This window comes from Cryptomeria japonica, chromosome 4, assembly GCF_030272615.1.
Source record: "Cryptomeria japonica chromosome 4, Sugi_1.0, whole genome shotgun sequence".
Taxonomy (NCBI): Eukaryota; Viridiplantae; Streptophyta; class Pinopsida; order Cupressales; family Cupressaceae; genus Cryptomeria; species Cryptomeria japonica.
In genome coordinates, this window is record NC_081408.1 from 100,609,678 (window position 1) to 100,753,856 (window position 144,179).

The following is a 144,179-nucleotide window of genomic DNA, read 5'->3' on the forward strand; positions in this document are numbered from 1 at the left end:
TCACATGTGCATGATTTCAAAAATTAAATTGAAAATCAAAGTCAAGTTCTAAATATATTCAAATACTAAATTGAAATTCAATTATTTGAATAAATTTCATGCAAAGATTAAATTGAAAATCTAAGTCAAAGTGCAAGCACATGCTAAATAAATTAATTTAATCAATTAATTAACTAAATCATTTATCTCTCACGAACATTAGAGAATTCTCTGCAATGTCGTTACCTGTTAACGACGGAAAGGAAGGGCACACAGAGGAAATTCGAATAGACTTCACTAAGGAATTGAAGGAGGATGTGGTGTTCTGGGAAGAGTATGCGGTAATCGCCAAATTAATAGGTTTGAATTGGCCGAGAAAGGATATCAAAAAATGGGTTGAATGCAATTGGGGAAAAAGAACTGTGGTTAAATTTATTGCAAAGGGTTTCTTTGTAGTTTTGTTTGAAGAAGAGGAGGAGAGAAATCATGCGCTCATTGATAGGAACTAGTTTGTCAATACGCATGTGGTATACATTGAACCATGGATGCCTCATTTTGACCCAACTCCGTTGGCAGTTTATTCTGAGCAGGTATGGATATGTCTATATAACCTTCCGATAGAATATTGGAGTGTGGATCTATGGGAGAAAATTGGTAGAACATTGGGCACATTGTTGGAAACAAATTTGAACGATGAAGAAGACAATTGCAAAAGTGCCCGAATGAGAATTGCAGCAGTTAAAATTATTCCTGAGAGCATAACCTTGGTATCTGAATGCGGGGAATGGATTCAAAAAGTGGAGATAGAAAAAGAATTAGCAAGATACCCTAGATGTGGTAGCAAATTCCACCAAGAGAAGGAATGCAAGATGTATGTCAGAAAGGAAAGAAATGTATCTAGAAAACCAACATAGACATGGAGAAGAAAAACAAAGGAAAACAAGAAAACGGTTGAGTCTCAAGGAAAGGAAAAAAATCAAGAAGATGAATAGACATATGCGAAAGAAAGAAAAGAATCAGAATTATTGCAAAAGGTAGATGAAGGTGACAAGGAGTAAAGGAAGGATAATATGGAGATAGCAATAGAGAAAGATGGTGAGAACAAGGGAAAGGAAAACAAATTTGAACCTATAAAAGGAAACATAAATGGCAGTAGAAACAATGCAGAGGAGGATTGTAGAGGCACATCTTCTAGAGAAAAAGGGTTGTCAGATGCTGAATTTGAATACAAAAGGGGTTCAGATGATGAACCATTTCAAACTGATGAATTGGAAAACATTGACCCTAGATGCATCAGCCAATCGGCAAATGTTCTATTGGGGAAAGCAAAAGGAGTAAGGGGCAGAAGAAGCCATAAACAAAAAAGAGAGGACAAAGCAAAAGAGAAGGGAATAATTGGTGTGATGGAATTCATAAAGAAAACCAAGGGAGAAGGAATCTCCCTTGGTAATCAATGAAGATAACAACATGGAATGTCAGGGGTCTATCAGCCCCTGACAAAAAATGCTTGGTCAAGAGCGCAATACAAAGAATTTCAGGAGATATTATAATGCTGCAAGAGACCAAGCTAAATGAAGAAAAAGCATCCTTTTTCAAATCTTTTAGTAGGATGTGGGACGGAGATTTTCAGGAGGTGAATGGGTTCGTGGGTGGATTGGCGGTTCTATGGAACCCAAATAAAGTTTTAGTTTGTTTGATCTCCAAGCAAGAAAATTGGATGCAATGTAAAGTAAGAGTTTTGCAGGAAGATCTGGTATTTTCTTTGTTCAACGTTTATGGTCTGACCAAGATAGAAGAAAAGAAAAGGGTTTGGAAAGAAATCTCAGAACAAATTAGAATGGTTGATTCGGAGAAAGTGATAGTGGCGGGAGATTTCAACGCTATACTCAATAATGAAGAAAAAACTGGAGGATTAAGAATGAATGCCCGTGTGATGGAAGACTTTAGAGATTTTGTGTCAGATAATAACCTTTTCGACGTTATCCCTAAATCAAGAAACTTTACATGGACTAATAGGAGGGTGAATTTTAGTAGAATTTCGTAGAGATTGGATAGAATATTTACTAGAACATATTGGATTAGAAGACAGTTTGACTTGGAGACAATAATTCTGCCCATCACACTTTCAGATCACTTCCTAGTATAGTTGAACTGTATCACATCAATGGCAAAGGTGAAAGGGAATTTTAAATTTTTGAGCATGTGGTGGAGAGATATAAACTTCAAAAAAAACATTAAGAAGTGGTGGGAAGAATGTATAGATTATAAAGGTACTCCAAGCTATTATTTTGTTAAGAAGATGAAATATTTGAGGAACGAGATTAAAATATGGAATGTGGAATCCTTCAAGAATATTTTTTAGAGAAAATGAGGGTGGAAGCGGAACTAGACAGGCTCAATAACTTGGTGATTGAGAAGGGGATGTCAAACAAAGAATTTAATACTGAGAATTCACTTAAAGCAGAATTGGCAGAGATTCTTCTGAGAGAAGAAATGTTATGGCGGGACAAATCCAGAGAATTATGGATCGAAGCTGAAGATTCAAATTCAAAATTCTTTCATGCTTCATTAAAAGCAAAGAGGAACAAAAATAGAATTAATCATTTGATGGATGATTCGAGCAGATTGGTTGGTAAAGCAGAGGAGTTGGAATGCATAGCAGTAAAATATTTTGAGAAAATTTTGGGATCTGCGGTGGGGGAGAGTGATGAAACCATTGGATACCTGCTTGATATTATTGACAGGAATATTACGGAGGAGGATAATGCTATACTAATGTCTCCAATTACAAAAGATGAAGTTAAAAAGGCTACATTTGCATTACATCCACATAAGGCTCCTGGACCAGATGGGGTAACCATGGAATTTTATCAGAAGTGTTGGAAGTTCATGGGTGAGGACATATGGTTGGTGGTGGAGGAATTTTGTAGGAAAGGCAAATTCGTGAAAGAAGTGAACAACACGCTTATAACTCTGATCCCAAAAAATCAAAGTTGTTCGAGCATTGCTGATTATAGGCCTATATCTCTATGTAATTTTCTATACAAAATAATATCTAAGGTAATGGTTAATAGGCTGAAGCTTGTTTTGGACAAGCTAGTGTCTCCAGAGCAACATGGATTTACCCCTGGTAGAGAAATTACTAATAGTATAATCACAGTTGTTGAAACCATGCATTTGATGAAAAGGAGCAAGTTGCAGGGAATGGTGGTCAAATTAGATGTCAGTAAGGCATATGATCGGGTGATTTGGTACTTCCTCTTTTCTGTTCTTGAAATACTTGGTTTTGATTCTAGCTGGATAAATTGTATAAAGTATTGTGTTACTTCTGTTTCATATTCTATTATTGTAAATGGATCTATAGAAGGTTTCTTTCATGCCACGGATGGTCTTAGACAAGGTGACTCCTTGTCTCCATTTTTGTTTGTATTAATGGCCGAAATTCTGGGAAGAAATATTAAAAAACTTGTAGAAACGAGATTGTGGAAAGGTGTACACATCCATGACAGTATTGATCCAATTTCCCATTCTCAATTTGCTAACGACACAATTCTTTTTGGGGAAGCCACTGAGAAGGAAGCTAAGGTAATGAAGATGTTATTGAATGATTATGAAAAAGGGTCGGGACATAGCATGAACACTGATAAATCAATGATATATTTATTTAATACTAATGTAAGGATGCAAAGTAAAATTGGTGAGATATTGGGATTTTCGACTGGCAGTTTTCCTCTGAAGTATTTAGGGGTGCTACTACATCCTGGCAAATACCAAAACAGAATGTGGGAGGAATTGATTAATAAATGTCAAGAAAGGCATCCTCATGGAAGAATAAATGGTTAACATAGGCGGAGAGAATCCAAATTATTAAATCTATTCTATCAACGATCCCTATATATCATATGTCATGCTTCAGATTATCATATAAAGCTACAAAAGAGCTAGATAGTTTGCTTAAAAAGTCCTTATGGGAGGGGGCGCATGAGAAGAAGAAAATTCCACTCATAAATTGGGATACGACCTGTCTCATTAAAATGGATGGTCGAGCAGGTCTAAGGAAAATGGACTTGCACAATTTGGCTCTAGGTGCTAAGTTAGCATGGAGGATGTATGAGCAGCCTCATAAAACCTGGTGTAAGATCATGACTGCAAAGTATTTGGATTCAAATGATGCAGATAGGATTTTTACTGTGGCAAACTCGATCAATGGATCTCCAATTTGGAAATTTATTTGGGAAAGCAAAAATATCATAACAGAGCATTTAACTTGGAAAATTGGCAAAGGTGGAAAGGCAAAATTTTGGAGAGATTCTTGGAACGGAGACATTTCCTTAGCGGAGGAAATTGATGATCTGGTGTGGGTTAATGAAGTGGAAGCACTAGTTGGTCCTTTAGTGGCTGATTACATTTTGGAAGGGCAGAAGGAGGCTGAGTGGATTGAGTGGAAAACTGTGGGTGAATGGAAGATGGAAAAAAATATTAAGTTGAAGGATATCTTGAGCAGAATGAAAAAAATTATCTACCAAAAAGAAGTAGATTGTTTATTATGGTGTGCATCCAAATCTGGAATATATAAGGTTAACTTGGGATACGAGATTCTTAGAAGCAGAGCACAGAATGTGGATTGGCCTTCGGCATTGTGCTGGCACAAAATGGTATTGCCCAAGGCAGGGGCATTCCTTTGGACAACTTTGCATGGTCGTATACTAACAGGGGAAAGGTTGAAACTAATTGGAATTGTAGGGCCGAGTGTATGTATACTATGTAAGGAAAATGAAGAGACTGCAGATCATCTCTTATTCTGGTGTTCATACACTAAAAGAGTTTGTGATTGGCTATTGGATAAATTGTAGTATGGATCAGTGAGAAGTCAATCACTAAAAGGTTTTTTATTGGCATGGCCTACCTGCTATAAGAAATCAAAATGAAGCATAATGTGGGTGGTTAGTCCGGCCATGCTAGCATGGCATATTTGGAAGGAGAGAAATTGAAGGGTGTTCAATGAGGAAGCTCTGTCTTTTGATCTTCTAATCCCAAAAATCAAAATAGCCATCGAAGAAGTCATCAACATCAAAGTAGTGGGAAGAAAGTATTGCACTTATTCTTCTTGGGACAAAGAAATGGAAAGGCTATGGAATTTGATGAAGAATAGTGGTTACAAGTTTGTGGACAAGAAGTAGAACAGAGGAAGTATAGTTTGGACTCCACCCTCACCTGAAAGCTTAAAGGTTAACTTTGACGAGGCTGGCCACGGTAATCTTGGTAAATTAGGCTATGGTGCCATTATAAGGAATGAATTTGGTAATTTTGTTGGTGCAAATTTCGGTCCCTTAGGAATCACTACAAACAATATGGCAGAAATTGCAGGGCTGTTAGCTCGATTGGAATGGAGTGTGGGCTGAGGATTTCGCTACATAGAAGTAGAGGGCGACTCTCAAATTGTCTTGATGGGATAATCAAACAGAAAATTGAGAATTGGAAATTGGAGGCATGTCGTCCCAAGATCCAAGGTTTATGTGACAACCTAGATAGATATTCTTTCAAACACATATATCGAGAGGGCAACTCGGCGACGAACTGGCTGGCAAACAGTGGAATTGATTATGATGGACCAAAACAACTGTCTAATGTGGAGGAGTTGTCAGACAGTCTGTTTTCAGTCCTTGCTGCAAATAAAGTCAGGATTCCAAGATCTGGAATCGGATAACAGAGTTCTTATCTGAGATAGGCAATGTGCATCGAGGATAGGCGATATGGTATTAGTTTTGCCATGATTGCACATAGTGTTCGAGGTCTGTCAACTTCCAGATTCGCCATTGATTGGGAAACTTTCTTCGGGGGTCGACCGATTGTGTGAGGCACCCGAGTAGTTCATCATGATGCCTACAAATTGCTACTTATCAAAAATGATATGTTTTTAGAATGAAAGATTCTAACAGGGTATGGACAAAATACACTTGATTGACATCACAGATCTCAACTTTTTATGGCGAATTCGGTGGGCAAAGGCAAAACAGGAAAGTGTGAGGGCTATTTAGGGAGTGTTGCAGAGAAATTTTTTTGGCAATGGCTTACTTTGGAAGGGTCAGTTGTGTAAACTGTGAAAACGCATTGAATGTGCAGTTGAGAAACTTGTTTTGCATTGATGAGTATGTATACGACTCTGTTAGGGGGATCGTGGGCATTACACTATATCATGATAGACACTGGTGTGATGCTATGGTGTTGGAAGCCGTTCTCCTGCCATTGGTGGATATCATTGAATTGAAGGAGCGTGTGGTTGAACTGTTAGCAAGATTCATAAAACCATTTATCACAGACATGGTTGCTGATGCCCTTCTGAGTATGGAGGAAGAAGTCAAAGTGAGCATCCTGAAGATAGACTTCCAATTTGAGAACTACTTACCCTCAGACTCAAAGGATGATGGAGAGGGCGATGAAGTTGGCAATGAGGATGGGGAAGACAATGAGTAGTATGCAGATGAGGAGGATTCTGTGGACAGTGAAGTCATTCGTGAGATGGCCCGCAGAGAAGTATGGAAGGAAAAACGGGCGAGATTGAAGACTTTCGGGGAAGAGGCGTGGGAGATTTTTAGGTGTGCGGTATTTAATGGAAACTTGGAACCATTTCGAAGGGTAACTGAGTCGGATGACTGGTGGCTTCCGGATAACTCCACCCACAATGCAATTGGTATTGGTGAATTTGTTGTTGTAATCTATCAAGCCATCAGGGGGCAGGTGTAATCTCTGGGTTGTGTCAAAATAGTTGTGGGGTATATATGGATAAATATGGACTGATAACTTGTTGGTTCTTTTATGTAATGTTGGGTATATGTGCATAGAGGGATAGATGTGTATAGACAAGTGGGTCTATATTGTCTACAATCATATGTAATTTCCATAATTTCAAGCAATATAGGGAGCTATCCCCATAAATGATAGAACTTATCTTTAAAAAAAAAAACATTTATTCTCCAGTCTCTATTTCCATCTTCTAGTTCTCTTTGTCATCTTCTTTATTTCCTCCAATCATTCTTTTTCTTCTTTCAGATAGCTTTTTCTCAATCAGTTGACTCAATTAATCTATTCAATCTATTATGTTTCACCTCCAAGTCAGTAGTTCAACTATCGATCAGTATGTGAGCTCACCTGAGTTCAACCTCTTGATCATTTTGTTCCACCTTTCAATCAATCTCATCCTAAAATCTATAAATTGAACATTCAATCTCCATTTTCAATCCTCCTTCTCAATCTTGGACAATTCCTCTAGATCATGAACTTCGAATCTTTGTGTCAATTGCAGGTTGCTAGTGCAATATCTGAGAGCCATCATACCACAAAGAGAAGAAGAACAATGGAAGCTATGATGCATAATAGGGTGTTTCATATTGCTTAATTTAATTCCATTTTGTGTCTATTTCATTGGTTTTATGTTTGAATTGCTTAGATAGTTAAGGATTCATGATCGTCCTTATTTCCTATTTAGCAAAGGTGTATTTGAGCATGCTACACTTTCTCCTCAAGTTCAATTTCTTCTTCATCAACTTCTTCTGAAATTAATTGTTCCAGTTGAACAAGTGCATCTAAATTTGCCGTACCGGTTTCAGATTTAATTGTTTCAGGTTCCAGAAGCAAAATGCAAGGATCTTCATCCTTATTCTCTGGACCGGTTCCTTCTGAAACTTTAGGACATTCATCTACATGAACATCAACACTCTCAAAAATTCTCCGAGTCCAGTTGTTGAAACACTTGTAGGCCTCACTCTTGGTGGAATACCACAGAAATATGCCTTCATCACTCTTCGCTTCAAACTTGCTAATGTAATCACCTCTTTTAATAAAATATTTACTAGACCAAAGATCTTAAAATAACTAACATCAGGTGATCTTCCATACTAATATTCATAAGGTGTCTTGTCCTTACCTCTTTTCACCAGAACCCGGTTCATTGTGTAGACAGATGTACTTACAGCTTCTCTCCAAAATGTTTTTGCTACACCTCCTTGTATCAACATTGTCCTAGTTGCTTCAACCACTGACCGGTTGTTCCTCTCTACGATACCATTTTGTTGTGGTTTCCTTGGTGCAGAAAGCTACTGCTTGATACCATTATCATCACAATACTTAGTGAATTCCTCATAAGTGAATTCACCGCCTTGATCTGTTCTTAGACATTTTATCTTTTTGCCACTCTCTTTCTCATCTAAGGATCTGAATGCCTTGAACTTACCAAAAGCTTCATTATTATCCTTCAATAATGTGACCCACATCATCCTTGAGCAATCATCAGTGAAGATCATGAAATATCTATCACCTTGAATGCTTCTTGTTCTTATTGGTCCACATAGATCTGTATGAACCAAATCTAACAAGTGCTCTGCTGAGAAGGACTTTCTCTTGAAAGTAGAAGAAGTCATCTTTCCTAACTAACATTCTTTACAAAGAGCATTAACTAGTTTGTCTATCTGAGGTAGACCTCTTACTGTCTTAGACTTGCCCACTTTAGCAATGTTATCAAATTTTATATGACAAAATCTCTTATGCCAAAGCTAGCTATCATCTATCTTTGCAATCAAACAGTTTCTAACTTTAGGATTAAGATGAAATAGATTACCTCTTGTTTGTTTTCCGGTTGCAATCAATTCACCTTTGGTGTCAAAGATTCTGCACATACCATTTTTAAACCCCAATGGGTATCCCATGTCATTAAGTTGTGCTACACTCAGAAGATTGTGTTTTAGACCTTCAGCCCAATAGATATCGTCAACACTGCTCTTCCCATTAAAAGAAATAACTCCCTTACCTTTAACCATATAGGATGAGTCATTGCCAAATTTGACAACACCACCATCAAATTCTTTCAAGGAAATAAATTTGCTCCAATCACCGGTCATGTGATGTGAACAACCACTATCAATGATCCAATCATCAGAGTTATCCATCTTGGACACTAATGCCTTCTGGTCTGATATCTCTTCCTTAATAGCCACAAACACAATATCTTCACTAGCATCATCATTGGATTCATCATCTGTAATGCCACTGCCAATAGCTACAAGACAATCTCTCTTTCCTTTACCCTTATACTTCTTGAATTTGTCTCTCTTGTGTTTATTTTCACTATTAGGGCAATTAGCTGCTATATGACCAATCTTGTTGCATTCAAAACACTTTAAAGGTAGCTTACCTCTGTATTTCCCAGTGCCTCTAGGTAGTCATTTTGCCAACAATACTTCAAGATCCACTAAATTGTCTTCATCATCAGCATCTCTATTGGATCTAGATTTATAGCTATGGCCGGTATCTCTACTTCTTCTCACATATGGGTTAGAGACAAAAGCTCTGAATGCAGATTCTAATTTCTGTACACTACCATAATAGCCATTTAATTCAAAAGCAGTAAGTTTGCCAATGATAGAGTCAAGAGTTACCTTAGTTTTGTCAATGGAATTCAGCTCCTGAATAGCTGCAACTCAGATAGCATAGACCGGTAGCAGGGTTCTCAGTACCTTACTGATCACTATGGCATCTTCCACTTTCCCTCCCACACTCTTTATCTCACCAACTATCTCTTTTATGCTTTGACCATACTGCTGGATATTCTCACCTTTAGACATTCTCATGTCGTCAAACTTTCCTCTTAGACATTCAGATAGCATAGACCGGTAGCAGGGTTCTTAGTACCTTACTGATCACTATGGCATCTTCCACTTTCCCTCCTACACTCTTTATCTCACCAACTATCTCTTTTATGCTTTGACCATACTGCTGGATATTCTCACCTTTAGACATTCTCATGTCGTCAAACTTTCCTCTTAAACTCTCCTCTTCAACAATCTTAACATTTTCATCACCGTTATAAATCTCTTCAAGCTTTTTCCATACTTCATATGTAGTTTCAAGACCATGAACATCTACATATTCAACATCAAACAGGGAACTTATAATAGCCTCCAATGCTTGATGATTCTCTTGTTGTTCTTTCTTCTGATCATCAGTCAGAGTTCCAGTAGGTGTAACATATTGAGTTTCTACATGATCCCAATACTGAATTCCAAAACTCAATGTAAATTTTCATTCTGTCACTCCAAATTCTATAGTTCTCTCTGTTGAACTTCAGACCTTCCTTCTTCATCATGATCTACAAGATCTTTTCCTCAAGTTGTTAGGCTTTAGGTTAAACAGGACCTGAGACACTCTGATACCAATTGATGGTATGATGAAAGAATAAGTATTCGATAGATTACTAAGAGGGAGGGTGAATCAGTAAACTAAAAAACTGATAAAAACTTCCAAACTCAAAATAAAAATTATCAACAAAATAACTCTGTCAAGATAATATCTCATAAGATTACTAGTTTGGATGTTATGACAACTTAACAGTAAACAACTTCAATCTTGTAGACATCAAAATGCTTAATCAAATATCAACATATTTAACTCTCATTTCTTCCAGTTATCATGCCTTAATCAAATCAACAAATAAGATCATAACCACAAAAGCATTCACCACTTGACACAAATATTTATACGTGGAAAACCCAAATAGGTAAAAACCACGGTGAGATGAGACTCACAAGGATAGCTATCTGAACTCTTTGGAAGTTCGCTCTGTTAGGAGCCAAGCCTGTTAAAGCTTTTACAATAAGTCCTGTTAAGAGCTGATTATGTTAGGAATCACCCAGTTAAGGGGTTTACAAAAATGCCTTGATGAAAAGCACAATACCCTATTAGGAGTAACCTCGGTAGAGGGTTTGAGAATCCAAGCTAATGGACCACCTTGTTAGAGGATTTATGAAGTAACCAAGCTTGTTAGAGCTTACCTAGTTAGGGGATTTAAATTCTGTTGTAATTGTTAGAAAACAACAGGTTTTCTTGATCTGTCTGAATAACACTACATTTGCTTGACCAAATCCTTTTTAATCTTCAATCTTCCTTTACACAAACTACAGATCCATCCACCAGTTAGGCAACCACACACTCAACTGGTTTCTGCCAACTTTGCCAACACCTTAACAAAACAACTTCAATGACCTTAAATACAAATAAATTAGGTTGGTAACACAACAAAAACCTAATTCTCGTCATCGAGATTACAAAAAATTTGGTTCAAGTGTGACCGTTGGATTTACATAGAAATCAATACACATTCTTCAAGAAAATTCCAACTGCTCGATGGTCACCGCTTCATCGGACTTTGTAACTCATCACGCCCTATGCATTAGATGCAATCCACTTTGCTCATTCCCTAGACAAAAAACAAATGTGCCAAAACAATATGAACTTATCCTCATACAATGATCACACGTGTTTCCATCATTACCGCTCAACATTAGATCTTAAACCAACAAACTTTGATCAGTTAGGGTTTAACAAAAACAACTAGTAGGGTTTTCCAGTTACATAACATAGAAAAGTTTAACCCTATACATCGGTTTATCGGTTCAACTTACAAACTAACATACCGGTTTACAACATCTTCCTCAAAGTTCATCCTACCAGTTACAAGACAATAGCAATAACAACAATAACATCAACAATATCATGAATATCGTTTACTGGTTCAATTGACATCAATGACAACTTAACATATCATTAATGCAATCTTCATGCAAAATGGCAAGAGTTGATCATATGACTAGTGAAAAATCTAAAAATTCTACTTCAGCGCCGCTGCAATTGTCACACCCAAGTAGGTTTCATTACTTACAAGTCAAGACAAGAAAATAAAAAGAAAAAGAACTATCTTAAGGCAAAAGAGCAATGATATATAACTGAAATATCACACATACAAGTGCAACAAAATGCTTGACTATGTGAACATGCAAGTAACTCCATCAGGGCTATGAACGCCTGCTGGCAATGGAGCAATATTTGAGAAATTACAGTCTATAACCTCATCGAAGCTCTAAAAGCTTGCTGGCAGCAAGGCTTTATTCGGGATGCTTTTGAAGTTAGGATAATCCATGTAGCTAGTCATATAGGATGTTAAGGATCTTTAGTGAACACAAGAGAAAGAATTAACTCATTTGCACACAACGGGGCAAAAGAAGATCAAAGTTTCAAGAACCAATGGGGAAGTTTTCCACGTCTCCATTTGTAAATCCTAGTCACTAAGTGCGCTAATTTGGATGTTCCAAAGGACCTTAAGGGTTGATTGACCGCTTATCTATGAAATTTTTTGCACCTCCATTTAATTGGTGTGTTACAAATGCTAAAAAAAACATAGTCAACCTTGTTCGAATAGGAAATGCATCTTCATCATGCATATTGCATTAACATAGGTCATGTCAAAAATTCATTGTCTCCACATGCATTCTGCAGATCATCATGTCATATAGGTCTGCACACTGGGGGAATAACTAAAAAAATCCTAAAAATCATATAACGTCCTACAAAAATCCCAAAACAGTGAAAAACTTATAACCCAAAAACATTGGAAAACATATAATCCAGTGTCCTTCAAAAAATCCAAAAACATTCGGAAAAAATATTGAAAAAATAAAAAACATCTACAAAATGTCCTAAAAAAATCAACCAAAAACATTCAAATATTAATCCACATAATCCAAAAATGTCAAAAAAGCTCTTGAAAAAGAACTAAAAATTGAAAATCAATCAATCAAAAAACTTTCAATAAAATGTCTTGCGAGAAACAAATACCCTAGCAGATATCCAGCAAACGCTTCGCACGAAGTTAACAAAGGATACAACTATCCAGTCAAACATCTGCAATCACCTTATCAAACTGTCTTATCAATTGTATCATATCCATATCAAAGTGATCATTATCTTGTCTTAAACAAAAGATGATACACTCGAAATCAGACAGGTCAGTCTTAAATGGGGTCCGCAACTTTATGAGATTAGACATTATCAACCATCACATCAAGCAACTGAGAATTAAGGCACAAGGTCAGTATAGCTGCTGAATTTTGTCCAGGCCAGTCTTTACCTTTTATCATTTGGCGACAGATCATGTTCCTATGCTACTCAAGGATGTCTACAAGTGACTAGAGGAGCCATGATGGGCATCATCTTTTTCTTTGTTTGTTGTTTGTGGTGTGAACCGATGAAGTTCTAGGGAAATTTCTCTAGTGGGTGTCTATGATAGGAGCATTCAACTTGTGAATGCCACACATACCTCGACCCCTAGTGTATTTCCCAAGATGGAGGGGTTCACTCCTTTTTTGCTACGTGTTTGTTTCTTTAATGAGATATCTTTACATCTTGGTTCCTTATACCATGATGTGCTAAGCTCCATTGTTCAATAATAAGGCTCAGTGATGAATATATATTGCGCAATAAATAATGACACAGGTTCGTGATTCATTCAATTTCATTCTCATCTCATTTATTTATTGATAGTTTTTTGATTTCCCGTCTTCTTTCTAAATCATATTCTTTTCTAAACATTATTCTTTCATCAATCTCTTCTTTCTTTCATCTTACTAACATTTTTTCAAGTTACATCTGAGTTAAAAATTTTATTCTGGCATTATCATACAAAAAACAACAATGCATCCATATAATTCAAAAATGCATTCACATAATTCAAAGCTGCATCCATGTAGAAACCATTGCATTTATAAGCATCATTCACGAATCATATAGAATCATATAGACATACATCATATAACTCATAGCATCATTCAACATACATGGAAAACAAAGCCGCTAAAAAAACTGCATATCATATATATAACTCAAAAATGATAATGTGTACGAATACAATAATCATAAATAAGCCCGAAGGCTCAGATAACATGATCAAAATATCTCAACAGACACTGCCTCTGTCAGTAGGTGGATCCTGCCCACTAGATCCTGCCCTAGGATGTCGAGGTGGACCCATGAATCCTCCACTACTAGTCCGTCGAGAGGTAGATCGACTCGATCTTCTCCCCATAAAGGCACTAAAACGAGGCTGCCTCTAACCCTTAGGAATAGCTCTCTCTTAAGCCCACCAATAATAAATAGCCTCCTGTGCAGCAACAAAATATCTATCTACCTGGCTACGTGCCTTTCTCGCTGGTCCAAATAACTGATCATATGCATCCATGGTGATCTAAGCTCTCCTGACTACCTCATCTCCATCCCTCTGAAGATGACCCCTCTTGATCTCTAGTGCACCATAGTCTCTGTGGTATGCCTCTCACTCAACATCCCATCTAGCGACCTCATCCTCTAGACTCTAAATCCACACTCTGAGAATCTACGGATCATCATCATCCCTATCACCAACCCATCCTCCTCCTCCCCCCTCTGCAGCATGCACGTCCTTTAGCTCTAGCATATCATCATCATCCTCGTCCCCACTGCTCGATGACTATGAAGAATCATCATCATCTCCGCTGCTCATAGACTCGATGTCTCCACCAATGTCTACATCCTCATCTCCCACCTTAGCTCCTCCTCCCCCCTCATCTCCTATGTCCTCATCTCCCCCCTCATCTCCTCCTCGCCCCTCAACTCCTCCTCCCTCAGCTCCTCCACTCCCCTCTCCTCCTCCAACCCTCTCCCCCATGTCAATCCTTAGTCACTATCTAGGATGTCATATCTGTTGTGCTGTAATTGGAACAATAGGATCAATTAGTGGAATAGGCCTATGTCCGGCCCACCATGCATCATACTTCAAAGTAGACACTAGATCTGTTGGACCTATCCTCCAACCCCAAGGTAATGCCTAAAGAGCATCAAACTCGACAAAAACAACATATGGCTGTATGCATACACCCCAATCAGAAACCTCACAAGAAACACGAGCAAAATACGCGGTAACAATAGGTGTAACTTGTACCTCCCCAAACTATCGGAGTACCCATCCTGGAAGAGACATCTCAATGATCCTCTAAGTCTCAACTATCCTACCAATAAGATATCTCTACTATCTGCAGAAAGGCAAGTGTTGTGCATCATCTGCCCAACCAGGGCAATCTAAAAATGGTCTCCAAATGGAATGCTGCAAGATATCAAGCTGATGTTGGTAGTACAAGGTGTTACCCAAACCCCTGTGTCTAATACTAGCTATGTACCTATAAGCATAAGGCTTACCAGGCTGCAAGTCAACATGAATAATAGGTCTAGAGATAGAAATGTGCTCCCGCGCCCAATTCTGGAGCAATGTCACACCACAACTTATAGATCGGTATCCCAGGTATACAATGTCGTGCATTTGATAATAAACCATGGCTAAGAGAGATGGACGCCAAGCATATACTCGCTAATGAACAATCATATCATGGAGCACTCTGCCCCATCCAATTGGAAATCCATGCCCTCGTCTATCAGGCATCAACAAACCACTGACGATATTGCATAAAACGATAGTCAGATCATCATAGTCCAAGAGAGCCCAAGGGATATCACAATGACCACTGATCTGTAAGTCTGTTGACGTGTATTTTGTACACTATCAAACACAGAATAAAATACCCAAGGGTACCTTATCCTCTCTTGAGTAAAGCCTCTGAATGCTGAAGATATCGCAAAAAAAGGATCAATCAAGGTGACTTCAAGGTTCTTCGATGTAGGATCTCTACGTGTGGATAAGCTCTTTGTGGTATGATGTGATTTGTTGGAATCACAAGGGGACTTACACTTGATGACTGAACTTCTGATTTGCTTTGAATATTTGCTGGAACACAGGATTTTACTAGCTTTGACTTGAAAAAAGGAAAAAAGATGAGGGTGAGGAAAGGATCTAATCCTAACACTAAGAATGTAAGAGCAATGAATGATCTTTGATGGAATTCTAACTAAGTCTTGTTTTGACATCACAGGACCATCTCCACAAGGTTAGTGCGATCTTCAAAGGAAAGCTTTATGATGTTCAAATCATCATTGCAGGCATAGACACCATCAGGTTGATGCATATCAATGAAGAAGCAACAATTGAAGTTAGGCTTAAGCTGAACGATTCCAGTTGACTACGCAAGGCAAGTCTGCAATCAACAAACTGCTAGTAGTATGGATATACGAATTCCATCATCAATCAAGCACATTTCTTCCACTCATCTAATAACACCAAATCAAATACGAGAAGTATAGAGACCATGCAAATTGTCGAATCGACCCATAAATTTCACCATTTCTTCAATGAAGTTACAAGTCTTTTACAACAACATCTTGGCAACAATCTTTGCCTTCTCTCTCTACTCTACTCTAATTGCTATTCTAATCAACTGCTAATCACCTTCTAACTACTCTCTATTCACTAACTCTATTCTAACTGCTTCTATATTATTTTCTATTAACTGCTTCTAATTGCCTTTACAAAATGAAGAGTTGGGGCTTATATAGTGCCCTCAATACAATTTGATGGCTTAGATCAATTTGAGATCAATGGCCAAGATTCAATAATGAAAACCCTAATTAGGGTTTGTTACAACCATTACATAACATTTAATGCTTGACCAATGATAAAATTGTATTGCTTGGACACATGTCCTCTCTGGAAAAATCGACCAAAGGATAGCTGGGGTAGGTACATCGAAGTTTGTGCCACCTCCCATGAGTTAGGTACATTGAATCTGGACATGCTGAGGTGGACCACACTGACTGGAGAAGTGATGACTAGGATGCCACCTCATCTGACACTTGTAACTTGGTAGATATTCAACTTGATGTTGTTGAGAAGCTCGCTTTAATTAACTCTTCTGAAACTATCTGCTTCTTCAATGAACCCTTTGCTCTGACTCCTTTTGTCTTTGATGTGCAGGATGTTGATGTACCTCGCCTTGGAATACTGGATTGGAGAAGTCGCCCTTGATGACACTTGACTGAAGAAGGTCGTCCTTGTCAATGCTAGACTGAAGAAGGTCGCCCTTGTCCTTGCTTGATCTTCTTGGAGGAGACCGTCCTTGATCTGGCTTGATTTTCCAACTCCAGGATCTCCATTTGATGCCTACACAAAATATTAAAGTTAGTCTTTTGAGCATCAAACCTCAAAGCATGAAAATTAAGACCCTTCAAAGGTAAAACTTAAGATATTAATTTGAAAAAAGTCACGATAAATCAAGAATTATACATTTTCAAATTAATCATGAATGGAAATTGGATTTTCAAGGCTTAGATTTTACAAAATTGCAATGGGATCACAATAAGTCTTGAATGAGATCTTCAAAAAAGTAATTCTTCATACCTTCCCTTGAGTATTAAACTCTAAGAAATGATGCAAAAAATAGATGAATTTCGCTAGGCAAAGTGTAGATCATAGCCTCCTCTTGGATGAATCACGCCTCCTCTAGCTTCAAAAGAATTTCACCTTCCACTAGCTTCTTCAAAATCTGGAAATTCGCCTTCAAATGCCTTCAAAAGTCTAGAAATTATCCTCCAATCTAGCAAGAAATTCGCCTTCAAATGCCTTCAAAAGTCTAGAAATTATCCTCCAATCTAACAAGAAATTCGCCTCTCCAATAGCCTTCAAGATGAATTTTGCCCCTTCTTTTGCTCTTCAAGTTCGCATGAGAGATAATGCAAGAATGATTTGAATTTGCTAAAGAACCTCTCCCATTATATAGAGCACTTACCTTGATCCTTGTTGAGGCCGACCTAGCAAATAAGCTTTAAAATAAAATAAAATCCCACTAAGAAGAAGGTCGACTTAACAATAAAGGCAAAATAATGCCTTGTGCGCTCAACTTTTAATTTTTAATTTCAAAAAAATTAATTTTAAATGCCTTAATAATAAAAATTTGATTTTCTAAGGCTCAAAATTAATTTATTAAATGCCCATGCGCCTTTATTAAATGCCAATTTAATTAATTTTTTCAAATATTTTGAAGTTGGCAATTTTGGCATTTCATGCGGTTTGGAGAGATATCAACGTTGGGATATGGCAAAAAATAATGAATGCCAATGACTTCGCTCTGGTCCCTTGGAGAGGGACATGAGCACTTTTCTCAATCTAGGCCTTGCATTCCTCATTTTCATGTTCAAAACTTCATCTAGGCATTTTAAAATGACATTTTTGATTGGAGTCTTGAGTCTAATTCACTTGATCTTTTAGAAGGAACGTGCCTTAGGACATTTTCGCCCTGGACCTTGGGTGAGGGACAGGAGCGCCTTTTCACTTTTGGTCTTGATCCTTCATCTTTTAATTGCCAATTCTCGTTGTGGAGTAGGTGATGATCTCTTTTACTTGTTCCATGCATACCTAACTTGTTTTTGCAAGGCCAAATTGATTTTCCAAAGGTTTTCGCCCTAGTCCCTTGGAGAGGGACAAGAGCACTTTTGCAATTTCAAGCTTATCCGTCCTTTGCTAGCTTTCTAAATTATCTTCAATGGGCTAATCATGTCTTCTTCCATTCATTTCAATCACAAACTTGCCCTGGACTTGCAAGAAATTTGCTCTTTTTAGAAAATCGCTTTGGACCCTTGGAGAGGGACAGGAGCACTTTTTACATCTTGGTGTATTTCTTTGTTCTTTAAACTCTCAATCGCATCTAAGGCATAAAACATCATTCGTCCTTCCCATCCAAGTCAAGTTTTGCCATAAAATCTCAAACAAAGAAGAGAAACTTGAAAAAACGCCATGGTCCTTCAGTGAAGGACAGGAGCACTTTTTGTCACTTTGGTTGATTTACTCCTTTGTGGACCACTTAAATTATATTCAATGGATAAATCATGTTTCCCTTGACCTCTTCAAATCATAAAATTGTCTTGATCCTGCAAGAACAGTGCAAATTTGAAAATCAAGCTCTGGTCCTTCAGTGAGGGACAGGAGCACTTTTTGCCTTCTAAGCCAAATTGTCTCACTTTTCATCTCGAAATTCCTTTGCTAGGGAAGATTTCATCTTACTTCACGCTATGAATAAGAGTTCAAGCCCAAGAAAGGTTTAAAAATGTGTATATAAAGAAAATCGCTCTGGTCCTTCAGAGAGGGACAGGAGCGCTTTTACCTTTCTAGACACAAACTCCATCATTTCATCGTCTTTGATCAAGTCTGGATGCTCTATCACGTTCATTTCGTCCTCCGCCATGCCTTTGATGTCTCAATTTAGCCAAACACGGTCAGGAATGACTCCAATAAGCTTTTTCGCCCTGGACCCTTGGTGAGGGACAGGAGCGCTTCGCCTTGGTCCTCCTGAGAGGGACAGGAGCGAAATTCACTCTGGATCCTCAGTGAAGGACAGGAGTGAAATTTGACTTTTTGAACTCTCTATCAGGATAATTTTTATGGAATATAACATTTAAGTATAAGAGCTTATACTTTAAGTTATATTCCATATATACTTTTAGGATGTTTGAGAGTGGTTTCAGACCTCCAGGAGTTATATTGCAAAATCTAGTTTTTTGGAGGTTTTTCAGTTTCCAGACTTAGTCAAATTTTAGGATCATGACTTTCAGACTTAGCCAAAATTTCAGGATCAGGACTCTCAGACTTCATCACTCACCAACTTGACCTAACTCAAGCAGAACCTGCTATCCAGGTGATCCCCTTGGCGACACTCAAAATGCAAAGGCCAACGGACAAAACCCTAAAAGACTTAGAAAACAAACCCTAAAAAGCAAAAAAGCAGGGGTCCCCATTTGCAATGGGGCGATGTGTGAAAATGTCACAACAAAGTCCTGCACCTCACACTAAAAAAGGGCACACAATCCAACAATGCCATCGTCGTGATTGTAGACAACTCTCTCATCGTGAATAGGAATACACAATATACGCCATACATCCTCTAAGGTAATGGATGCCTCATTGGTAGGAATGTGGAAGGAACATGTCTCAGAATGCCATCACTTTATCAACACTGTAATCAAGGCCCTGTTGGTCGTTACCTCTGGAAAATGTAAAACATAATATAGTCCAAGATGTTGAATATGTGCAATCTCCTCCTCAAGTAAATCAACACAAAGATCAAGTCCGTTGGGTTTTCCTTGTCGGCAGTATAACACTCCAATATTCTCTTGCATAAAGAAAATGTTGAAAATATCAGATATCAGATAACGAGAACACAAGAAATTATCAAACGCATGACAAAAAACTTCAATATACAACGAATGCGTGATGTTTTACACTTATGCATGACATTTAGCATGGATGCGTAACAAAATGAGCTAATGCATGACAATTACAACATATGCGTAACAATTACAACCAATGCGGTACATTTAAGACAATTGCGTAACACTTAAGGCGATTGCATAACAGTTAAGGCTAATGCATAAAAAATGGCATGCAAATGCGTGAAGGATGAAAATTAGGTCTCTGAATTTTTTTTAGAAAAATAGCAAAAAACAGGCAATTTTTTTAGAAAAATACCATGCCACCAATCCCTAGTCTCTGACAAGAATGTACTCAGTCAGACAAATGCAATCGAGCTCTATAGCCAGCCATGATGATCAAATACTCGCAAGAAAGCACAAAACTCGCAAAGAAAACCAAGGACTCACCACAATGCAAATGAGCAAATGAAAACCTAAAATCTCTATTTATAGCTCAAATTAGGGTTTTTTACCACCTCGACTACTGTGGTCCCTGCCAACTTTAAACAACATGTAGGCTACTCAAATGATCTCGAAATTGCACTAAACTTCACATGATTGATCATTATATTGATATCGAAAATATGGTCTCAATTTTTGAATTTTTCGACCACCTTTTCCGAGGGGGCATATTTACACTATACAGTGGTACCAAGGCATACTGGGGCAAAATTTTTTGTTTTCTTTGAAACAACGTCGCTCCGACTTTGTCTCAAAGAGGGCCAAATGTAGACACCTAAAAATGTCTCATTGATCATATACTGATTATTTGTCTAATTGATTAAAAAATTCTTTAAAATATGTAATTAAGTTAATTAATCTAATTGATTAAATAATTCTTTAAATTATTTAATTAAGTTAATTAATCTTATTCTTCTAATTTAATATTTCTTCATAATCGTATTAATTATTCCAAATTCAATTCTATCATCATTTAACCATTTTCTAATATTAATATTTAATTAATTATTCTGATTAATTCCCCAATTTAAATAATCTTTCTTATTTAAATAAATTCTATTTTCAATGTCTATCTCTAATCATCTAGCCATTAACTCTTTTCTAAATAGTAATTAAATATTTATTATTTAATTAATTATGATTTTAATCCTTTAATTTAATAATCTTTATTATTTAATTAAAGTCAATTTCTAAATAATTAAATAGTTTCTTTAAATTATTTAATTAGCTAATTAATTCTTCAAATTCTATTTCCATTTCAAATTCATATTTCTTCTAAGTTTCTTCTAATTTCATTTAATTTCATATTTCTTCTAATTTCTTCCAAATTCAAATACATGTGCATGATTTCAAAAATCAAATTGAAAATCAAAGTCAAGTTCTAAATATATTCAAATACTAAATTGAATTTAAAATAAATTCAATTATTTGAATAAATTGCATGCAAAGATTAAATTGAAAATCTATATCAAAATATCTAACAAAGAAAAAATACTAGAGGAGTAATCCGCCAATACTTTAGGATGTAATATTTTTGACCTTTCATTTGGCCCTCTTAAATGTTGAATTCATAAGATAATGTTGGAATGTTACACTAACTTTGTGATGAAGTAGGATGGATTTGTTTTGGCAAAGGCAAATACCTTGCTTAAGTAGGATTGATGTAACTTATAGGAAGTGTTATTTGATTGGCCATCTGATGTACTAATTCAGTATAATTCCAGAAATAATATCCCTTAGGCAAGACCAGAGGTTTTCTTTGCCCCATTCTTTCTTACCGGTGCCCACATTGAATCGGGTTGTAATTCTCTAATTTTTTTAGAGTTAATAAAATTATTCGGCTAATGATCCATTATAATAATTTTAATAATAAATAATAATAATAATAATAATAATAATAATAATAATAATAATAATAAAAAAAAATAAATAAAAAAAAAATTATAATAATTTTAATTTTATAAAAATCAAACTTATTCTGAAAAAAAAATTCACTTTTTATTGGTATAAAATGATTGATTAATTGAACTTTAATTTCACTTCACTTCAGTAAATGCAAAATTATTTGTTAATTTCCATACAAAATATATCTTCACATTGATCACTGCATTAAAAAACCAAAAAATATCCCTAAATTAATAATAATATACTAGACTTTAATTAGAATTGGAAGTAAAAAATCTCTTAACTTTAAGTGAAAAAAAAATTTAAAAAAATTCCTAAATTAATAATAAAATAAAATATTAATTTCCATACAAAATATATCTTCACATTGATCATTGCATTAAAAAAACCAAAAAATATCCCTAAATTAGTAATAATATACCAGACTTTAATTAGAATTGGTATAATCTTTTCCTCTTTATGCTTTAAGTAAGAAATCCCTTAACTTTAGGTGAAAAAAACAAAAAAAAAAAAAAATCCTAAATTAATAATAAAATAAAATATTTTAATTAGAATTAGCATAATCTTTTCCACTCATGCTCTTAAGTCAAAAATTCCTTAGCTTTAGGTAGAGAAAAGTCTATAAGACTTTTAAAGCCCTTCCTTCTCCATGACACCTTAAGAGAGAGTTAAGGATAAAGCTGCAAACTCACCCGGAAGGATATTTGTCGTAAATATGTTTTTCTATTTTTTGGCGGGTTAAATTCAGCTCAATATTACAAATCCCACCAAAGGTTGCCAGAGCAAACTCAAGTTTGATGACGACCAAAAGCTGTGAGTACCATAAGTTCTTAATTCCTCTGCATCCTGGAAAAAATTGCAATGCATTAGGTCTTAAACAAATGAAATAAAATGAAATCAATGTTTAAGGTTTTTAGCACATTGATTTGGATGATCACACCGAAATTTGAATGGAGAAATTCATTCTTCCCCATTTCCATTTCAATTTGGTTGGCATACGGATTAATGCTGGATTTGCAAGGCATTGGCAGGGTTTCACAAGGAACAAAATTCAAGGGTTTTCGTGAGCCAATTTGTTTTGATATTCTCTGAAATGGGGAGTTCTTAGTTGGCCATGTATGCATGCATCTTCTAAGCCAATGTTTTGTATCGGCTTTCACCGAAATTCATCATTTGTGAGGATATATAACCTGTCTAGCCGCGCTATCCATAAAGTCATAATACTGTCGTAAAGAGATCAATTGTCAGGGAAGCCATTAGGTGCATCTATGCTTTATGGGCTTGAATGCCAAAAGAGGTGGAATCAGTTAGTCTTATACTATGTTACAGGTTCGCCAGGGATCCTCAACGAACCTGGACTGATCCAGGCGGGTTCAGATTCTGATCAGGGTCCAGCTCCGGGCTGGCCATTCTACATGGGTATGTTTCAGATGTATGCCGCATGCTAGTGAACGTTGTGGGGGAGGCAGGGAGGGGAATACATAGGTCATTGAAGAAAATTGCATTTAGAGAAACAAAAACACTGAAAGAAAACGAAACATGCAATTTTGCCATAATAAGGAAATATGAGTACTCATGGAAGCCATCCTTGCCCAGAGGTTTGTTCAATAACACCTTTGCTGCGTCCTACTCACTGAAACTGCTGAGTACGGCTCACTGAGCAATGACTCTTGGATAACCGCATAATTTATAGACATTGCAATCCTTTTTCATTAAGGTATCAATCAAATAGTGATGCACAGTCAAAACTCATCATCCTAAAACAAAGTCATGCATAATCCTTGTATTTTGATCAAGGCTTAGCATGATCCTCCAAAGCACTATCTGCGTTATGCATGATATCCTTAGCGTACATCTCAATTACCAAAAAATTGAATCTTGGAACCTGCTTAATGATATGCGCTACGTTACCCCAAGTTTCCAGGACGGGGGGACGAGTTTCCGGGACGGCAAATTTTTTTCCCAAATTTGGGGACGGGGGGGACGGCAAAGGGGACGGCTGTATAAAATATAGGGAAAATTTAAAATATATAGGAAAATTCTAAATGTTCATATGAAAACATGGATAAAGCATGCATCTATACATTATATTCATATGAAAACATGGATATAGCATGTGTATGATACTATGAAAACATTTTAGAATGCAAACATCGAACATACAACATTATCAAATGACTCAATACTCAATATGCACTCATAATTCAGAATTTCAATTCATTCACATTGACAATATGCATATCATAATAGATATTAAAGAAATAAAATACATAATGGAGCCTAATCAGACTCGGAGGTTAAATTTTCACTACTTCCATCAGCTCAGTTCCCCCCTATATTTTTCAACGGGGGTTTGGGGGCAGCGCCCCCAACTTGGGGTCAAGGGGCAGCGCCCCTTGCGCGTTCCCTGTCGCGATATAGGGCGGGGTCGAGGGGCAGCGCCCCGCGAGGCCAAAAATACTTTTATTATTTTATATAGGCGTCAGGTGTTATTTTTCTATTGGCAAAAAACCCTTCATGAGATATTTCACTCCCTCAATTACGCAAAAAACATCATTAAAAAAATTTGAAAATACGACTTTTTATTTTAATATTTTTCCCTAGCCCTAGATGTGGGGGACGTCTGGCCGTCCCCGGGACGGCTGGGACGTCCCCAATCCGTCCCCAGCCGTCCCCGGGACGTACGGACGTCCCCCACAGCTAGGGAAGCCGTCCCCCCGTTTCGGGGACGTCCCCTCAAAATTTTGACAATTTGGGGACGGGGGGGGGACGTCCCCTGGCCGTCCCCAAGTCCCCGAAACGTCCCCGGGACTGGGACGGGGGTTTTCAGGTAGGGGACGCGTCCCCGGGTTTCGTAGGATATGCGAAATGTAGTGTCTCCTCAATATACGCCAATAATTGAATCAGACAGTCTCACCTGCTCTACAGATCCAATCAATATGAGCACAATCTAGCTAAATCAATCACAACCGGGGGGAATAACAAAGTACAAGCCGCGGTATCTTACAGCTGCATCTGTCCTAAGTCACTGTTTGTCATCCGTGCTCTATAACTCTCAAACATCCATCAAATCAATGGTATAAAGAACCCTGTAATCCTAATACAACCCAACAATGTTTGTATAGCACCTAATCATCCCACCAGAACACATAGGTAACCATTTGATGTGTAGGAAAAAGAACCGTATACATAGCTCACAAAAACCTCTAAATGAAGTCTAATGTGGGCATCCCTGCCACGCTAACCCACTATCTACACCCCCTGTGCTATAGGACAATGGGATACCTATAACTGTTCCGTATGCCAACTAAGATTTTGCCCTGCCAAGGTGGTGAACTCTCATAGGCTTGCAAGTCATCATCAAAGGTTCCTGTGACCACCATCATGTCTACTATAAGTGTTATGTGAAGTACCTACTCGCTATAACCTGTGTGAAGAACCCTTCAATCTTTGCACACACTAAATCATCTTGTTCTCACTCTAAATCAAATCTGCTCATGCACCTCTTTGATATCATACCTTTTGTCCACTCATATCCATCCGTTATTGGAAAAACTGTCAAAAAATCATGTAGTCTGTTCGTACAAAAATCAAAACCCAAGGGGATTGTCTAAATCATCCTGGTATCAAAATTGTGGGAAAAAGAAACTTCCTTCTCTAGACAAAGGTAAGCATGCACTGAGATTCAGTCTTGGAAAAAGTGAGTGATCAATCCATCTGCACCAATGCACTAACACAACAAATTTGATTTTTTTCTATATCCTTGTGTAGGCATATGACCAATGTCCAGCGTATAACAGACTCACACACTTCCAATCTAAATTATTCTTACTCAAGATCTATCTTTTGAATTTCATTGGCTCAATTGGTAGTCAGAGGGCAATAAATATTGGCTTAACCAAGGCTATTCCCAAGATGATCATTCAAAAACTTTGCCATGATGATATTTTTCTAAATAATGGTTTAATTAATGCCTGTCATATCAAAATAAAATGATGATTGTTTAGTTGTGCTTTTTTAACATTTTATTTTTTACATGTACACACAAGTGGGTGTGGTGGATCCCAATCCTTTGGAGATTGCATCTCAAGATTCATCCCATTGTTATGGTATATAAAAACAAGAGTTATTTTTTAGTCACAGAGAAGAGGAAATATTTGGAGAAAAACAATTACACTCAAACTAAAAAGAAGTCGATGGTCACAAAGAGCTCATAGTTCAATGCTAGAGCACACTAGCATGTATATGGTAGGTCCTAGATTAAAGTGGAATTCAAAAATCTTTCTATGAAAGTTATGTAATGATTTATTGGAATTCAACTACATAGTTTTGCCTCAATTTTCATTGATTCATATATCACACGTCATGAGTAGTGCTTGACAAGAACCATGTATCATGGAAATTGTATCAAAGTTTTAACTGATCCATAGACTATTACTTGATGATTTTATTGTGGTAAACATTTTTTTACAGTTGTGGAGCTCTTTTGATTGAAATCATATTGAAATTGTCAGAAAACAAGTACCATAAACATAGTATGTGATCTTTTTAATGATATGTGGCTTTGAAAACCAAAATTTCTGACAACTCCCATATAAAAGACATTATAATGTGAGGTCAAAGAGCTCTTAATTATAGGCAATCAAAACAAATACCTAATGAACACAGCATTACACAAGGTGGGTTTTGCCTTCTTTGTTAGCTTTATTTATTTTGGTCAAGGAATACTTCTTAAATTTCTGGCTATGGCAAGCGATTTTTCTTTCTTGTTGATTTTGAGTATATTGTTTTACTTTGAAATAGATTTGACATTGCATATTTTATTCTGTCAGGTTTACCATTCAAGTGTGAACATAGTTCAGGTGTGAGTAATTTTGTCACTAGTTGCATGCATGTCACATGCAAACTTTGCCTGAAGTCTCATGTGGAATCTGTGGTGGAGATATCAATCAAAAGATCAGAACCATCATATGAGGCCATCAGAATACAATTGCAATGCCCCGATCAAAGGTAAAACTAAATCAGTTGAATGCATAAAGAAATTTTGAAATTTTGAATCGTAACATGGTTGTTCAAATTTAAGCAATCCAACTGCACATATAAACAGTTTGAAAACATGATTTGGAGAAGTAAATTTTTACTTATTGCTCATTAAAACAATTTTTGTAATATTTCTTATTTGATTTGTTGTGTACAAGGTGTGGAGCAGAGCTCAAGACAACAGACATATTCAATTTACTTGACATTGATACCATGAACAGCTATGAAAATTGGTTGAGGAATGCTTATAGAGATCTATATGGTCCAATCTCAAGAGCTAATATGCTCAATTGTATTGAATGTCGGCAGGGGAATGCAATACAAAGTTCAAGAATGTCTTCTAACAAAGGGAAAGGTACACTACATTAGAGATACAAGTTCAAGGCTTTTCTTCTTCTTTATCTATGACAATATTTGTATAACATTCACAAGAACAAATTGTTAAAAACAACAGTCCATTGGGTTCTAGAGTTGCACTGCACATTTCCAAATATATGGACTATTAAACTCATAAATCAATTGTGTTTCCCTTTGTTATAGGTTTTAATATCCTCAAGAGGAGTTTTGCAAAAAGTGCAAAGAATAATCATAGCATGGATCAATTGCAGATTGCAAAAAGTAAAGGAAGTATCCAATGTCCAGACTCATGGGTATGTACAAAGTGTGGTTTTTCTTGGTGTCCAGCATGTGGTTTTGCCTTTGGTTCAGAGGGTGGATCCAACTGTAGTCATTCTTGCAGCCAAGCAAATAATTACATAATCAATAGTATTGTGGCTGATATAGAATTAATTTATACTGAGTACACCAGAGGAACCATGAGAGAAAATGGTTTTACATTTAATTGCTCGTGGACTTATTCAGCAGTGAAGAAAATAAGAAAGATGGAAAAAGAACTTGACCGTAGGGCAGAAAGTGTGCTCAAATTATTAACAAGCACTCTTCAGAATAAAACTGAAAATCAGCTTCAACCTATATTAGGTTTCTCTTCCTCTGTTCTTCTTTCTAGGGGAAATGTTGTTGGTCAACTTTTAGAGTACTTAGTGATGAATGATTCAATGTTGGATATCTGTGCAAGGAGTGCGCTGTATCTTCAGTTGGTAGAGCTGTTGAATACCATGCTGCAATACCCAGAGCTCTTTAAAATGTTGCTAGGATCCGAAACAGACGTAAGAAATGGATTTCATGATGATGGTGAGTTTGGGAGTGATTCGTCTGTGATTAAAAATCTGAGGAACATATACAAGCAATCAAAGATTGTTGTGAACAGAGTCAAAGATGGAAATGAGAACATAAATGTGCAGTGTGAACTTGGTATTGCTAGGTCTCTTTTGGAGTGCTATGAGAGATTGGTATCTGCAGCAGAGAAACAAGCATCTTCCACTCCCTCTTTGAATCTGGTTTCGGAAAATGATGATTCAAAAATGATAGGGGATGGTACAGCAGCTCCAGACAATACAACGTTAGCTTTAGCAGTTAAAGGTCCCAAAAGCATGGAAAATAATGATGTTAGCTCAGACGATTGTAAGAATGTCTTTTTATATAAAGAGAGTTTGAAGCTACTACAATTTGGTGAATATCCTTTTATTGGCGCAGGTTCCTCAGTTCACACATACAGTAAGTATTTTGATGAGGCAGGATCAAATCCTAAAAGGATTGACAATACAGGTGTGCACAACAAGAAAAGGATGTTGCATATTGCTAAAGAAATAGCTTCTTTGGCCACAAATCTTCCTTTAGAGTGGGAATCAAGCATACATGTTCGGGTGGATCCTGTGAGAATGGATTTGTTGAAAGCTTTGATAGTGGGTCCCAAAGGAACTCCTTATCAAAATGGCATCTTCATATTTGATATTTATCTTCCTCCAGGTATCAATTATGAACACACAAAAATCCTACTTGTATTTCAATTTAAATTTTATCAATTATTTCCATTTTTAATTGTATATGGACTTTAATTTACTTGGCAACTTTAGTATGACTGCTACATAAATTGATCTCAAAACCTTGTGGTATTTCAATTAAAAATTTAATCAACTTTTTTTTTTTTTTTTCATATTTACAATATTTTTTTGGCAACTGCAAGTTTTTTATTTGTAGATCAAGTGAGGGGTAAGGGCCTTCTCCCGTTTTATAAAAATATTGAACTGATATAAAATTTTCTGCCTTTCAGTTTGGCCAGAATAGCAGATTTCATTTTTACATTGCTTGATATTCTTATTGTGACAGCAGACCAAAACTAAATTTCTTCAAGTTATGACCACTCTAGTTAAGACTACAAGATATTGCCCTCAACCTTGACCTCTTATATATTCAGACTTATCGACAAACATAGTATGATAGACGCTCCATCCCCATCTCCACCCTGGCACCCACCCCCCCCTCCACACACACACACACATATATATATACATGTATATACATATACATACGTGTGTATATATCTACATACATACACACGTGTCCATCTACATATGTATATATGTATACATATTGTAATGTGTAAAATATAGGTATTCACTAGTTTAGCCATGTAAACAAGGAATTAGCCTACTTCTCACTCTCATTACATTAAAGAGAGATGAAGTCAATAGATTCAATCCCAGATGTTTAAGAAGGGGCTGAATGCTGATTGACTTCTATATCTGGCTCTTTGTTTGAGTTGAAAATGAACTATGTAAAGATGCAAATTGAATGAAAGATCTAGGGCTAAAGATGTGAAATTGACAAGAATTAGCATGTACAAGCAGTCTAAGAATAGATATGCAGACACAATGTACAGATTTGGAAATAGGAAGCATAGAGGAACCCATGTTTGAAATCTGGACTAGAAAATGCCGGACAATTCCACTGGGGCTGCCCTTGTCCAATAGCTCAGATGCGAACGACAATTGTCTTTTCTAGATCAGGATGCTGTTTGGAATGTTTCCTTGAAGTTTCGCCAAAAAAGTGTTAGACAAATTCACTTGGGGCGACCTTGCCCTCTAGTTTTTGCCTTTGCAAAAGTTGATTTTGTGTGTCTCAGTCTACTCTTTCTGAATCTATATCTGTTGTCTCCAAATCTTGTCACCTACACACACAAAGGCGAAAAATGGTGTTGTTGATACGGGGTCACCTAGGTCAAACCTTGGGTTTGGAATTAACCCTATAATTGAATTGAAAGCTTTGCAGTAGAATGCTAAATATTATACCTAAAGCTTGCTGAAGTTGATGAAGGTTGATGATGCAATGTTCTTTGAATGTGATCACAAGTGTTGATGCAATAACATGATGTGACATGACAAGACATAAATGAATCAATCATAAACATGTGCTTGCATGAAGATTGTTGTAATTTGCTGCTCCATAATGTCTAGATCTGAAGAATGCTTTGAAGGATATGGTGGGATGGAATATCGCCTTGATGCTTGATGGATGTGAGTGGATGATAATGAAATGTGGATTGATGAATGGATTAAAATGAATGGAAAGAATGCTCTTATATAGGGTTCTTAAGGTATTTCGTAAATTAGGCCAACCTCCAATGGTCACATTGAGGCATTAGGATCAAGAACCAACTGGCGGGAATCGAGCATCGACATATTCAAAATTTGGTCCCGTTTTGATGGACAAGGACGCCCCAAGTGCCCTTGTCCACCCAAAACAGGGTGAATAAGTTGTGGATAAGGTGCACTTAGTTCAAAACAGAGTTTCAGATCACCATGCAAACATATGACATCAGTTTTGCAGCATAAAGGCCAGAAATAGGCTTGGATAAGAGCTAAGAGAAAACACACTAAAGCAAGGACACAAAAAGTATTGTAAAATTGTACAAGGTTACAATTTGCGATGCTACATTTAGCCCCCACTTTAGCAAGAGTATGATTCTACACTCATATTCACGGAGAGAGAGAGAGAGAGAGAGAGAGAGAGAGAGAGAGAGAGATCACCAAATTCAAGGGAATAAGCCCCCAAGCTTAGGATCTCAAGTCAAACAATCACATACAAGGACACAAAACAAGACAAAAACAAACAAAAGGCAAAAAGATAAACAAAGACAAAAGACACACAAAAGGGGTTAGTACTAAAAACAAAGGCTCCAAGTCAACTAGTTGAAGAGACCTTGATAATCAAAATGTCTCAACTGCTAATATCATTCTTAGAATGTTATTGCGAGAGAGAGAGAGAGAGAGAGAGAGAGAGAGAGAGAGAGAGAGAGAGAGAGAGATCACCAAATTCAAGGGAATAAGCCCCCAAGCTTAGGATCTTAAGTCAAACAATCACATACAAGGACACACAAAACAAGACAAAAACAAATAAAAGGCAAAAAGATAAACAAAGGCGAAAGACACACAAAAGGGGTTAGTACTAAAAACAAAGACTCCAAGTCAACTAGTTGAAGAGACATTGATAATCAAAATGTCTCAACCACTAATATTATTCTTAGAATGTTATTGCAAGAGCACAAGTGGTCACATGGAAAGAGCAAGAGGATACATCAAGTGATGAGACATGAAACCATGATCCAACGACTAGCAAAGTGTGTTATGCTATGGGCTCATGGGGGAAGGAGAAAGGAAACATGGATTCAATGGGCTAGCAAGATGTGTTATGCTAGGTGATCCATGTGAGGAGCACAGATTCTACGAGACAAGAAGTTGTGTTATGTTGTGTGGTCCGTGTGGAAAGAGAAAGGAAGAGTCAAAATAGTCTAGCAAGTTGTGTTATGCTAGTCAACTCATCTTGCAAAAGGGGTGTCGAGCAAAGTTTTCTTATTGCAAGGCGATTGGTTGGTGCAAATTGAAAGGAAAGATTTTGCCATGCGAAGCTTCCTTATCACAAGGCAAACAACTGCAAAGAAGGTGTTCTTGGGATATCGCAACTAGGATAACCAAACAAATCATTGTATGCAAGGAAATCCACAAAAAAATTGAAAGTTGTTATGGGGACACCGCAACAAGGATAACCAAACAAAGCATCGTATGTAAGGAAATCTGCAAAAATTGAACAAGAATTTGCTAAAAAAGGATAACCAAACAAAGCCTGTTGTTTGTGAGGAAATCCTGCAACATTGAATTGTAAATAAGCAACAAGGAGGCTGCATATATGCTTCCCCCCTTAAGATGTCAACATAGCTTTATGTTGATGTCTTAAGGTAGTAGTTGTAAAAGAAATATCTTGCAACAAGTGTAAATGGATCCTTTTGAGGGATGCATAGTGAAAGGAGGAAGAGATCTTTGTTTAAAGATTTCTACCTTAAAAATTAGAGATCTTTAATAAAGATGACATCTTTGAAAGGGGAAGGATATTGAGAATACACACCTTTCCTATAGCTAGAAAAAGTGGATTCTTAGTGAAGGATTGCACACTTTCACTAAGAAGAGATTATTCATAAAAGACATACCATTTCAAACAAGGAATAGTTCCCAACCAAGGAACACACATGTACTTGCATGGAGGATAATTCTATGCAAGAAAGGATGTCAAGTTGTGAAAGATGCAACTCAACACAGGAAAAGTGAATCCTTGAAAAGAGAGAAGATTGAAACACTATTCTTTCCCCCCAAGCATGGAGACAAGAATAAGAAATACTATTATGTTGCTAACCAAGCGTGATTGAACATGAAATTGTACCACCATGAATGACAAAGAGCCCCTAAAAGGGTAAGCTACTAATGTCACAAAGTGAGGAGCGAGATAATAGGGGAAGGGAGTGCTAATGCACTATTTTCAAATTTGGTTCGAGAAAAATCATGAAATCTGGTGTGATATGGATACAAGCTCTATCAGTTTTCTTGGACAAAGTATATAAAAGTGTTGCAATCAGCAATAGAATGACAATAGCTGCGATGGAAGAGGCAAAACACACTGCCATCTTTGTTTTTATAACTATCGATATATCTTACAAAAGGAAAGGTAATGTTTTTATCATATTTGAGTCTCCAAAAGATTCTTTTTGCTAGCCTTTCTTGATTGTGAATATGTATAGGTCGCGTCCCTTGACAGATAGAGGGACAAGGTTTGGGTAAATGAACTGATAACAAAGGGGGAGGATTTTCATTACAGACTTTTTTGAAATTTGTTGTATGAGGACATGTTGAAGAGCCAAATGGATGAATAGATGAGGAAGGAATATCCTTTGTAGGGAGATTCTGATTTCTATACCATTATTCATGTCCACTTTGTTAGTTTGGGGAGAAGTATTCTCATAATCTAAAGCTTCATCTTTACTTAGGGTTATGTTAGGAGATAGATCATGAATAAAATGCATAACATCATCTTGTCCCAAAATATGTTGGTGATTAAGATAAGTTCTTGGAGGATAAGGAGGATCTAGAGTGATAAATGTACTAAGATTAACATGTTAGGATAAGGAGGATCTAGAGTGATGAATGTACTAAGGTTAACATGTTTATCTTGTCACTCTTGCACCAAAGTATCTTTGAGAGAAGAGGATTCAATATTATTCTTCAATGTTGCATCTTTATTGGAGAGATCATTGATAGGATCATTAATTCTTTCCTCATGAATAAAATATACTCTACGAGAGGTACAAGTATGATTCATTTCAATATCAGTTCTAAGATTAGCAAGGGTTCCGTTTGAAACATCTACCAAAGCTTTTTATGAAATCCAAATATTCCATTAACTTCTTTAAAAGTATCATCATATAGCAACATGAAATATGTATGAAAGCTTTGAGAAATGACTTGAATGTAGGAAAAATATTTGAAACCCTTATAATGCAATACATTAAAGTTGTATGAATGAATGCATGTAACATGAAGTGAAAGAAGCTATTATCCAACAAACAATTTTGATAAAAATAAACTAATGAGTAATGTAATCACATGTGAAATAGCAAACCAATCAGATTTTATAAATTCCATTATAAAAAAGCAAATCTAAAAACACCCAATTAGAAATATACAAAAATGCTAGAAGCGTTGGGTTCACCAAAATGTAATGGGTGAAATATAGGTATTCACTAGTTTAGCTATGTAAACAAGGAATGAGTCTACTTCTCACTCTCATTACATTAAAGAGGGATGCAGCTAATGATTCAATTGCAAATGTTTAAAAAAGGGCTAAATGCTGATTGACTTCTATATTTGGCTCTTTGTTTGAGTTGAAAATGAGCTATGGAAAGATGTAGATTGAATGCAAGATCTAGGGCTATAGATGTGAAATTGACAAGAATCAGCATGCATAGATAGTCTCAAAACATTTATGCAGACACAATGTACAGATTTTGAAATAGGAAGCAGAGAGGAACTTGTGTTTGAAATTTGGACTTGGAAATGCTAGACCAATTTGTTCGGGGCACCCTTATCTACGAGCTCGGATGTAGAAAACAAATGTCTTTTTGGGATCAAATGCTGTTTTGAATGTTTCGCTGAAGTTTCGTTGGAAAAGTGTCAAACAAATTCGCCTCTGGTGAACTTGTCCTCTAGTTTTGCCTTTGCGAAAGTTGATTTGGTGTGTCTCAATCTGCCCTTTACAAATTTGTATCTGCTGTCTCCGGATCCTGTCACCTGCACACACAAAGGAGGAGAATGGTGTTGTTGATAGGGGTTCTCTTGGGTCAAACCCTCATTTTGGAATTAACCCTAATTGAATTGAAAGCTCTGAAGTAGAATGTTGAATATTACACCTCAAGCTTACTGAAGCTGATGAAGGTTGATGATGCAATGCTCTTTGAATGTGATCACAACAATAACATGAGTGACATGAAAAGACACAAATTAATCAATCATAAACACATGCTTGCATGAATATTTTTGTAATTTTCTGCTCCATAATGTCTAGATTTGAAGAATGCTTTGAAGGATATGGTGAGATGAAATATTGCCTTAATGCTTGATGGATGTGAGTGGATGATAATGAAATGTGGATTGATGGAGGATGAAAATGAATGGAAAGGATACTCTTATGTAGGGTTTTGTTGTGACCTTTTTCACACATCGCCCCATTGCGAATGGGGACCCTCCCCTTTTTCTTGCTTTCTAGGGTTTTTGTTAGAGCCTTGCGACCTTCCTGCGTCAGTATTGCCAAGTTTGTCAATTTTGAACGGTTTGAGTCTTAAGGATTGAAAGCTAGTTTTTGCGAACCAAGTGATAACAGAGTCTAGACACTGTCAAAGTGCCTAGAAAGGCCAAAGGACGAAGAATGCAATTGATTTGAATGAAATGCCAAAAACGAAGGACGAAGTTTCGTTTTTGGCATTTTTGGCCCGATCTCCGTTGTGGCTATTTTTAGAAAGTTTTCCCTATTTTTTTAGGGATGTTTTCTTTTTGCTTTTTCAGAGTGGGTACCTAGGGCTTACACCAACACCACTGACCTTTTTCGATCGCGATCGAAAACTTTCAAGTTTTGACCCAAAAGGCTAAGTTCCTATATTTTAGGGGTCAGGATGCTTGGGATGGGTTACCTGAGTGTGGATTTCAAATATCATGTTAATCTGGCGATAATGGAAGAAGTTATTAAATTTTAAAGTTTTCCAAATATTTTTGAGTTTGGCTAATGGTGTTTAATGTTGTGACAAGAGCTTCTCAAAGTCCGCCCTCATGGAAGGGAAGCATGGCCATGATCTTCATGAAGTCCCCCCCCACCCCTTGGTGCCATAAAGATAGAAAAGTTCGCCATGAAGGTGAACTCCAAAAGTCCGCCATGAAGGTGCAACTCCAAAAGTCCGCCATGAAGGTGAACTCCTAAAGTCCGCCCAAGGTGCAACTCCTAAAATCCGCCCAAAGTGAAGGTGCATAAGTCAAACAAAGTCCGCCCCATGATGGAGAAGGTGCACGGAAGTCTCAAAGTCCGCCATGGAGAAGAGACAAAAGTCCGCTCTATGGATGATAGAGATGGTGCAAGGAGGCCAACAAAGTCCGCCATCCATGGTTCCTAAACAGTCCGCCCATGATGGAGACTCACAAAAAGTTCGCCCTACTCTTGATAGCCTTGGAGCATGAGCCAAAAAGTCTGCCCTCTAAAGTACAAAGGCAATGGTCATGAACTCCAAAAAGTCCGCCCTCCAAAGTACAAAGGCAATGGTCATGAACTCCAAAAAGCCTGCCCTCCAAAGTACAAAGGCAATGGTCATGAACTCCAAAAAGCCTGCCCTCCAAAGTACAAAGGCAATGGTCATGAACTCCAAAAAGTCCACCCTCCAAAGTGCACATGTAGGAGAAAGTCTGCCCAAGCAAAGTGGTGTGTGAACTCCAAAGTCCGCCCAAGATGAAGGTGCATAAGTCTCACAAAGTCCGCCCCATGATGAAGAGGGAGCCCAAGAAAGTCCACTTAGAGAAGTCTGCTCAAAGAAGTCCGCTTGTCAAAATTGAAGGTGTTTGGGGGAAGCAAAAGTCCGCCCTCCTAAGATCATAGCCAACTCAAAGTCTGCCTTGCAATGAAAGGAAAGTGGCCAAAGTCCGCCATGTGGGAGAGATGAAAAGTCTGCCCAAAAGGGGTGAATGAAGATGCTTGACTTCCAAAGTCCACCCTCCAAAGAATCAAGCTCTATAAACTCCGCCCTATGGATGATGGAGAAGGTCATGTTCCTCAAAAAGTCCACCCTCTAAAGTGCACATGCACATGTAGGAGAAAGTCCGCCCAAGCAAAGTGGTGTTTGGCCTTCCCAAAACTCCACCCAAGTTGAACTCCAAAGCCCGCCTTCCAAAGGATCATGCAGCTACAAACTCCACCCTATGGATGATGGAGAAGGTCATGAACTCTAGAAAGTCTGCCCTCCAAGGTCTCCAAAACCTCCAAAAGTTCGCCCAAGGTCATGAACTTCAAGAAGTCCGCCCAAGGTACAAAGGCAATGGTCATGTTACTCAAAAACTCCGCCCTATGTTTGAAAGACTTGTTCCATGAGTTTCAAAGACTCCTCCCTATGTTTGAAAGAGTTGTTCCATGAACTTCATAAAATCCGCCCTTGGAAGTATTAATGAAGATGTTTGTGTGGTGCCACAAACTCTCTAAACTCCGCCCTAAAAGATGAACAAGTGTGGTGTCATGAGTTGGTTGAAGTCCGCCCCACTGATGAAAGATCAAACAAACTCCAAAGTATGCCTTGAAAATGATCAAATCATGGTAAGATCAGGTGGTAAGCTGAAGAGGAGTTCAAGTTCATGATGAAATGATCAGATTTTGGTTCTGGAGTGGGGTGCCTTGTTTAGTTCCCCAACTTGAAATAAGTCTACCCAAGTAAGATACTTGCTAAATGGAAGACAAGAAGATGATGTCAGCAAAATTTATCATCCAAGTTTGAACTGAGTGCAGATTTGGAAAGTTTTGAAAGAAGAATATAGAAGATTGAGTTCGATTTGCAAACTAAAGACCACATTAGAAACATTCTCTGCAGACTCAAAAGACTAGGGAAGGATTAGAAACAAGTTTTGAAGAGATTTTTTGAGTTTCTAATTATAAAATCAAACCCTCAGACAAATATTTCATTCACTCTCTCATTTTTATACATTAGGTTCGAATTTCTTGAGCAAGTTGAGAGCAATTAAGAGAGGTTTTCTGCAGGTAAAGAACATTTTGAGAGAAGTTTTAAGAGTTTTGCCAGTTGAAAGAAGATTTTAAGGGCGATTCCAAGTATAAGTTTGAGATTTTCAACCATTTTCAACAAGTTCACATGCAGATTGAAGGAGATTTTTGATTGTTTTGAAGAGAAAATATACATATTTTCTGAAAATTTGAAGGTGATAGGAGTAATCAAAGTCAAATTTCACTCCCGAACCTTCAAATTGGAGTGTTCGCAGCTTGTTGAAAGCTAAAAGTATTGAGGAAGTGGAGAATCAGAGCACACTTTGCCATCAAACCTTCAAAGTTTACGCTCAAAATGAGGATTCTAATTTAATTTCTTTGGGTTTTGCAGGTTTTGGATGATGGCTGAACGCGATCACATCAATTCATATTTGTGAGGAGTTATCTAAAGCTTTTACCCTCCTCCCGCGCAACATAATTGGCAGCTGAAGGCGGGATTGTCATAGAAAACACAAATGGAGTTTCAAGCCACATTCAGAATTGAAGACAAAACCACGAGCAAGGTTCGTCCGAGCATAAAGATGGCCAAAATTTGGCTAAGTATGAGAAATACTTCATGAAGGGATTTCTTCTCCAAATTCGAGGCTCTTGAAAGAATCTCAAGGCATCAAGAAAGAAAAGTTCTCAGACTTGGTGAAAATATGGAAAAGTTAAATAAATTTCCAACTTCTTGAAGGATTTCATCTCCTGAAGAAATTAAAAAAGACAAGCTCCCAAGCAGAATCAAATGGTGACAAGAAGGAATCAAATTTCCATACTTAGACAATTTCTTGACACAAATTGGAGAATTCAAGACATCCAACATGCTGAGGTGGCGCCTCGTCATCTTCCAACCAATCAGATTTTTTGGAGTCAGCATGTCCAGGTTCAATGAACCTGACTTATCCAGAAGCTTCTAGAAGGGCACACTTCACAATGCAACAACCTTCTATTTTTATTGTTGGTTCATATTTAGCAAGAAGGACAAGTGTCCCCAAGTGTAATTTTCTCATTGGTCGAGGGGTAGTTAGTTTTGGGAAACCCTAATTAGGGTTTGTAACTTTCAATTTGGGCCCTTGATCTCTGTTTGATCTCGGCTGTTCATTGATTTCTGAAAAACTATATAAGGCTACCTCCTCTCATTTGGAGAGTGTGAGATTTTTGATATATTGTTGCGTGAAGGTCATTTTTTCAAATAATATATTGCATGTGCGCTTTCTCTTAAGGCTTTGTAATCTCTGTTGTTTGAGTGATTAGCATGGTTTCAATTTCCTCAACACATTAGTTAAAAGTTAATTTATATATGTTTTCATGTTATTAGAATTGAATGAAGGATTTGATAAGTATTAATTGACGGTGTATCTTTGCTCATACTTTTGGTGAATGGATGATTTCCATTTCACCGTGCAAAGTTAGTCTGAGCCTATCTCCTGTGCATGCCCAAAACTTCGATCATACGCACAACCCGTTGAAGATTGCACCCACTTTGTGTAGTTGTCCTTAGTGTGGCGAAGCAAAGTGTGGTTTCTCGAGAACACCTAGTTAATACCGTCTCCAGAGTTAATAGGTTTAGATCAGCTTTCTTGACCCTATCTCCTTTTTCCCCCTATTTTGAAAGTCTAAATCTCGGAAAATCCAAAAAAGAAAAAAAACCTAAAATTGATAAATCCATCTAAGTCCAGAAGCTTGAAAGACATTTGTAAACGTAAGTCCCCCTTGAGACTTTCAGCATACACTACCCAAGTAGCTATCCCACTAAAGTCGCTTGTTCGCACATATAGACCTTGGAATCAGCAGTGATTTTTCAAGAGAGGATAGAATGCCTTTGGGTATCTTATTCTAATGTTTGGTAGATGATTAAATAGAAACCAACAGGTTCTCAAGGTATTTCATAAATTAGGTCAACCTCTAATGGTCATATTGAGGCATTGAGATCGGGAACAAGATGGCGGGAACCAGACACATTCAAAATTGGGCCCCGTTTTGAGGGACAAGGACACCCCAAACGCCAACTGCCGTTGTCTAGGACAAGTGTGCCCTAAATGCTCTTGTCCACCCAAAATAGTGGGAATAAGTTGTGGATAAGGTGCACTTAGTTCAAAACAAAGGTTCAGATCACCATGTAGAGATATGACATCAATTTTGCAGCATAAAGGCCAAAAATAGGCTTGGATAAGAGCTAAGAGAAAACACATTGAAGCAAGGGCACAAAAAGTGGTGTAAAATTGTACAAGGTTACAATTTGTGACGCTTCACATATATATAAACAACAAAACCATGTAAAAATCATATATATATATATATATATATATATAATGAATTGGATTAGAATATCACATAGCATCATATAAACAACAAAACTACCATAAACTTGAATGTCATTTAAATTTAAAAACATGTATGATAAATATTCTTTTTTCAAACTTCAAGTTCAATATCAAAATAATAATATCAAGTTCAAGTTTCAACAATTAGAACTTTTAACTTTTAGTTTTAATCATCAAATGAATTCTCTAAATCATCAACATCATCATCATCATCATCATCATTGACATTAGATGATGTAGCAACATTAGATGAACCACAAGTAGTGCCGGTGCCACTTGCACTAATAGTGTGTTTGCATTCTGAGTTCTCAAATGCAATATGCTGAGAAGTAGAAGCATCAAAGTTAGTAGGCTTTGGCTCTATATCCCACACCTTTGTCTCCCCTTGCTTGTAGACATGTTCTTTGTGTGTAAGGAGACACAAGTTGGAATGCACATATGCTAAGTTCTCCACTCTTTTTTAGTTCAATTTATTGCGCTTTACTAGTGGATGAAAGAATATGTGCTCCAGTTCATTTCTGATGCAATTGAACTAGCAACCTATGAAGACAAAGTAAACGATTAAAGTTATACATTTATTAATAGAATTTAAAAAATAAAAAACTATAAATAAAACTTTAAATACTAAAAAGTAAATATTCATTATTTCTTAAACTTGATAAAAATATTATTGTGAGGGGATGCAAGTGTTGGAAGTATTGGCTATGGATGTACCACCATCTATGAGCATCCTTCCTAAACCTATCACGAAGAGCCTTAACACTGACCATTTGAGTGCATAAAATCTATGAACTCATTTGTAATTGCATCTCGCAATACATCTTCAGGGAACAGTTTGAGGAATGCTGCCTTTTACCCTTCAGACACTTCAAAATCTCTATATGGGGAAAGCCTTCCTAGCAAAGAAAGAAACTGATTGCTGTGGTATTTTGGAGTCAATGCATAGCCAAGAAGATGTAATGCAGTGGTCATTTGTTTTATCTTTCTAAAATAATTGCATGCGCTTGCTTGAAGAAAGTCTCCTTAGGGTCTTGCGCTTTCGCATTTATGATGCACTTCACCTTCTTAAGCATTGAGTCGATGCCATCATATATCTCTCCATTGAGTAGCAAATCATGCTCAAAATGGGCTTGGTGAAACTAAGGAGATACTCCACACGATCTCACTGTGAGTCATCTAATAACCTCTGCATAATTTTTGTTGTCCTCTTAGTGCTGCTTTGCTTCCTTATAGACCACCAAATTAGAAAGTCTCTCTACTCTCACAAGTCATCTCAAGACGATTGTGTCAGAGGCGAAACGGGTCTCTGCAACCTATAATCGAAATTGAAGCTAAAATGATTAAAATTTAAAAACAAACTTTAAAGAAGAATCAGAATAACCAATCATAAAATGAAAATAAAAAAATGTAAAATTTTATTGTAGTTCACTTATCTTCAATAGCTCCAATTTTGAAAATGATCTATAAATTCCTTGAGACATGTGGTGGTTGGTGATGAACATCTGGATGGCCCCAGTCTCTACGTACACTTTTTTGATCTAGTCAATTTTATTCCAAATCTTTTTGAGCATAAGATTTAGTGAGTGGACTGCACAGGTGTTCAAAAAATATGTTGTTATCGTTCCTCAACCAACAACCCAACAGCTCTAAAATTCTTTGCGTTTTCCGTTATGACTTGAACAACGTTACAAGACCCCATTGTCTCAATGGCTGGGATGAGAATATCAGCAATAAATTGTCCATCTTTTACCTATCATAATTGATGGCTCTCAAAAACATTGTCCCTTTAGGGGACACTGCTATGACATTGATCAAGGGATGGTTTTTTTACTGTTTACACCCATCTAACAATGGACACACCTATCTCAATCCATGAATCCATTATGGGCTTCAATGCATCTTCAACCCCCTTGACTTTTCTTTCCAACAAGGTGCCATGCACCTCCTTATAACCCACACCCATGTACCCTTTTGCAGCTTCATTAACTTTTCTCAACATCTCTTTCCAATATGGGTAGTGAACAACATTGAAAGACAACCCATTTGCATGAATACATCCCGCTACATGGTGCTCGACAATGTTTCAAATCTCATTTCGAAATGCAATTTCCGAAGGCCCCTTTGATCTTTTGAGTACAGTGGGTTGTTCACTTTCAACATCAGCTGTGGCAAAAAATTAGTGGTTTTCTATCACAATATTGGGATAAGATTGGAGTAGCATTCCCTTTTTTTTTTTTTTTGAATAGGCTGATTTAATCTACATGCTTCTTGTTCATCTGCTTCTTCTTGCTCCATAATATATTTTACTACTGTCTCCTCTGGTGTAGGTACACCGTCTTTTCCAGCCAACGTTTGATGCCTTTTTTAGTTGTTCTACACAAATGGGCTTTCACCCGAAAATATGAACTAGAATGTTATTTATCACAACCCCTTCATTTTCAACTGTATCCCCCACCTCCTGAAACTGGTTGTATCATATCAATGTATTTTCATAGATGACAATTTGGATTCATTTTGAATTTAGGTTGTTGACTTGTGGAGGTAAAACCAGTTGCCATTGTGATTCCTATGGCAAGAAATTTTGTGAACACGTTCAAAACAAAAATAAAAGAATTGGAAAAAATAGATAAACAAAACAAATAATTTGTTTCATGTTTGTAATTTGTAAAACAAAAATGGAGGAAATTTAAAAAAAATAAAAATAAAAATCTTATCTCTTTGACAGCCAACTCCCTTCTTTAATGTGTACGAATGAGGGTGCAGTCCTTGATGAAGCTTCAATGTTTGATCTTCAACTCCCTATGTCAATGTAACAAGCAAAAATATATGCTCAGCCCTGTAGGATTGAAATCTGCTGTTTGCAAAAGAAATGAGAAAAACTGAAGTTGTTTTGGTGTTTTAAGTCATTTGGAGGTCAATTTTAGGGTTAGGGACGGTGCTAGGTCAAATCAGACTCCAAAAAAGTTAAAAAAATGCAAAAAAAGCTTTGTTTTTCCACCATTGGGCATCTGGGTTCGACCTAGGTTTGCCCGGGTTCACCCTAGACATATTGGCCTGTGTTTTGGTGCACCCTGTTTACACCCACAGGTGAACCATATTCGACAGGCCAGTGGGCAAACCCTGCAACAGAGTCATCGTCTCCCATTTACCAGTACTGCATGTCACATTAGGAATTTAATTTACTTTTTGGCCTTTGCCATGAATCTTTCTTGGTGGAGGGAAGATTTCTCCAGCTTGCATAGTTAGAGAACATCCATTGTTGCATGATATGTGTTGGTACCCTTGCCTCCAGTGAGAAAGAGCTGTATGGTTGTGACCTCTTTGGTGAGAGCCCCTAACCTTGCCTCTATACCTTTGACAATGCTCATTAAAACCAAAACCTTGAATTTGTAACCAGTAAACAGAAGAGATAATAGCTTCATCGGAGTTGCTTTGTCTACAACTTAGTTAATTCTAACACTAAAGTTTTCCTAGACAAAATATTTACTAAGAGCCTTCATGATTTTCTTGTCAGCAGTGATGAGGAAGCTATTACTGTAATGGAGGAAAAATAACTTCTGCAAAAGGGACAGTGTTTCCTTTGAGAGTTAGATTCCTGATTACATTCAGGTAAATTAGAAGTGTAACAACACCCTGGTTTACCCTTTAAGTAAATTAATTGTAATTGAAATATCAAAGTTTATATACTGTCCTTTTACAGAAATTCCAATTACAGAAAGGAAAGTACAATAATCTGCTTCTGTTTACAAAAATGAAATCTAATCATAGCAAAACAGTAAATATAAAAATGCATGAGTTTTCTACTGACTTTATGAGCCCTCTGCCTCGGACATCAGCTCCATGTGTAGACAATAGCACGACACACTGTTGTTTTATACAGACAGACAATAGGAGTCCATGGAATGAAGCCGAATCTGTACTTGCACTAATTTTCAATTAACAATAATACAAAAGTGATAGAATGGAACACGAACAAGATAATAACTTATTGACATAACTAAAATAAACAACAAAGTGAAGGTCGGAGGTCACCAACTTATTGAATCTGCGTGTAATGCCCCCTTGTTGAAATAGGATTTATTAATAAATAATAAAAATAAATTAAAATATAAAAGAACAAAAATAAAAATTAATTTAAGTAAAATTTCGTTAAGTTTAATGAATGGTCAAAAGGCATGAAATGAAAAGTTGTGACTCCCTCAACCATCAGATATACAAGGAACAAAGGAGAACTTCATTTGGGGAAAAAAGGAAAAAGGAAGAAAGAAGGGAGCTAAGTTATTAAGGAAGCAATAATGGGAAGAAGATAAGAAAGTGACTCTTTCAAAGGGGCAGCAATGATGAAAGGTTGTGACCCTTTCGAAGGGTGGTACTTGTGAAAGGTTATGACCATTAAGAAGAGGTGTGATTCTCCCTCACATTGGAGGATATAAAGTGGAGAATTTTTTTATTTAAGAGGAAGGATCCATGGAATAGAACAAAGTATCTGAAGCATTAAAAGCAGATTTAGGAGCAGACCTAAATCAGAACTATAAGAAAATCTGGAAGAATGATATGAACATTTATCAAAGAGATCAGAACACAAACAAAAATCTGCAAACAATAATAAAGCAGGCATTGAAGGAAAAGAAGAGGAAACATTAAATCAATAATCAGAGACCCAGACCTGATGGAATAGAAAGGATTCACACACATGCACACGCACACACACAAACACACACACACATATCTATATCTGAGTATAGGCAACAAATCAGATTGATATAAACAGCAGACTTGTGCATTTAAAGAGAAACAACATCGAATTGAATCTGTCCAAATTACCACAGCAGACCGAAATACATAACCTGCAATAATTCTACAAGTATATTGGGCAAGATTTAGTGTCCTTCCAAAAGGAGACATTACAAGTGGTATTAGAGCATGTTCCTGCCAACCTGAGGGAAATTAGTTAATGCAATTAAGTCAATGAGCTTTAAGGGCTATCAAAAGAGAAATGAAGAAAGCCAATTACATAATATAGAAGTAGTGTTCGACGGCGAATCGAAAGGAAATCCAAGTAAGAAAACAAGGCACGATGAGAAAGATCTTAAAAGCATCCAAGCAGGAGAAGAAGGGACAATAAACAAATGGAGCTTTGTGGAGGAGCCAATCTAGTAATTATGGTGCCCTTACACCCCCAAGATCTATGGGACATATTAAGAAAATGTTTGAAGCGTATTGGAGAAAGTTTATGACACATCAATGAGCATACAAGAGCAGAAAGATTGGGGTTAGGCCCACTTTCTGACTTGAAATGGATTAGGAGCAAAAGGATTGGTTTTAGGCCCACTTTTTGACTTGAAATGGATTAGGAGTAGAAGGATTGGGGTTAGGCCCACTTTCTGACTCAACAAGGATTAGGAGCAGAAGGATTGGGATTAGACCCACTTTCTGGCTCGAAATGGATTAGGAGTAGAAGGATTGGGGTTAGGCCCACTTTCTGACTCAACAAGGATTAGGAGCAGAAGGATTGGGATTAGACCCACTTTCTGGCTCGAAATGGATTAGGAGTAGAAGGATTGGGGTTAGGCCCACTTTCTAATTCGAAATGGATTAGGAGTAGAAGGATTGGGGTTAGGCCCACTTTTTGACTCGAAATGGATTAGGAGCAGAAGGATTGGGGTTAGGCCCACTTTCTGGCTCAAATGAAAAGATAGGGTTAGACCCATTGAAGGGATCTAACGTGTGTATTTGTTTGTAATAGAATATTAAAATATGTTAATTTTAGTATTAATGCTCATTCAGTGTATATTCTATTTTAGAAAGATCGTCTTCGATCTTCTCAGCAGTTTCTTTTAGAAACTTGCTATTCTTGTAAATAGCTTGTATTATTTATGAGCGTTTTGCTCATTCTGTTCATTCAATCAATTCTTTGAAATCCATTGCGTGTTTTCGCACTGTATTATGGTATCAGAGCCACAGGAATTTTTTCGAAATTTTTTTTATCCTAGTGGAAATTTTCGAAATTATTTGTTTGAAAAATTTATCATTGTTTTTTCTTGGCTGGGGCGGAATCGTCGATTTTTTTCGTCGAATTTTGGCGTTTGCACTGTGTTAGCGGCGGAATCGTCGAATTTTTTCGGCGTTCGTGGTGTTTGCGGCTCTGTGCAACACCTGGGCGCGTATTTTTTTTTCGGCGTTCGTAGTGTTCGCGGCTCTGTGCAACGCCACCTGTTCGCGTGGTGACTGTTCGGCTCCCGCGACCTCCGCCTGCAACGCCACCTGTTAGCGTGATCTGTTCGCGCCGTGACTGTTCGGCTCCCGCGACCTCCGCCTGCAACGTCACCTGTTCGCGCGATCTGTTCGCGTCGTGACTGTTCGGCTCGGTGACCTGCAACTCGTCATTGTTGCATTATACCTTCTGTCTGCAAACAATGGCATCGTCGTCTGCAAACTTCGATTGAAGTTCTTACCTTCAGTTTTCATCGCAGTTCAGTTTTTCTTGCAGAATCGTGGTGGGTTTTTCAAACTCTCATCTGGGTTGTTGTCCATTTTTTCTGGGTGCCTCGATTTTCGTGCCTCGATTTTCGAGCCCGCGAATCCAGATTCTGACAGGAGAATCCTTCTGGGTTTTTTGCACGCTTTTCTGGGTTGGCCCTGGATTTTTCTGGGTCAGCCAGGAATTTTTCTTGGGAATCGTGCAAATGGCTTCTCTCACCAATCTGATGCTAGAAGGCAGTCAACGCTTTAATGGTCACAACTACAACATCTGGAAGCAGCGTATGTTGACCATTTTTGAATATAGGCGTCTTGACCAGCTTGTTTTGGGCAAAGAACTCAGTCCTGGTACACCTGGTGCAGATCAAGATAAGTTTGATGAACGCAATCGGGAGGCAGTCATGCTTCTCAAACTCTCAGTAACTGATGATCAAATACCGCAGATTCCTTCCGGCAAGACAGCTTCTGACATCTGGAAGCATCTGAAGGAATTGCATGAGACATCCGACAAGAGCCGAGCATTCTTTCTGAAGAATCAGTTGTTCTCCATTATGATGGACGAACGTATGTCCTTACAGGAGCACCTCACGAGGATTAAGGACATTCGAGATCAACTCGAAGCTATTGGTCGGACTATGGAGGAAGAAGACATGGTTGTAATCACTTTGAAAAGTCTTCCGAAATCGTATGAACACTTCATTGAAACCCTCAATATTACTTCCACTAATGTTGATTTGAAGTTTTCAGAACTGTGCACCAAACTTCTACAGCAGGATCGCTGGAAACAGCAATTTGGTAGTGGTACTACATCAGCCTCCTCGGAAAATGCCTTCACAGCTCAATCCTTTCAGAAGGATAAAGGCAAATTTCAGTCCTCTCAGTCTTCTCAGCAGAAAAGCTCTTCTCAGACCCAGGATGGAGCTAAGAAGAAAAATGTGCAGTGCAATTACTGTCACAAGTACGGCCATATGAAGAAAGATTGCCGTCAGAGGCTCGCTTCTGAACAAAAGAAGCAGGGAGGGTCACACCAGAAGGCGCATGTTGCAGAACATTCCGAGCAGAAGGAGTCCGCCTTTTATGCTTTTATGGCTAAGAGGTCTTCAGATCATGCCAGGTCTTCTGCTTGGTACATCGATTCTGGTGCATCACGTCACTTTTCTCATCGGCGTGACTGGTTTACAGACTTCTCACCTTTCAGTGATTCCGTTGTATTTGGCGGAGGTGAGGAGTATACAGTTGTTGGCAGAGGCACTGTTCAGATACAGTCTGGTGGCAGGACTCTTCTTTTTCTGAATGTGTATTATGTTCCTGGAATGGAACTTAATCTGCTTTCTGTCAGCCAGATTATGAGGAATTCTCCTCAACTAGATGTGGTGTTCAGTGCTCACAAGTGCTCCATCATTGATCGGGAGACTCGTCTTACTGTTGCTGTTGGTCTAGAGGATCATGGCCTATATAGGCTCCTTGACACTGGTGATTCTCCTGAAGTGGCTCTGGCAGCTCGTGTTTCTCCTCTTAGCACTTTGTGGCATTAGAGATACGGACATCTCAACATTCAGTATCTCTCTCAGCTGTCTCGGGAGGGACTTGTTTCAGGGTTACCTGATATTCAGACTCAGCATCTTGGAGTATGCGGCGCCTGTCAAGCTGGCAAACAGCATCGAACTTCATTCCCACATGGAAAGTCTTGGCGCGCATCTAAGGTACTTCAATTACTTCATGCTGATATTTGTGGTCCTATGAATACATCTTCTGTTACTGGTTGCAAATATTTTTTTGCTTATTGTAAATGATTTCAGTAGAAAGATGTGGGTGTACTTTCTTAAACATAAATCAGATGTATTTAGTATCTTTCAGAAGTTTAAGTCCTTTGTTGAAAAAGAGTCTGGACAAAGTATCATTACTCTTAGGACAGATAACGGGGGGGAATTTTGTTCTTCTGCATTCTCCAACTTCTGTGATACCCATGGCATCAAACGCCAGTTGACTACACCCTACACTCCTCAGCAAAACAGTGTTGTCGAGCGTCGCAATCGTACGGTTGTTGAGATGGCTCGTTCTATGTTACAACACAGGAGTGTTCCGAATAAGTATTGGGCTGAAGCAGTATTTACTGCTGTCTACCTTCTTAACCGTTCTCCTACTCAGGCTGTTAAGGGGAAGACTCCAGAAGAGGTTTGGTCTGGTCGGAAGCCTCAGATCAGCCACCTGAAGGTTTTTGGCTCTGTTGCCTATGTTTGGATTCCAGATGCTAAGCGCTCCAAGTTGGATTCCAAAAGCCAGAAACTTATGATGACAGGATACAGTGATCACCATAAGGCCTACAGACTGATAGATATAGACACTGAACGTCTTATCTTCAGTCGTGATGTTGTATTTGATGAAGACAGAGGATTTTTTCAGTCCCCTTCTTCTGAGCAGATTTCTGATGGTCAGCCTCACAGTGTTCTTATTCCATTAGGTTCGCCTGATGGGAGGGATGATGCAGAATCTATTTTCGATGATGCACTACCTGAGTTCCCTCCGGAGAATAATCCTCCTCTTGCTGCTCCTGTTCCTGATCCTGAGCCTCTTCCAGCTCCTCCAGATGTTAGCACTTCTACTCTCCGGCCTAAATGGTGGGCCAAGACTATTGGTGATCTCAGGGATACTGAGCTCATTGAGGGTAGAACCTCCCGTAATAAGAGCAAACAGCAGCATACAGTCAATTTTGCTCTCATGGCTAACATACACAGTGTTTTTGAACCTCAGACATATTCAGAGGCTAAAGGTATACCTGAGTGGGAACAGGCTATGGAAGCTGAGTTCCAGAGTCTTCAGAAGAATCACACTTGGGCCCTTTCTGATCTTCCTTCAGGGAAGAAGCCCATTAGCTGCAAATGGGTGTACAAAGTAAAATACAAAGCTGATGGAACCCTAGACAAGTATAAGGCTCGTCTTGTTGCTCGTGGGTTCTCACAGAAAGAAGGCATTGACTACGAGGAGACTTTTGCTCCTACAGCCAAAATGAGTACCATACGGCTCGTTCTTGCCTTAGCAGCCCAGTTCAGTTGGAAAGTCCATCAAATGGACGTAAAGAGTGCCTTTTTGAATGGTGACTTACAGGAAGAAGTCTACATGACGCAACCCCCAGGATTCAAGGTTGCTGGTCAAGAACAGAAGGTCTGTAGACTAGTCAAAGCACTCTATGGTCTGAAACAAGCTCCTCGGGCTTGGTACATGAAAATTGATAAGTACCTGACAGATCATGGCTTTCAGCGGAGTCCATCTGATGCAAACCTGTATATCAAGCATACTAGTAATGATATTCTGTTTGTAGTTGTCTATGTGGATGACTTAATCATTACTGGCAGTTCAGCACATTTGATCACTGGGATCAAACAGGATTTGTGCCGCACTTTTGATATGACAGATTTGGGACTTCTACATTACTGCTTAGGAGTTGAAGTTTGGCAGACTGAGACCAGTATCTTTCTCTCTCAGTCCAAGTATGCCAGAAGTCTTGTGGACAGGTTCAGAATGCAGGATTGCAAACCTGCCTCTACTCCTATGGAACCCGGGCTCAAACTTTCAGCTCAGTCATCCTCACCAGTTGTGGATGAATCTCTGTTCAGGCAACTAGTGGGCAGTCTCATCTATCTTACTGCTACTAGACCTGACATCAGTTTTGCAGTGAGCTACATTTCACGCTTCATGACAGCTCCCAAGGCTGATCATTGGTTAGCAGCGAAGCGTGTGCTGCGTTATGTGAATGGCACTTCTGATTATGGACTTCTGTACACTCGGAGTTCTGATCCTATACTCAGTGGTTACACAGATTCTGACTGGGCAGGTTCAGTTGATGACCGTAAGTCTACAGCAGGGTATGTGTTTAGTTTGGGATCTGGTGCTGTCACATGGACTAGTAAGAAGCAGCAGGCAGTGGCTCTCTCCTCGACGGAAGCAGAGTATCGGGGAGCAGTTAAGGCATCTTGTGAGGCGGTTTGGCTTCGGCGAATGCTTGCGGATATGCATGTCTCCCAGGCAGGTCCTACTCCCTTGTTCTGTGATAATCAGGGAGTGCTCAAACTCGCCAAGAATCCAGTCTTCCATGAAAGAACAAAGCATGTGGAAACGCATTGTCACTATATTCGACAGCTGGTTGAAGACGGATCCATCCAGTTGCTGTATGTTCCTACCTCGGAGCAGCCAGCAGACATATTCACCAAGCCCCTTGGTCCTGATAAATTTGTAAAATTCAGGGGGTCTATAGGTGTAGTTAATAGATTGAGCATTAAGGGAGGGTAATAGAATATTAAAATATGTTAATTTTAGTATTAATGCTCATTCAGTGTATATTCTATTTTAGAAAGATCGTCTTCGATCTTCTCAGCAGTTTCTTTTAGAAACTTGCTATTCTTGTAAATAGCTTGTATTATTTATGAGCGTTTTGCTCATTCTGTTCATTCAATCAATTCTTTGAAATCCATTGCGTGTTTTCGCACTGTATTAGTTTGTATACTCTGTGACTACATATATTCATGTGTATGCTTTGTGTTTGCATATATTTATGTGCTAAGTCACCATGTTTGAATTCGAATTTGAATTCGACAACAATAAAATTTGGATGAAGTTTGACAAGGATAAAAAAATTCGAAAAAAAAATTCAACATTAAATTCGCCTATATAAATTTAAAGTTTTTAAATATATAAATAATAAATTCACTAAATTTTTAAATAGATTTGAAATACTACTGTAAAAGAAAATAAATTTGAAATGTAATGATCAAATTTATAATTTATTAAAATTAAATAATATTATATTAAATTTAAAATTAATATAAATATTTTACAATATAAATTAAAATTATTAAAAATAAAATATATTATGAATTTATAATACATTATCTTTATATATTACTAAATTAAAAAAATACATTATCATAATCATCTTTACACATTATCATTATATTTAATATGTATAATGAAATCCGATAAACTCCTCTTCGAAAGGGATTTTTCGTAGTAGATCTTTGGTTTTCGTTTGTGCATGGTTCCTTTCAGGTCTGTGGGGCAAAATCTTGGTTCTAGCGCAGCGTAAGGAGAATACGCTTATTCATTTCTGCTTGAGATTCGTGCCTATACCTCCTGAATGTGAATGTGTATTAGACGGCATAATATATTTAAATTTTAAAAGCTCTAGTTTTGCTCCATACGAATTTTGGGCTCAATTTGAATGAATTTTTAATATTTTATTGAAATTCGCCAAATTTCGAAACTCATGTATAAAATTTGGCGAATGCGGTGACTTAGTTCATGTTTGTATGCTTCGTGTTTGGTTCATACTTGATATGTTCTAGAGATGTGAATAACTAGAAAGATATAAGTTGCATTTGAGGTCATACGTAATGTCCCTACTTTGAAATATAATAATAATAATAATAAAAATTAAATTAAAATATAAAAGAATATAATAAAATATAATTAATTAAATTTAATTAAGTTAATGAATGGTCAAAAGACATGGAAGGAAAAGTTGTGACTCCCTCAACAATGAAATATAAAAGGGATAAGAGAACCTCATTTGAGAGGGGGACAATTTGAAAATCAGAAGTGCAGATCTGATTTAAATAAGAAGTGCAGATCTGATTATGAAAGGTTGTCTCCCTTTCAAAAGGCAGAGTTAATGAAGAGTTGCACTCTTTCAAAGGATGCTAATGGTGAAAGGGTGTGTCTCTTGCCAAAGGGCATACATGATGAAGAGGTGTGACCTCTCCCTCACATTGAGAGATATAAAGGAAAGGAATCAAAAGGATCCAGAGAGATCACCATTGATTAGATCAGATCAAATCAGATCAGAACTATTATTAAGTTATAGGCAGTAACATCCTTTCTCTTGGTGGTATGCATGATGCCTGACAATGTTCTTATGCAGAATTTAATAGTACTATTAATATAGATTGCAAAATGTATGACAGTCATACTTAATTTTATATATATTCATAATACATGAGAAGTTAGTATACTTATAGTCTAAATCATGTTATTACTGTCAATATTTAAGAAGACGGGGATGAGATGTTCCAAAGAGGGGCAGTGTAAATCCAAGCAATAGGTTAAGTCCCAAGATAGGGTGGGGATCAGCGACCCATAAAGCCTTGAGGGTATAAACCCAAGATAGGTAAGGGCTTGGATCTGTAAACTTTGAGGGAACCTATTGTATTTGGTCTCTAAGCACTTTGTTAACATACATAGACCCTTTCTCCCTTAAAATTGAAGTATTAGCAGGGTCTGGTATCTATATTAAGAATTATAAATAATGAAATTAATCATCTAATGAGGAAAATAAATAAGCACTTGTTAATAACTAATAAATTGAAGAATATCAATGACTGGCTTCATGATTAGTCTCTCTATCAATTTTAGTATATTGAAATAGATTAATTATGTTAATTAGGTAGGGGACATTACATCATAGATGTGTGTCATGCTTCTAATCCTCATCTTAATTTATGTTAAGATCACCCATGCTTTAACACAGATATATCCACAGTATGGTGCAAGCCTTGGGTCAACCAAATTAAAGAAAAAAAATACCAATCTCCAAGGGTTGATTTATTCGGTTCTTAGAAACTTACATTGCTTGAGGACAAACAATTTTGCGAAGGGCGGACTGTAATGTCCCCTTGTTGAAATAGGATTTAATAATAAATAATAAATATAAAATAAAATAAAAATTAATATAATTAAAATTAAGTTTAATGAAAAATCGAAAGTCATGAAATGAAAAGTTTTTTGTCCCTCAAGCATGAGATATAAAAGGGAGAGAGGAGAACTTCATTTGGGGAAAAAAGGAAAAAAGGAAGAAAGAAGGGAGCTAAGTTATTAAGGAAGCATTAATGGGAAGAAGATAAGCAAGTGACTCTTTCAAAAGGGGCAGCAATGGTGAAAGTTTGTGACCTTCTCAAAGGTGGTACTTGTGAAAGGTTATGACCATTAAGAAGAGGTGTGACTCTCCCTTATATTGGAGGAGATAAAGTGGAGAAGTTTTCATTTGAGAAGGAAGGATCCATGCAATAGAACAAAGCATCTGAAGCATTAAAAGCAGATTTAGGAGCAAACCTAAATCAGAATTATAAGAAAATCTGGAAGAATGATATGAACATTTATCAAAGAGATCAGAACACAAATACAAATCTGCAAACAATAATAAAGCAGGCATTGAAGGAAAAGAAGAGGAAATATTAAATCAATAATCAGAGAATCAGACCTGATGGAATAGAAAGGATTTTCATACACACACATATATATTTGAGTATAGGCAGCAGATCAGATTGATATAAACAGCAGACTTGTGGATTTAAAGAGGGAAACAACGTCAAATTCTATCTGTCCAAATTACCACAGCAGACTGAAATTACATAACCCGCAATAATTCTACAAGTATATTGGGCAAGATTTAGTGTCCTCCCAAAAGGGGACATTACACTGCGAGGGACTCCAAAATAACTTGCACACAAAGAAAATAGAAAGGTTGTGGTGGCTCTATTAAGAGGTTTGCCTCAATCAAACCCCCACTTTGGTATTCTTACCTCCATGAACAACCAAGACAGATAAAAAGACAGCAGAGATATAAAGAGTAGACATTAAATGCAAATGCTTTCAATGAGGAGATAATGAACTATGATATAAAAAATGAAATAATAATACCAAATCTTCAGAGTTGTAGAGAGACATTCAAAATGGCAAGAAAACTTTTCAAGGAAATTGACATGATCTCCCAGAGATGGTTCCTTTGATGCTAAGGGACTATGCTACACCAAAACACTGAAAAATATGCATGCAAGAGCTTAGGATGATCATAGTATTCAATATTCTCTCCTTCAAAGATTTAGATTGCAGAAAGATATTGTCTATGAGAGTAGGAAAAGAGAGAGATTGTTTGTTTATGTGTGTTCCGTGAGATGAGTTTTCTTTTTCTTTTTCCAAAATGGATGGTTTTATCCCAAAATAGAAGGTCCGGGTTAATCTGCCAGACTCGACCTTGCTGACAAGGGCATTGCCCTGGCAGATTCCAAGAAGCATAATGCTTCAATGGCATGTTGAGTCATGCATTTTCATGGGATGCTAGCACATCGTGCGAATGTCTGCGCTAAGCGCTTATGTTCAAGAAAATCAGACTTAAAAACGTGAAACATTACAAATCCACTAAAATAATAGCATTTTGACAAGATCATAGCATAATTACAAAAATGTCTTTTCAAAGGCTAAAGGGAGGTTTTGCGTAGTGTGAAATTGCAGGGGTATGCAATTTAGGAAAGTACATTTTGCCCCCACTTAGTGAGCATATGTATTGTACTAGATATGTAAGCTAAAGTAGATGATACGAAGTTAAGAGAAATTTTTACCCAAGATACTTAGAGGTTGCAAAGTCTTCAATCCATGTGGGCTTGTTCCTAGTGAAAGAAATCGTACAAGAGTTCAGATATCCTGCATAAATTTGATTTGTTAAGCTGCAATTTACCACAAATATGCCAGCTGCAAACAAACATGTGAGGCAAAAATAACACGGAGCAAACAAAAATTTAGACACATTAAAGACCATGAGAAAAAAGGCTAGTAAGCTGTGCTATACTAGAGACCCTACGGCAATTTGATCTGACCATGATTGCTGCAAGTTATGATGCAAGACAATCATGGATTAAGACAAAACATATGAGAACCAACAGTCTACAAGCTGCCTCATGCTAGGTCGCTCATATGTTATCAGACCGCTGAAAAGATTAGACACATTTTTAACACATTGAATGTTCAATGTGATATGATAGCCCCCCCCTAAAATAATTTGCGCAACTCTAAAGAGTGCAAGGAGAAGATAAAAAGATGAAAGCAAGATGTTGTGTCATGAAATACATAACTAGAATTATTCATGGAATGTCATCACTTAACAAGAAGGATGGCACAAAAAATCCACAACATCACTAACTAAAGGAGAACACGAAAGGATACTAAGATATAGGATCAGTATGATTCAAATATATATACAATTAGTGAACTGACATCACTCCCTAGATATAATGGAACAACAAGTATGAAGGAAGGAGGATCACATGAAAACAAAATAAATGTTTGGGTCAACATGGAAGAGGTCTAAATGCTTCAACACTTTGCATCAACCCTGAAAGCAAAGGAGGCCATTGTAAAACATATAGAAGAATGATTCGAAAGAGAAGAAGTAACAATTGATTTTCTTCCTTGTATCCATGTACCTACAAGGGTATCATGGGTTCTCCACAAAAGAGACAAAAACATAAACATGCAAGCATGGGGGAACACAAACAAACAAACAAACAAACAAACACTAACTCCTACAAATAAGGATGCTGCTCTAGGGAATATATTCGAACAAATCATCGGCCTCCCATAATTATTCATAGGGAAAGGAAGGTTGAGCTCGTAATGGTACAATCGTCAATGCAGTATCAGGTGTTTAACTAGCAGCAAGAGCCAAGGAGTAAGCTGCCAAAACATCATCATCCTATGCCTCTTGCAAGTTGAGGGTCAACGATCTTGTAAAGATAGTTGACAATGTTAGATTATCCTCCAATGGTTCAAACATACACCTTGGAGGGGTGTATTGAATCAATTGGGGGATTGAGAACAACAAGAACATCGTTGTTGACCTCTTGAGGAGGAGCAATGACAAGAATGGGGGAAGTTGGAGCTTCCTCATTAGAATTGAAGAAAGGTTTATAGGAGATAGAGCAAGAAGGTTTGTTTTTTATTTTGCGAGGAGCTAGAAGAGGGCCTTGCTCAAACTTGCATTTAACCAATTGATGTGAAATGTTCATTCAAATCGTGGAAAGCTTGAGAGTGCTCGAAAAGCTTTGATGGAGTCTATGCTATGGAGTTGAATGCATTGCGAGAGTGACATTGATACAACCTTTGTGTTTGGCATATTGAGAGTCTCTATCAGAGTGGAATGTTAGGAAGCATTGGAATAAGTGGTGGGTCTATTGACGAAGTGATGAACACTTGCACTTGTTTAGGATGAGGTTCGTCAAGATCACTCAGAGGGATTGAAGGTGGAGCAAAAGATGCAGTAGCAGTTGGTTGAGAAGAAGTAGGAGAGTTGGGTTTAAATTAGTCAGGAGGTGGTTGCATTGGAGGGCTACGTTCATCCTCAATCATTTGCAAAGTAGCTTGCTCTCGAGCCAACGCACGCTTATGGCACTTATGCTCACACGCAAGCTAGTTTCAATGATTATTTGGCTCGGGGATAGACGTTTGAGATGATTCAAGAGCACTTTGTTCCATGGATGAAGTCATCTTCACATTCAAAACCGGCGGAAGAATCCATGGGTGGAACATGAGGTGCTTGAGGTGCATGTAGTCTAGTCTATAACTGGTGTGCCTTTCTTCTTCTTGCCTTTGGAGAAGTGGGAATAAAAGGAACCCTCAAGGGATGGGACATAGATGTTGCACATAAGGATTCTGCCATAGTAACTTGCTTCCCTTTCCCTTAAGGATAAAAGGCAAGGTACCAAATGGGCCATAGGGGGATAGAAAACCTCTGAAGCATATTTTGACAACATGAATGCCTTTCCTCTTCCTGTAATTGGTACAGTTGGAGGAATAGAAGGCACTACCAAAGGTTGTGAAACCTTAGGGGTTAGGGGAGGTCTACACCTAAAGGAGCACACTTATCTTTGGCTTCCTTTGAGGAAGGCATAGAGAATGAAGCATGTTGCTACAAGGAAGCAGACAAAACAAGAGTGTGTTGATGGGTGTTTTGTGACAGTCTCCAACATAGAATAAAATACACTAGCTATTCTATCCTCTATTGAATAAAGAAACCTCAAATGCTAAAGATGTGATCAAATAAGGTTACCACAAGGTTTCTATTGTTAGGTCTTGACGATGTGAGGGATAAACTTAGTGAAACAATATGATTTGCTGTTTACACAAAGGGACTTACACTTTTACAAAGTTGGAACTTTGAACATCTGTTAGGGTGATCTAAGCGATTCTTTTCTCCTAAACTAAATCAAACTCTTAACAAAAAACAACAGAAGGATAAAGGTTAGAGAAACTAATCTAAGATCCTAAGGACAATGATGATAATAGATAGTGTTTTAGATAGACAAATTCCTTATGAAATTCCTTCCTACTTAACTAGAGATACCTCACAATGCCATAGAAAGAGTGCAATCTTCAAAGGTAGTGAAAGATTTTCATATTGTGAACATCCATCCAAATACTCAATGTTGGTGCAATCCAAATGAACATCCACAATTGAACTATTGCCACAATAAGGTTCAGACTAACCATGCAAAGTAATTTGCAATCAACAAACTACAAATGGTATGAACCGAGGAATTTATCAAGTATCTTCTCACTTCACCATTAAAATCAATGAACTTTAACTAAATATTGAGAAGTAGAAACCATGCAAAATGTTGAAACTTAATACAATTGTTCACCATATCTTCAATAAAAATTATGTATTTATTCTAGCATAGTCTCTACAACAATTTCTAATCTCCTCCTTTTACAAATGAAAAGGCCAAGCCTTATATAGACTCCTTATTACAAATCAAGGGCCTCGATTGATTCTAATCAACAGCCAAGATTAAACAACAAAACCCTAAGGGGTAGGTATACCTACCACCACTTTCATTTAATTCCATCCATTGAGAAAATTAAAAGTCTTTAAATACAAATCCTTTTAGAGAAAGGGCCAATGAGAAAAAGCTGGTAATATTGCATTTAATGCCTTCTACACGTTTGTTTTCCTCTTGAAGTCAAGTTCAATGAATCCAGACACAATAATCCATGACTTGTCATTGGTGGGGTAGTGTTGTGACCATTTCACACATCGCCCCATTAAAATGGGGACCCCCTCTTTTTGCTCGGTTTTACCTGTTTCTCTCTCTGCTTTTAGGGTTTTGAGTCGTCTGGATTAGGGTTAGGCCTTAGGGTTTCCGTTTTGATGATTTTAAGCCAGAGTCCAGTCCAATTTTGAGACTTGTTGAGCATCCTTGCGTAGATACAATTTTTGAAATAAGGTAAATTCGTTAGAGGTCGAGTAGGTTGGTCTAGGTTCAGTCGGAAATTTGAATGTAAGTCCAAATTTTGCCTAAGTGTTGATGATGGAATCATGGAATTTTGTCTGATTGAATGATTTTGACCAAATTTTGGAAATTTTAATAATCGATTCTGGGCATTTGAAAAGTCTTATTTTTTGCCTTGTCAAGTGGTTAAAGCCTTAAAATCATGATATTTTAGCCTGTGGAAGCAAGTTCGCTCCTGTCTCTCTCCCAGGGACCAGGGCGAAAATGATATTTTATGCATCTTGGTTATTAATTTGTTTCATTTGTCTTGTGCAGGGTCGCCAGGAGATGCAGTTGAACGTAAATTGGAAGCTTTGAAGATTTTGAGATTCGAAAATGGCAAATTTTTGGAGTTTGAGGACAAATCGCTCCTGTCCCTCAGTCAGGGACCAGGGCGAAATGTCTTGTCTGGACCATTCTGACTTCATTTTGATCAAGCTAAAACGTCAAGGACGTGATGGAAGATGGAATCAACCTGACGGAACGCCAGGACTTAGTCATTTGCAACAAAAGTTGAACATTTGCCCCCAGGGACAAAAATCGCTCGTCCCCCAGCCAGGGACCAGAGCGATTTCTTACTAAGGAGAATTTCTCACCAAGTTGAAATGAATTCCATCCTAAAGATGAATGAAAGGGAGGCATGTTCTGTCCATTGAATATAATTTGAAGAAATTTGCAAACAAGGAAATGTGCCAGGAACAAAAATCGCTCCTGTCCCTCACTGAAGGACCGGAGCTTGAAATCCAAAATTGCCTTGTCCTTGAAAGATTTGAATGATTTCACAATTTGAGAAGAACAAAGGAAGTACCTCTTATCAGTTGAATATAACTTGAAAATGCCACCATGAGGAAAATTGGCCCTAGAAGCAAGTTCGCTCCTGTCCCTCAGTCAAGGACCAGGCGAATTTTAGTGGTAGCTCCCGTCCCTCTCTCAGGGACCAGAGCGAATTTCCTTATAAGGCAAGATTTGGGCAAAGATCAAGTAAGTTTTAACTTTGAGGCAAGCAAAGGAGGCGTAACGAACCCGTTGAAGATAATTTGAAGATTGTAAAACGCCAAGTGAAGCCTATGTTGTCCTAGGCGCTCCTGTCCCCCAGCCAGGGACCAGAGCGATTTCTTACTAAGGAGAATTTCTCACCAAGTTGAAATGAATTCCATCCTAAAGATGAATGAAAGGGAGCATGACGAGTCCGTTGAAGATATTTTTAAACATTGGCAAAGTGTGATTGAGCTTACAAATGCAAATTCACTCCTGTCCCTCAGCTAGGGACCAGGGCGAAATATTAGTTATGTTGCCTTCCTTACAAGTTTAAAATCACTCCAGACCAAGGTACGAGGAGGCAATGATGTTTTGAAGGTGCTTCAAGAGAAACGAAGTTGCAAAGATCGCCAAATATGATGAAATGCCTAAGTTCGCTCCTGTCCCTCTCCTAGGGACCAGAGCGAAATCTCTAAGTATACTTAAATTTTGAAGGCCACGTCCGTTTCAAGTGTTCGAGAAGGAATAAAGGACGTCATTTTACGCCTTGAAGACAATTTGACATCAATATGATGAAGGAATTGCACTATAATGCAAAGTTCGCTCCTGTCCCTCAGTCAAGGACCAGGGCGATATTCACTAAATTGGCCATTTCTTTCAAAAAACCACGTCAAGGCAAGGTCGCACAAGGTCACACAAGGTCGAAAATGTCTTTGGGAAGATGATAAGCAAGGAACCAAACGTCAAAAAGTGACTAACTTGAGCAAAGAGGCAAGTTCGCTCCTGTCCTTCAGTCAAGGACCAGGGCGATATTCATAAAATCAATCATTTTTCTTCTTAGATCACATCAAAGCAAGGTTACACAAGATCCGAAATGTCATTTGAAAGGTGATGAACAAGGGGTTGAGGTTAAAAGATGGCAAATTTGAGCTAGAATTCAAAGTTCGCTCCTGTCCCTCACCAAGGGACCAGGGCGATATTCACTTGAACATCCAATTTGACTTGTAAAGGACAAGTAAACTATGCATGGAATGAATGGATAAAGTTGTTATTTGCCTTGTGATATAAATTGGTGATTAAGGAGGCGAAGACCAAGGAGTAAATGCAAAGTTCGCTCTTGTCCCTCACTAAGGGACCAGGGCGATAATGATCTTAAGGGGCATTCATCTACAACATTGAATCGATCAAATTCAAGATTCCCAATGAAGATGCCAGTTTCAACGTAGAGGAAGTGGTTTTGAACGTAAAAGGTGAGAAATTCAAGGACAAAATGCTAAGTTCGCTCCTGTCCCTCTCCCAGGGACCAGAGCGATGTGGTTTGTATCCCTTACATCTCCCATGTTTTGGCGCTAACATCATTTTCAAATTGCATTAAATGCTAAATTTCGATAAATCTTGGTATTTTTTAATTAAAATTAGCATTTAATGGGTGCGCACAAGGCATTTAATTTTAATTTTGCCTTTTAAAAAAAATCGAAATAATTAATTACAAAGGCATTTTAATTAATTAATTAAATAAATAAAATTGGAGCGCTTGGGTTTTATTTTCTATATTTTACAAAGTCGGCCTCCATTTTTATTTGAAATTTATTTATTATTTGCCTATTTTCAAAAGTCGGCCTATGGGGGATTGAGGAGGTAAGCGCTTATATAAAGGGGGTGTGATATGGCATTTTAAATCATCATTTAATCATTCATTTGCATGCGATTTGGAAGAAGTCAAGGAAAGTGCGAAATCTCATCAAGAGGAGTGCGAATTGTGTTCAAGTAGCGAATTTGCCTTCAAGGCATTGGAAGACCCCAAAGTTGGTGGAGTTGACAAGAAGGTGCCTTTGTTAGAGGAGGATCGCATTGATACTTCAAATTTCAAATTTTTTTGCCTAGGCGATTTCCTTATTTTGCATTTTTAGAGTTAGCTCTCAAGTGAGGTATGGCGAAGTCTTCCCTTGTCTTGAATTTTGAATGTTGATCATCATAGTCTTATTCTTGAAATTTTGAATTTTGAAAATTTGAAATTCCATTAGCTTAATCGTTTTTAGGAAATGATAACTCAAAGACTTATCATGAAGTTTCCTAAATTTAATCTCTAATCTATAAATATACATTGCAAAATCTATTACTTATTATGAAATGTTGTGTAGGTGTTACGATGGCGACCCCGAAGGCGGGAGCATCCACCAGTCGTCCAGCCCTCATGAAGGAGGATCAAAAGAACGAAGAAGTGGAGACCAAGATCATGTCTAAGTGGAGCAACATTGGAGATACCAACTTGGGCAACTTCAGTACGAAGAAGTTTCGAGAGGTCCCTTACATTGGCAAGCCATCACCTGTTGCCAGGAGGATAATTGAAAGTGGCATCATTAAGGCGGCCGGCTTCCCTCCAGCAATCCAGTGCCATGAGTTGATGATCGAGTGTGCTCGCCATTATGATCCACAGTCCAGATCGATCGTATCCAAGGAGGGAAACACTTTGGCTTACCTTTCAGAGGAGGCTATAAGTGAGGCTTTTCATCTGCCAGAGCACAGAGATATGATCTACAAAAGCATAGAAGGAGCCAGGTCCATGTACGAAGATGATCCAGACACTTGCCTAAGCATCATCAATAAGAACTGGTTACTCAAGAGTCGTCCTCGCCTGAGCAAGATTCTGAATACACCACACTGGATCGACTTCCAGGAGGAGTACAGAGATTTGATAACACTGCTCAACCGAGTCACAGGAGCCCCTCAAGCCTTCTATTTTGAGAAGTGGATGTTCTACTTCATCCAAGTGATAGTTCAGGGAAAAGGAACAATTCATTGGGCTAGAATGATTAGCCATTGCTTGGACGTACAGTTAAGGAGATTGAAGGCTACCAAGTCTTTCCACATGAGTTCATACATCATATATGCCTTGGTCAGGAGCTTTGAGTACGCAGGACTACCTCACAGAGGAGTGATTGGAAGAGGACCCGGCGAGGTCAGAGTCTGTGATTCCTATGTTCACTTGCATCATCCGCCAGGAAGTAACTACAAGTTAGTTAATGATACCTTCACGATGAACATCACCAGGACGTTGCAAGGCGGAATTCACAATAGGCTATCACAGGATGCACAAGAGCTAATAAAGAGGTACGGTGCTTGGTTCATCCAATTTCCGAAATTTACTTATATTAGAGTTCATGGATGTCCTTCACCTCCATACATGTTGCCGAGATATCCGACAGACAGAATGGTGTTACTTGAGGTAACAAGACAATTGGCAGCCTATGTGAAGGCATTTAGACACAGGCATGGAAATGGAGTTCCTGTGCCTATCATACTAGGAAATTCAGTTGAGGTATGTCCTAATGCTCTAGCCATGGATGATGCAGAGAAGGAGTTGGCTTTGTATTCATTTTCATTCTTTGCCTTGAGAGAGAGTTTTGATCCTTATGGGCATATAGAGGAGACAGTCGGAAGAAAATATAAGCATGAGTTTCAGATAGAGGACTTTATGATGAATCTCTCAGATGATCTTGAAGTGAAAAGAAAGATGCATTCCAGACTACCTTTGGACTTCATCAGGAAATGCAAAATTTACAGAGTGGCCGACCAAGCTCAGGACAGTGGCAGACATCTCCAATCATCTTATGATCGAGAAAGCAAATCAGTGAGGCTAGATTGGAATGAACCCGAGATTGTGGATCTAGATGCTTTGATGGCTCCAATTTTGTCTTGTACTCGCAGATGGGTTGATGTGCAGCATCAGAAGTTGAGAGAACAAGGCATATCTATGACTTTTACTTTGGAAGAAAAACCAGCTGAAGGTGGAGCAAGTGTAAGTGAAGGTAATCTTAATACCAGAAGCGCAAGTGAAGGCAACCTCCGAAGTGTAAGTGAAGGCAATCCCCATCCTAGAGGCTCAAAGAGAAAAGAGAGGCCTGAGAAAAGAGAATCCTCCAAGAAGAAGCAAGAGGCCAACCGAGATCGTTCATCCGGCACATCTTCTCGACAAGAGAAGAGGACACTTGAAATAGAGGAGTCTATGGAATCAATGGTACAGAATGATAAACAGGAAGAAGGACAGGCAACTCAACGCTCATCAAACCAATCTCTCCAAGTCAATGAGCTACATGAAGACAAGAATGATAACGAAGTGACATCTCCTCTCAGAGAAGAAGAAACATTGCTTAAGGAGATACAAGTTAGAGAAACAAGATCCGCCATTCCAGATTGGTTAAAGGAGAGACTGACAAGGGTGATTGTAATTGAGGACGAAGATAATGTGATTGATTTAGAGAGCCTTGTTGGACATTCCCAGGAAGTGACAGAGAAGAGGAAGGCTACTAAGATGTCCAAGATGATTAGAGATGAGACAGGATCCAGGAAATTACAGATAGCTACACCAGCAGTGGACAAGTATGAAGGTGAAATCCTTGCAGAGGAATATGATGTAGAGACATTTGAGCTCGGTCCACTCACAGCCGAGCAGACACTAGATGAGGCCACCGATTCATTTGAAGCATTGAAAGACAAGCTTAGGGAAGAAATGGAAAAAAATAGAAAGCTTGAGAGAGAGGTCGGTGCATGGAGGACATATTTCAGCCATCTCAATCAGCCTTTGGGACGTCAGGATCCAGCAAGATCACCCGTACAGGCACTTCCCCTTCAATCGATTGGTGAGGCAGAGAGAGTCAGAAGTTTGGTCCAGCTTATGAGCTCTTGGATTGACAAGTCTCATACAGTTGCTATGGAATTTGCAACAAGGATGATGCAGACTATTCACCGAGCTATCCAGGTTCTTGAGATCATCCACAATTTGATGATAACGGTAGCCGCCTTTGCCCATACTAAAGACGTTATCATTCTTGTCCTGCAAGTAATCAGACAAACATCGAGAAAAGTCCTAGCACAAGAAAAGATAGTGGATGGTGGACCTCATAGTTTACTTCAGTGGTCGACTTTACTCTAGATGAAGGAAGTTCTCTTTGAGGACATTAGTACTAGATGCAATCATGTTGAGGAGGTTATCCACCCGATCCAGGACAGAGTGTTTGAGGTACTACGTACTATTCTTGGCAGGAGGATCGAAGTTGAGACAGATGTGGATTTGCAAGAATTGGAGGAAAGAGTTAAGGTCATCTTTTGCAAAGATGAAAATGTTATTACAGATGAGCAACGGGACCAGATGTTTGCCACCATGCTCCTGATTGAGAAGACCAAAGAACTTGAACCTGAATGGGACGCTGCTCTTCTCAAGGCTTTCGATCAGGTCATCCACTTGGAAGAACGAATGAGGAATCTTCCCGAGATTCCAATTGCTGAGATCGAAGGAATCGTATCCAGATTCCTTGCATATGCTAAGAAGGAGCATTGGAAAGGGAATAAGATTCTAGAAGAAAGGTTGTTATAGATGACATGGCACCTTAATTGTCATTGGTCTATGTCTCCTAGATTTTTGTGCCAAAATTTAATATTTGGCTATGCATTTAATATTGTTCAGTAAAAAGGGGACTATTTGTAATAAACCCTAATTAGGGTTTAGGTGTCATAATCTTGGCCATTGATCTTCTTTTTTGATCTGGACTGTTCATTGTAATTGAGGATGCTATTTATACCCTCATTTCTTTTCATTTTGATATAGATAGATAGAGAGAGAAAAAAACTAGAAATTAGTGATTAGAGATTAGCAATTTGATAGAAGCAAGTATTTTGTAGCAAGATTGAGCTTTGAAGAAGGAATTTCAAGCAATTGTTGTTCATGATGGCTTTGAGATCAATAAAATATTGAAGTTATGGTGTTTTATTGCAGTTCTTGTGGTTATTTTCATGGTTGTTCGTTTTCTTGAATCATTCTCAATCAAAGTAGTATTTTAATTTGGAGGACAAAGTGTCGGACTTGATCGTCGGTGAGATTCACTTTCCAAACCACTAGCTTCTTGCTGATTGTAGGAACGCCTTGCATGGTCAACTGGATCAACTTGAATCACTTAAACTTTCAATCATTGTTGTATCTTGGACATGTGCCTTTGTGGTAGTGTTTATGACCCTTGATGAATTGAAAAATCATTTGTTACCTTAGAAGATCGCATCAATTTCAATTGAGTTGTTACTTTATGGCAATATTGGAGTTGGTAGAATCTCGCCAAGTCTCGTCCACATTGAGTCATTCTTAGGATTAGATTAGACTTTATCTCTTGCAAGCCCTACTCTTTTGATCTTTTTGAGAACTTGTTAGTATTAGGAAATCTTGTTCCTAGAGTTCGGATTTGGCGTAAGACCCCTTGATGAAACAGCAATCACAACGACCATTGGTGCTTATCCACACGTAGAGACCCTACTTAAAAGAACATTGAAGTCACCCTAACTGATCCTTCTTGCGATATCTTCAGCAGTTAGAGATTTTATTCAAGAGAGGATAAGGTACCCTTGGGTATTTTATTCTGTGTATGATTGTGTACAAAATACACGTCAACAGAATTGGCGCTAGAAGGAGGGCTCTTTTTGAACCAAATAATCTGAAGGAACAGTACTATCCGGAAAATTTACCAAAAAAATGAAGAACACATTTCAAGCATGATCATGAATCACGATGGTGTTGCCACATGAAGGGTTGAATCAAGTAGTGCAACCTAACTTGCAGATAGGCGACATTCAAGAAGATATTGTTTCAGGATTGAACCACCTAGCGTGGAACGTAAGGAGAAGTGAAGTTGAGTATAACAGAGTGAGAATCATCTTGGAACAAGAAGAAGATAGGGTTGAAGAACACCGAAGAATCGTAGCTAGAGAGCTTCGCAATCAAAGGAACCTACAATAATTTTCGCAAGACTTCACGCTGGATCGCATTGGTTCTTTCTCGCCCGAGAAACATCAAAAGGTATTGAGGTCAACACCAGGCATCAAGAATCTAAGTGAGCTTCAGTTTACTTCAAAGGCAAAGCGAGTCAAGAGAGAAGATCCTCCCAAGGAATTTGAACTAAGACTAGAGGAATCCCCTGAATCATCACAAGCTCCATCTCTTCAAGAACAAGTACAAGAGGCAATTCAAGCAAGTATCCAGGCGATTTCCCAGACAACAAGTCAAGTTAGTTCATCAAGCCCCTCGACAAACTTCCAAGCCTCGAAGAGTACAATGGCTCACCATGCTCCTCCTCCTCCCCCTCCTGCTCATGCACTTAATGGCGCGACTTGGCTAATCAACAATCCATCACCATTGGAATTTGCAGTCTATCATGATATGCCAAAGAATCCAGAACACTTTTGTTCCAAATTCAATGTCAGTGATTTCAATCGTACAACGGAGGATCATATCAAGATGTTCGAAGATCATCTTCGTAACAGACAAATCGAATATGGAGATGAAGCATGTAGGCTTTTCCCCTACTCATTAGGAGAAGAGGCATACTTCTGGTTCATTCATTTGCCTATAGGGTCAATCAGGACTTGGGATGCGATGAAAGATGCATTTATTGCCAAGTTTGGTATACCGACCACACCAGCTGAGTTGTATAGACAATTTGTTGAGGTCCGAAGGAGAGAACATGAACCAATCACTTCTTTCAACAACAGGTTTCACCGCGCATACACGATGTTACAGCATCCTTATCTCATTGCGGACCCAAGGGAAATCTACTATGGGGCTTTGGATCATCTCACTGCTATGTTTGTAAGGACACATCCTATACCAAATGATCTAAACGCAGCATATGCGAAAGCTATTGAAGTTAGCAAGAACATGGGACAGAATATTACGGGGCCACTACTACACATGGGACCTATCGCGGCACCAAATCAAATGCAGACAGTTGGAATGGCATTAGCTAACCAGACTCCAGTTATGAATCCGATTCCACAAGCAACATATCCGAGCGTGCAGCCGACAAATCAATTGGTCCTTCATCCAGGAGTCCCGATTTCACAATCTCCACCAGCACAACCTGTGTACCTGCGAAATGCAACAAACTCGTCAAGAACACTGGAAGAAAAGGATGAAATGAAAGAGTTGATTGAACAAGTCAAGAAACTGTCAACCGAAGTAACTCATCTGAGGAACCAGAATAATCAACTCCAAAGTATGCAAAGGGCCAACCATGGCCAACATGCGAACAATCAAAATTTCCAAGGAAATAACAACCAAGGTTTCAGGAATAATTATCAAGGAAATAATAACCAAGGCTTTCAGAAGAGACCATGGAACACGACTCCCAATAATGGAAATGTGGTGACGCCACTAGATAATCCACCAAATTCTCAGAATCAAGAAAATCATTCTACCAGCAAAGTGTTTCTAGCAGAGGCGGCCTTGTCCAGTTGGTGTAGACTCCACAATACGAACCAACACTCTGAGTTACAGTGTCCTGAATTCAAGATCGCGGCCGACATTTTCCAACAAGAAATGCGTAGCACTGATCCACCTGAAAATCCACCAACAACTGGATATGAAATAATCCCAACTACACGGTATGATCAAGCCATGATTGTGGAAAGTTGCGGATATTCACAAGAAAAGGATAATCAAGCACAAAATGGGAGATTTCCACCAGAATCTGCTAATGGACCGATGATACCTCCTGGCTCCCAGTTCCCACCTGCATCCGCAAATGGACCCATTGAAGACTCAGAGTATTATTTTCCACCTTTGAACAACAGTGTCCTAGTCGAAGGGATAAAGGAGGTATTTCACCAATCTTCAGGAGGTGTAAACCAAAGGGTATATCATAGAAATCAGAGGAATCAAGAACCTCTAACTACATCGATCCCTCCAAACAATTTCTCTACTCCTCCAGATCCCCAAGCCAGCAACAATCCAGAATATCCACAACACACGCAAGGATACAGACAAAGGAATATCGCATCCCCCGTGGGCAATGAAATGAAAAGACTGGCCACGTTGGTGCTAGAAGAACTCAAGAAGGTTAAAGTTAGTCTACCACTCTACGAGTTACTCAAGATCTCAGAAATCAAAGATGCAGTGATCAATAGCTTGAGTGAGTCTAAGGACTTGGCCAACAAAGCTCAAGCTACCATCAATGTGACCCAAGAGGAAGCCGATAACAAAGGGCAATCTGAACAAGACGAATGCATGGTTCAGACCATAACCTTCCCAGCCAAAAGGGAAGACATGTTAGAAGAAAGGTTGTTATAGATGACATGGCACCTTAATTGTCATTGGTCTATGTCTCCTAGATTTTTGTGCCAAAATTTAATATTTGGCTATGCATTTAATATTGTTCAGTAAAAAGGGGACTATTTGTAATAAACCCTAATTAGGGTTTAGGTGTCATAATCTTGGCCATTGATCTTCTTTTTTGATCTGGACCGTTCATTGTAATTGAGGATGCTATTTATACCCTCATTTCTTTTCATTTTGATATAGATAGATAGAGAGAGAAAAAAACTAGAAATTAGTGATTAGAGATTAGCAATTTGATAGAAGCAAGTATTTTGTAGCAAGATTGAGCTTTGAAGAAGGAATTTCAAGCAATTGTTGTTCATGATGGCTTTGAGATCAATAAAATATTGAAGTTATGGTGTTTTATTGCAATTCTTGTGGTTATTTTCATGGTTGTTCGTTTTCTTGAATCATTCTCAATCAAAGTAGTATTTTAATTTGGAGGACAAAGTGTCGGACTTGATCGTCGGTGAGATTCACTTTCCAAACCACTAGCTTCTTGCTGATTGTAGGAACGCCTTGCATGGTCAACTGGATCAACTTGAATCACTTAAACTTTCAATCATTGTTGTATCTTGGACATGTGCCTTTGTGGTAGTGTTTATGACCCTTGATGAATTGAAAAATCATTTGTTACCTTAGAAGATCGCATCAATTTCAATTGAGTTGTTACTTTATGGCAATATTGGAGTTGGTAGAATCTCGCCAAGTCTCGTCCACATTGAGTCATTCTTAGGATTAGATTAGACTTTATCTCTTGCAAGCCCTACTCTTTTGATCTTTTTGAGAACTTGTTAGTATTAGGAAATCCTGTTCCTGTAGTTCAGATTTGGCGTAAGACCCCTTGATGAAACAGCAATCACAACGACCACTGGTGCTTATCCACACGTAGAGACCCTACTTAAAAGAACATTGAAGTCACCCTAACTGATCCTTCTTGCGATATCTTCAGCAGTTAGAAATTTTATTCAAGAGAGGATAAGGTACCCTTGGGTATTTTATTCTGTGTATGATTGTGTACAAAATACACGTCAACAGGTAGGTGGGATTTCAATCCTTAATGCTACCTCAGTTTGTTTCAACTCCACTTTTTTTATCATCACAAAGAAGTCTCTGCATCTCCAGCAATATCTTTTAATACTCAACATCATCCAGTTTTTTGATTGAACATGCTGGCTCATATTCCCAAATTGCATCATCTTTATTAGATATAATATCATTCTTTATATCTCCATCAGATGAGTTTCTAACTTTGATCAACTCTTATGAAATTATGTCCTCAAGAGCGAAAATTGTAGTTTCCTCAGCTTTATGCTTCTCTGGGTGTTCTTCTTCAAAATGTTTTCCTTGTCCTATCTTTTGCTTTTCATCTTCATCTTTTGCTATCCCTTTTGACGGTTCTTGATCTTCTCATCCTTCTCCATCATTCCATGCAATCATTCCTGAAAAGAGAGAAAGTATTCCTGGATTAAAGTTGTAAATGAAATCCTATATCAAATCTAGAATTCTTTAAGTGAAATGCAATAAATTTATGAAGAGAAAATGAAAGTTTGAAACCTTGCATTCCTAATTCATCTTGAAGAACTTTTAAAAGAAATTCCATGACAATCATGCTTCAAGGGAAAGTTGTGAAACAAATTTTATCCTAAAACAATATCAATAATTCCCCACAAAAATGCTTCACAAACCCTTCCAATAATCTGGAAATGTGATGTCCCCACTTCGAAATATAATTTAATAATAATTAATGATAATAAAACTAAAATATAAAAGAATAAACATAAAAATTAAATTAAATTAAATATCAAAACATTTATTTAGTACTGATTAATCAACCATTTATTTCTATCAGCAATATATTATAAAATAATAAACAACCATTTATCTCTATAATAATAAATTATTAAATAAAATATTAATTTGCAATCACTATTAAATAATTATTAAATAAACAGTGGCAGACCAAATCTGACGTGCGTCAGATTTGTCCGCCTTTGCAACAAAAACATACAAGGAAAGGTACGATTAAGAAATGAGGACATAATAATATTTGACTGACATTAATAAATATTTATTAATAATAATATTTAATAAAGCTATGTTGGCCATAATATTTAAGAGGCTACAAACCTTAGTTATTCCTAAACAAAAAAAACACCGTTGGAAATAAGGAGACACGTCCTTCCCATACAGCCCATCACATCAGCAACACATGTATTAAGAGGTCCAGTGAATCATTATGAGGAACAGGGGATTGGAGAAGACAACAATGGGTATTAATACAATGTCTCAATTATATAAGAGGGGAAACAATACAACAAAGTGCTTAATGACTTAGACTTTGCAAACATTAAGGTGACCGATCAGAATTTGATGATCAAATGGTATCCGCTTGACCAGAGAAAATGTAGTGATTCACAAAGAAGTAGATGGACTTTACCAGGACAGTCAGTGATCATTTATCTTAAGTCTGTATATTGCCAAATTCGCATAGTGGCAATCTAATTTGAATATCGATTTAATAAGACAGTGATTTGTTAATAGATATGAGAGGTGGCGGATTGATGCTTAAAACTGCCAACTAGAAGAGGATGCTCCCAAAGAGATGGAAAGATTGTAGAAATGGAGTTGTCGTCAATAAGAAGATTGAATCGCAGAATAGATTAATATGCTAGCTGATCCCGTAAGTAGTTGGTAAGCATTTGTATTCTGCGATTTACAAAGGAAACATTGAATAGATGATTGTATGTAATCAGGCCAACTATTATAAAGAATACATAATAAAGAACAGCAACGATAATGTGTGTATTCATTATGATTCGATAAGAATTGTAACTCTGAAATGCATGTGACTATGGTTGAAATATACGATTTGTAAGTGTGGATGTTAAGGTACAATTCCAAGGAGCAAGTGAAGACTGTTTAAATTATTTTAATTTAGAAAAGTCATAAACGTTAAATCACAACCTTTCTATAAGAAACGTCTACTCTAACAGGCACGTCTCTAAGAGATAGAGAATACATAAGGATCGTTTTGATAAGTAAAGTGGGGGTAGAGATGGATTATATACACCAATTTTAAGGGGAGACATTCTGGGAGATTATTGCAAACCTTTGAAAGAGGTTATTTCGTTTATCTTGTGCTAAGAATTGGAAGACCTTATAGAAGATTTGGGGAAGATTTTATTTTATTTTTAATCTAATCTGAAGGGCTCAGACGAGCAGCAAAAACTCACAACCGGGTGGAATATGTTTCAAGTACTCAAATTAGAAAAACTACCAAGATAAGTTCTATCCTCTAAACTGCTCTTAGAATTTTAAGTTAAAAATTATGATAAATTGTATTCAGTTCTGATAAAAATATGTTTATTATCATATTACAACTCTCATTTCAAGTCAAAATTGTGGTCTCAGGACTAAACCAAAGGCAAATCCCAAATGGGGACATTACAGGAAATAACACTTTCAAACCTGGAATTTTTCTAGAAATGATGTTTCAAATCTGAAAATGCTCAATTTGGTGAGGAAATTCACTCATGTCTGCATGTAAATTCCTTGAATTTTCTGCCGGAATTCTCTCTTTTTTGGGAATTGTCTTTGGATTTGTCTTGAAAATGGTTCAATTCACCCTACATTAATAGGGCACCTCACATGAAAGCTGTTTTCCTTGCAAAAGGGGGTCGGCTAAGCTTCATCCATCTCTAGGTCATCCTTCTCTTGAATTTGATTTTATTTCTTTGAATTGCATCTTGGAGGGGAATTATTTTGTTTCTTTTCAATTCAGGTTGACCTCCTTTGTTTCATTTCATTTTCCTCCAAATATTCCATTTGCACTTTTAGGAGGCAATTTGTTTTATATTTGCTCTCTAGGTTGGCCATTTCCATTTTGATTTCACATTTGACTTGAATGGATATATATGCAAGGTGGAGCACTGACTTTATTTGGAATCCCATTCACTTTATTTTCCTTCCTTGTCAAGGCATTGAATTCTTGGAATTTTTCTTATCCTAGCATTGGAGTCTTGGATTTTCAATTTTTCCTTGGTGGAAATTCCAGTTGGATGCGGATTCCTTGGTGGAAATTCCAGTTGGACATGGATTCCTTGGCAGAAATTCCACTTGTTCAGAAACAAATTTCTAAGAACATTTTTCCTCTTCCTCAAACCTTTCATTGCCCCTCTCCATTCTTTCATTTGTGAAGGACAAATTTTCATGATTTTGTGAAAACTTTGTACGAACTAATCCTTCAAGAATTTCTCACTTCCTTATTGAAATTTCATTCACCTTTTGCATTTTATGTTTGTGGGAAGTTCAAAGGTGCTAGGAACAGCGTTCCACAAGTTGGACAGAATTCAACCTTGTTATGGATGAAGTATAAGGAATTTTGTTCGCTTTTGGACAATCTTTGCAAGAAGTTGGATTTTCATTTTGGAACAAGGATCATTTCCATTGCAAACTTGGATTTTCACTCTAATGTTCATTCATTATTTCACCTTCTCCCTACAACCTCATCCATTCACATTCATATTCCTTCACTTTCCAACCTCAAGTTTTGAGTTGTCACTTTCCAAATCAGAATTTCACCATTTTCACACTAGACATTCACTTCAACTCAAGTCTGCACATCACACAAAGAGGACAGCATGGAAGATAAAGAAAGAGAATTTTTCTTTTATAGTCCAATATCAACACCTTTATTGTGGTCTTTAGAGTCATACGTGGACGAGCTCATGGACATAAAAAAGAGGCTCAAAAATTTACAAGTAAGGAATTGGGAAGGGGAGAACAAAGTGTATGAAGCTGTTAAAGCTGAAAAAGAGGACCCAAATAAACAATACATTTGGTTGCAAATAATAGTGAGTGAGATTGTTTTTAGGTTGGCTGCTTGTTACTTCACCCCTAAAAACTCTTTCTACAAGAGGGGGAATTTAGACAAAGAAGATCCGTATGCATCTCTAAAAAAGGATATCTCCTTATTCAGCACCTTAGGAGAAATGATGCTAATTGGTGACTTCAGTGCAAGGACGGCTAATAACCAATCTTTACAGTCACAAGATAATAATGGGGATGTCTCACATTTTGGGGCAAAATTATTGGGGATGTGTAGTTTGTTTGATTTGGTTATTTGCTAAGTTACCGGTTCGGGTTCGGGCACCGGTTCGGGTTTGAAGAACCCGGTATGCCTGTACGACAAAATTTTGAAAAGGGGTTTGGGTTTGTTTGGGTTCGTTAGTACAAAAACATGTAAATTTTTTATATATATATATATATATATATTGATATTTGTGAAGCCTATAAGCATGAATGAAAATTTGCATGTCACATAGCATCATATAAACAACAAAACAAACATAAGATTGTAATCATAACATCATGATGATACCATAATAGCATCATATACATCAAGTTTAATATCAAAATGACAAAATATTCAAGTATCATTGTTTCAACTTTCAACAATATAAAGTTTAATCATCAAATGGATCATCTAATTCATCCTCCTCATTGACATTGACATTAGATGAGCCAATGCGACTTGCACTTGCACTATAAGTTGGCTCGATTTTCGAGTCATCAAGTGTCAATGCAAGAAGCTGAGAAGCAGGAGCATCCAAATCAGTATGCTCTAGCTCTATATCCCACATCTTCGTTTCCCCTTGTGTGTAGTCACGTTGTTTGTGTGAAAGAAGACGTAGGTTGGAATGCACATATACCAAATTCTCTGCTCTTTTTGATAGCAGCCTATTGCGCTTTACTGAGTGGATGAAAGAGTATGTGCTCCAATTTCTTTCTGAAGCAGATGAACTAGCAACCTATGAAGACAAAGTAAACAATTAAAGCTATACATTAATAAAAATAAAATTACTAGCAACCTATGAAGACAAAGTAAACTATAAATAAACTAAAACTTGTAAATTTAAAATTTTAATTAATTAAACTTGTGATAAAACTTTTATAGCGAGAGGTAGGTGTTGGAAGCATGTGCCATGGAAGTACCACCATCTATGAGCATCCTTCTTGGATCTATGAAGAAATGCATCAACACTTAGACCATTCCCATTTGCGAATTCTATGAACTCATTTGTAACAACATCTCGCAAATCATCATCAGGATATAGTCTAAGAAATGTTGCTTTGTACCCATTAGATACTTCTAGATCTCTCCATGGTGGAATCCTTCCTGGTTTATCAAGAAACTGATTGCTATAGTACTTAGGTGTCAAGGCATAGGCAAGAAGATGCAAAGGAGTGGTCGTCTTATTCCATCTTTCTACAATAATTACTTCTAGTTCTTTGAAGAATTTCTCCTGGGGGTCATTCTCTTTTTCATCTATAGTGACCTTTATTTTTTCAAGCATTGAGTCAATGCCATCATAAATCTCACCTATGCAAGGCCTATCCATGTTTGTATAGCGAATCATGTTCATGATTGGCTTAGTGATACTTAGGAGATATGTAACAAGATCCCACCATTTCTCATTCAATATTCTCTCCCTAATTTTTTCTGCCCTCTCAGTGCTACTCTGCTTCCATATAGTCCAATTGGTGCTAATCACCATATTGCATAGTGCCACTCTAACTTTCACAAGTCGTCTTAAGACGATTGTGTTTGATGCAAAACAGGTCTCAACAACCTATAACACAAATTAATGCCAAATGATTAAAAATAAAGCCAAACTTTAAAGAAGAATACATAGTATAGCTTACACAATGATATTATGAACATTGAAAATTAAAAAAAATCAGAAAATGTAAAATTAAATTACTATTTCACTTACTTTAAATAGCTCCAAATTCGAATAGGTTCTAAAAATCCCTTGAGACATGTGGTGGTTTGTGATGAACATCTGGATGTCCTCAGCCTCTGCATACACATCTCTAATCCATTTTATTTTTTACCCAATCCTTTGTAGCATAAGATTGAGTGAATGTACCGCACAAGGTGTCCAAAAGATGTGATCATAGCATTGCTCAACCAACAAACCAGCAGCTCTACAATTTTTTGCATTGTCTGTTATGACTTGGACAACATTGCGGGGTCCCACTGACTCAATGGCGGAGATGAGAATTTCTGCAATAAATTGGCCATCTTTTATTTGGCCCTCACAATCCACAACTTTAAAAAACATTGCCCCTTTAGGGGACACCGCTATGACATTGATCAAGGGATGGTTTTTAGCATCTTTCCACCCATCTGAAACAATTGTTACACCTGTCTCAACCCATGAATCCCTTATGGGTTTCAATGCATCTTCAACCCTCTTCACCTCTTTCTCCAATAATGTTCCACGTACCTTCTCATAACTGGGGCCCTTATACCCTCTTGGAGCCTCATTAACAGTTTTTATCATTTGCTTCCAATATGGGGAGCGAACAACATTGAAAGACAACCCATTTGCATAAATGCACCGTACTATATCTTTGTTAGCATTGTCTTTACTCTTATTTTGGAATGCAGTTTTTAAAGGCCCCTTTGTTCTTTTACGTGTCAAGGGTGGTTCACTTTGAGGTTCATTTGTGGCAAAGAAGGGGTGGTCTTCTACTACAATACTGGGATTAGAAGGGGCTTGCATTCCCTTTGTTTTCTTTGATGTGGTTTGGTTCAATCTACAGGCTTCTCTTTCTTCTGCCGCCTCATGCTCCCTAATATATTTCATCACTCTCTCATCTAGTATAGGTTTACCATATTTTCTAGGGTATTTTTTGACGCCTCTTCCTTTTATTCCACACAAATGGCCTACCACCCAATAATATGAACTATTACGTTCAATACCACATCCTTGGCATCTCCAACGGAATCCCCCACCTCCTGGAAGTTGTTTTATAATGTCAACATACTTCCATAAGGGAGAATTTGGATCAGTTCTTTGTTTTGCAATTATTTGTTCATTGCCAATGGAGGAAGATGTAGATGCCATTCTAGTTCCTATGGCAAGAAATAATATAAACATATTCAAAAACAAAAACTAAATAATGAAAAAAAATTCAAGTTTCATGTTTGACAATTTGTGAAACAAAAATAGTTGGAAAAAAATGTTAAAAAACCTACCTCTTGCAGCCAATGGAAGCTTGAAATGTATGGAAATGATGCTGCAACACTTGTTGAAGCTTCAAAAATCAGTCTTCAACTCCTCTTTGATCTTGGAAGCCAAATTTGGTTCACCCTTTCTTCAACCTGCTCTCATAAAACTTTTGTTTGCAACACAAATGAGGTGAAATGAGTGAATATAATGTTTTAGAAGTCACTTTTAGGGTATAAGTTTCACTTTTTAGAAGGCGGAATTCAAAAAAAATTAAACTTTGCATATATTTTGCTTTTTTGAGCCACCTGGGTTCGACTGGGTTCAACCAGGGACGAACCACCTCTAGGTTTTTCGAACCTTGGTTGAACCCAGTTCGAACTGGACCCAAACCAGGGACCTGTTCGAACCAGAACCGGTACCAGGGGGGTCCAAGGGCGAACTTGGTAACTTAGGTTATTTGCAATGGTATGAGAAGTTGGCCGACATCAGGGGGTATTACTTGCAAAACTTATAATGGTCAGAGTGTGGTAGATTACTTGATTTGCTCTCAAAATTTTACATCTAAAGTGTTGGAGTTTGACATCGGAGATTGTCTTATAGAAATGAAATCAGATCATATGCCTCTTTTTGTGAAGTTGGACTTTGCCTCAAGCAACCCATAAGATAAACAGGCTCTGCACATGCAAAAGACAACAACTACTAAAGGCAAAATCCTCATAAACCAAGAAAATGGGGACATCTTTAATGCTGTCCTTAAACAACAATTTCATCAAATAAATAATATTCTGGTTGACGAAAGATTCAATACGGAAGAGGATCATGTCCATAGCAGCTTGTTGATCCCTATAATACAAAAGGCTTTGAGCGCCTGCAAAAGGACTTGCAGTAGGAAGAGGGCCGCGAATACTTTCCCGACAAACCCATGGTATGATGAAAAGATTGTAAGGCAGCCAAGAGATCTTTGAAAGGGAACAGTATGAACAAAGAAAATAGGAAGAGGTACACAAAACTCATTCAAACTAAAAAAAAAAGAATATGTACAGGCAAGAAGGAAGGAGTTAATCTATCTTGGTAAACACAGTCCCAAAGGTTTCTGGAAGGAACTGCAGCAAAGGAGAAAACAAACTGGAAACAATATTACAGATGCCCAATGGTTGGATTATGCAAAGCTTCTTTATGAGCAGTTATAGGATAATAATTTTCCTTCCATTGTGACCATTTCGATGGCGTTATTCACGATGGATGATATCAAGCAAGGAATAAAGAGTTTAGCAAACGGTAAGGCAAGTGATATTGATGCGCTTCAAGCAGAATTCTTAAAGTGGGGAGTTGAGTTTCTTGCTCCTCGCATAAAGGGTATCTTCAATAGGGTCATTCGAGATGGTTTTCCGACAAATTGGACAACTAGCGTGGTTATCCCTCTCTTCAAGAATGGGGATATCAACAACCCATCTAATTACCGCTAGGCAAACTTTTTGGGAGCTTGGTGGAGTGTAGAATCAGCAGTTGGGTAGAAGCTGAAGGAAAAAGGGCCAAAGGTCAAGCCGGTTTCAGACCTAGACACTCCACCATTGATCATTGCATCACTCTTCGACATTTGATAGAGAAAATATGGGACAATCAAGGGGAAGAAGCATATTGCTGTTTTGTGGACTTTAAGAAAGCATTTGACACGGTGCCTAGAGACAAACTTTGGAATAGAATGGAAGATTTGGGTGTACCTGACATATATAGAGCGGCAGTCCATAGACTATATGAGAAAGTTGAGCTAAAATCAGAACTAGTGAAGGAATGTTTGAGTGTTTTGGTAGTGACATTGGCATTAAGCAGGGGTGCCCTCTATCTCCCACTTTGTTTGGTTTATACATTGATAAATTAGAAACATGGTTAAACATGTCAGAGGGTGAAGGTGTTCATCTTGCAGGCTATGTGGTGAAATTACTTTATATGCGGATGATCTTATCTTAATATCTAAAACGGCTCATGGTTTGAGAAATCACTTAAGAGCTCTAGAGCACTTTTGCCAAGAGGTAGGGATGGAGGTGAACATTACCAAAACCAAGATCATGATTTTCTCTTTAAAGAGGAAAGCTAAGAAAATTACCTTTCTTTTTGAAGGTAGTCCGTTGGAAATTGTGAAAGAATACAAATATCTTGGCATTGAATTCCAAAGTAAACTTAGTTGGGAAACTTGTAGAGCGAAAAGGATATAGGGGGGATGGAAAGCGTCATATTTACTTCAAAATAAGTGCAGAAAAGTTGAGCTGTGGGATTCGAAAACCAAGAAAACTCTTTTCGGTTTGTTGGTCAGACCAGTTGTTCTCTATGGATGTGAGGCTTGGGGAGGCAGCATGTTAAATTGTGGATGGAGACAGCTAGAAAGAAGTCAAAAACACTTGATCACAAGCAATCTCAAAGTTAAAACATCAGTGCCTTATGAAATCCTTTTAGCAAAAGCAGGTACTTTTCCATTGGAGGCATCAGCTATAATCCGGTTAATAAGTTATCTAAAGAAGGTTGAAAACATGAATAACCAACGGTGGCCCAAGATTGTGATTGAAGAGGGTCTTAACCGTAGGAAGAAAACTTGGATGAAACAAAACAAAAAGTGGTTGAACAAATGGGACATCAAGCTGCACGAGTGTCCTAATACTAATGTGGAAATAAAGAAGTTCGTCATTGAAAAGTTTCAAACTGCCATGTGGACTAATCACATTGGTTGTAAAAAGGCATATTACATCAAAGAGTTTAACCCAACTGGAGAACATGGCGAGAAAACATATTTAGGGACAGTTATTAAAGGGAAGGCAAAGTTGTTACTTGCTCAATTAAGGACTGGTTCACATAATCTCAGATGTGAAACGGGTAGGTGGCAAAGACCCAAAGAGGTTTGGGAGGAGAGAACTTGCTTGTTCTACAAGGCGGGTGCTATAGAGACTGGACGACACTTTCTCATTGAGTGCACTGCTTACGACGATATACGTGCTCAATATGAGTTTATCTTGAAAGCCAACAACATGTGTCATTTATTTGATGAGGACAAGATCAACCAAACTGCTAGCTATTTGGTCAAGATTCATAGTAGGAGATCAGACATGGAAAGGAATTCAAAGGGTCTAGTGCTGTGATTTTCTTGGTCCCATAGACTGATCAGTCTCGTGGACATCAGTAAAATCATTCATTCATATCGAAGCCCAAAGGATTTTTTAAGGAACCCTGACGCCATGTAGTAAATAAATATAATTTAAGTTTGCGGTGAATGAGTTTCGCATCCATCCCGAGCTTATAATATATTTATTATTTAATATTTAACATCTTTATTATTTATATATTAATAAATTAGAAAGTAAAATCTTTAAATGTATTTATGTTTTTTAAATTTTTTATATTGTATTCAAAAGATTTCATTATATCGTTTTATTTTTAATAATTTTAGTTTAATAAATGTAAAATTTTTATATTAGTTTTTATTAAATTTAATATAATATTATTTGAGTTTAATAAATATTTGATCATTTTATTTCAATTCTATTCTATTTATTAATATTAATTTAAATATATTTAACAATATTACAATATTTTGGCAATTTAATGAATTTAATATTTATATATTTAAAAAATATAAATTTATATAAGGCGAATTTAATGTCAATTTTTTTTTTCAAAATTTTACTCTTGCTGAGCTTCATCCGAATTTCATTGTTGTCGAACTCGAATTCAAATTCGAACCTTATGACTTAGTCTATAGATAAAGTCTGCTAATGTTTACAAAAATGAAATTTAATCATAATGGAAACAAAAAATATAAAGATGTACGAGTATTCATTAAACTGCATGAGCCCTCTGGGTTGGACATCAACGCCACACACAGACTACAATTCGCTGCATTGTCATCCCATACAAACAGACAAGAGTCCAAAATGTGACAGAATGGATCACAAGCAACAGTACAAAAAGCGACATAATGGAGCATGAATAAGAAAATAACTTATTGAGATAACTAAAATAAACAACAGAGTGAAGGTTAGAGGTCACCAATGTGTTGAATCCACGAGGGACTCCAAAAGAACCTGCACACAAAGATAACAAAGAGAACAGTCAAATCCTCGCTTTGGTATTCCTATCTCCATGGACAACCAAGATGGATAAAAGACAATAGAGATTTAAAGAAGAGACAGTAAATGCAAATGCTGTCAATGAGGAGACAATGAACTATGCTATAAAAATGAAATAATAATACCAAATCCCCACAGTGATGGAGTGACAATTGAACCAGCAAGAAGAACTGTTCCAGAAAACTACCACAATCTCCTAGAGATGGTTCCTTTGATGCCAAGGGACTGTGCTACACCAAAACATTGCGAAAAAAATGCATGCAAGAGCTCGGGATGATCACAGTATTCAATATTTTCTCATTCGAAGCTTCAAATTGCAGAAAAGTAGTGTGTACGAGAGCAAGAAAAGAAATAGATTGCTTCTTGTTGTGTGTTCCATGAAGTGAATTGTTTCCTTTTTTTTTCAAAATGAATGGTTTTAGCGAAATAGAAGGTTTGGGTTTGTCTACGAGATCAGACTTGGCTGACAAGGGGGTTTGGCTTGTTGAGTCACACATTTTCACGGGATTCTAGTATGTTGTGTGGATATCCGTACTAAGCGCTTATGTCTAAGAAAATCGGACTAAAACACCGTGAAACTTTACAAATTCACTTAAATAATAGCATTTTGACAAGATCATAGCATAATTACAAAAATGTCTTTTCAAAGGCTAAAGGGAGGTTCTGTGTAGTGTAAAATTTTAGGGGTATGCAATTTGTGACACTACAATTATCAACAAAAATGGAGGAGATTTCTGAATTTACTCAATGTTTTGCAATACCTTCAAGTCACACACCAACACTTCTTGAATTGGATCCAACTCTTTGTCCTCCTGAAAAAAGAGCATCTTTCTCAATTATGTGATTTCTCTAGTGAATATCATTTGTTGGATGCTTGAACCTAACTACAACAGTGGCTCCATGGTGATGGGAGGAGAAACAAAGTGGAAATTATGAAAGTGACTTATCAAGGCTGGAAATCTGAATCCAAATACTTCTTCCTCATGAATTTGCTTCAAATTGAATCCTTGTTTGCAAAGATATTCTAAGCAAGCTTACAAACCAAGGCCATGTTTTGAAGATGCATGCTTTTGAGACAAGCTCCATCGTTTGCTTGAGGAAGGCAAATCTTATCCAAAGCAATTGGAGGATACTTTTTCTTACCCTCAGTTCCCTACTAGACGAAATCCCTCATTGCCTTATTGTTCATCACCAAAAATTCCACTTGAAGCTTTGAGGACCGAGAGGAGATAAATTGGGAAGGCAGATAAGTTCGACTTGGCCATTGTGATTCTATTTGCAAAACATAACCATTTACCTAGTCATGAAGCAAGTGTAGATTTGAATGAAACAATGAGGGAGTTCTACAGAGCCCATTTGTAGGTGCCAACAAACATCAGGACTCCAAGATACTAGCTAGGGAGAGTGCCATGTTTGAAGCCCTGCATGTGTTGGCAGCAATATTGTACACGGAAATAAAACTAGTTAATTAAGTTGTAATTGTGTTGGTTAGTTGGCAACCGAGGGGTGGCAGTTGTGGTGCGACAGTTGGCGCTCGCACCCCCTCGGTATCTTTATATACTTCCGAATGTAACTTGTGACGGGGGAACAATTATGAATGGAATAACATCTGATATATTGCATCTGATATCTATGGCATTATTATTCTGCATTACGTGCTTTATCTGTGTACTTTAAGTTATTCACCCGAGAGGGTAAATAGCATGCAGCCATCCTTTGTTGTGTTCTTGAGGAGATATTAGAGAAGAATGGTTTATACTCATTTATCTATTACGTTGAAGTTGCGGAAAATTAATCTAAGAATATTTTTGATAGTATTTGCTTCCTTAAGTTTGGCCTCACCAAACAGAATTGTGTCATTTACAAATTGCAGTTGCATGAAGGCCTTGAAAGCTTTAGCAGCCTAAATTCCTTTACAGCTGCCCTTAGACTTAGATCGTGTGATGCACTACCTAGTGCTTCTACTATCAAGATGAATAGACATGGTAATAGAGGATGATCTTGGATGGAGCAAAAAATCCTTTGGGGCCACCATTAACAAGAGTTGAATATTGAGGGTAGAAATACACTAAAAAATTAGCTCCTGCCACTACAAGCTGAATCCAAACTATTCTAGAACCTTATGAGAAATCTCCAATTGACTTTATTGTACACTTTCAATATCCATTTTGATCACCATGCTCATACAATTTGTGTTGGAATTGGAATATATGATCTCGTGGGTAGTTATGATTCCTTCTGGGATCACCCTGCAAAGCCTGTCTATGAGTTTGAAATTGGGTAGGGAGTACCACTTTGAGTCTGTTGGCCAAAGCCTTGTTTATAGTGTTGTAGAGTGAGATTGATCGGAAGTTTGCAAAGGTATCTGGTGAGGGATATATTGGAGCATGATGAAGGTGCAATTGATTGATTTTAGAAGCTTTATATATTTTTGGGTTTCATTGCAAGCATCTACCACTTCTTTGCCTACTATGTGCTAGCATTTCTGAAAGAATGCCACAGAGAACTCATTAGGGCCTGGGTCCTTGTTTGGATGCATTTTGAATATGCCTAGCATTATCTCTCTTCTTGTGTGAAAGGGGCTTTTAGCATCTGGTTATCTGCATCAGTGATCATGTTGTGAATATATCTCATGAAATCATGTTGATTTTTCAGTTGAGGGGCATACTCATAACTAAGCAAATATGGAAAAAAAAAACATGCCATTTCACTTCTCATTGTCCCTTGAACTGTTAGTTTAGTTCCCGTTGAATTGCTAATGGAAGTGATCTTGTCCTAGCTTCTTCAGTCTTTTGTGGAATTGTGGAAGAATTTGGAGTTTCTGTTGCCTTTCTTTAGCCAAATCTCCCTTGGCTTTTTCCTCCTATATATTTCTTTATCAGCTTAAATATCTGCAAGCTCAACCATAAGGGTTTTCTCCCTTTTGTGATGTTCTTAATACTTGCCATCTTTGATCACTTCACTGTTAAGTGGGGAGAGCTCTTACTTAACTCTTACTTTTTTTGAATATTGTTTTGTGGCCGTTCTTGTTCCATTCATAATCCTGACTTTTAGGGAATTTATTGACCAAAGAGAACATTTTGGTGTCCCTAATTTTAGGTGAGGCCTCCCACCCAACTTTGACTAAGTCTAGGTCCTAGGAAGTCTCATCTCTGAACCATATGTTTTCAAACTTTAATGGGCGCTTGGGGTTGGGTGAGTCTTCATGCCATGAAAGAGAGTTAGTAAAGTGATTAGAGCCAGTGTCAAGAATAATATCATTGTTTGTGATAAGACTCAAACTCAACCATTTCGGTCCAGCCTTTCCAAAATGTTGCTATATCCCACCTGTCTATCATTCCATGTGAATACTCCATTTTTCAGTTTGATATCAATGAGGGAGATTTGCAGAACAAAGATGATAAATTCTTGTTGTGACTAAGTAATCCAATTGTGGCTGCCTTTGATACTCAACACTGCCTTAAAATCACCCGCCAGCATGACCAATTGCTTGTTGATAGTGTCCTAGAGGGTCCTTTTTTTAGAAGGTTGGGACCATGAATATTGAAAAGAAATAAATCAAGGTTGGAGGAGGAACAAGTAACCTGATAAAGTTGCCAATTTGTCTCCTGAGGAGAGGGTCAATACTAACATATCTGTCAAACCACAATATGCCAAGTCCTCTTGAGGTCCCTACAGATACCATACCTTTCTATTTGAACCATTTTGGAGTGTCTTTCCTGTATCTTCAATGCTTAACTTGATATCCTGAAGTAAGATGTATGTAGTTCCTGCAGGTCTAATTGATGCTTAACTAAGCATCTTTTGTTAGGGTCATTCATACCCCTAAAATTCCATGAAAAGACCTTCATTCTGTCTATGAGGGGCCCTTACTCTCTTGCTTGTTCTAAGTATTTCAAAATTTAGAGTTGATTGAGACCCTACCTTGATCTCTTTAGGTTGACTTTTTTGGGTTTCTTGCCTCTTTTTGTTTGTGGGACTACAATTGACTTTAATTTTCTCTATCTCCAGTCATGCAATTGTGCAAATGGTTGTTGAGGTTAGCTTGACCGTTTACCCACTTCAATCATCTCTCCTCCCATTTCTTGATCCTTTGGAATTGGATTATCCTGACATTCTTTGATGGGGCTCTTGTCAGTTTAGTGGAGAATTTTGGGGAGTTCTTCCTCAACCTCAGATGCTAGTGGGGGAGGGATGGGGTCAGAGTCAACATCGGAAGGTTTGATTTTGGTGTCCTTCATTTATTTTGTGTCAGGATCCTTCTCCTTGGAGGAATTCCAAGGATATTTTGCTTTTTGTTTTTGTTTTTTGGAGGTCTAATCTTTTAGCCAGTTGAGGTGTTCTGGATTTACAAAATCTGCAAAGGAAAATAATCAATCTCTACAGATTGGTGCCATGTGCTCATACCTGAATCCAATAGACTATGCTTGGGCAGAGGCTCAAACATATCTTTTGAAAACCTCCTGTCCTGCCAAAAATGAGGATCTTTTGGTTCTGTCAAGTGGTCCTGGGATTGTTTGCCAATCCATGGGGGTTCTCCATGAGCCACATTTGCAAAATTCTGCCGTGCCCTGCTTTTTCCTGTTGAGCTCGATAAGGTAAGGTTGTGTTTTGGAGCTGTTTTCCAAATATGGCTTCTCCCTTTGTGTTTCCACTCCCTGTCATCATTTAGGTCCTGTCTTTGACATCCACTCGTGCCTTAGTTTCTGTCTTGATAGTAGAATTGGTGGTGCTGATCTGCTTTGCTGAACATTCCTTGGCTTACTCCCTTCTGCTTCTCGTCATCGCTTATTTTCTTGCCAATGTTCCACTATTCCTCTTCGATCTTTTGCTTTTTTCGTGGTCATCTGCTCATTTTCACTCCATCTCTTTGCTCAAAGTTTGTATCCTGCATGTTAGGAAGAATGGCAACTGCAAGTATTGAAAACATAAATTGAAATTTGATATTAGATCTTTAACTAGAGTTTATAAAAAAAATCAGGCCATGGCAGGGGTTTTATTATATAGATCCATCTTTTAATCATAACATCTTTTCACTGTGATTGGTAAAACAGACACAATATATGTATGCTTGGAATGTTGTGGATAAGGGGCAATTGCCTCCTGATATGGTTTCTATGTTAGATCATTTAATGGACAGTGACCGGGCTCTTTAAGCTCCTTGGGGAGCGGCCTGTCCTTCTATGTATCTTTCTTATCCTTGAATAAATTTTTACCCCTTTTAGTTTAAAACAGACACAATATATGTTTAGGTAATATAATTTTTCTTTCAGGTATCTGTAGTTCAATGCATCTCATCTAAATAAAAGGGTTAATAATATGATGACTTGATAATCTAATTAGATTTTCATTTAGCTACTGAGATTAAATAATCATAAACATCTATTGTCAGTTCAACAGTTGAAGTAATACTTTTAATCATAAATTAATTTTTCTATAAAATAAATCTTTTATCATTTATACTTGTTATTTGGGCTTATTGTGCGGTCCTAAATCCTTTTCTTTGTTTTCACTTTAACCAACGACTAATAAAAATGCAAGCCTTTATATATATTTATATATATACTAAGTGTTTTTTGGATTTTGAATTTTTGAATTCTTTTGGGTGGTTTAAGAATTAAAAAATTGACGATGATATTTTATTGCATGATATATGAAGCATTTTAAGGTCTGTACCTTGGCAGAGATTACCAACTGCATGTTCAACTAAAGATTTTTTCGTATGCAACTTCAAAGAGACTATGAATTAAAAAACTTTACAAGGTTGTCTAGATACATGATGATATTATATTTTACTGTGAAATAATTAAGTCTTTAACTTCACTATTATAATAGATAGTTAAAATCTAGTTTTCTTTCTTAAAACCACAGGCTAGTAAATAACTGATTGATTGCTTACAATTATCATGGAAAGAGTTTTAAGACTGATTATTACCAATGATATCATGTTTAGAGATATGAATGGTTTAATCTGTTAGATTTTGTTGGATCTACATGGGCTGCTCACGATTTCTTTTCTTTTGCATCAGACTATCCTCAACTTCCGCCCAAGGTAACTTTTGTCACAACAGGATGTGGAACTGTGCGTTTCAATCCAAACCTATATTTTAATGGAACGGTCTGCTTAAGTTTGCTTGGAACTTATTATGGTCCTGGATGGCAACCCTGGAAGTCAACTCTTTTGCAAGTACTTGTTTCAATCCAGAGCTTGATATTGGTAGCAGATCCATTCTATAACGAACCAGGTTCTGTCTTTTCTTCACGTTTTAGAGATCTTAGTGGGCCTGCTAAAGAAGAGAGTAGAAAACACAGATACAACACTTTGAAAATTGCTATTATTGGTGCTCTTAGACAACCAGATTCTAGCTTTAAAGATGTAATTGTAACTCACTTTCAACATAAGAAAGATGAGATTAAAAGCCAATGCGACGAGTGGATAGGACTTAGTAGTGATGATCCAACACACTCATTGCACGATGAGCTTATTAACACTGTCAACGAAGTAAAGAGGGAACTGGATAAGTTGTCACCACTCTAGTGGATAAATCTTAGCTTCTTAAACATTACAAGAACTTACATATTTTGTCTCCTGATACATTCTTATATATTCGGAGGTTGTGTTCCTCTGACACTAAATGTCCTGGGTATTACTCCATTAAAGGCTTCCCTTATAAGGGTCTCAGTAAATATAATTTCATATTGAAAAGTATGTACATGGTTTTCAACGTGCATTGTTGTTTATCTATTTTGTCAAGTTATGAATATTGACAATCAAGATAATAATGTAGATGTTGGCACTTATATTACAAATATATTAATGTAAGCATTGACAACTAAAATATGAACAAAAGGAATTTAGAATGTTCTGGAATCTTATTACGAAGACATTAATGTATGAGAAAAATGTTGAGATTATGACAAGCAGTTCTATTAGTTTTTATTTTTCATAATGTAGATGTTGGCAGTTATATTACAAATATATTAATGTAAACATTGACAAAATATTAACAAAAGAAATTTAGTGTGTTTTGAAATATTATTATCAAGACATTAATGTATGAGAAAAATGTTATGATTATGACAAACAATTCAGGCATTGTCTAGCTGCCTGTTGTAATTTATGTGGTTTGTGGACTTGAGGTGTCCAGTGGTTATATTTTGTTGCTGTTTGATTGTTGTCTTGTCATGTATTGGGTGTCAGGATCCCTTATATTCATGTGGCTGTTGGTTCGCTGCAGATGTGTGGTCTGCTTTTGGTCATTTTGTTAAGGGTTTCAGGGTCCCTTCAAAACCTGTTTTATCTTTAATAAAAATAATTCAAAAGATTTAAGAGCAATCAAGAAGATAGTTTGGGCTGACAAAATAATTTGTGATTTTGGAAATTTTTTGTATTTATTGTATGTTTTAGTTTTCTTACAAGAATCTTTTGAAGTTCTATTTTGCCCCATGAAATTATCTCTTTTTTAAAAGTAATTGTATGTTCTTTGTTTCAATTATGGAGAATTTAATACATTGAATCTATTACACTATGCTTATTTCATTTCATTGTAGAGGTTTGCATATTGTAACTCATGCTAACAAAAATAATCACTTGCCTAAGAAGTTTCCTACCTACGGGATTCCTTTGTTTTTTTGTCAAAAAAAATTCCCTTGTAGTTTTTTTCAAAGGAATCTTCCTTATATTAAATGGCTTCTGTCGAAGTTGAGGAAGGTGAAATGCAAGACGTCCAAGGTGGGGACAGGAAAAATTATTGGGAGAGGGTCTTAACAAGAACATGGCTACAGTTAAAGGCTTTGTTATCAACCCAATTGGGATTGGGATATAGTTTGGCATTGCGGTATGATGAGTTGGTATTCATGGAAGTGGGAATATTGTCAGCGATTCCATGAATTGGTGCACATATTCTTTTGGACAATTGAATTGCTGTTATGTTGGAATTCATTATCATAGAATTTTGTTAGACATTTCTACTTGAAAAGAAAACAATCAACCCTTCCTTTTAGATGAAATAATTTTTTTTTTTTCAGTTACAGATCTGACCTGGCTTAGGGATCCAATTTGACATAATTATGGAAGCATACACCTCCTTCATACTTGCTCTTGTGAAATGAGTACTCTACTTTGAAAAATGTCGAACAACATTCCTCCCCTTAGGAAGAAAGAAAACCAAAGGTATATGAAGAACATCTTCCCATTCCTGAAAGGAATATGAAGGAAGAAAGTGCAAAATGTATGATGTCTCAGAAAATTGCTCATGTGTCTCCATGTCGATATCAAAAGTTGTCACATTAAAATTAGACATTCTAGGCCACACTAATGAAGATGAAAATCCAAAACCTAATAGAGATGTATATAGAACAAGATCCAAAGACTCAAGTAACTTTGAAGATAAAGATGCCTCCTCCAAATGTTGCTCAAAAGTATCCACACTCATGTCAAACTGTGATGAATGATCATGTGTAATGTCCCTCACCAATTCTGAAGTCAATTTTCAGTCTTTGTCCCTTAAGGAGAATTTCGTCAAACACTTGGCATATGACTGGTTCAAGATACTTTAGACATGTCTTGACATTATGGACCCTTGTTCAAACAACATGGTGACTTGCTAAACTTAAAAACTTCGATCTAGAATGAAAGTGCAACCATAATTTCTAAAGTTGGATTCATTGACCTAAAATGGTATGCAGAAAGTAAAGGTTACAACAGACTGTCATTAAGTCAAACAATTGGCAAGCATCATAAACAATGTCTGAATGAGGGACAACCTTATAACTCCTTCATTAATGAATCAAAATAGGCTCATTAAATAAATTCAATATGTGTCCAAACACCTAGACAATGAGTACTGACTTTCAGATTTTTTGAAGATTCAAGTAAGCCAATACATACATGCAAACTACTGAGAAATACTATGAAGATGTGTTATCTTAGAACCTGATATAAATCGCCTAAGTGAGACGATGAAGAATCAAGCAATATCCACTAGCAAGGAGACTCTAATGAGCAAGATCGAACCATGTCTAATGCCATCCCTGCTGCTGCAAGTGGTAGGTCTGAGATGTCACAGTGACTGCATACAAGGGCTCCAAATCACCTCCTAAACTGGTTGGCCTTACTCTCATCAATGAGTAAATCGTAGAAGTTTGAAGCAACCACCACAAAATCTGACATGAAACCTTAGTAAGCTCGATGTGAAGAACTGAATGTTCCACACTCTCTATGCAACCCTTCAGAGGATCTTTCACGTCCTCAGTTATGTGGATCGAAGGGAGGTATTGTTCTCTAGGATCAATTCTGTGGACAATTCTTGGCTCCACAACTCAATTCAAGAGATAACAAACAACTGATCCAAAACATGTATTCCCCTCTTTTATTTATTCTTTTCATAACTCATCATAAGATGCCTTCTAGAAGATAGGGGTAGGTACATTTTATATTATTTTATTATACATGTTATTTAAAAGCACTTTTAAAAAAAATATTATTATTATTAAAGTGCACACATCTCATGATACGTGTTATCCCCTTATATCACCAAAAAACCAAATAATAATGAGATGTGAAGCCACCAATCTCTGCCATGTCGACCCCCTACATAACTCCTTGGCTTATGAGGGTCAATTATAGGCCAACCTCGTGAATGTCCACGTGCTAAGGAGAAGGGGACATTACAGTCTGCACTCCCTGAAATTGCTTGTCCTCAAGCAATCTCAATGCTAGATGTTTTAGAATCTCTTCGCTTTCCCAGGTAGCATCCTCAACTGGCAAGTCCTTCCATTTGATCAAATTTTTCTTGATAACTCTCCTCCTCAACTGCTTCTCTCTGACATCCAAGATAGCCTCAGGTACTAAAATCAACTTACCCTCATCATCCAAGGGTGGTAAAGTCATGGAAGGAGTCACATGATGTCTTAACGCCTTCTTGAAGTGTGAGACATGAAAGACATTATGCACTTTGCTATCCGTCGGTAACTCAATCTCATAAGCCACCTCTCCCACTCACCTGATAATCCTGGAGGGTCCATAATATCATGGCTTAAGCTTCTCAGTACCACTCCTCTTGAGAGTAGACTGTCTATATGGTTGTAGCATCAAATACACCATGTGGCCTACCTCAAATGTCCTCTCTACTCTCTTTTGATTTGCATATTGCTTCTGTTGATTTGTGCCTTTTGTAGATTCTCTCGAAGAGCCCTCATAATATCTCGATTCTCTTGTAGCATGTCTCCAGCACTAGGTGCTCTACTATCACTGAACAACATATCAAGAAAGCTAGGCGCCTCATACCCATACAACGCCATAAAGGGTGTCATCTGAATAGAAAGGCGGTAAGTGGTATTATAACAATAATCACAAAGATATGTCCACTTGACCCAACCCTTGTGCTGCCCTGCAATGTAATTCTTGAGATATTCCTCCACCCACTTATTCACTATTTATGTTTACCCATCTATCTGCTGGTGGTAGCTGGTGCTCGGAGTGAGCTCAATCCCCCAAAGTCTGAAAAGCTCTTGCCAAAAATGGCTCAAGAACTTGCTATCTCTATCACTCCCTATACTTCGAGGTAAACCATGCAATCTGAATATCTCCCTAAAAAAAAGCTTTGTTACCTATGTAGTTGAATGCGTAGCAGTGATCGGAAAGAAATGTGCATACTTAGTCAAATGGTCAATCACTACATAAATACAATCCTTACCCTGCACCTTAGGTAAACCAGTGATGAAGTCCATGGAAATGCACTCCCACTTCCTATTAGGAATCGAAAGTGGTTGAAGCAAGCCTGTAGGGTATGTATGGTCCCGCTTATTCTGCTAGCAAACAAGACACTCTCTAACATATCGAAGAACATCGGATTTCAAACCTTTCCAAATGAATCTCTCCTGTACCTGTTTATATGTCTTGTAGTAGCCAGGATGTCCCACCATGGTGTATCATGAAATGTTCTCATCACCATGTTCTTCACATTCGATCCTGGGGTCAAAAATATGCTCCCCTTGTAAATGATTAGATCATTCACAATGGAGTATCTATCATCATGAACCAACCCCTCAATGAAACCTAAAGCCCAAGAGTCTTTGGCATATTTTGCCACAATCAAGTGCCTCCAATACTTTGAAATTTGTGCCATGGAGCTCAAATGTGGATGGCGAGATAGTGCATCAACGACTACATTTTGCGTACCTTTGACAAAAGAAATGTCAAAGTCATATGATTGCAACTTGCTCACCCATTTTTGCTGCCTATCATTAAGATCTTGCTGCCCAAGAAAATGTCTCAAGCTGTTATGGTTTGTTTTCACTATGAACTTGGCCCCAAAACCCTCTAAGTTGTGTTAGATTCACATGTGTAGGCCAATCTACAATTGCCTTGACCTTGTCGGGGTCCATATGCACACCTTCTGCACTAATGATGTGACTTAAATAAAGCAACTCTGTCATGCCCAAGTCACACTTGGATTCCTTGGCATATAGAGACTCCTTGCCAAGAATACCCAAAACTGTATCCATATGTGTAATATGTTCCTCCCATGTCCTATCGTACACCAGAATATCATCAAAGAAGACTAGCACAAATTTCTGCAATTGTGAATGAAACACCCTATTCATCGTGGACTGAAAAGTGGTAGGTGCATTGGTTAGCCCAAATGGCATAACCACAAACTCAAAATGTCCACAATGACAACTAAATGTTGTCTTCTAAATGTCTTGCTCCCTAACTCGAATCTGGTGATAACTCGACCTTAAGTCAATTTTAGAAAAATATTGTGCACCATGTAGCTTATCAATCAACTCATCAATTCTAGGGCTTGGATATCACTTGTAGTCAATAAACATCTGCAACGTACCATCCTTCTTCTTGACCAGAACTACAGATGAAGCGAAAGGTGACTTACTAGGTCGGATATGTCCCATAGCTAACAACTTTCTGATGGTTTTTTCTATCTCATCCTTGAGCCGCTTGGGATATCTACAAGGAGTGACCATCACGGGCTTAGCACCCTCCTCCAACTCAATAATGTGTTTTATCCCCCTATCTGGAGGTCTACTAGGTGGAATCTTGCTGAAGACCTTATCATGCTTAATCCTCAACTCTTGGATGTCAGGTGGATAGATAGGTTTCTGATGCTCCTCTTGTGTTGGTTTCAAAACACTTCCTGCTGCCCACTCAACCATGTCATGACGAAAGAGACGCTCCATTCTCCTAAATGAAATAGTTCTGCAACTAGTGTTTCTGAGTGGCTTCAGCACATGTGTCTTGCCATCTCTTTCAAATCTCATCTCCATCTCTCGCAGGTTGAGGGTGAATATTCCTATATCATGAAGCCACGTCATTCCCAAAACCATGTCAGTGTCTCTCATGTTCACCACATAAAAATCTGCCTTGAATTCAAAATTATCCAAGCGCATAGGAAGGTCAAGAATCATTTTGTCACACTTAAAGGTGTAACCATCAACAACCTTCACTCTTATTCCCTCAAAATCCTTGGTGTGTATGCCACGTCTTTCCACATGCCTTGCATCAATGAAATTGTGAGTTGCACATGTATCAAGTAGAGTGATGATTTTCTACCTAGCAAGTACACCTCTCATCTTGAAAGAACCTTCACATTGAATGCTAGTGAGGCAAGCATCTTTAAGCTTCACTTCATGCTCAACTTCCCCTTCTTGTTCCAACCTTTTTGATTTTGAATCTTCATCATATGATTGTTGGTTTGAATCTGATCCTTTATAGAGAGCCCACATAGCCCTGTTTGCTTTCCCTTTAAGCCTTAAAGGACAGTCATGATTAGCATCATAGGGCCCCTTACAATAGAAACATAATTTCTTCTTCCTCAAGTCATTGAGTCTCTCACGGTCAAGTAGAAAAGTGGACTTACCCGTAGCCTTATCATCCTTCTTTGGGACTTTCTTGTTATCATGGTAGGAAGAAGATCCCTTTGATGAAAACTTGTTGGTAGGTGCTACAAATTCCATTCCATGTGCCTTCTTCATTGCTTCTTGTAGAGAGGGAGGATAAAAGCCCTTCAACCAACCCTTAAGTGGTTTCATTAACCCTTCAATAAATAGTACTACCAACCTCCTTTCGTTGATATTAGGAACCATAACTGGCAATTGTTGGAAATTAGCAACATATGATTCAAGGGAGTCATGTTGCTTGAGTTGTGCTAGCTCACGAAAGCTCACCTCCGGGTCTTTCACATCATAAGTGGTGATTAAGTTATGACCAAGGGTAATCAACCCGTGATACCACCACTCATGGGAAACCCCTTCCAAATGTAAGGTGGAAAACCTTATTGCATCTTCTTCTGGCATAGGTCTTAATGATAAATAATTGTCAAGCTTCTGCACCCAAGACCTAGCTGCATTCCCTTATGTAATATTTTTATACTTCTAACAAAGTATACTAATATTGTGGGTTTAAATCCTGCCGTGGTTTTTCCCTTAACCGGGTTTCCATGTAAAAATATTGGTATTTTGGTGTTGATGATCTTTATTTTATGTTTATGCACCTTAATTTGCTTCATTTGCATTAAGTGGTTTAAAGGATAGATTGACAAAGTTAAAAGTTGCAGAACACTAATTCACCTCCCCCTCCCAGTGTTCCTTGATTCAAACATAAAGAAAATAGCTATAATAACTAACTAAAATCTCTAAGAATTAGATTTGTTGTAAGGGCATTAGAGACCGTTAAGAAAATGTATTAGTTGTTTTAAAACTAAGTTTTGTGGACTTCAGACATTTCTTCCTACATGTAGCAAAACATGAATATTTGACTATAGATTAGAGATCCATCAAAGCATGAAGGATGAATGAATTTTGTCAAATGTTGTGGTTGCAACTTCTTTGGTAAATCAACACGCTAACATATACGAGGAATGTGAAGTATTTGACAAAACGCCTCTTGGAGATGTCATTTCAAAACAAATTTGCTTAATAAAAAAATAAGTATACCAGTTGGAAAAGAAAGAGAATTGTTCAAATGACAAAATGAGGAAGTGGGTTCAACAAAATCGAGACTTTGATGATCACAGTGGGGCTACTCAAATACATCTTTTGTTGGTGCAAAAGAAATCCACAAATTAAAAATTTATTATTGTTGGTTTTTCGTATGTGAAATTGGTAATCTTTTTTTGTCTTGAGGGTAATCATATGTTATCTAGTCAAATGCTTAATTAATGATGTAATGTATCTTGGTTTGAATGTGCTAAGGTAATATGTTTTTTTGGTATGTTGAGATTTGCTATCTTTCTTTCTCCATTATTGCATATCAAACATATTTTAGAACTCTCTTTTGTAATTTGTAATTAGTTATGAAATCTCAATTGGTATTCGTATTGACCATCGGGGTTTCTACTAATTAGTTTCTTTTAGTTTTCTCTTCTCCTTTTTGTACTTTTAGGTTAAATATACAAAAAAAAAACAAAAAAAAAACCCATCATATGAGGGAGTTGTCCCTCTCAAACATAGAGGAAACATTTGTTAGTACTTGATGGGGGAATCACTTTGAAATTTGCAGTGACAAATCTATACTAACAACACCTAAAACCCTGATGTATACCAATGGACAAAAACTCTATTGCATATATAACAAGAAAATAAATCTAAACCTACATAATATATGAAATTATGTGTATATCTTTGTAATGGATAGATGCTTTTTTAATGTACTTTTGCAATGGATATATTTTTATGTATATATATCTTTGTAGAGCTTGTGTATACTTCCTATGATATACAAATTATGATATATACAATGTGCATCATAAAATAAAAATTGTAGATATATGAACAATGTGTCAAAAATCCCTAGGCCATATGGTACAACTATATTTAAAAACTTGTACAATGGGCTTTGAGGGGCAAAACTTTTTTGCAAAAAATAATAGTAAGAAAAAATATATCGAATTCTATGTTAAAACTCATCTCTTTGGCCCTCCTCAAATGCAGTTATGAGGTTATTTTTGCTATTTGAGGCTCCTATAAAAATTGGATTAACTTAAATATATTGTATATGCAAATGGCATAACTAAAATCTAGCCCAAATCAAACCAATTACATGCAAACTTTAGAAAGATCAAATGATTGATGATGTGTTGCAAGACAAATGTGGTTGCTCAAAATTCTAGTAGCATGAATGTAAGATCAAGATGATTAAGTGATAAAATTGACAACATAACAATATGATAAAACAAGATATGCAAATGGGATGATATGCCTTTTCTTTATAGAATTTCCAATAAGTAAATCAAGAGTCAAGAGTGATTGGATAATGGATCGCTAGGATTGAATGAGGATTAGGGATTTTAATCAAAGTTGTACTCATGTGATAAGTCTCACATGAGAGATAAGGGCTAGGGTTAAGAGGTGCATTAGGGAAACATCCTTATGTGAATGACTAGGATTAAGAGGTGTGGTATGGAATGAATGGCGAAAAGTTAGTTTGACTTTTGGCAAGTGTCTAGGTTCAATGAATGTGGACAAGGCTTACACATGTGAAAGGGACAATTGTCACATGATGAAAATTTTAAATTATGATCCATGTGAACAAATTTTAGGGCTAGGATTGAATGGACAATGATAAAACGATAAAGGTAAATTGTGAAATTAATTCAATAAATAATAAATATTTATTTAATTAATGAGATCAAGTGAAGGGTGTAATAATTAACAGTAGATATATGATTTCCACAATCCATAGTGTTAACATTCGTAACTTCAGGAATTAATTGTATGAATTATTTTGCTCAATAATTAATATTTTTATATAATGAAAAATTAATTAATTAAAGCTTAGGATAGGATGAGGTAAATGATGGATCAATTAAATAAACAATAAGTATTTATTTAACTAATGGCTTAGGATAGGATAAAATTAAGTGTAGTTGGCCGTGGATGATTTTAGTTGTATATGACTAAAACATCGCATCATTAATTAAATAATACATAGCATAAACAACACGTTATTGCAAAACAATGGATATCAAATATCCATTTAACTTGTGATGATATTGCAATAAAATCACAAAAATATTTTTGTTATTCCTCGTCTCAAGAGGAAGATGTTTTATATGGGTAAAATGATTTTATTGTACAATTGAACAAGAAGAGATCATTAACATAGTGAAATGGCTAGTTTGTTCGCGTGGTTCCCTTAATGGCTCTCTCCGCTTCTCCACTCGAACGACTATTTTGAATATTGCCCCTGCAATGGTCTACAACGACTCTCCCAGTTCATGTGGTTCTCTCCTCCTCCCTAGCGTGCCTGTGCTTTTTTTTCTTTTCCTCGCTTGCTTTTTTTTCCCCCAAGTCTGAAGAATCCTAAATACTCTGACCGATTGCTAAAAGACAGGATGGATCCAACAGCTAGCGCTTCCTTGTGATCAAACATGCGAGGATTTTAATGATCACGACATTGTGAGATTGTGTCACGTGTTATCGACGGAAACCGGTAGGGTTGGTAGTGTAACCGGTGGGGAGCATTGTGTTACCAATTCACAACCAGTAAAGGTTGATCTACTAACAGTCCCATCAGTTTGCACGTGCTCAGAATGAACATAGATGTTTTATCCTGAGGTAAAAGGTGCTTGACTTTTAATCCCTGGAAGAGTTAACGGGCAGTATGCTAGGCAGTAAAGTTTGAACAAATCTAACGGCCCTCGTATTCCCATGATGGAAGTAGCAGAGAGATTATGGACCACGACATCACGAGATGATGCCATGTGTGCTAGGCTGATCAAGAAGACCTATGATGGGGGCGTTGACGGAGTTTGATCGAAGGATGATATGGCATTGCTCAATCCAGATTTTTGGGTCCACAAATATAGATGGAAAGTCAAAGTGCTAAGTCGGCAAATAACGACCGTTAGATTTGTTGAGCTGGATGAGATCTGCAATTGAGTTTCAAATGAGAAGTTAGGAGGGATTTTGGAGGCACCGGTCATAGCTCACGGGAAAAGGCAGAATGAATGGAATTCAGACTTGTCAATTTAGGACTGATTAGACAAGGTGAGGACAATATCTCAGATGAAGTGAGAAGATATGGATAAGCTTCTAGTTCAAGTGTAATTGATCACGAGTTCTCTGATGAATTCAAAGATTTGTCTGTTAGCAGAGATCCTAAAGCAGAAAAATGTACACCCATGGAAGAATAAAATCAAGATAAAATCACTCACATCAGATGAACCTTGACAGGAGAATATAGTAGATGTGATGTGCATAGATTTTAGTGTCCATAGCTGGCAGAGTAAGTTGAGAACAACAGAGTGATGATGTTTCAAGAACAAACACTACTTGATAAAGTATTGTTCGACTATAAATGCAGCAAGGTGGTGATCGAATTGGTAGAAGAGTATGAAGCCTTTTCATTTTCTAAGTGCAATTTTTCCTTCTGCAAAGGAAATGATGTTTGAGTGAGCTTGCAGATGGAGTTGTTACACACTTTGTGACACTGGATGGGATCTCATGTGTGAGTATGTCTATTTCCAAAGGGGATGTGAAAGTGGTAGGGATTGCCAGAGGGGGTGTGAAAGCCTTTTCTTTTAAAGAAAGGCCACGCATGGCATAGTATTTGCATCTACTCTATCATTAAGTGGTAGGAGGTTTTGGGAAAGAGCCCGCAGAGAAACATGAAAGGAACATGTCTGGGTAGGTGGTGGCAGCAATCCATCCATGTAGTTGCATGGAAGCTGTGACCCCTCCCCAACATATTATGTTTACCCTCTAATTCCCCCTCCCACTGTCTCTGACCCTAGGCATGAAGGTTGAACTCCTCTAGTTTTAGGGGTGACTTTTCCTTTTGCCGAGATCCTGTTTCCCTTTCTTAAGGAAGGGAAACGCTCTAGAGGACAAAAGTGCATACATCTCACACTCCATCCGAAGGTGTCAAGACGATAACGACATAGCTCAGACGGTTTTTTGCCTCTACTAATTTTCAGTTACAAAACAATGATTCACATGTGCCAGCGCAACACCATGTAAGCATTTGTAACAGAATTGCATACGACCTTTTAGGGCTAATTGTTAAAAGAATGAATCTGCTGTCAACATGTGTCTTTTGGCCTGAGGCTTGTCGCTCCCTTGTTTTCTATAAAAGGGAAATCAAGGCCATGAGTTAGGGTTTCGATTTTTTTGAGTGGGATCTCTATAAAATAGATCTGTTCTGCAGGGTTAGGTTCCAGGTAGTTCTAGAGAGTCATAGGAAATAATAGGGATTGTAATGTTATTTTACAGAGCAAAAAAGTAATAGAACAGTTTCAAGTGGGTTATTCTGTATTTATCATCTGATGAAAGATAGCTTATGATATTAATGCAAATATATTTCTCCTAATCTGTACTCTCCTGTGTGCGATTTTATCTTCTCTTAAGCAAATGGGATCAAGGGTTTCGTTTGTTTGTTGCATTGTTATGATGTATGAACTCTTCCATTCAATGCTTTAGTCCAAGGGGTTGATTAAAATGCTTGAAAGAGATTGCGGAGAAAATAAGGCTTGCCATAGGATTTGATAAGCAGTTTAGATGAAGGATTGTAAGCAAAACAATATTGTAAGGCAGTATTGTTTTAGGCTAGACCAGCTGTTAGACGAAATTTCATCAGGTTTTCAGTAATCACTTTTCATAGACTCTGTAACCCCATTGAATAAGGCACTAGTATTTGCTAGCAATTGTCGTTAGGTTTTCAGCTTCCGGTTTATCTTCTTTGTGATTTCTCAGAACGAATCTTATAAATATCAGAATATCATTCACTATTTTATGTATTTTCTGAAAGTTGTACCGCCCCATCTCATACTCTAGTATAAGGTTGATGATCATTGAAGGATTTGCCATCCTTGAGCATTTTCCCTTTCTGTTGAGTCTTTTCATGAGGTAATCTGTTTTGTTTTCAGTAAGTTCTCGGGTATCATTGCAGAGAGCAGGAGATCTTACTTAAGGGATCACCCTCCCTGGTTCTGCAGAGCCTAAAGTGTAGAAGGAAGTTTTGTCCTTGTTATTGTTGGTCCAAGCCTGACAAATATTGATAGTTGGAGGTGGCTCTCCATAGATATTTGGAGGAAATCAACTTGGTCTCTGCCTTGTAGCAGTGTAAACCCGTCGTCCATTTTTGGGCACCAACAGGTGGCTTGCGTGCCCCACACCCTGTGGGTTATGTTGATGGTCAGGATGCCCACACTATGCTGCAGGTCTCGTTCCCCCCCACCCCTTCCTCTTCGTGTGGGGGTTGCTGACGATTTGACTGTTGGTTTGGCCCCCTTGTGCGATGTTCCCTGGGTGGACTCTGCTTCTATGAGGATCGTGGTTGATTTGTGCCCTCCCTCAACTATGGATTCCTTTCCCGGGGGTGTTGATAGTGCTAACTTGGGTGATGCTTCTCAACCAGTTGTCACAGATACAGTGGGTGCTAAGATCCTGTCCAGACCTTCTTATGTTGGTAGGCACAACTTTGTTCATATGGCTACATCTACTGCCCAACCCTCTAAGGGGGCTCTTCCACTTCCCTGTGCCAAATCCTCCCCTATGGTGGTTTGTGGGTAGGATGTGGTGGACAACATTGGGTTCTAACAATGTTGTGCTTTGGTGTGCAAATTCTCTAGACTCTGGCCTTCACTACTGGACCTCCATTGTTGGGTGAGTGACTCTTGGAAGCCCTTGGTGGCTCACAATATTGAGCTTTTTCCTTATGCAAAAGGTTTTTTCATTGCTTCTTTTACCTCTCTAGTTGATCGGGATTTGGTTTTGGGCAAGTTGTGGGCTTGGGGAGTGCACTCCCTCTCTTTCAAGCCTTGGACAACTTTTTTTAACCCTCTCACTAAATCGCTCAATGTGCGCCCAGTTTGGGTTCGTCTTCCGAATCTCTCTTTTCATTTTTGGGAGCACTCTTGCTATGAGGCTATCAATAACTCTATTGTCTGCTTCTTAAAGGTCAATGATGCTACGTCCTCAATGGATCACACTACCTTTGCCCGCATTTTGGTTGATATCGGCATCTTCTTGCCTCTCCCTGGAGATGTGGTTCTCATGGTTGGGGATTGGCCTTGGACACAACCGTTGGATTTTGAGGGCCTTCCCTTCTTTTGCCGGAAATGTTTTTCTACAAGTCATCTTACTTCAGACTGTTGTATTTCACTCCACAAAGGTGCTGCTACTTGGTGGAAGGATGCTACTGTTGATCATTTGACCATCCATGTTGTTGATCCTAATTTGGATAACTCCTCTTGGGAGGTTGAAGTGCCTCTTACTGTTGTTGATGTTGTTGCGATCAATGCCCCTGACTTGCAATTCAACTCCACACCTACTGGTTTTTCTCTTGACGCTGCTCCCCTGCAACAACATGTTTTCTTGCAATAGACCCCTCCTGTTCTACAACAGCCTGTTGCTCTGCAACAGACCCCTCATGTTCTGTTGTAGCCAACTGCTACCTCGTAGCAGCCTTCTTTTGACTTTGCTGATGGTTTACAAGCGAGATCCTTACCGCTTGGCCATTTCCTTGATGGTCCCAATGATAGTATCACCTGGACTGTTGTTTGTCGCAAGCAGAAGGGAAGGTCCTCCCCATCCCCCTAAGGTTCGGGTGTCCTTACCCCTCCTTGAGTTGGGTCTATGTTGTTGAAGGTTGGATTGTTATTTTTCTTTTGTCTGACCTTGTTTGTTTGGGGCTTGCTCTGATGTATTGTTTTATACTGCTTGTGGGATTTTCTTTTTGATAATCTCTGACTACATAAAGAGTCGACGCCCTAGTTAACGCTACCTTTTAATAAAAAACATAGTGAAATGACTATTGATTTGTGAGAGTTTTTTTTATTTGATCCTTAAATGAATGAATCATGATACAATGGATAATCAATTGATATGTGGTTCGACAACTAAAACTAAAATCTTATAGTCCTCCTTGAAAGGACTTGCCTAGTGTTGTCATCCTCTAACAAGACCAACAATTGCAAATAAAATGAACCCTTCTAGAAAAAAATTAGATATCTTGTTTTTGTTGGTTCTTCATTTTCTTAGAAGGGTAGACGATACTATTATTATTTATCATTTAAACAAAAAATTAAGTTGTATTAGGAAAGCAACGATTATGTATTTAACCACATAAGATTGTATCGGAAAATCGACAAGATATTATTTCATTGGTTATTAAATATTCTACTCCACTTCAATTGATGCTCTAACTATATAGAAATTTTTCCAACAAATAAGCAATTGATTTATATAGATGCTAACAATACAATTACTTGACAAATTAACTAACCAAATAAAAGCATATTCATGAAGTAAATTTTTTTGATGATGAAGTTATTTAAGAAAGACAATTAGACAAAGATTGTACCCCTAGCAAATTTGCATCCATCACAAATATTTCTCTTAATAAAACATTTACACACCATTTATAATGATTAAAGAAATAATAATGTTTTTTTAGACGTGATGGTCTAGTACAAAGTTATTCAAATAACTAAACTAAATGTTTCTACAACTGTTTTATTGAGAACGAAATGTAATAGTCATATAGTCAAATATCTAATTCTTGTAGTTTCTCTATATTTTTCTAACTTACAGCCTTCATCAGAACGATATTTTGCTTAGGTTCGGTGAATGTCCCATCGAAAAGTTAGTCGGTAGTTGTGCTTAGATTAGGTGGATGGCCCAAATGAAGTTAGTTGGTAGTTGCCCTTTTATTTTGGTTGTTTGGATTAGTAATTTGTTCAACCATGATAAAAAGTAGGTCACTTTGAAGGGCCCAATTAAGAATTTTATAACGTACAAATTTAGGATCTCCAAATTTTCTGTTTATGTTCAAAGGCTATTTGAAAACAGCTAACTGATCGTAGAGCAGTTAATTGTGGTACAAGTTTACCTTTCTTGAAGGTCAGTATCTGATCATGGCTTTAATTTTGACAAATAGGGAAATATTAAGAAAGCTAACATTTAATTTAACTCCTAAGAGATTAGATTCAATATGATCTTAAAATAAAACTAAAATAATTTGCAAATATATCTTAGAATTTGAAGCAATTTTTTCAGAAATCTAATATAATTCCCCTGGCTATAAAGTCTTTACAAATCGTTAAAAAAGCTTTCAAAATTATCTTCAATATCCATCATTTTATCATCAACAAATGCTCCAAAAGAAAAGCCTAACAAAATTCCCTAGCATGTGGGAACAATCTACAAGTATGTATCACCATTTATGCAAAAATAACAATATTACTCCACCATCAATACCAACAAAATAGGAGGTATTATCATCACTTTATTCGCCTCACTTTTGCATTACTTATTGTTTACCTTTATGGTATCTCCTCAACCCCAGAGGGCATTGCATCATTTCATTGAGACTACAATGCTGTTGATTGTTAATTGAAGAATTTCTGGAGAAAAACTGTGGGAGACTTTTTATCGCATTCCATGATTCAACTTCAGGATGAAGAATGTGATTCAAAATGTTGATTAAAAAGCTCTCACACAATTTTCTATTAGAAGTTTTTCAATTGATCGCATTGCATCATTTCATTGAGACTACAATGCTGTTAATTGTTAATTGAAGAATTTCTGGAGAAAAACTGTGGGAGACTTTTTATCGCATTCCATGATTCAACTTCAGGATGAAGAATGTGATTCAAAATGTTGATTAAAAAGCTCTCACACAATTTTCTATTAGAAGTTTTTCAATTGATCTTAATGTACCGTTGACCAGAAACCATGAGAGAACTTTTTAATCAATGTTTTGGATCAGACTCCATGATCCATCATCAAGATTCGGAATGTGATTTGAAATGTTGATTAAAAAATTCACATAATTTTCTACCAGAAGCTCTTCAATTAATCTTAATGGATTGTGGAAATATCACGTCTTTGATACAAGAGTGTTTCTATTAAAGATCTTCCTATTCTAAATTCTACAATCAACATTTTGGATCACACTCCATGATCCATCATCAAGATGAAACGTGTAATTTAAAATGTTGATTAGAAAACTCTCGCACAATTTTCTACCAGAAGCTCTTCAATTAATCTTCTACATGAAGCTATTCAATTAATTTTAATGAATTGTGCAAATATCATGTCTTTGATAGAAGGCTGTTTCCATTAAGTATCTTTCTGTGCTTATTCCATTGGGCTTTATCACGCAGATTTAATTTTCCTTCTCTTTACCTTCTTGGTAGGTCCATAAGTTTCCTATATCAAAGTCTCATGAGGTCAAATGACTACAATTCACTGAGTGCATTTTTTGAGTCTCAGATTTCAACATCCAATCTCATAGTTTGTAATTGTCAGCAAGACAACTTTGGATTGAGGATAATAAAAACATACACAAAAAGCCACTTGTCAGTCCTATCTGAGTGAACCTGATGGTTGAGGCAGGTGTACTCTTTACAAGATGGAAAGATTCAAATATGGAAGAAAGTAGGTTATGCACACCTATTTGAACAATGAGAGTTAATGGAAAGACGATCTCTTGAGGACTTGCCACAGGGTCTCACCAACTTGGTATCTTGCTTGATGCTGATCTAAAGAATGGTTACTATCTATACCTTCATTCAGCTTCTTTTACCATGGAATTTGGAACAGACTCTCCTGAAAACTACAATTACTTATGTGCCCTATTATTAAACAACAATATTAAATTCCGGAAGTCAATTAAGGGAGATTTCATAATGTTTCTTCCAGTTTTATCTGAGCTCTCATCACAAAGTCCGACCGAATAAAGTTTGCAGGGTATGACACACTTCCAGATTCGGTGTAGTTTACAAAATCAGCATGCACGAACTATCCAAGTACCTCATTTTTCTAATATGACATGGGCATGTACCAAAAATTTGAGTTGTAGGCCTCTGAGGAGTGCAATATTTTGAGGATTCAAAAGGTCTATCTATAGAATCTTCAGTGTAGGAAGCAGGGAAACATATACCTAGGGAGGTTGAGGATGTGTCAATGATGTAGATGGAACAATGACTAATTCCATTCTCTAAACTCCATTTTATTAGAGCAAAACCTTTCCTCAAAATCTTGTACTTCTCAGAGGCTCTGCGAAAATTATTTTATCCTTGTCAGTCATCCTTGAACACGCCAGCATCCAGGACTAGATCTCTGAGCTATTTAAACTACATATAGGTCCAAGCTTGCTCAAGTTTTCCATGTAGAAACGTGTGGAATTGGAATCAGAAATTCCGATTGTCACAATTAAGTACAAGCTTGCTCAAGTTTTCATTTAGAAACGTGTGGAATTGGATTTGGAGATTCTGATTATCAAAATTAATTTTTGTAAACAAGATTCCTATCACTCAAAAGTTTATGTAGAAAGCTCCAAAAAAGGGGGGCTTAGTCATTGCCAAGTAGCTAGCTGGGCAAGTAACAACTTATGGGGCAGGTCATACAAAGCCGAGGATAAGTCCACAAACGCCTAAGCACATTAAAAAGCTGCAAATACGATAAAACAAACAAGCATTGTCACACCACCTGCAATAACACTGTCAGGAGGAGAGATTGTTGTTATTATTATTATTGGGCAACATGTCCCACCCACTGAGTTACTCAGGATTGCCAACCTCCCATCTACTCGTCCTGACATTAATATTTGAATCAGAAGGGTTCCTTGGCAGGGACATCATGATTGTCAGAGCAAACAAAGCACTTGTAATAATGCAGTGACGACAGGCCCCTAACTCAAGAAGTTAAGGTAGTTGCGCACTGATGATCAACAGGTTGCCCACAGAACTACCTCGAAGGACTTCCATTTAACATCTGAATCAATATTGTTTGGGTACCTTGGATGCAAATATTTTATCTGAAAAAGGAAGAAAATTGGCACATATAATCACATAATTAAAGATTTGACTTGAAAATATCTGTCACGAGATTCAGTACCTGAATTTGTTTCATTATTTCCTCAACTCTCCTGAAACCTATGCAATTTCAAGTATTAAAAAAGGTCACCTGCTTTCCAGAAAACTATTTATTTTCTACTGTTCCAGAGAGTGGCACCCAAAAATGATCAAGGGCACATGAAATTGAAGGCACATATGTCTTATGATAGTCCTCAGTGGTGCTGGCACCGAATTTTGTATAAGAAGAATGTCATGTCTGACAAATAAAGGTTGAGGATAGTTTCTTTTCTACAGTTTAAAGAACTGCTGATGCAAACTTTTTTCAGAGCTTTAACTAAATTTAGGTTTAAAAATTGTAAATAATTGACAAAAATATTTACAGAACCTTGACAACTCTTTAGATACAATAGTTGATAAAAGCATGACTGTTGCATTAAAGGAAGAATAAAAACCCTATTTCACTCGAAGCAGCAAAAATAGAATAAAAACCTTATTTTTTTGCTATTTTTCATCATAAGTGGAATTGGAAAGAAGCTCTCTTTGGCCTAGGTTTGCATGATGATGTCAGTGCTAATTCTATTAGACAGGTTATTTTAAAACATATTTGGAAGTCCAGGTGTACTGCTAAGTTCTCAAGCAACTATACTTTATTTACTCTGACAAAGTTTTTCAGGTTGCCTTTTTGTTGTCACAGCTTCTAGATTTATCCAAGAGAAATGCTTCAGCCATGTCACAGACTCAGCATATTCAAAATCAGGTGAATCAGCTTCATAACAGTTGCAATATACATCATTTATACAAAATGCTACAGCATAACTATTAACGTCATGTTTCTTCTGTTTAATACCATTTGCTGGCACATTGTAATCTTTACTAGTTTGTTTTTCTCCTCAGCTACTTGTATTGTTTAGTGCAATATAATCTCTTTCAGCTACTTGCTGTAGCTGTTATTCTTTGTTCTCTTGCTTTGATTCAAATGGAATGAAATTCAAATTTTCGATGGTCTTTACAGTCCATGAACATATTAAAGTAAGGCTTTTGGTAAAATTCTGTAGAAGATTTTAACATCAACACTTCACATCGTACTCCATAATCCAACCTCATGATGAAATTGATCAAGCACTGGATTTAACAGTGGGGAAAAAAACAAATTTTGCTTAATACACTGATAGGGAAAAAACAAACAAAATTGACTAAAGATATAAAGACCAATCACCTGAGTAATAAATTTTGAATAATATCAGACAGCAATGAATGACATATGGCCAATAGAATACTCTCAAAAACAAATATTTGACATAATAATTCTTCACAAACAATTCAACGTGGATGTTCAAATACCAACATACAGGTGAAACTAAACATGGAGAATAGACAACGAAGAATAGCATATGACCAATTTAGTGCTCTCAGGAACAAACATTTGAAAAATCAACCCAATTTATTTTCAATATTTGTCAGAATATCAATGTCTACAACAGGATTAAAAAACTCATATTGGACAGATATAAGCCACGCCCCAAACCAGAATTGGCTGGCAGTTTGAGTGGTAGAGCATCCCAGTATGACATACAAAGTCGTGGGAGGTCCAAGGATCAATTCCCACCTGGTCTATGCAAAATGGCATGTGATCATAGTCAACAAGCTAGCTCCCCAGTCCAAAAATGTGGATTAACGGTTGTCTCGAACAAAGAGCTACAGACATCCAAAAAAAAAGGAACCAGTAAATGCAATAAAACAACAGCTCAGTGGTTGAACAATCCAGCATGCACATGTGAGATCTAAGTCCCAGCTGGTCCATGCAAAATTGGAATGGTATCTGAGCCAGACTAGAATATCAAGCTCAGAGTGTGTGACCTCCAATGGACTTTTCATTAGGAACGAAGCCACATGTACTGGTAGCCTGAGTGGCAGAGCATCTTAGCATGACCAAAGGACGTCCAAGATTCAAACCAAAAGTTTCTAATCGATAAAGAGTGGTTTTCGTAAACAAATAGCATTTATCCATCCACAGATGTGTTCAATATGAAAATGCTATAAACTAGAGCTATTAAGAACGGTGATAAATGACCCAAGGTTAATTTAATGCATCAGGATTAATGATAAATGGCACGACGTTGATTCAATAATATTAGAAACAAAAAATTATATGACTAAGCTTACAAAGAATAGAAAACTCAATCAGAGAACCGTATGGAGCTATTAAAATTTACAGGAATGCACTGAGTCTGTAATAGATAAAAGATGTTTACTATATACACATAAAATTTCCAACTCCAGATGTATTAGCAATACCAAAATAATACTTGACAACATAAACATGTCCACGAGCCAATTTTCAGATAAAACTCAATACTTCGATACGCTGTTCACGAGATGACTTTTATAGTGATTCAGTCCCAGTTGGTTACTGGGAATTTATCAAAATACACTACTCATTTAGATTCATATGGGTGTTCATCACTGCAAAAAGTAACTTCCTTTCTTAACCTATCAAATCCCCAAAAAAAGATTGAACAGAATTTAACTGCCTATAATTTCAAAATCTGACATTGCATTTACCAAAATTCTCAGAGTTCCTTCAAAATGTCATCAGCCCCACTAACAGTAAATGCACCGCCCTCTTCCAGCTTGAGAACCTTGACAACTCCATCATCTGCTAAAAGTGCATAGCGCCTGGAACGGATCCCTAGCCCAGCCGGCTTATCACTTAAATCCAATGACACACCCATTGCCTTGGTAAATTCACCATTACCATCAGCCAACAAGAGCACCTTGTCACCCACATTAATGTCCTTTTTCCAAGCCTTCATTACAAATGCATCATTAACAGAAATGCAGACAATGCTATCAACACCCTTGCTTTTCAATTCATCTGACTTCTCCACGAATCCAGGGAGATGTTTCTGTGAGCAGGTTGGAGTGAAAGCACCCGGAACAGCAAACATAACGACCTTCTTCCCTTTGGTTAAATCTGAGACACTTATTGTTTGGATATTGTCCTCATTGTCAAAGAAGGACAGTGTTGCTTCTGGTAGGTTGTCCCCAACAGAGATTGTTGCCCTAATGGTTTGGAAAGCACCACGAGGGGTTTTACTTCTAGGGTTTGTGGGTTTCATGCCACGGCTTAAAGCCTTGTATTTTGGCCCTGGGCCTCCATAGAGGCTTACCAGTGAGCACCTGAATGAAGAGGGGAGTTTTGATTGTGGGTTCCACGAAACCGAGGCAGCAGGCATAGAACAAGTAGGCACAGCAAGGGAAATTGAATTGGGTGTTGACAAAGATTGAGGCTTTGATGAGATTCTGGCTGAAGAAGAAAATGTGGCTGCTATGTTATTCACTGCTGCTGCCATTTCTGAAATGTGTATTGCAGAAGTGGGTATTGAAGATATGGGTATTGCCACAATGGGTATCTGTCAGACCTGATTGTAATGAGAAGCGATCAAGAGCCAATTCAAGCTGCACCTAGCCAATGCTATTACTGAGAAAAAAACGAGAAGCTAGTGGTTGAAATCCATTGTGTAAAATGTTGAAGATAATGCAAATAAAAAGAAGATTTATAATGCAGATTAATCTCAAAATTGACCAGGCAAAATCAGACTAAACACGAGCAGTCTCCCAATTGAAGTATAAATGCTGTTTTTTTGTTTGTAAGATGATAAGGAAAGAAGAATGCCCCGAATTGAAGACTCTACTTATTTACAGCAAAGCAATAGTTAATTTAGAATGTGTACAAAATCAGTGAGGAATCCAAGGACGAGGTACTTCACCGAATAGCTACGTTGAAAATGAATACAGAAGATTCCAGATTTGGCGCGAATATTTTTCGATCGAGGCTAGGCGGATGCCATGTGTGCGTAGTTAGGAGTGCTTTGGCCGATTCGACCTAGGCGTAGGTAACTAGCAGTCTAGCAGGGTTTTGAGCCCGATAAAACACCATTGGGGATTGCGTTGAACGCTTCGTCCTCAAGCTAGCATTGTATTTTCTTGTGGCCCTAGTGTTTATTTAAATTTATTAGTCTCTCTTCAGGTGGCTCATCTAAATTTGATGGGCATATTGTCATATTTAAGTGACTTTATGGTTTGTGATATGAAAGAAGATATTTTAGACAAATTTTAAAAACATTAAAATTGTGTTGATTTATAATTAGTTTATATTATAGGGTTGGGCTTTGGTTTGATTAACGAGAGCTTTTCATGGTAGGCACAAGATCATGATAAAAAGTTTATCCAACACACTTTAGTTTATAGGAGGGCTACCTAATTCATGCAATCTAAAAAAAAAAAGCTGTATTATAATTTTATTTATATTAAAAGATTTTTTTTTTTTCAACTCAAAGCAAGAAGTACAAAGCAAAAGACTACAAGCGCAACAAAAGACTACAAGCACAACAAAAGACAACCCACAAACAACAATAAGAAGTCCCAAAAGCAACCCCATTGAAAGAACATCTACATATTTGTGAGATTTTGCCAAGATCAAGAGCTCAATGAAATGTACAAAATAGAGACACAATATAGGACAAGAATAAACTGTATTCTCATCAATAGAAAATGATCAATAATCAATTTTAATAGTTACATACAATGTAGATGAACTTGCTTATATAGGCAAGGCTAGGGATATGTGAGCACACAAACATGACATGTGGCTCAATAAGAAACAAGGGTAGGTAGGAAATAGGTGTGGGTAGGTAGGAGAAATAATATAATAGTCCACATGAGGTGGATCACCTACCGAAGGTGGAATTATCACTCCACAATAAGTGGATATGATAAAGTAGTAACAAGATTAACACCATAAAAGGTGGAATTTCTCCTACACACACTATCCCAATGTGGCACAAACACCCAAGTGTCTCATACCCAAACTACTATGAAATGCATTTCCTAAGTAAACTTAAGTAAAGTGTAATAATATCCAAGATGAATAATTATTTACACCAATAATATTTTTGTTCTTCATGTGTACTCTGGGACAAGAGCCCAATCAACCACATCCCACCTTTCTAAGTTTGCAAAGCTCATTTAAACAAACAATCTACCACTCTATTCCACTATTAGTAATATGAAAGAAAAATGTATTCAAAATCTACTTAGCCACTAAGGCTAATTGTCAATTAACTTCATTTAACCTTCGCTCATTCAGCATATAAACCACAATTTGTCAATCATATTTATATGTATATGTCTTAGTACTTTATAGATACCTTTGAATGGATCATCATCATTAAAAAAATTGCTTGCAGAGCCCACCATCAAATTTAGTCCCCAGGGAGGATATTAAAGTTTTCATCTTTATTGGTTTTTTATATTTATTTTTTGTGATTAATTTAAGTGGAAATTGTGCGACAAAAAAAATAATCTATTTTCTCATTGTTATTTTAATTTTAATTTTAGTTAAATAATTGCATTCTATTTGTCATGGATCCACTCAAATTTTGGTAGATAAATTTATATTTTTTCATTGATAATAAAAGTGAAAAATGTTGTCCAATGAAATCATGAGGAATATGTTAGTGCATACCACTTGTCTAGCTTGAGTAGTTAACATAGGAAAGCCTTCTACCTTTCAATTATATCACATTTTCTCCTAACTTATGTTGAAATGTGAACCTTCAAATAGAGTATGGATATCCATCAAAACATAAAGGATAGAGCAATTTTGTCAAATGTTTTAGTTGCCATGTGTTAGTCAACATGAACACAAAATGTAGAAGTATGTAGAAGGCAAAAAAAAAAATAGTGATTACTTGTTTTTTTTTAAAATTATACAAAACCTTACAAAACAACCCTTTAAATTTGTTGGGAAATGAAGATAATCATTACATAAAATGAATTGCAAATCTAAATTAATTTTTCTTAATTATTGACATACCATAATAGATTCAACTTCTTTATGATGCTAAAATCAGCCACTTTAACACGCTTAAAGAACAATCTTTTGTGAATGTAAAAACAACAATATAGCCATTTTATCATCATCATAAGAGAACAACAACAAAGAGGCAAAAATATCGAACTGCAAGATATGAGGAACATGTCTTAGAATATAGAACATATGGAAGTTGAAATCGCAGAAGCCTTGAAAAACCTGTGTTAGTTCTCTATTTGTTTTATGTCTTTGGTCTATTGTGTTAGAGGTCTCTCTCTTTTTGGTTTCTTTGTTGTTGTTGAGTTGTGGGTTGGATGTTTGTTATCTGATGGCAACTCTTTGTACTTAGGGTTTCGGGGTCCCTTCAAAATATGGTTTTTTCCTAAATAAAAAATAAAGAGGTGCAAATCATCAACCATAAGAAACCATGGAACAAAAGAACAAACACATAACATAGTCTTTACATGGAGAAAACCTTTGGAAAATAAATCCACCAAGAAGAGAGGTTTATGCTTGTATTATATTCATGAAACATAGATTACACATAACTAGTAACTTATTTTTCAAGGCGTTGACATATGACAAAAGTACCAACTCAAAATATCACGCTGCCTTTTGAAGTCGCACAAATTTTAAATAATATCAGTGCTAAATAACCATAGTAATAAATAAATATCTTACGTATTCCCAACGTTTAGACATCTTAATTCCCACACATTCTCACATATAGAGATCTAAAAATGGCTAATGTATTTCCATATTGTCATCTCATGATCTTCTCATCAATTTTCTTTCCTTTTTAATTAAGCTAATATTTTATTTAAATAATTTCTAATTATTTAATTGATTCGTTATTTTCCTTCCACTATTAATTAAATAATTAATAATTTTATTATTTTATTATTTGTATTTTGGTCCACTATAATTAAATAATTAGCTAACACTTCTTTCAAAATTAAATGAATTCAAATAATTTATTCAATTTCCCACCTCACATGAATAAAACAAATATTTAATTTATTTCCTCTATGCATTTATACCCTTTATTATCTTTCCACCTCATCAATCCATGTGCATTTTGGGTACCACCCTCTCTCAAATTTTCTCATATGATGATCTTTCTAATTAAACTCCATCATTGATCAAATTTTAAGTGAGGCATATAAATAAGACCTTCACTCACTCATTTCTTCCTAGCTAGCGCTCTTACGATCAAAATCTCTAGCACTGTCACTATCAAGAATTTATCAAGCATCAATTAAGGATCCATTATTAAGCATCAAGCCTTCATACTATGATGTTGATATCAAGGCTATGTTACAAAATCTAAGAGAAAAATCATCATCAAGCATTCAATTGAATATTAAGTAAACAATGAAACAATCTAAGGTCTTTATTGTGTTAATATTGTTTATCATTTGATTTATGCATAGATCTTAGGCTTTACTGAGTGATTTTGTGAATGTGAATTTGTATCTTACATGATATTATTTTCATCTTGTTTGATTTACATTTTTATTATCCATATATTAGCATGCCATAGGACCCACATCCTTGAGTTTAATAAAAACAATTGTAAGAAGTATGTTATTTTTTAAGTTGCAGACCAGGTTCACATGTTTGGGCTAACAAACCATGTATTTGAGTTGACCTAAGAGCATTTGGTATATATGTAATATTTTTTGGTTTGCAAAGGAGTTTTTTTTTTAAGGCTAGATATATACTTCTAGTTATCCTCCAATGTATCTAGTTATCCTCTGACACAACTGGTTATCCTCCAATGCATTTGACTTATTTCAACATGCATTTAAAAAGTTTCACTAAGATCCTAATTGCCCAAGGAACATTTGGTCAATTTAGAGGTGCATTTGTTTAGTTTTGTAGTGTATTTGGCATCCTATGGCATATCTAGCACATTTTAATATGCTTTTGATATCTTGGATCCTAATTTTAGCAATTGCTTTGTAAAGAAACAAATTTGTTTGATTCCCAAGTGCATTCGATCAATTCCCCAATACATTTAGGCAATTCTTCAATACTTTTGGTTGATACAGAGACACATTTGATTAGTACAAAGGCACATTTAATCATCCTAAGGTCCACTCGATCAATACAATGGAATATTTTATCCATATAGAGTTCACATTTGGTCCATGTTGAGATGATTTTGGTCACTTTTGCAACAACTTTCGTGAAAACTAGCATAACTTTTGATATATATATGTCAATTTTTTTAAAATTCATGAAGTATCATTTTATAGGGCTTATTCCTTGGTGGTGTGTTCTCTCTTTTATGTATACAAAATTTCAAGATCTAAAGTTGGTAGAGCTATCTTGTATTTCATTGGATTGGATCAAGAAATATTGGAGGCATTAAATTCAAATGCAGTTATTTTAAACCCTGTCTTTTACATTCTATGTAATCAAAGTCTTTTTTTCTCATCAAAAAACAATTGATTGCTATTTTTCTTAGTATGTTTTCCTCACATTAAATTGGGTTTAAAATCAACTTTACACATTTGGATTCTGGATCTAAAATAAACCCCTTATCTTTTAATACCCAAGGTGACAAACTTGAGAATAAAAAATAAGTGATCTTATTTTTTTCTTTTTAGGGGGCATGCCAAGAGAAGTGATCACTCTAGGGAACAACCTCAACTCTCAAGTTTTGATGTAGTATAAATAACGAGGGTGAATCAAAAGATGCATGTCTTGAGAGTAGAATATTATCAATCTAGGTTAAGCCTCTAAGAACTTTATACCTTAGACAAGTGAAGGTGGAGGGTGAGTTACCCTTTTCTCCAAACTATTTTTTAGTGTTCCCTTTCATCTACATATTTAGGTCTCAACATACCCTTGAGGTATATTGAATACACCCCTAGTTGATCTTGTAAATCCTCTAGTTGAATTTTTTGGCCACATTTTCATGTTATACTTTATGACTACAAGGATTGATAATCTCACTTGAGTAGGCTTGTTCATATGTCTTATGTGCTTGAGTATTTAGACTTCCTTCCTTTATTAAAACCAAAACCAAAATGGGACAAATATTCAAAATGATTAAATAGGGAATGTGTTTTTTTCATTTTTTGAATGTATGCTTGCACATGTAATAAAACTTCAAAGAATAAAAATCATAAAAAATGAAAACAATCACAGTTCAAACAAACAATTTTCTTTGCATTTGTGGATCTAGATGTGTGTGTATTCTTCATTTTTTGCTAATTCACTAAAACTTGTTGAATAAGTCATTTCTTTCCAAACTTGAGAAACCATTGCTAAAACTAAAAAATTCTTCTAAAAGTCACATCTAGCTATAAACTTGTGAATTTGGTACATAACCCAACCCATATGTTACATAATCCAAATGACACATAACCCAAAACATCTAACACAACCCAACACTTTTAGATCAATATCAATTTTTTTAAAAACTTACAAATCAAACAAGAAAATTAGATCTCCATTCTATCAAAATAGAAAAAAATGTAGACAAATAGACCTAAAACAAAGTTCAAACTTGCAAACTTGAAATTCACATATGATAACCACAAGATCACAATAAGGAAAAACGTGGAATCACAAAAACCCAATTCAAACATCACAATGTCTCTAGGAGGTACTCAATATACATACGAAATTCCAAAACACTTACCCTCTATAGTAGAAACTCAGAACTTTCAAACTTCATCTTTAGAGGTGTTGATAGAAGACCTTCATAGAGCTCCTACATTGGATGAAATAAGAGAATTTGAACAAGATCTTAAAGGGATGCATGTCATAAAACTAATCGTTGAATCAAACATTGATTACTATCTTCAATTGCTACTTGCTAAGGGTGTCAAGTTACCTTCGGATATTACTATCCATACTTGTAAGGAACAAGATCTCATAGATTTTTCTAATTCTAGCTATAAAAATCCACTTAGTGTTCCCATTCCAAGCATACCACTAGCCAATATATTTACTCCACTATATAACGCCTCTATAGTCCAATGACATTGATATACAGATACACATTACCAATGAACATTTGATCTATCTCCTCCCATTGCACCTTTTATCCTACCACTGACATTCTAAGCATGTTCCTCCCACCAAATCCTCCCTGAGAAAACCACACAACATCCTTGCTTCAATCCTTATCCACTCCACAACCAACAAAATCCCACATCATTTTCACCCACCAACAAAGTCAACCAATGGCCCTTATACCTCTACCTATCAACAAACCCAACCAATGCCATCCCACGCATACATACCTAATCCAAACTACATCTTTCCTATTCAACTCCCTGGATCTACCTACATTACTCCTATTCAACCCCTTGGCTCCGCTTACATCAAACAAAGTCAACCCCCCACTTCGAGTCATGGTCATACAAATCAACCTCCTTAGACACCCTTAAGTTTACTTGGTATTTGAAATTTAGAGCTTGAAGCAACATTTGATAAATACACAAATGGTATCTACTAAGAATATTTATACCCTTGAGGTCACATGCCCTTGTTTTTTTGATAAATCTATACCTATTATACCTTTTCCTCAAAACTTTAACATCCCTAAGTTTGACAAATTTAAAGGAAAAGGTGACCTATGTGAACATGTATGGGAATTTTACTTATCTTGCATGGAAGTTTCTTACACTGATACTTATCTCATGTACCTTTGTCCTCGAAGCTTGGGAGGTTAAGATATAGAGTGGTTTTCATGTTTACGTCGTGGGATCAAGTCCTTTCATGAGTTGGCAGAAAAATTAATTTCACACTTTTCTTACAATATTGAATGTGAAGTTTCTAGGATTAATCTATAAAACAAAAAACAAAGAAATGGAGATATATTTTCTTCCTTCTTATAATGATGGAAAAATCTAGCCAGTAAATGATCTTATCAACGATCATCTTAGGGAAAAACAACTTCTCAACATGTCTATTTAAAACTTAAATTCAAAAAAATCCTTTCACTTGAAGATCCAAATTACTAATACATTTGGTACATAGAAAAAAGGTATCACCATTGAAGAGGCTTTCAATGATAAAGGTCATGTGAATATTTATAAAGATGGTTGCAAGAATAACCCCTCTACATTTAATGATAAACCTTGTTGGGATTAAGGTGTCTCAACCTTTGCAAATCCCAATATTGTTTTTGGTATATTTATTTAATATTTTAATTATTATTTGCCTACAAGTTTCTACATGGATAAGATAATGCCTTAGCATGAAAATGAATAAATGGAGCGAGAGCTAGGATTTCACAGAGATGGAAGATTCTGACCAATATGGCAATACAGGGGTTGAAGGATTGAAGAATATCAAAACAATGTCTGGCCTCTCTCTTATCGAGCATGGAAGGATCGAACAAACAAAGCAAGGGATGATTTAGGGGTTAAGATCAAGGGTTTTTACCATGGAAGAGAACAAGGAAGAAATAGATGGGGATATGTTACAATTCACTCGAGTCCTAGAGTTGATTTTAAAACCCTTGAGAAGAAATTTTAGAAGCCCAAATAGCAAGAAGTAGAACTACAGGCAAAGAAGGTATGTATGGGTTTTGGCCATCCCATGTTGTTTCTTTACTTGTAGACAATGATGAATAGAAAGAGTCAGTTCAAATGTTTAAAAAGAGGGCCTTTTAATGATTTGGAATGGGGATTGGTGAACATTTTCAAGGGTAAGAAATTGGTGTGAGGAACATTGGGGAAAATATTGCATTCTGAAAACCCTTCCAAATGGGTTTTACCTAGTTATATGCCCTTGTGAGAAGGATAAAGAATGAATTTTGAATAGTGGGCATTTTATTATGAGGGGAAAATGTTTTTATATAAAAGACTAGGTTCCAAATTTTGATCCCAAGAAGGCATAAATAGAGGAAGTTCCAGTATGGATTCAATTGTACAATCTTCCTCGTGAGTATTAGGATGTAGAAATACTCAAGAATATTGGGAACAATTTGGGGTTTTTTTATACGCAGATGAGGCACTTGAGTCAAAATAATTTAGCATGTATGCTTGAATATGCATTTTGCGGCATCCATTCATCCTCTTCCACAATTAATGGGGTTGAAATCAAGGGAAGAAATTTGGAGACAAGTGATTGAAGTGAAGAACATATAGGAATTGTGCCTAGTGTGTAAAGAATGAGGGTATACAAGAGGGGAGTGTTCAAAGGATTTGAATGGAAAAGAGTTATCACAAAATTCTTTACAAGATTTGTTGATCTTAATTAGTGAAGGGGTGAGAGAGGAGAATTCTTAGGAGAAAGACACAACATTGGGACCTGGAGCTTCATCTAAAGATGAAACAACCTGAGAGATAGTAGTCAATGTTGGAGAGTAGGGAGACTTGCAAAGGAGATTTCTGTAAGTCTTCAGAAGATAATGTTACTGAAATTGAAGGTTTACAAGAAGATGAATATTCAAAAATTAATAAGGATGATATAGTGCAGGAAGGAATTAGACGAGGCAGTCAAATGCTTGAGGACATCAACTCTGAGATGTTGAATTGAGGTGATCGATGATACAATGGAAGGTGGGAGGAGTCCCTATGAGAAGGTTGATGTTGTTGGCAGTTTTTTGAAACCTGCAATATTTGAGCTATTAGGGGAAGGTGATGAGAAGCTCAATCTTGGTTTTGAATGTGAGGATTTAGATTTCACAAATGATGGACTACATAAAGATATTCAGATTCCCCCCATTAGAACTCTTGAATTTATAGAAGAGGACATGAAGGATATCCAGATACACCTAGAATGGAAAATTTAGAGCCTCACAAAGAATTAGAGGATGACAAAGAGCTATATGATTTGGGAATTCAGGCTGAAGTAGGGAGAGAAAAGAAGTGATCTTTAAATCAAATAGACTCCGATCAAGAGAAGGTGAAAATTGGTGACAAGAAACAAAAAGGCCCGAAGCCTAATCGGGTGTGCCTCGAGGTAATAGGGAATGCTAAAGGGAAAACAAAACTGAGATCAGGAAAAGGCTATGCCTTTTTCTGGAGGCCATGAAGCTTCTTTCATGGAATGTCAGGGGTTGCAATGCCATTGAAAAAAGGTGATTGATCAATCATGCTCATATATTCTTTTACTGCAAGAAACTAAACTTAAAGGTGAGGAAATTGTCTCTTTTCAAAACAAATTTTATTATGGGGAATTTTTTTATGGAGGCGAAAGGAGCTTCAGGGGGTCTTGGTATCCTCTAGAATGATTGAACCGTTAGTGTGCAAATGATTAGGTAAGAAAGGAATTGGCAATGAGTGAAGGTCTTATCGAAAAGCTTACATAATTTTTTTGGGTTGTTCAATGTTTATGGTCTGACAAACGCAATGTGCAAGAGGAGTGTGTGGCAACAAATCTCAGGTTTATTAGTGGATATAGAAGGGGAAGTGTCTGTGTTGGGAGGTGATTTTAATGCTACTCTGAGTCCAACAGACAAGAGAGGTGGAGAAAATTCATTTGGACCAGTTCAAAAAGATTTCAATGACTTTGTTATTGAGAATGGTTTGCTGGAGGTAAAATTTAAAATGGGAGTTTTTCACTTGGAAAAATAGGCATCTTGGTTTTTCAAATATTGTGGAAAAGTTAAACCGATTTTTCTTGGCTGGTGAATGGGTAGAGCAACCTTGGTTCTTTGAGGTTGATATTCTACCACTTCATGGGTATGATCATATCTAATTAGCCTTATTGTATAGGATGATTTCATGGCCTCTTAGTGCCCCTTCAATTTGAAATGACTGAAGGTTTTAAAAATTTGGTAGAAGGATGGCGGAATTCAGCTCTAGTAAGATTTGGTAATCGGGCTTTCTTTTTTTTCAAGAAGCTTCAATATCATAAAGAATGTCTAAAAAAGTGGAATAGAGAGCATTTTAAAAATATTTTGATGGAAAAAAATAGCTTAGAATAGAAGTTGGAAGATCTTCATAATAAAGTCATCCAAAAGGGAATGTTTGATGCAAAATTTGAAGAAGAGGACTTTAAATCATAAATACAATGAAATTTAATCTAGTGAAGAGACTTTTTGTTGGTAGAAATCTTGGGAAACTTGGTTGAAATATGGGGATAGGAATAAAAAATTCTTTTGCAATTTGGTGAAGGCAAGAAGATCCAATAACATAATCTTTTCTATAAAGAATTAGAATGGTGTTCTGGTGGCAAATTAGAAAGGGATACAAGAGGAGGAAATAAGGTTTTTTTAGAATCTCTTGACTAGTGAGGGGATAAATGTGGTTGATGATGTTGGTCTTTGGATTGTGGTTCCAAAATGTATTTCACAAGTTCAAAATGATATGTTGATGAAGCTAGTAATTGTAGAGGAAGTGAAATGTGCTCTTTTTTATTTAGGTGGTGACAAGGCTCCTAGGTCGTATGGTCTTCCAATTGTTTTCTTTCCTAAAATTTGGGATATCATTGTTGATGATTTATAGAAGGTGATGCAAGAATCTCCGAGTGGTTCTTTTATGCTAAAGGATCTGAATAACACATTCATTTCCCTTTTCCCAAAGAAAAAAGAGGTGGAATCATTTGAAGACTTCAAACCTATTTCGTTGTGTAATAATGTATACAAGGTAATCTCAAAGGTCATAATAAATAGATTAAAATTAGCCCTTGACTCTATTATTTCTAAAGAGTAGAGTGGTTTTTCTCTCAATAGGTCAATTATGGAAGGTATTATTATAGCTCACGAGGCTATCCATTTTATCCATTTAGCATGTACGAAAAGGCTGATAGTTAAATTGGATATTAAAAAGGCATATGATCAGGTCAATTGGTATTTTTTGTTTAAGGTTCTAGATAAATTTATAGATAGATTGAGTGGGTCAAGGGTTGTATATGCAATCTTTGGTTTTCAATTTTGGTGAATGGTAGCTCGTAAGATTTCTTTGAATCTTCTAGAGTGTTGAGGCAAGGGGATCCTATATCTCCATTTTTGTTCATAATTATGGCAGAATCTTTAGGGAGAATGATTTCTAAAAGAAGGGAAGAAGGTGTGTGGAAAGGTATAAGGGTGGCCCAGGGTCTAAGATCCATATCTCATTTGCAGTTTGCTAATGATAATTTGTTACTAGGGGAGGCCTTGCTCAAGGAAACTCATGTAATGAAAAACACTATTGAAATTTATAGTAGTTTGTTAGGTCAGAAGGTCAATTAGAGGAAGTTTGAGGTATTTTTCTTCAACACTTCTGTTTAGAAACAAAGGGAGATTTCCAAGATTATAGGAATGAAAATAGGTAATCTACTTGGAAAATATTTGGGTATCCCTCCTTTTGGCAGGGAAAGTTGTTCAAAATTATGGAAAAATTTGGTAGATTGTTTTTTGAACAGGATGGATCGATGGAAAAGCAAATGACTTATGTCGGCTGGTAGGATTTGTTGTCACAAAAGTCTACCTACTTGATGAACAACCTTGATCATCAACCTTGTGACACATTGAAATAACCTCCAAGTGTGGGACCTTTCATAGTTGAGGCTAAATCTTCAGAGAATACCGACTTCCTTTCCAATTAGATGCAGGTGTTGGTCTAACCAAACACAAAATAAATCTGAATCTATTTTGTCTGAGGGGGAAAAAGAGAAGAAGAGATGCTTGAAAGGGGAAAAGAGGTTTGCAACTAGATTGGATTTGATCTTCTCTGCTTATTATTTCTCATAACACTAATAGAACTACCTAAGGATGCACAAAATCCTATCCTAATTAGTCTCCTAAGGGTAAGTGAAGGTTATAATTCTTGTAGGATGGCAAGAGAAACTGATTCAGTCCATAGATGAGATCTAAAGAGGGATTAACACAATCAATAAAGCCTAAAGAAACAAATGAGAATGCATTAAAACAAGAAGGTAACACATTACACATATTGTCCAAACTAAATGAAGGAAAAAAGAGTAAATTCTATTAATGAAAGGCAAGGCAAATTTACATATGTAGAGAAACATAAGTTTTTTGCATAAGAAAGAAAGAAGGCCCTGAAAATAGGCTACAAAATTGCCTTTGTAGTTTAGGCATAACTATGACTGGGTTATAATTAAGAAACTCTAATCCTACTATACTAGGGTTAGGTTACAAAATATCAAAGGGGTGGAATCAAACCAAGAAGTTAATCTGATTGCATGTACACAACATCTTGAAAATATCCTCTGCTACTAGGAAGAAGCAAAAAATCTCTGCAAATGGAGAAGGTTTTGTATATGAATGTAACATGGTGGCACTTTGCAAGGAAAAAAGTTCTCAATCCACATTCAATGGCCTTGGGAGGCATTCGAATTTGGTATGCAGAGTCCCTTGTGGAGTTATGGAGGAGGTATGAGAGTGGGTGAGTCAAAATCATATCAGATTTGGGGTCGACTAGGTTAGAAATTGGTCATCGACCATCCAATTAGCAACCTTTTCAACATAAATTTGAATTCCTAACTATCTGCAAGATTTGAATTTTGTTCGTAGGATGATCCATGTCGCACGCAGATGGAAATGTGAGATCATGCCACAAAGACATCCAAGGTGCCCAAAATGAGTTTAAAACAACATCGTTGGATCCTCCTTTTATGAAAATCTGACGGTCGCAATCATGCCACGTAGTGAGAAGGACCCACTGGACCCATCTCTGTTGGTGGAAGGGCCCCCACCATGGTCTTTGGCCTTGTTTCGAAGACATGACCTTTCGATAAGATGGATTTTTGCCTTTGTTGCCCTGGGAAGCTATGCCAAAAAGAGGGAGCTTGTCAAGTGAAGGCTGAGGTCCTATTGAAAAAGGTCAAGAGTTCACCAAGAGAAGGCCTTTAGACAAGATGAATTTTGTGTTTTGTCAAACTCAAAAGCTTTGCTGAAAAGCTTGAGGACCCCACTAGTCGGCAGGAGGAAAAGAGGAAATGGGCCCTGCCATGACATAAAACCCTCATGTCGGTAAAATTTTAAGTGATCTGACCGGTCGACCTGGTCAACATCCAAATAAAAAATAGCCCGAAAAGGATAAAAAGGCTTAAAATCCTTAACACTTAGGGTTTAGGAATTTAGGGCTCTAGAAGGGGGTTTACCCTCAGGGTTTAGTAGCTAGTGAAATGTCTTAGAGTAGATTTCTTTAGGGCTAAGGTTGACATGAATTTAATCAACAAGATTTTGATGTTGAAATTTATGAAGATTCCTTTAAAAGTCATAAAAGTTGTTGAGAAGAAGATGTGGAAGTTTTTTTGGAATGGTGCAAGGGAGGAAGATAAAATATCTCTTTTAGCATGGGATAAAATTTGTAGGTTAAAGCAAGTAGGTGGAGCTGGTTTGAGAAATTGGCAGACCATGAATGAGGCAATGAGGACAAAACTTATTTAGAGAATCTACAAAAAGCCAAATCAACTATGGGTGAAGATTTTAAAGGCTAAATATCTAGACAGTCAAGAGGATCAACAAATTCTAACTGTTAAGAATCCTCCAAAGGGCTTAGCTATATGGAACTTTATTATTTTTTGCAAAAGGATCATTACTAAACATACTTCTTGGTAGATTATGGATGAAGGGTGTGCTGATTTTTGGGTGTGTTGATTTTTGGATGGATTCTTGGGATGTTCTAGAGACATTGGGAGAAGAACAAAATCTAGAAGAGGTAAAGCGAATTCTTAGTATGCAATGGGGGTTGAAAGTTAGAGATTATATGGAACCAACACTTGTTGATGGAAAAATGGAGTGGGATTTGAAATCTGTGGAGAATGTTCTTATGGACAAGCACCACAAAAGACTAGTTGTGGACATATTTAGCAAAAAAAAGTTTTTCCTGACAAAGGAGGATAAAGTTGTGTGGTGTGGAGCAAAGGATGGTAACTATTCAAGTAAAAATGGCTATCAACTTCTTGACAAAAATGAGAGGGAGGAATGTTGGTCATCAAGCTTATGTTGGGGGAAGGAGTGCCTTTGCATGGTTAGCCATAAAAGAGAGAATCTTAATGGGAGAGAGAAGGAAAGATTTAGTTTCATGAGACCAACAAAGTGTGTGATGTGTGACAAGGCAAAAGAGAATGTTGATCATCTATTGCTAAATTGTGAATTTGCTAGACAATGTTGGATGATGGTCTTACAAAAATTAGGTTGGAGTGGTCCTTTTCCACAACTTTTTAAATAAGTATTTATGGGATGGCCTTTAGCCAAAAGGAAGTTTGTCTTTTCATGCATATGGAAGTTAAACCCCTTATGGATTGTTTGGGATATTTGGAAGGAAAGAAACAGGCGTAGCTTCCAGGATAAATTCAAATCTGTAGACATGTTTTGTAATAGGATTTGTAGACACTAAAAAATTGTATACCTACGTTCTGCATTTTTAACCTAATCACATGTATAATCTTAATTATTTGCACAATCTTGTCATGCTCCCCTTTTTCAATTTTCTATCCAGATCATTTTGTTTTCTTCCCATTTTAGGTTTGGGGTTTCATTTTACCCTTAACTTCATCCCCCTTGTGTCAAATCTTTCCCTTGTCTCTTTTGCGATGTCATTTTGCCTAATTTTATCCTAATTAGGGTTTTTTGCTCGTAATTCAGTCATCCTATTTCCCCTTTTCCATTTTCTACCCAGATCGTTCCATTTTATTCCCATTTCAAGTTGAAGGTTTCATTTTATCCTCAACTTCATCCCCTTTGCATTGATTTGTTCCCGTCTTGTTTTGGTGATGTCAGTTTTTTTATCTAAACTCGTCTTGATTTTAGGGTTTTTTGCCTTCTTCTTGGTCTTGTTGCTTCTTGCTTTTCATTTTCAGTCCTATTTCCTTGATTTTTTCCCTATTCCTATTCTAAGGTCCCATTTTGACCTCTTCTCCTACCCCATGGCATTGCATTCATCCCTTTTCCATCCGTCGACTCGCTTTGACTTGGTTTACCTGTTGTTGCTTGGTTTTGCCTAGTTTGACCTAATTTTCCCATTTTCATTCAAATATTTCCATTTATCTATCTGAAGCTTCCCAATTCTTTCCAATTTCACTTGTTTTGACCAAAATTGACTTAATTTGACCTAATTAAGGTCTTTCAATGCTAGTTTGACTAATTTGCCCTCTTAGGTTTAATTAATTCTTTAATTAATTAAGCCCCGTCTTACTAATTATTCTACTTTTAATCTGTCATCATTTTAATAAAACCTCCCCTTTTAATATTAATTAAATTATTTAATTTTGATTCATCCCTTTTAATAAATGATTTTGATTATTTAATTAAAGGTTCATTTCTTAAGCCCTATAGTTGAATAATTTATTTAAATTGTAGTCACATAAATCTGTCCACTTAATTAAATGAATATTTAGTATTTATTTGATTATTTATCCATCAATCAATAATTAATTAAATTAATATTTAATTAATTCATCTTAACCCTCTTCTCCTATTAATTAAATAAATTATTCACTTTATTTGATTTAATTCACTTAACCAAATTCAGACCATTAATTAAATAAATAAATCATATTTGTTTAATTTAATCTTCTCTCACATTTAAATAAATTAATATTTATTTAAATCCCCCAAAATCCCATCTCTCACATTTATTTAAATCACCTTTAAGTTGCACAACTATTTAAAATAAATAAATTATTTATTTAAAATCCTATTTATCCTCACCCACTTGAAACCTTTAATGGCTTCCCTTAAAGTCTTCAAACTTAATGGCTTCCTTCTAGAGTCTTCTCAAGCCTTTAATGGTTTCCCTTAAAGTCTTCAAACTCAATGGCTTCCTTTTAGAGTTTTCTTAAGCATTTAATGGTTTCCTGTAAAGTCTTCAAACTTAATGACTTCTTTCTAGAGTCTTCATAAGCCTTTAATGGTTTCTCTCAAAGTCTTCAAGCATTTAATGCTTTATCTTCCTTTTTTCTCATGTAAATAAATTAAGATTTATTTAAATAAAATCCAAAATTCACATTCACATTTAAATAAATTAATATTTATTTAAATATCTATCCAAATGCAAATTACACCATTTAATTGAAATAAATGTTTTTATTTCAATTGAAAATCCCAAAATTCCTCCCACTTGCATTCTCCTACAAAGTCCACTTGCATGCCTAAATCCCTTCTAGATTCTTCTAACTCCTTCTAATTAGCCTAATCCTATCCTAATCATTGTCACATTCCTAAATAAAAAGAATTCACTTCTCAAAAAACCTCCAAAGTCTTCAATAACTATTAAAGGCTTTATGTCTTCAAATGGTTAACCTCTAAAGTCTTCCGAACCATTAGAGGCTCTTACATAACCATTTATGGTTAACTCACCTTTTACCTTTGGCTAGAGACTTTCCTCTAACTTAACCATCCTTTTAACTCATGGGTATCTTCAAGGCATTTATTTCTTTGACTAAGGTAACCATTTAACCCTTGCACATTCATTTATCCCTTGGATACAAGGAATATCCATTAACCTAACCCTAACCCAACCCCCCAGGGTAACCATCATGTCTCCTCAAACATTTAATGCTCCTTATCTCTCCTCTCAAGCCTCCTCATGGTGACACTTGCCAACATGGGATTGGGTTGAAAGTCTCACATGGATTGAATATATTTCAATCCTAACCCTTGTTAAGATTGCTCAATCTCAACCATTCATTTCCCCATTTCTTTTATAAATAGAACCCTTCTCCTCAAGCAAAGGAGGAAGCATTAGAGTATTGTTGTTATACTGGTATTAGCATAGAGCTTTTTCATAGCATCACTATCTACACTTACATAGCATTTGTTCATATTCAACCATCTTGAATCTCAATATGGCATCCATGGCTAGTGCTAAAAGTTGAGAGCTACACTCATGTGGAACTTGGAGAGGAGAGGAACAAGGGAGGAGCAACTATGAGCATCTTGATTAGCATTTGGACGAGTATAGTTTATCTATTCTATGTTTGTATGCTTTCTATTTCATGCTTAATATCTCTCTTGATATGCCTGTTTAGGATAATGTTTTGTTGCTAACACCAACGTTTGTTTCTTGTGCTCTTATGTGTGTTGTCATCGAACATATTTTCTAATCTTTTTTGTAAAGCATCATAAATTATTCAACTAGATAATTATGTCATTAAAATTAAATAAATATCTTTATTTAATTTTTTAATTATCTTCTCATATGAGGATAATATCTATATTTTTAATTTTTTAATTGCCTAATATCCTCCTAATTTTTGAAAACATTTGGCAATATTATCTTGGATATTTATGAGATTTATCTTTGATTTTCGAAAATCTTGCTTTTTGGAATTATCTCATTATGTCTTAATTTTAAATTTGAAAATAAGGAATGCATCCTTAGAAAATCTACTTTTTTTTCTTTTTCTCTACCTTTTCCTCATCTCCTTCATCCTTCCTTGAATGGCAGCTCTGTCGTGCATTTAATCTAGTCCATCCACCTAATCAAAAATCTTTTCGATCTCATTCGTTCATCGAGTTTCCAATTTTCTATAAATTGATACCTCTCTTTCAATCAATTCATCGCGTTTTCGAGTAATTTCATTCTATCATTTTGTCTTGTAATCATCTAGCTTAAGCACTGTCATTCCATCAAAATAATTATCTTTAGAAATTAATCTTACATAATCACACATTCCTAGTAAATCTTGAACGTCAGTTCCTTGCCTTCGTATGTTTCATGCACCTGACATACAAGAGAGCAACATAACATCATTAGAGATGAAAGGAAGAACAACAGAGCTTCATTGAAGATTCAATGTTTGCATTTATGTTTTTAATTATGTTTTCATTTCAGTGGTCTTGTTGGTCAAAATCGGAATAGTAGCATGTTTGTTAAGTTTGTGATTAGCTTAGACATTGTTTACATTCATGCTTTGGTTTTAGTTTTCTAACCATTACCTTGATCTTTTCCTCATCTATATTTGGTGAACCTGATGTGAATCACACACCCATTTAACTTCTTTTATCATATTTTTGATCATATGCAAGTCCCAAAATATTGGATTTCTTGATTTTTGTGACTGTCATTGTTTCTATGCAGGTGGCACCCAATCCTGCGTAGGTGGTCATAGTTTCTATGCAAGTGGTCATAGTTTCTGTATAGGTGGTTAGGGTTTCTTTGCAAATGGTAGTAAGGGTCAATTATGTTTGATAACTTGTCACATGCAGGGTCTTGTTAATTGAATCTATCAAATGTAGGGTTTTTATTGTGTTGGCAATAATGAAGCAAATTGAGAGGGGGGGGGGGTGAATCACTTTGCACCAAAAACTACCACAACGTAAACCATTATTTAGATCTAATAATGAACAGTTAAAGAATTAAATAACACCACATCAATAGCACACATAACACCAATATTTTTGATGTGGAAAAATCGGTTAAAGGAAAAACCATGGTGGGAATCTACCCACAATGAGATAATACCCTATTAGGAGTAAATGCGAATATTACAATGGGAATGCATATACATTTAAGCACATTGCTCAAAATAAGAAACCCAGAAAGGCTACAACCTTAAAGCAAGGCTCACTGCCTTATATGAAGTCTCACTGACTTACAAAAACATTCAGACTACAATATGGATCATATAAACTGTGAAAATAACATCTTCATATGCTTGAGTACAGTTTCGGTTAAGCACATAGTCTTCTTTGCAACACTTCTCCTCTCCACACTTCTGAAAGATCAAATCACTTGTTCGCACATCCAAATTGATCATTTACTCGCATATACAACACAGACACTTGCACACATACATCTTACATGATTATTACATATATTTATACAAACCCTTCAACCTCAATTTCAAGGTCAGCCAAACCCTTAATATAAATTACAAAATAATATCCTCAGGTGCTACAACAATACATGCAGACTGAAACAATGTTATCTAAGACATAGTTTGGACCCAAATCAATACTGCAAATAAGAAACACCTCTAACAATTACGTGTCGATCATCTGCAATACACTACAACCACCAAGAACATCACATAACACAAAGAACATCACCGGACAAGGAAAATATTCAATAATGCACACAATAATCAATACAAACCACCAATATGCATAGAACACAATCTAAAGACATTCACAAGCAACATGAATTGCAACAAAACAACAACGACAACTTGAATTACCAAAATCGTCATCATCTCTCTACCGGAGCTCAAGAACATCAACATAACTGACTACCAACCTGAAAGATTTGCTTGTGGATATTCAAATCATGAACCAAACTAATTGAGGACACACATCAATGTCCAGAACACATTCCAATCATATGCAACCAAATATATAGCAATTTTGGAGCAATATGGAGCACAAACTAGAATACCAAATAACACAAACAACTGCATAACATCTCCAATACTAGATCTCATAACTCGATCAACTCATCATGCACACCTATGCAAATGGGAACAAACCATCTACATACAACATACCATAAATGATTTAAACTACATCATCTCATGTACAATACATAGGCTAAACCAACTCATCCAATCAAACTTCAACACAAAAAACTTTCCAACAATCTCCTCATCAACAATCTCCACATATGTTGACATCAATGACAACATATCAATCAATATCCAAAATCTCCCCCTTTGACATTAATGGCAACATATGAATGTGAAAAACAATCAATGCAAAGAAAGAAATCTACTCATAACAATCTCCCTCAAAGTCACAAGGATTAGCTCCAAACAACTCAAAATACTTCAGGGTTTTTCGAATGCTTCTCTCCCCCTTTGACATCAATGACAAAGGCCCAGGAATCAGGGTTCTCTCCCCACAAATTTGAATATCTGAACCATCAACATTGACACTGACTACTCCCCATAAGTAGCAGCCACACTCATCAATCCAGAGCATAAAGTATCTCTATGAAGTTCACTGGACTGATGCAAATCCATGCACCTTAATTCTCATCGGGAGGGGAAATTATCACTAACTTCTCTTTGAGATACTCAAAAGTATCTTTAGGCAAAGTCTCCATAAAGATATATGTAATTTGTTCCTTTGTAGATACATACTCTAGTCTGACTTCTTTCTTATTCACCTTCTCTCTCAAGAAATGAAATTTGATTGATATATGCTTTGTCTTGGAATACAACACTGGATTCTTTGAAATATTGATAACACTTGAATTGTCACAGTATATAACAATAGGTTCATCATAAATAACTCCTATATCCTTTAACATCTGCTTCATCTAGATTACTTGCATATAATTGCTAGCAATAGCAATGTATTCAGCTTCTGTAGTAGATAGAGAAATAGAATTTTGCTTTGTGCTTGCCCAAGAAATCGACTTATTTCCTAAAAAGAATGCACTACCAATAGTAATTTTCTAGTCATCAACATCACCTACCCAATCAACATCTGTAAAAACACTCAAAGTAAAGTCATCATTCTTAGAATACCACAAACCAAAATCAATTGTTCCTTTCAAATATCTAAATATCCTTTTTATATAAATAACATAAGATTCCTTAAGATCAGCTTGAAATCTAGCAACATGACACACAACATTTATTATATCAAGTCTATTATGAGTCAAATACAACAAACCACTAATAATGTATCTATATTTGGTTTGATTAGCTTTCAAAGAGTCATCATCTTTTGTCATCTTATATCCGGTCACCATAGGTGTACCAACAAGTTAGAATCCTCAAAACCAAATTTCTTCAACAATTCTTTCACATTCTTAGTCTGAGATATAAAAATACCTTTGTCCAACTAAGTAATTTTCAATCCTAGAAAGAATTCATTTCACCAATAATAGACATCTCAAATTCATTATGCATCTCTTATGTAAATTTCTTACATAAACAATCATTTCCTCCAAAGATAATGTCATCAACAAAATCTTCAACAATTAAGTTATTATTTTCATCAATCTTGAAATAAAGATTACTATCAACAATACCTTTATTGAATCCAAGCTTCATCAAATACTTATCCATTTTGGCATACTAGGCTCTAGGGGCCTGCTTCAATCCATACAATGCTTTCTTCTATTGACAAACCATGTCCTTTTCATCTGTTAGCTGAAATCCATCTAGTTTCTCAATGTAAACTTCTTCCAATTCTCCATTAAGAAAGGTTGATTTGACATCCATGTGATAAACCTTGAAATCTTTATGAGCAACATAGACAAGAAATAATCTAACAACTTCAATTCTAGCCACAGGAGAAAATGTCTCCTCATAGTCAATTCCTTCCATCTATGAATAACCTTTACAAACAAGTCTAGCTTTATTTCGGACTTCACCCTGTTCATTCAACTTATTTTGAAATACCCATTTAGTTCCAATTACATTTTTATCCTTAGGCCTAGGAACAAGAATCCATGTGTTATTTTTCTCAATCTAATTCAATTCTTCTTTCATAGCTTTAATCCAGTTTTCATCTTTGCAAGCTTCATCAACATCTTTAGGCTCAATCTTAGAAATTAAACAAATTTCTTCAGTAAGTCTTCTTCTAGTCATCACACCTTTATTCTTATCACCGATAATATAATTTTATGAATGATTCAACCTTACATACCTGGGAGTTTTAGGATTTTCTTGAATTTTAGGTTCTTGAACTCTTTCTTTTGCACTAGCATCTGCAATTTCTCCTTGGTTTTCTGTCTTTTCCGGATCAACCTGAACTTGATTTTGGGTCAACACTAGCTTTCTTCTATCTGAACTGACATCCTGATCATCAAAATTATATCTGTAAGATCTAATTTGTCTTATATATTTCTTTCATCAACTGTTACATTAGCACTTTCAATTGAATCTTTCTCAATCTTTTATTATAACACTAGTAGGCCTTACTTTTAGTAGACTAACCAAGAAAGATTCCTTCATCACATCTAGCATAAAAATTTCTAAGATCTTCATTTCTTTTGATATAGAATTTACTTCCAAAAATTCAGAAATATCTAACAGTAGGAGCATGACCAAACCATAACTCATAAGGAGTCTTACCAATATCACCTTTGACATTTACCTAATTAAGAGTATATACTGCAGTACTCACATCTTCTCTCCAAAATATATGCAGAACATTTTCTTCAATCATCATGGTTCTAGAAGCTTCTTGAATTGTTCTATTCTTCCTCTCCATAACACCATTATTTTGTGGTGTCCTAGGAGCATATAGCTATCTCTTAACTCCATGCTCTTCACAATATGCATTAAACTCATCGGAAGTGAATTCTCCACCTCTATCAGATCTGAGACACTTCACCTTCATTCTAGTGTCAGTTTCAACTCTATCTTTGAAAATATTTAACTTCTCCAATGCTTTAGACTTCTCCCTTAAGAAGGTAACCCACATCATCCTTGAATAATCATCAATCAACAGTATGAAATACTTGTTACCCTGCAAGCTTCTCACTCTAGAAGGACCACACAAAAAAAATGCACAAGATCCAACAATCCATTAAAATTATACTGTTTTCTTTTATAAGTAACTCTCGTCTACTTCCCTAATTGACATTCCTTACATATTAGGTTAGAAGGCTTTGTTAACTTCAATAGATCTCTTACTGCCTGAGCAAAACTTATCTTAACCATGCAATCAAAATTTTCATGACACATCCTTTTATTCCATAACCAACTTTCATCAATATAAGCAATCAGACAACTTTTACCACCAGCATTCAAGTGAGAGATATTACCTTTAGTCTTTGTACTTGATGCAATCTCAGTTCCAAAGCTACTCAAGATCTCACATTTGTCATTCTTGAATTGCAAGTTATATCCCTTATCAACCATCTGACCAACACTCAAAATATTATTCTTTAAACCTTCAACATATAACACATCATCAATATTATGCTTACCATCAAGAGAAATATAACCTCTACCATGGATTACACAAGCTTTGTTATCACCAAATCTTACTATACCACCATCATATCTTTTCAAGTTCATAAATTTGCTCATATCACCTATCATATGATGAGAGAAACCATTGTCAATTACCCATTCATCTTTCTCCTCAACTTTAGCAGCTAAAGCTTTCTCTTCATTAATGTAGCTTGTAGAATCTCTAGTTACAAAATCATCTTCCTTGATAGCAATGAACACAAATTCATCTACTGAATTAGCCTTATCCAACTCATCATCTGACACACCTTCATCAACAACATAATAATACTTCTTCTGACATTTAGGCTTATATGGCTTAAATGAATTCTTAGTATTTCTCTCTTTCCAGACATCTTGATGCAAAATGTACTATCTATAATGGTGAAAAAGGTGAATGATGGAGAGATAAAGACGAAAGCTTTTCTTCCCTTCGAGGAGAGATGAAAGTTTCACTGCAGATTTCCCTTCAAACACTTTATCCACCTTACATTTAAAAGAGGGGGTAAATTCAATAGATCCAATCTCTTAGGGAAGATATTGAATACTAAATAAACTGATGATGAGGTAGAAATGATGAGCTAACCCCTTCTTTTAGAATGAAAAATGATTGAATCATGCATTGTAAGATTAAGTGTAAAAGTAGAAAAGAACTGATTATAACTTGAGATAGAAGCGTGAGATGGAGTTGTGCACCTGGATCTAGCTATAATATGTTGAGAGGAAGTTGCCCTACGAATTTGAGGAAAAGTTGTCAGGACAGTGTTGAAAGTGTACACGATCCTCTTAAAAATCTGTGAAACTAAAAGGTTTTTCTGCCTCTGCAAATGGAGTCCGAATCTATAAACATAGTTGTGCACCTGCAACCTACATACAAAAATGAGAGGAAAGGGGGTTGGGATTGGGGTTTTTCCTTTAGGTCAAACCCCAATTTTGGAATTAACCAAATAATGAAAGAAAGTACTTGCAAGTAAATGCAAATGAAAGACTGAAATGTAATTCACCTCAAGGGAGGTTGTAAATAGAATGTAGGCAGATTTTATTGTATTGAATTGAATGTTAAAAGGGATCTCCTCTTCAATGGTTGAATCCTTGACTTGAATGCAATACCTAGCCTTTAAGGGAGACTTGAGAATGCTCAATGCTAGAAGGAACGCTTGAATGCTTGAATGCTCTTGAATGCTTGAATGCTTGAATGCTTGAATGCTCTTGAATTCTTGAATGCATGATCTCGCATATTCCCACTTATCCAACTTATGCAAATGGGAGGGCAAATGCGACTTATATACTCGTCAATTAGGGTTAATTCATTGATTTTTTCATCACGGGCCGACATAGGGAAAGTTTTCCTGCTTTATGCAAAGTCCAATGCAAAGATAGGATAGAGGGGGCCCCAAAATAGGGCAGGGACAAGGGCTCCATTCCCTTGTCCTAGGGGGGACAGGGGTTGTCCTTGTCTCAAGATAGGAAGTAGGTTCAGGCAGTGCAGAGGACAAAAAAAGTGTTGTTTTCAGGGATGAGAAAGTCTTGGGTCTCCGATCAGGCTTGGGGATTCAAATCGCCAACGTGAAGACCCTAATATGGTTGAAAATTGCAAGGATCACAATTTTATGACACTACACTATATTATTAAATGAAAATCATTTAAGAGGTGACTCCCCTTTATACTTACCGACAACTTTAGGCAATCTTTTGGAAATAATTGCTTCAAGCTCCTCAAGCTCTCTTTCTTCATCTTCTATCTCTTTCATCTCTTTCTCATATCAAGATACTGTTGTAGAAATTTCTCTCAGATCATATCTCTGCTTCCTGAAAATAGTAGCTTTGAATGTAGATTCAGTCATAGGAAGAGGGTCTCCAAAATGACTCAACTCAAAAGAAGCAAGCTTATCAACCAACGTATCTCTTGTCACATTTGTCACAGTCCAGGTCTCATCAATAGCAACAACTTTATGCTTGTAAGAAGGAGGCAAGGATCTCAAAACTTTAGCAACAATCTCAGACTCTTCAAGGACTCCACTAACACATTTGATTCCACACACAAGCTCATTCACTTTTTGTATAAAATAAGTAATATTCTCATCTTCACCCATCTTCAGGTTCTCATACATTCCTTTCAAGCTCTGCAACTTAGTGACTTTCACATGGTTGTCACCTTAATGTAAGGTCTCTAACTTTACCCAAATATAATGAGCGGTTTCAAGATCCATCACATTAGTGATTTCAGAATCTGACAAGTTACTCAACAATGCTTCCTTGGCTCTAATATTGAATTCTACTTCCTTTAGCTCATCTAGAGTAGAAGGAGCATTTTGAGGGACATTATAGACATTATTAGTGATCTTCTAATACTCTTCTCCAATTCATCTCAAATGAACTTACATCCGGTGATAAACTTATAAGGAACTGAGAGGGGGGGGGATGAATTAGTGTAAGCAAAAACAATATGAATTTGATCACCCACTTTAACAACTTAAAACTTATCAAGCAAAAGATGAATATCACCACATATGCTAATGCCAAACAAAAAAAATTCCACATAACACAAGATATTTATACATGGAAACCCAAAAGGGAAAACCACGGTGGGAGTTAATACCCACAAGATTCATTATCTGCAGAATAGAAATCTTGACCGGTTAAGGTCTTACAAATATGCCCTGTTAGGAGCATACCCGATTAGGAGTCACTTTGTTAAGGGATTTAAATGATAAGCCCAGTTAGGAGCTTTGACCTATTAGGATCAACCTCACAAGAGGATTTAACACTATGATATAGAGCTACCCTATTAGGGGATTTACAAGTTTAGGCCTATTAGGACCTACCCGATTAGGGGATTTTACTGGTGCAAATTGTTAGAGAAACAACAATCAAATAATCTTCATGTAACACCTTAGTGTCTAATAAGATCTGCTTTAGATCCTCAAAACTTCAACAACACATCCATACAGAGCATCACTAATCACCGCATGATCAAACTCTCAATATCCACCTTCAATCTCATCCACATATGCATACTGACTTGATACCTCATCACACTTTTTATAAACATCAAATTTAGTCAGCTACAACCTTGGAACAATTACCTAGGCTCAATGAATATAGACATTCATGCATTACACACCTTACTTATGTCTTTCACCAACATAAGAAATCACAAACCTGTGTCGTTTTACTGATTTAAGTGACTTTATCACTACTGGTTACGTGTTCATCAGAATGTCTGCTCTGTACAGAATACCCATCTCCATCATTGCTGTAAAACTGCATCATCCAACTCTTCATGAATCGCCTATACCGGTTGTCAGAATGCAACTCTGTTCATAGTTTACTGGTTGGAGTCCTAATTACCAGTTCTATGCTAAATTGTCTTTTGTGCCAGTTAAACCTTATTGGTTGGATTCCAAAACTTAGATGACTACAAAAACATTGTTGCCATCAATGAAAATACAAGAATTAGTCATCAAACATGAATCTCAATCTCTTCATCACATTCACCAATCAATCATTTACTGGTTGCATATCACCAATAGCCTTTACCAGTTCAATCAAATGCCAACATTATCCCCCTTTGACATTGATGGCAACCCTTAGAAAAAAATTGTCAAATAAGTGTGCAAAACAAAAAAATGACTTCGTGACATATAATCCCCCTTAGAAATTACTTTCTATTACAAAAATTTAAAATACTTATACTACTACTCCCCAATATAATTACAACAAAATTTTGACTCTTCTACTACTCCCCCTTTGACAACAATGGCAAAGGAAAGTAAATACATATAGGTACATAAAAAATGCATCAAAGTTGTAGAGCATATATATAGATTTAAAAGTTTAAAATGTTTTTGCAATGCAATCTTAGAAAAAGCATCACTAAAATGTGATTTCAACTGTGTCAGATCATTATGCCAGGTCTCCAAAATAGTGTTGGTAATCTCCACAAGTGTATTGATTTCTCCAACAAACTCCTCCATGTCATCTATGGTACTCATCTCCAGTGTTGCAAGAATAGATTTAGATTATTTATAGGCTCTGTGCAAGATTTCTACCTTCGGTATCAGTTGTATCTATAATTCCTGCAGCGATCTGATCCTCTTATCCCGTTCATTTTCATAAGCTTTCAGCTTATGTTGAAGTTCAACAACTGATTTTCCAAAATTGATAGCAAAGTCATTTAAGGGCTTAAATGACTCACTAAGAACTTCAAGTTCTTGCTAAGCTTCCTCCTTATTCTTCTTCAAGTCAGCACAAAATAATGAAAATTTAGCTACAATGGAGAGTATTTTACCTCCAGTCTCAAGTGCATCTTTCAAATAGTCTTTATTGACAGTAAGAGAAACTTTCCCTTTGTCAATTTCAATCATTAAGTGCTTTGTTCTCTTCTTCCTGTAATCCTTCTCAACACTAATATAAGTTGCATCCTCAAAATATTTCATCAGTTCTCCGACATCATTTAACAATTTGTCCAAGCTTGTCAATAGGAGTAACAAATTTATTAGTATTAGTCTTCGGTAGGAGACTTGAAAAAATCTCAACAACACTTCTTATTGTTTCTGCCTACTTATGTTGTTCTTTCATCCTCTTCTTCTTGGCCCGAGATTGCATGACAGTTGCAATCTCCATCAACTTAGTTGAACTCAGCATATCCATATTAATGGGTCCTTGAATACTTAATGCATCATCAACATCTTCATCTACAATTTTCTTTTTAGAATCGAGTGAAAAAGGTGTCACTCTAGGTTCTGTCTTCTCTTCTGCATCTACAAGCTTATCTTCTGTCACTTCCTCTTTCTTTTCACTATCCTTATCCTTTTCATTTTCTTGTACCGATGGGGGTTGTATATCAATAGTTTGAGTTACTACTGGTGGCTCCTAATCTTTCTTTTCTTCCTGTCCTTTTTCCTGTTCATGTTTCTCAAACATTTGAGCATCAAAATCATTAGTACCAGTGTCATCATTAGTAATGTCAACCATCTTAGTTTGTGCATTCATCAGTTGTTATCCCATCACTATTTCATCAGGCTTAAAATCAGTTAACTTGATTCATTCAGGAAGATCTTCAACCTCAAACCTCTTCGGTTCAACTTCTTTAACTTCTTCCTCTTCATCTAGAATTAGACCTAGTACCTTCTTCAAAATTTGTTCAATCTCCTCATGGATTGATTGGGTTTCTCCAATTAACATTCTTGTCAACCTTTTCTTCGACCTAAAAGATGACTTTGCCTTAGCAAAAATTTCATCTAGCTCTTCCTTAGTAGCTTCAAGTTGCAAGTTTTTTAGAAAATATTCAATGAAATTCCCTGTCTTGTTTTATGGTTTCCTGACATCTAGCATCAATTAAATTATACAATGAATTTGAAATTTTCCCTTGCAACTCAATTAGGGCCTTGTTGTATTTATTCATCATGTAAACAATTGCATCTTCTAACTACCTTTGTTCAAATTCATTAAACTTATCATACCGTTTCTTCACACCAGTCAATAAATCACACTCTTTAATGTTTATTATTAAATTTTTAAGAGGTGTGAGCTTGGTTACCAGTTTCTTCAAAGAGTTCATAGTAGAAGTACCAACACCCTTTGACCTTTTGCCACTGGCCCTTAGGAATTTCTTTTCTCCTTTGAACTCAGTCTCTTCTTCCTCAGCCTCTACCGGTTTCTCTGCTTGTTGCTTTTTCCTTTTACCAGTTTTAACCGATGCAACAGGTGGTTCAACAATCTTACCTTTTCTTCAAAATTGAATCTTAGATGGTTTTTCCTTCTTTGTTTCTACTGGTTTCTCCTTCTTAACAGTTGTTGGTTTTTCCTTCTCTGCAGTTTTCTCCTTTCTAGCTCTTGTCTTTACACCAGTGGGGGTACTAGTTGGAGCACTTGATGTTCTGGCCTATTGAGTAACATGCTTTTCTCTTGCTTCATCAATGACTTCCTTTGTGAATCATTCTTTCTCTACAAATCCTTCAACTTCCTTTCTAGCCTTCTTTGCTATTACTGGCCTGTTAAGTTTTGAATGCACTAAGGGATTTTTCCTTGTAAGTGCCAAAACGTTCTGTTGTGGTATCTATCAGTTGGGTGAGAAAATGATCAGGATATGCAACTAAAAGATCCTTTTCCACTTCATATCCTATGGGCATCACCCATGTAGTCCAGGGCTCAACTGCCTCCATCATGCAAGTATCTGTATCAACCATAAAGCAAATTGTGTTTACATACTGGTTGACAACCTCTGTAGGTATCCTTTCCCTTGCATGGATTTTCTTCTGAAAGTCTTTAAAGTATCCCCATGCAATCTTTCCAAAATCATTACCAAGCATTCTAATACTATACATCATCTGGATCAATGCAGGAGTGCCATCTATCCATTGGATATCATCAATATCGGGGAAATTTTTTCGAAAATAAAAGAATAGACCAATAATTAGTTGTCCAGACTTAAACCTTAACCTATTATCCTTCTTGATGGATTCTAGGTTCAACATTAGTTGAATCTTCAATGCCTTTGACAATTCATAGCCAATATCTTCTTTTATCATCTGATGAGTAGTATGAATGGCTGCATCAGGGATGCTATTAATCCCGCTAGAGTAATAGATTCAATAGCCGGTCACCATAGAAGCATACTTTACTATCGGATCATTGATATTATTCACCGTCATTTCTCTACCATCCCATTTAGATCTTGTTAAATTTTCTACATCATTCTTAGGAATGGATCTCAAAACTAGAACCTCACCGGTGACACATAATCCGATGACCGCGTGAATAGCTTCCTTAGAAATTTTATGTGGTCGGTCGAGCTACATAAACTGGTCATGAATTATGTTAAGCACATATCTCACAAGTTCATCATCAAAATCATTAATGAAATTTAGGGCATGGTGAAACCCTTTCTCGGTAACCCTTTTGAACCATTCCTTAATCACTCCGTTATTATCACACAATGCTTTATATTGATAAGAAAATAGAAGCAACACCAAGATCCTCTAGTTTGCAATGATAGAAAGATATAACATCTTCAACATGTAAGACACCATAAGGAACTCCAGATAGGGCTCTGACGGGATTAGTTTCCTCAGACTTAAACATGTGCCTCTTAAATTTAGGATGAGGTCTATCGGTAACATCAACTAAATGTGGGGTGACCATCTTCAATGATTCAGAAAGATAAGAAGATATCTGGATAAATACCTTTTATTGCTTCTGCACTAGGGTTCCAAACACCAACAAAGCTTTCTCATTGATTACCAATCATAGATCACACTAAATCACTTCAAATATTTGTCAAACAAGTTAGATGCTACAAACACAAGCTCTTCTTTGCTCGCTCTGTATGTGCTCATAAGTATGCAATGTGACAAATAACATTAAAAAAGTTCCTTTTATTTTCCCATTATCTACTACATTAAATGCCATTACCAGTAAAGCCCTAAAATATCTTTTAACGCACTACCGGTTCATAATTGCAATCAGGCCAACCACCTAGAGCACACTACTCACCACAAAAAGAAGTCTCATTAACTTACAAAACATCCGACTACAACTCAGAAAGAATGAACTATGAAAGTAGCATCTCTTAATGCTTGATACAGTTCCAGTTAAGCACATATGTCTACCCTGCAATACCAAAAACCTTATACCGAATGATATATCACTTGTTTGCACATAATCCTTCCTTTGATAATGTAGACATAACCATCGATTGCACACCTCTTATCCAATTGCCAAAGTACATGAATAAGTCACCTATAAATACAAATCATCAACCTTATGATAAAGTTGGCTAAACCTTAAACCCAAAAACCCATAATAGAAAAAATTACATTACATCGTATCATCGAACCAATATTATGATTTGAATTACATAGCATAGACCTAATTCAAATATCCAAACAATTACATCCATTGAAAATTCTCTTAAGACCAAAATCCAGCACGTTTCACCAACCAGTAGAAACTGTTGGTGTTGGAAATAAGCCACACGTGGACCAACAATGGACTGGTCCAAGAGGGGCCAATAGCTCAATGGTAGAGCACTCCAGCAGCGTATGGAAGGTCCTAGGCTCGAGTCCTAGTTGGTCTGTGTCTCAACATGGTATCAAAGCCAGGTCCAGGCTAGGAGCCCCAAGCACACGAGAGGTGTGGCTTAAGAGGGGGTGTTGGTGTTGGAAATAAGCCACACCCAGACTGATGATGGATTGGTCCAAGAGGGGCCAATAGCTCAGTGGTAGAGCACTCCAATAGCGTATGGAAGGTCCTAGGTTTGAGTCCTATCTAGTCCATGTCTCAATAGAAACCCTCAATGAAGTAACACAGAAAGTCTAACCGGATCCAAATAGGACCACCATAACAACATGCCAGCTAATGCAAAGTCACCAAACACTCAAAATATGATCAAGAAGCACCTTCAGTATGATAGAAACTGATTCTATAAACCATACCAAAATCGTCTGATTAAAACATCAAATATCACTTACCGGTAAAGCTAACCGATACTAGGAAATACCAACTGGGAACATAAGTGATAGTTATTGGAATACCAAAACATGAACCAAATTGAATATTGCAAGCATATAACCATCTAGAATAAGCATGCAAAACCGTATCCAAGGATCTAAGCATACCATATCAGAATCAAAACCAAAACCAAGATAAACACCAAGACAAACTGGGATAGGTCCAACCAGGATAGCAGAACCATATCTAACTAGGATACAGTGTTGAAATCAATGAAAACACTTAACCAAATCCAACTTATTGCCAACATGTTTCACAACACAAGGAGACCAAGGGGCGCACACCTTGCAACAATCCCCCCCAATACAAGTGTGGGGTTTGAACCTGTGACCAAGCTCTGATACCACTAGTTACAAGTGTGGTTTTTGTTGAACCAAAAGATTGACCTGTTAATACCCGATACAACCACTAGAATTATAGAATCCACAGGAGGTGGTTAAGCCATGTCACAAACCCGAGCGTTGTGTTGCACAACACAAAGAGACCAAGGACACACACCTTGCAACACCCCCATCATTAAATCCATCTCAACAGGGAGATAGTATGAAGAGGTCCATTTCCACACATTTCTCATCAAATTTAAGACCTAAATAAATGAACTCTAAACATAAACTTGTTTTGATTGTCATTCAGCTACTAAAAGATACAAATTTTACCTTCCTTTCTTTTACTATTACGTGCAAAATATCTCCACCCCCCACTGAATGTAGGCATATTATGCTTCATAATGAATTGTAATGTTAGCTCCAACATGTCTGATTAGGCATTCTTACCCTAGGAATGCTCCTATTTTTCCCCCCCACTTGGTCGAATGCTCAGGACCATAATCTACTGATGCCATCCCTTGAGTGCCCTAAGTGCAAAAAATATCAAAATTTGACAAGATGTATCTTGGAACCCATGGCACCTACAAATGATCCATTTGAACCTATAGGTTCATGTGAGAGTTACCTACAATAGCCTATCTCAGATTTCAAGATTCGATGCGGGTTTCATAGGGCAACGATTTTTCAATTGATGAAAAATTGTTAGTTTCATTTAATGAAAAGTTGCCACAGAGCCAATTTCTCATTTTTCTCGTCATGGGCACAAATTGTCAGTTCCAACATGTTTGGTTATGCAATATTAGGCATGCTCCTATTTTCCCCCCCACTTAGTCGAATGCTCAGGGCCATAACCTACAGGCGCCATCCTTTGAGCACCCTAAGTGTGAAAAATTATCAAATTTGACAAGTTGTATCTTAGAATTTGTGGCACTTGCGAATGCTCCATTTGAACTTACAGGGTCATGTGAGGGATTACTACAATAGCCTTTCTCAAAATTTCAAGATTCAGTGGTTTTCATAGGGCAGTGATTTTTCAGTTGATGAAAAAATTATCACTTTCATTCAATGAAAAGTTGCCATATAGCCAATATCTCATTCTGCTCATTGTGGGTGTAAACCGTCGATTCAAACACATCTAGTTAGTAATTATTACCCTAGGCATGCTCCTATTTCCCCCCCCAATCGGTCAAATGCCTAGGGCCATACCCTACTGGCGTCATCCCTTGAGCGTCCTATGTGTGAAAAATTGTCAAAAATTGAAAGGTTGTATCTCAAAATATATGGAACCTACGAATCATCCATTTGAACCTACAGGGTCATGTGAGGACTTCCTACAATAGCCTATCTCAAATTTTCAAGATTCAGAGTAGTTTTCATAGGACAACGATTTTTTAGTTGACAAAAAAATTTTCATTTTCATTCAATGAAAAGTTGCAATGGAGCCAATTTCTTGTTCTACTCATCATGGCCGCAAACTGTCAATTCCAACACATCCAATTAGAAATTCTTATCCTAGGCATGCTCCTATTCCCCCCCCCCCCCCCCAAAATCGGTTGAACGCTTAGGGCCATACCCTACTAACATTGTCCCTTGAGCATCCTAATTGCGAAAAATTGTCAAAATTTGACAAGTTGTATCTCAGAATCTGTTGCACCTGAAAATGATCTATTTGAACCTAAAGGGTCATGTGAGGGCTTCATACAATAGCCTATCTTGGATTTTAAATATTTGAAGCTATTTTTCATAGGGCAACAATTTTTTAGTTGATGAAAAAATCATCAGTTTCATTCAATGAAAAGTTGCCACGGAGCTAATTTCTCATTCTATTCATCGTGGTCATGAGCCATTGGTTCCAAAACATCTGGTTAAGCATTATTACCATTAGCATGCTCCTATTTCCCCACCTGCACTCATTCTAATGCTCAGGGCCATACCCTATTGGCACCCTCCCTTGAGCGACCTAAGTGCGAAAATTTGTCAAAATTTGACAGGTTGTATCCCAGAATTCGTGACACCTGCAAATATAACATTTGAACCTACAGGGTCATATGAGGGCTTCCTATAATATCCTATCTTGGATTTTCAAGATTCGAAGCGGTTTTTGTAGGTCAATGATTTTTTAGTTTATGCAAAAATCATCAGTTTCATTCATTGAAAAGTTGCCACAGAGCCAATTTCTCGTTCTGCTCATCGTGGGCACAAACTGTTGGTTCCAACACATCAAGTTAGGCATTCTTATCCTAGGCATGCTCCTATTTATCCCTTCTACTCTATCAAATTCTTAGGGCCATACCCTACCAGTGTCGTCCCTTGACTGCCCTAAGTGGGAAAAATTGTCAAAATTTGATAGGATGTATATCAGAATCCGTGGCATGTACGAATGATCTATTTCAGCCTACAATGTCACGTGAGGGCTACCTACAATAGCCTATCTCTTATTTTCAAAATTCGGAGCAATTTTTGCAGGGCAATGATTTTTCAGTTGACAAAAAAATCATTAGTTTCATTCAATGAAAAGTTTCCACATAGACAATTTCTCATTCTTCTTGTCATGGGAATGAATCGTCAGTTCCAACATGTCCAGTTAGGAATTCTTACCCTAGGCATGCTCCTGTTTTCCCCCCCACTCAGTCGAATGCTCAAGGCCATACCCTATCAACACCATCCCTTGAGCGCCCTAAGTGTGAAAAATTGTCAAACAAGCCTATATTAAATGATAATGAGGATGAAAAGGAAATATAGACTAACAAGCCTATATTAAGTTGTAATGAATTTAGGGGAGCAATAATGATCACGATCATAAATATTTGCATATATTAGACACATAATTACCATTATACTTACATGTGACATCCATGAACATACATAAGTGGGCCATACACATAAGATTTGTTAGTCTATGCATTTTTTTTCATCATTATCAATACAACTACACCAATGTACTCATGTACAAATACATTGTATATCATCAATATAATTAAACCAGTTTACTCATTTACAAATACATTATATATCATCAATACAACTACAATAATGTGCTCATGTGGAAATATATTGTATATATTTGTACTCATGTACAAATATATCGTATATCATCATAACAAAGTTGCATCAATGTACTCATATACAAATACAAAATCCTACTTCATGTGAATTAGATATCCTCATGTCCTAAGAGCCAAGCTTATGTAGAGCAATGCCTATATATAAATGAAGACCAACATAAGCAACGTGAATAACATAAAAAATACCTACATTTTTAAGAATTGTTAATCTACACATAAAAAAATATGATATTAAAAGGAGAGGTGGGATTATATACCACAAAGATACATCCTT

At 36.8% G+C, this 144,179-nt stretch overlaps 3 protein-coding genes across 4 annotated transcripts; 2 read left to right on the forward strand and 1 right to left on the reverse strand.

Annotated features, from left to right (window-relative positions):
• Positions 1–1,432: 1,432 nt before the first annotated feature.
• Positions 1,433–2,023, forward strand: LOC131874910 (uncharacterized). Its single transcript, XM_059218859.1, has one exon. It carries the CDS (start codon positions 1,433–1,435, stop codon positions 2,021–2,023), a length of 591 nt encoding a protein of 196 aa, XP_059074842.1.
• A 20,426-nt stretch (positions 2,024–22,449) lies between these two features.
• Positions 22,450–87,235, forward strand: LOC131032897 (uncharacterized). 2 transcript variants are annotated; one of them, XM_057963996.2, is made up of 5 exons: positions 22,450–22,644; positions 26,664–26,841; positions 27,030–27,226; positions 27,412–28,737; positions 86,556–87,235. In XM_057963996.2, the coding sequence occupies exons 1-5, from the start codon at positions 22,629–22,631 to the stop codon at positions 87,062–87,064; spliced, it is 2,226 nt and encodes a 741-aa protein (XP_057819979.2). In that variant the 5' UTR covers positions 22,450–22,628; the 3' UTR covers positions 87,065–87,235. The 2 variants fall into 2 exon arrangements, with proteins under 2 accessions (XP_057819979.2, XP_057819978.2); XM_057963995.2 differs by lacking the exon at positions 22,450–22,644 and adding an exon at positions 22,684–23,250.
• Positions 87,236–107,603: 20,368 nt separating this feature from the next.
• On the reverse strand, positions 107,604–109,379 carry LOC131032883 (peroxiredoxin-2E-1, chloroplastic). Its single transcript, XM_057963975.2, has one exon. It carries the CDS (start codon positions 108,698–108,700, stop codon positions 107,918–107,920), a length of 783 nt encoding a protein of 260 aa, XP_057819958.2. The 5' UTR covers positions 108,701–109,379; the 3' UTR covers positions 107,604–107,917.
• Positions 109,380–144,179: the final 34,800 nt, after the last annotated feature.

Bases quoted from the DNA above. Each gene is read 5' to 3' on its own strand.
- LOC131032883 (XM_057963975.2), bottom strand. From the start codon at position 108,700: ATGGCAGCAGCAGTGAATAACATAGCAGCCACATTTTCTTCTTCAGCC.
- LOC131032897 (XM_057963995.2), top strand. From the start codon at position 23,100: ATGCTTTATGGGCTTGAATGCCAAAAGAGGTGGAATCAGTTAGTCTTA. The intron at 23,251-26,663 runs GTATGTTTCAGA...TTATTCTGTCAG, and splicing joins GGGCTGGCCATTCTACATGG to GTTTACCATTCAAGTGTGAA. The intron at 26,842-27,029 runs GTAAAACTAAAT...GTTGTGTACAAG, and splicing joins TTGCAATGCCCCGATCAAAG to GTGTGGAGCAGAGCTCAAGA.
- LOC131874910 (XM_059218859.1), top strand. From the start codon at position 1,433: ATGAAGATAACAACATGGAATGTCAGGGGTCTATCAGCCCCTGACAAA.